Source organism: Lepisosteus oculatus, chromosome 11, assembly GCF_040954835.1.
Source record: "Lepisosteus oculatus isolate fLepOcu1 chromosome 11, fLepOcu1.hap2, whole genome shotgun sequence".
In the NCBI taxonomy this organism is placed as follows: domain Eukaryota; kingdom Metazoa; phylum Chordata; class Actinopteri; order Semionotiformes; family Lepisosteidae; genus Lepisosteus; species Lepisosteus oculatus.
In genome coordinates this window covers 85,242-207,137 of record NC_090706.1, presented here as the reverse complement: position 1 = coordinate 207,137, position 121,896 = coordinate 85,242, and the positions used below count along the sequence as shown (strand labels likewise).

The 121,896-nt window shown below is 50.5% G+C and overlaps 7 protein-coding genes across 20 annotated transcripts; 4 read left to right on the top strand and 3 right to left on the bottom strand.

The window, feature by feature from the left end:
- Positions 1 to 1,448: 1,448 nt before the first annotated feature.
- On the bottom strand, positions 1,449 to 7,986 carry psmb2 (proteasome 20S subunit beta 2). Its single transcript, XM_006631307.3, has 6 exons — positions 7,744 to 7,986; positions 6,734 to 6,856; positions 5,944 to 6,014; positions 2,019 to 2,181; positions 1,888 to 1,937; positions 1,449 to 1,639 (listed from the first exon to the last, which is right to left on the bottom strand). Exons 1-6 carry the CDS (start codon positions 7,832 to 7,834, stop codon positions 1,535 to 1,537), a joined length of 603 nt encoding a protein of 200 aa, XP_006631370.1. The 5' UTR covers positions 7,835 to 7,986; the 3' UTR covers positions 1,449 to 1,534.
- A 12,026-nt stretch (positions 7,987 to 20,012) lies between these two features.
- Positions 20,013 to 24,451, bottom strand: LOC102696768 (UPF0500 protein C1orf216). Of its 2 annotated transcripts, none has more exons than XM_015348428.2 (2): positions 24,079 to 24,451; positions 20,013 to 23,331 (listed from the first exon to the last, which is right to left on the bottom strand). In XM_015348428.2, exon 2 carries the CDS (start codon positions 23,181 to 23,183, stop codon positions 22,134 to 22,136), a length of 1,050 nt encoding a protein of 349 aa, XP_015203914.1. In that variant the 5' UTR covers positions 23,184 to 23,331; positions 24,079 to 24,451; the 3' UTR covers positions 20,013 to 22,133. The 2 variants fall into 2 exon arrangements, with proteins under 2 accessions (XP_015203914.1, XP_015203915.1); XM_015348429.2 differs by having other exon boundaries at positions 20,013 to 23,200.
- Positions 24,452 to 26,968: 2,517 nt separating this feature from the next.
- LOC102696569 (claspin) lies at positions 26,969 to 41,143 on the bottom strand. Of its 3 annotated transcripts, none has more exons than XM_015348510.2 (24): positions 40,939 to 41,143; positions 38,560 to 38,680; positions 37,980 to 38,341; positions 37,347 to 37,490; positions 37,042 to 37,098; positions 36,871 to 36,943; positions 36,119 to 36,221; positions 35,421 to 36,028; positions 34,918 to 35,106; positions 34,642 to 34,805; positions 32,583 to 32,737; positions 32,199 to 32,263; positions 31,807 to 31,991; positions 31,045 to 31,597; positions 30,861 to 30,924; positions 30,437 to 30,533; positions 30,174 to 30,256; positions 29,835 to 29,999; positions 29,373 to 29,494; positions 29,037 to 29,164; positions 28,825 to 28,933; positions 28,605 to 28,681; positions 28,320 to 28,481; positions 26,969 to 27,622 (listed from the first exon to the last, which is right to left on the bottom strand). In XM_015348510.2, the coding sequence occupies exons 2-24, from the start codon at positions 38,582 to 38,584 to the stop codon at positions 27,518 to 27,520; spliced, it is 3,795 nt and encodes a 1,264-aa protein (XP_015203996.2). In that variant the 5' UTR covers positions 38,585 to 38,680; positions 40,939 to 41,143; the 3' UTR covers positions 26,969 to 27,517. The 3 variants fall into 3 exon arrangements, with proteins under 3 accessions (XP_015203996.2, XP_015203997.2, XP_015203995.2); XM_015348511.2 differs by lacking the exon at positions 40,939 to 41,143 and adding an exon at positions 40,567 to 40,917; XM_015348509.2 differs by lacking the exon at positions 40,939 to 41,143 and adding an exon at positions 39,608 to 40,088.
- An 88-nt stretch (positions 41,144 to 41,231) lies between these two features.
- Positions 41,232 to 60,732, top strand: ago4 (argonaute RISC component 4). 2 transcript variants are annotated; one of them, XM_006631197.3, is made up of 18 exons: positions 41,232 to 41,394; positions 45,344 to 45,512; positions 45,703 to 45,823; positions 45,926 to 46,107; positions 46,230 to 46,366; positions 46,976 to 47,110; positions 48,691 to 48,778; positions 49,720 to 49,867; positions 50,168 to 50,287; positions 50,560 to 50,688; positions 51,771 to 51,904; positions 52,279 to 52,463; positions 53,062 to 53,221; positions 53,525 to 53,840; positions 54,523 to 54,657; positions 54,994 to 55,095; positions 55,364 to 55,563; positions 57,190 to 60,732. In XM_006631197.3, the coding sequence occupies exons 1-18, from the start codon at positions 41,376 to 41,378 to the stop codon at positions 57,296 to 57,298; spliced, it is 2,589 nt and encodes an 862-aa protein (XP_006631260.1). In that variant the 5' UTR covers positions 41,232 to 41,375; the 3' UTR covers positions 57,299 to 60,732. The 2 variants fall into 2 exon arrangements, with proteins under 2 accessions (XP_006631260.1, XP_015203998.1); XM_015348512.2 differs by having other exon boundaries at positions 50,560 to 50,721.
- Positions 60,733 to 62,349: 1,617 nt separating this feature from the next.
- ago1 (argonaute RISC component 1) lies at positions 62,350 to 75,331 on the top strand. Its single transcript, XM_069196191.1, has 19 exons — positions 62,350 to 62,805; positions 65,306 to 65,492; positions 65,742 to 65,862; positions 66,110 to 66,291; positions 66,798 to 66,934; positions 67,055 to 67,189; positions 67,640 to 67,727; positions 68,554 to 68,701; positions 69,046 to 69,165; positions 69,249 to 69,371; positions 69,484 to 69,617; positions 69,932 to 70,116; positions 70,255 to 70,414; positions 70,888 to 70,978; positions 71,934 to 72,128; positions 72,240 to 72,374; positions 72,480 to 72,581; positions 72,972 to 73,171; positions 73,306 to 75,331. Exons 1-19 carry the CDS (start codon positions 62,781 to 62,783, stop codon positions 73,412 to 73,414), a joined length of 2,577 nt encoding a protein of 858 aa, XP_069052292.1. The 5' UTR covers positions 62,350 to 62,780; the 3' UTR covers positions 73,415 to 75,331.
- A 2,292-nt stretch (positions 75,332 to 77,623) lies between these two features.
- LOC102696380 (protein argonaute-3) lies at positions 77,624 to 101,739 on the top strand. Of its 3 annotated transcripts, none has more exons than XM_069196188.1 (19): positions 77,624 to 78,243; positions 84,436 to 84,607; positions 84,866 to 84,986; positions 85,541 to 85,749; positions 85,985 to 86,121; positions 86,786 to 86,920; positions 87,013 to 87,100; positions 87,318 to 87,465; positions 87,810 to 87,929; positions 89,554 to 89,676; positions 90,907 to 91,040; positions 91,541 to 91,725; positions 91,864 to 92,023; positions 92,784 to 92,874; positions 93,043 to 93,237; positions 93,496 to 93,630; positions 93,919 to 94,020; positions 94,213 to 94,412; positions 94,497 to 101,739. In XM_069196188.1, the coding sequence occupies exons 1-19, from the start codon at positions 78,225 to 78,227 to the stop codon at positions 94,603 to 94,605; spliced, it is 2,583 nt and encodes an 860-aa protein (XP_069052289.1). In that variant the 5' UTR covers positions 77,624 to 78,224; the 3' UTR covers positions 94,606 to 101,739. The 3 variants fall into 3 exon arrangements, with proteins under 3 accessions (XP_069052289.1, XP_069052288.1, XP_069052290.1); XM_069196187.1 differs by having other exon boundaries at positions 89,554 to 89,697; XM_069196189.1 differs by lacking the exons at positions 77,624 to 78,243; positions 84,436 to 84,607 and adding an exon at positions 84,650 to 84,755 and having other exon boundaries at positions 89,554 to 89,697.
- Positions 101,740 to 102,266: 527 nt separating this feature from the next.
- On the top strand, positions 102,267 to 111,664 carry tekt2 (tektin 2 (testicular)). Of its 8 annotated transcripts, XM_015348401.2 has the most exons (12): positions 102,268 to 102,401; positions 102,626 to 102,876; positions 104,033 to 104,190; positions 105,220 to 105,345; positions 106,141 to 106,346; positions 106,534 to 106,677; positions 106,974 to 107,088; positions 107,623 to 107,730; positions 108,835 to 109,000; positions 109,716 to 109,750; positions 109,942 to 110,021; positions 111,338 to 111,664. In XM_015348401.2, the coding sequence occupies exons 3-12, from the start codon at positions 104,035 to 104,037 to the stop codon at positions 111,543 to 111,545; spliced, it is 1,344 nt and encodes a 447-aa protein (XP_015203887.1). In that variant the 5' UTR covers positions 102,268 to 102,401; positions 102,626 to 102,876; positions 104,033 to 104,034; the 3' UTR covers positions 111,546 to 111,664. The 8 variants fall into 8 exon arrangements, with proteins under 8 accessions (XP_069051686.1, XP_015203887.1, XP_015203886.1 ...); XM_069195585.1 differs by lacking the exon at positions 102,626 to 102,876 and having other exon boundaries at positions 102,267 to 102,401; positions 111,306 to 111,396; XM_015348400.2 differs by lacking the exon at positions 102,626 to 102,876.
- The last annotated feature ends 10,232 nt before the right edge of the window (positions 111,665 to 121,896 follow it).

Here is a 121,896-nt window from a genome sequence, read left to right as displayed (position 1 = left end):
AGTATCCTGGAGAATCTGCTTCATGGGACTGTTCAGCCTGCAGTGAAGAGGCAGCTGAGAGCAGGGCGTGCAGACAGGTAGAGAGAGGGAGATACCTGTTCTTCTCAAGTCTGACGTTTCCAGAATGTAATGTCAAGACTCAGAAGGTTTAGGTACGTTTACACTGCCTGGTTCGAGTGGGATCCGATATTTTTGAATGCTTGATCCCGCTCAGCTGTGTTGCATACCTGGCCACTGTAGACCAACTTGACCTCACCGAACAGCTCCCCCACCTGCTCCGCTGACATCGCTGTACAGTGACGTGCTGACCGTCAGGACTGCCCAATCATCATCAGGATATCGTCCTGATCGGTAAAACCTCCCCTCTGCTGCAGCTGATCAGAACTCCTAGCTGAAGCCGCCCCTGCTCTGGGATGGCAGTGAAGCGCGCGTCGTTCAGCCCAGCGTGTTTAAGGACTCAGTACGGTGACCCGATCTGCTGAAACCCAGTGTGGGGGAAACACTCCACATGTTCACAAATACTCCAGCCTCTCTGCTCCGGTCTCCGGTATTCTGAGCGATACGCAGGGGTCAGCATACTAAGTTCAGTACTTGGTGTTTGCTGTACTGCAATGTTCGACACTACGACCAACATGAGAGATGTCTCAGTATCTCAGCAAAAAAAAAAAAACCTTCAAAACCCCTTTTATGGACACTCTTTCTTGCCAGTCCTAACAGTCGTTGACAGCTCGTTAAGAATCCTGCCACACTGCCCAGGGAGAGCCACAGACGCTGGCAGAGCTGTGAAGCTGCGCTTCTCTCCCATGCCATGTCCTCACACCCCCATCCACCTCTCACCCCACTGTCCCCCTCACTCTCGCTCCCACTCTCGCGCCGTGACCTCGCGCCCCCTCCCCCTTCCTCTCTCTCGCTTGGTAGGGATGCTGCTCTCCAAGTCTCGCCGCCTCCAGGCACAACATATGTTCCCCCCGACGCGCGGCTCCGACTGATTGTTTAATGTTTATTAATCACCTGCCTGCAGAGCAGCGAGGAGACGGCTCTGCCCCCCCGTCTCTGGGGGCTGGGGGCAGGCGCACAGCAAAGTGCCCTCCTCAGCACAGAGGGTTAACAAGCTCCTCACATACTGCATCGGCATGGACGCTTAGAGAGCACTACCACACTGCGTACTGGCACAGAACAACCAGCAGCCAAGAAACCCACCGAGAGCTGCATGGACATGTCCTCTCTTTACAACTCCTCCCTACCCTCCTGCTCCCTCACGCCCAGCTCTCAATCCAGCACGGTGAAAAGCAGGGCTTAAAGAAAGAGAACCCCAGTGTAAAGACTCTTCTATCCCGACAGACGGATGAGACAAGCGCACACAATTCCACAGGCAGAAGCAGACAGGCCAGAGTCCCTTCATCAGTCATGCCCCAGCGTCTTTCAGACAGCAGCAGAGTGTCAGACAGTTTCAGTGATTCACTGATTTTATTGGAGACGGAAAGATTTAAAAGGCTCTGGTACAAAAAGCAGGTGGGGGGTCAAGGTTGGGGGGTCAGGGCTCCCCAGCCAGCGGAAGTTTCTCCATGTCGTGGATGCCATCCTTGTCGATGAGCCGTACATTGAACGAGTGCAGGTTCAGGATGAACCGTTTATTAAGCTGGTGAGAGAGAGAGAGAGACTAGTGTGAGATACCCCTCCCCTGAGAAGCACTGCAGTGCACCGTACACCAGAATGTTGTGCAATATTCCATAATGCTTTTCTATTTTAACGTCATACCACTGAAGCTCGTTTGTATGGTATTGACCGGGTCCAGAGAGACCAACACATCCGGACTGCGGGACAGAGTCCAGCGAGACAGACTGGCAGGAAGTCAGGAATGCAACAAGGCTGCGAGACAGTTCTCACCTCATCCAAACACTTTTTCAGAAGGTCCACAGCCTCCTCCCGCGTCAAGTCTACAGGGAGAGATAGTTATTGTAAGAGCACGGGAGAGATACTGTGCCGAGGGGCGCGCAGGGCGGGGGTGGGGGGCTGACCTGGCCTGTAGTAGCGGTCCAGGATGGAGAGTGTGAGGAAAGCTCCATATCCATGGGCAGCGAAGGGAGCCTTGGCCAGCGACGACAGGTAGTCCATGAAGTACAGCGCCGGACCGTCCGCATCGTCAAAGCCCGCCAGCAGCAGGTTCACATGGTACGGTGTCTGCATAGGGACACACAGCGACAAACCGTCAGCGCAAGGCCGCCTGGCCCACCTCAAACACACACTCCCCCTGCCCAGAGCGCAGCTGGACGAGACGCAGCGCGCTTCTACAGCGGAAGTGAAAACCCTGGGAGAGAATGAAGCGAATCGGAACGCCTCCTGGTGTCATGGCTGCTGCAGAGACAGACGCACCAGCAGACCCATACTGCCAGAGGGAGAGACTGCAGATCACGAGATCCTGGATAAAAAAAAAACTGAGCTCAGAAAAAAAATTCAAGAAAACAAGCAAATAAAGAAGTAAAGTTTTGAAAAGTAACACTGTTTCCCATTAGCAGCTCTGTCTTACCTAGCTGGGTTTGAAACAGCAAGAAAAAAAAAGAAAAACAGGAAAACAAAAACAGGCGCGCGGCGGAGCGCCGGAGGTGTGACATTCCGCAGGAGCGCAGCTCTGGGTTCAGATGCGTCGCAGCACCGGGGGGCAGGGGGGTCGAGCAGCAGTGTGACATCTGCCGGAAGGTCTCCGTGGTGATGCCGCCCCCCAGCCCTGCCAGCCTCCTCATTAAAACTTCCTGAATCGCACACAGCTCTCGTTCCCTCCGCCCGCCCTGGTCCCACCCAGCCGCCCATGCCTGCTGCGGGGGTCTGGTGACAAAGCCTGCTCTTCGTGTTCCGTTCCTCCGGGCTCTGGGGCCGCAGGTTAAACAGGCGGCTCGAGGCTGCGGTACCCCTGCGGCGTCGACAGCGAGCCCCGGACGGACAAGGACGCAGGCGCTCGTGGGCACGGCTGCGCACACTGCAGCAGGCGGGAGGGAGCACGCGGGGCCTGTGTGCACAGGAGGGCTGGGTGGGGGTGTGATGACAGGCCGATTGGGGCGCCTCACACCTCTCTATCCAAGCCACGACCCCCTCACCTCCCCCTCAACAGAGCACTGAGGGAGCTCCTTCCTCCCTGGAGAAGTGACAACGCCTGAGCTCATCCTCCCAACCCCCCACACCTGCCTGTGTGGTTACAGTTTCACTGTCACTACCAAACCATCAATTCCGGCTAATTTCACCGCGGCTCACTGGAGACCTGACAGCACCTCCCTCACCCCTCCACAGCCCCCACACTGCACCTGAGCTCCACACTCAGCGTCTCGGCTTTGCTGTACTCGGCGCAGTCCACAATGACACTTCTACACATACGCGCTGTTCCTGTGCACTGCTGGTGTGCAAAACTGACTCCACAATAAGACACAGCAAAGCGACACTGCGCCAACATTCACCAACAGCGTACTGACCCCTGACCCACGGCACCAGACACTACTTCGCTGGCACTGACAGAATGCCACATGCCACTGCATGGGGCTACGCGGTGTTCAGCCTCATCGAACATTAACAATAACGCAAACTGTGTAAATTAAGAAGCTGCTGGCCGGGACACAACAACTGCCAACCTGGCTGGCTGGGACTTTTCAAGAGGCTACGCGAAACCTTTCAAGTGTCACCAGGGTGGCAGGGCGGAGCAGTGGGCGCAAACAGCAGCTGCAGCAACGTTAGGAGGAACAGCGCCAGTCCTCCAGGAGGCGCTATTGAGCCTGTGGCATGTAAAGCACAGCTCCTCAGGTAGGCCTGATGAGAGGACTTGAAATAATTATTCAACATCCAGAAAAACTGCTGGCAACCCAAAAACAACCAACTGGACTTCGTCAGAACCAACCAAAGAGGATCAAGGACTATACAAAAAAAAAAAGTGGAACTATATATTTAAGAATAAGAAAAGAGGAGGCACATCTGTATACAAAAGATCGAAAAGGTCTCAAAAAAGCTGCCCAACTGTGCCGTCAAAGCCTGAAGAAATGCCAGGGCCTCCCATCTGCACGTTTCATCAATCCAAGCAAGCAGGATGGGCTGATTGGAGCTCTTCCTGCCCAATAACCATGAGCACTGGTCCTCAGCGATGCCCTGCCACACAGCCGCGGTGCAGAGATGAGAAGCAGCAATGTCACAGGAGCAGCCTGGCCTTGCTTGCACAGATACAGGGCAGCTCTTCCACACACGCGCTGGACCAGGGGAGCCCCCAGTCTGACAGCGACCTCTGCAACAGCGAGAGAGGTTGGGGCGTGGCTGGTGAGACTACAGCCTACGATCTGCCCCCCAGACACAGGCTGGGCTCAGGGGAGACGCGCTAGCTGTACACTCACAGCACTCCTTAATTATCTACCTTAATTATTTTTTGTAATTATTTTCCCCTTCTGCTATTGTGACAGGCGCCGGTGACGCGCTTCCTAACAAATTAACTGAAGGTGTCGAGAAAAGAAAAAAAAAGAAAAAACAACATGCGATCACAACGCACCCCTGGGAGAGCCAGCAGGCAGCGCTGGGTCATGTGACCTGGGGCGCAGGTGTGCTGTACCTGTGTGTGCAGACAGAGCACCAACAAACACTGATGCACACACTCAAACCCACACACAGAGGTGCACACCAACACAGCCTCACACACTCAACACTGGGCAGGGCCTGACATAGAAGCACACCGAGACACCAACACAGTGACAAAGTAACGCTCGGATACTTCTGTCTGTCACCAATTCCAACACAACCCCAACACCCACAAATAAGTAGAGACATTGGGACCGTCAAGCCCATTTGGTGGTTATATCTGACTGACCCCAGTCATGACTGACATCCAGCCAGTTCTTGAACATGACTGGGCAGCTCGTTCCAGACACCCTCAACCCTTTGTGTAACGAAAGCCTCTTGTTCTCAGCAGTGCTGCACTGCTGGTTCTTAAGAAACCCCAGGGTTGACTTTGTCATGTATGGGAATGTTCTGAATATTGGGATCAGATCCCTTTGAAATCTTCTCTGTTGAGATAATAAAGGTTCAGTTGTTCAGTTCCTCTGAGCCCAGGAACGTCCCCAGTTGCCCTTCCCTGGACCGATTCCAGAGCAGAAATAGTGCGACCAAAACTGTACAATTTGAACATAACATTCCTAGATACAAATTCTACACTTTCAGCTAAAGTTTATGTTTCTTCCCCACAGTGTCTTGAAGATGCAAAAGATCTGTAAACAAACACACAGGTCTTCTCCATTAGGTACCTTTGTGTAGCTCAGAGATTCCCCTTCTGATATTTATTCTCCTACCTGCTACTTGCATGCAACACACTGCACATGCTTACATTAAATGCAACCTGTCTGGTGTTGCTGCCTGTCCAGAATTTTTCAGGAAGTCTTTCTGAATTTAGTTGGCCAAGTATAAACATAGTGGTTGCTAATCCTGTTATCTGCAGGTAACCTATAAACTACTAACTAATCCATTATCTAGACATAGTTACATAAATTAAAAATCGCAGTGTTCCAAATACAGATCCCTGTAGTATTCACTGATCCCATATTTGCAATTTTCTACAGCTGAAAGCCCTGAACAGCTCAACGCTGGCAAAGCACTACTGACTCTTACACAGCTGTGTACCTAAGACTTAGACAATGTACATTTCTCTCCATTTTTTTAGTAAGAACTTTACTTAAAAATACAATTCTAAGTTGACCTCCAACATTTTAGTGATTTTAAGATGACAGTTAACCCATAAATATCAGTGTTTTGCAGTACAAGACTCATTCTCTTGACTAGATGGATCTGCAGAAGGAAGCAGATGCATGGTGTCACTTGTGAGGAACAATGGACGACAAGTCAACTGGATCTGACTGGTTAATGTGATGCACCAGCTACCACAACACATCACGGCCAGCAGACACAGGGCCCCCCGCAGAAACTGACCCGGCTCCGCAGGTAATCCGCCAGGTTCTTCCGGGTGAAGTTTGCTGCAGCTGCCGGACTGAGCTCATAACCTGGGACAGAGAGACGGAAGGAATCAACACTCAGTTACGATCAAAGCAATTACTTGCCCTAAGATCTGGTGCACTCAATTTGTATGCACATGGAACATGACCACTGCACTGTGACAAGGTGCTGCAGTGGATTCTAATACAATCCATCATCATTATCTGGGGTCCCAGGAAGAAAGTATCAACATGTTTTTTAAAAACACAGGGTCACACCAAAGCTTTTACAGAAGCCTGCTTTTGCACAAATAATATAATCTATAACTGCATGTTTTATAACTGGTTTTGGGCTTTGTGTATATAGTTTTTAGCATTTAGTTTGCCAACTACAAAATGTTAGAAATAACATGTGGAGTATTTAAACACACAAACAGACTACATATTTAAAGTAGAAACTGAGCTGTACAGTACATCTCACTGCTTCTGGTGCAATGCAAAGTACAAATAATTTCATTTGGTACAATACCTGCTGAACAAGCAATAAATATGGTTCGTAAATATTGTACGATATACTTTTTACAGATTGGACCATAACCTCTAGACAGTGCAGGAAGCAGATTATATGTCAAAGGGAGAGGGGCTGCACTTGTAGAAGTGCTCGGCGATGAAACAGTCTATCACAGCCACGGAACACTGTTCTGTATTGATGTGGCTATGAGACGACACTGAAGGCTGGGGGGGTAAGAGAGGAGGCTGCAGTCCTGCAGACAGGGGGCGTGTCTCACCATTTCTCATCTTGTACAGCTGCACATTCTTCTGGATGTACTCAGCAAACTGCACCGTGTCGCCCGCCTCGCCCACACACAGCAGCAGGATCTTCTCACTCAGCTTGAACATTTTGTCGTAGTCTGGAGGAGAACACACAGACGTCAGTCTTGCAGCCTTTACATGTATAAATACATCCCCATGTTGCCATGAGGCGTGTCATCCACTCAGGGAGATATTCCCCTCCACCTGTCTGCGCGGGGCTGGACTGTCTCCATGTGTCGGGGTGCTCAGCAGCGCCCCTCTCCGCTGAGCCCTGTATTCACCCACCACTCTGCGTATTCTTCCGTGTCCAGAACCTCCAGCTAACTCTCTCAAAGTCCAGAAACTGTTTCGCGGGAAAAAAAATAAATTACAGGTAGACCCAGACGTACAGCCTGCCCGCCAGAAACACGCATACAGCCACGCGTGGTCTTACTACAGCTGCTCCTTCATCTTTCAGGAGCAGGGAGAGTCGCTGTGGAAGCGATCTGTCCGCTTTCACTTCGCTGCTGAGTGACGCCTCGCGGGCAGGCACCCAGCTGCACCGCTACCCTGCCGGCCCTGTCCTGCTCAGCAACAGGAGACGTGTTCAGTTTGTCTCTGCCTTGTGCGGAACCCGCCGCGCCATTTAACACAAACGTATCCTGGACCCCCCGAATCTACTGCCGCTGTTCCGAGTCCAGAAGGCGGTTCAGGGACTCCAGGAAAGCCAGAGACACCACATCGTGACGGGACTGTAGATTAGAGACTAGTTGCAGTGAACCCGAAACTGAAGCACGAACAGTAAAGCACAAACAGATTTATTTTGTATCTAGAGACTCACAACTTCAAAAGCTTATTTGAAAGCTGAGTACGAGAACCCACTCATCTAAAAGCACCTCAGTTTTGGTTTAGCCCAAAACTGACGGCAGAACTGAGGGGACGTCGCAGACCTCTGAGAGACAGACCCGCAGAAACCCGAAATCGCCGGCACACGGGCCGCCCTCACCGTGTTTCATCTGAATGATGCTGCTGGCCGCCACGGTGTCAGCGGCCACCAGGACGAAATCGGGTCCTTGGATTCCGATCAGATATTCCATGCTGATACCTCAGGCTCCGCTTTCTGTCCGTAAACAACCCTCGGTATTTAACAATTTCTCTCTTCCCGGCGTCTGTCAGAACCGGCCTAACTCTATTATTACACAGCAAATATAGACCCCAGCGCGATGTAATGCGTCATTGGCATGCGACCCGAGTTTCGCCTTCAAACACGTGATCTAAAACAGCCAATGAACAGAGTAGCTGTTTTCAGCGCTGTTGCCCTATGAGCGTCTGTGACGGGAGAGCAGCTGTATGAAAGACGTAATGTTGGGAAATGTGGGAGAATAATGCTCAGTATTGTTGTTTCCCCCTATCAAAGGCTAAGTAACGACTTAAAATTTTTTTGGCTGTGACTGGTTAGACTTTGACGCAGTCAGGACCATTCTAGTGTAAAGGAACAAATAGGTTTATTCCCTGCTGAAAAGAGAAGAAAGAAAATACAACGTTTCGGCTGTGGAGCCTTCTTCTCGTGTCAGGTCACATAGCTCACACCTGAAGAAACGTTGTGTTTTCTTTCTTCTCTTTTCAGCAGGGAATAAACCTATTACAGGTTGAGAATCCCTTATCCGAAATTCCTGGGACCGAACGTGTTGCGGATTTCGGATTTCGGAATATTGTTATATTTGCATCTATAAAATGGGACAGCTTGGGGATGGGACCCAAGTCTAAACAAGATATCCATTTACATTTCATAGTGTAGCTTATACATATACCCTGAATGTAGTTTAATATAAATTTGTAATGATTTTTTAAACATTATACCATCAGAAAGGTAAGATATCAGTCTCCACCTATGATGTTGTTTTGATTAAAAGGTTACAGTACATGTATGCCATTTGTATTTTATTTTTTACTATACAGTTATTAAGTTTTATGTAAGGTATAAAAACAAAGCATTGAATTACAGGTAAATAAAATGAAAACTGAAAAAAGTCAGCATTTTATTTTTTAAAGTAATGTACAAGTAATGACGCTAGTCAAGTTACACTCATACATGGAGGTGAAATTCAGATCTCACGTAAAAATAACGTTTTGTACTTGCTGTACAAAAAAACTAAACAAAACATGATGATCACTGCTTACAAACTTGAAGATAAATGAAGCCCCAGACATTACAACTACATCAGGTCCGAGAAACCTGAGGGAGAGGGTACGTCATTGATGACATCACTGTGAGCTGGAAAGTTTCGGATTTTGGAGGTTTTCGGATTTTGGAATATCTGACAAAGGATTTTCAACCTGTACTTGTTCCTTTGCAGCCTACACATGCTGACGCAGCTACTGTGTCCATCTGAACCCTAGTGTAGTCAGCTTGCCTGCAGCTGTACTAGCTAGTAGCCTGATCCGGTCAGATCTCACATGCTGGGCAAGGCTGGGTCTGGTCAGTGAGGGCTGTTGGTGGTGTTCCCTACTCCACTGCCCCGGTATGGTGACTGGGGCTTTGTACTGTTGGAGGTTCTGCCCCCTCGTGACACTGTTCCAGAGAGGAGCGGGGTGAACAATCTGCCGTCTGTTAAGCTCCCCCTCAATTCGAGTGACGAAGAGGCTCCTCTCTCCTGCCCTGTGTGCTGTGCAGTGGGGCTGCTGCGTGTCGCACCTCACTGAGCTCCCCGGCATGTGCAAAGACCTTCGAGGTCCTTTTGGAGAAGAATGTGCTGTGTAAACGCAAACACCTGTTTCATGTTATTTATCCAATTTAGCCTGGTTCACTGACCCAAGCCGGACCAGTGCTCCTCAGTCCAGTTCAGTGTGGTCCAGTGTCGACCAGACAGGCAGCCTGTGGAATCAGGTATTTTTGTGTAAAAATGGCACCTTTCAGCCTTTCACACACAGGGAAAGCATGTGTCTCCTGCCATTGAGACTTTACTTTGGATAATAATAATAATAATAATGATAATAATAATAATAAACTTTATTTTATATAGAGCCTTTAAAGGTGGCTTCTTAAAGTGCTTTACAGAATGACAACAACAATAAATAAAAAGAATACACAAGATAAAACACAATTACAATACACAGAGGAGACCGTGGATAGTGGTACTAAGAAAAGCAGAAGCAGAGGGGTAAAGAATGGAACCAGTTGAGTAAAGGCTTTTCTAAAGAAGGTTTTGAGTCTGGATTTGAAGGGGTTTAGAGAAGGTGACTCTCTGATATCCTTGGGCAGAGAGTTCCAGAGCTTGGGGGCGCAGCAGGAGAAGCCCCGTCACCCCTAGAGTGTAGACGGGCTTGTGGGGCAGACAGGAGAGCGAAGGTTGTGAGGTGGGGAGTAGGGCGATAATAGTTCAGACAGGTACTGTTATATCAAAGAAAATGTCCCATTTTGTGTTTGTAGTTTATATTTATGTGTATTGTTTACAAAATTATTGAAACATAAGATCAAGAGCTGAAGCAGCATAAACTCTGAATAAATTACCAAACAGTTCATGCAGAGGCCTTCGATGAAGTCTGAGGAGATATTCAGGAGATAAGGAGCTGCTGTTTGGCTGTAAGAGTGACTGCAGCCAGCAGGGCTGCTGTGTTACACAAGTGTCTTGTCTACCTGGAAGGCCAGTGTGGAGTGAATCTGTCTGAGAGGAAGCCAATGGGACTGTCATGCTATGTAGGCTGTGCCTGCAATCAAGCAGGAAATGACAGAGGCAGTGTGGGCACGCTGAGGCGGAAAGTGTTGGATAAGCAGAACAGGCCTGAGTGTGGAGCGTGGAGAGGAGGGGACTCTACACTGCGAGCCAATCGAAGCTCCATTATCACTGTCTGACCGTCATCAACCAGGGCTCCAGCAACACTGGCAACCTGACTGACTCCAGCAGACCCGCTCCTTTCTCCTCTTCTCTCTGCTGCCTCAGCTCTCACTGCCTCCTTTCTCCCTCCTCCTCTTCTCTCTGCTGCCTCAGTTCTCACTGCCTCCTTTCCTCCTCTCTCCTGCTGCTCCAGCTCTGCTGCTGGCACCTCGACTCCTGCCCTCTGAAGGGCCCAGTTTCTTGCTGGTTCAAAATCACAGCCCCTGCTTCTTCCTGAGCCAACAGCTTGAACAAGGACCGTCTCTCTGTTTATACTGTAAAAATTAAAAAATACATATTAATGTGGAAATGAGAGGGGAGAGAGGGCCGTATCATCGTTTCTCCTTTTCTCACTCCCCACCTCTCGTGTCTGCCATCCCTGTTCAGCCTGACTGCTTCGTTAGAACTCATCATTTGCATTCGGATTAATTAACTAATTACTGACAAATGTCCGCCGGCCAGACTGCACTCCGGCTCGTCATCTTGAAGAATTTAATTATTTTAATCATTTACTTTCATCTGTAAAATTCCTGCAGTACGGTGATGTTTAGAGGCGATTCTTAATTATTATTCCGAGATTCTTCTTCTCCCCAGTGCTGTGTATTCCTGCTGGAGGACGTGTGCGCGCAGGGGAGCCGTGCTGTTAACCCCTCAGTGCCTCTCCGTGTGGCAGGCCTGGCCAGCCCAGTGACAGAACCTGGGCCAGCGGGCGCTCTGCAGGCCGTACGGGACCCTGAATCTGGATCGTTTTAAAGAGCGAACGATTCGGGCGCTGGGAGGACGGAGAAGGAGCTGGAGTTTCCTGTGGGCAGAGCCGAGGCCAGGAGAGACCAGGACACTGACAGTGAGTCTGGAGAAGCTCAGTTCTGGAAAGAGGTTCCTTCCTCTCCTGGCTCAGACGCTTCCCTGCTTTCTCCCCTCCTCCCCGCCTCTCCTGTCTCTCTCCCCTCTGCTTCCTCTCAGCTCCCTTTATCACCAGCACACACAGGAATCGCCCTGGGCTCAGCGCACTCACAGCTCCCACACTGAGACTCACACAGACACACACACTCGCACACAGACACACACACTGACACACACACTCGCACACAGACACATACTCGTGCACACGGGCATATACACTCATGCACGGACACACACACTCACGTACACACATGCACTTAACTTCACTTAACACACACAAACACACACATGCACCTACTAACTTTTACATACGAACACATATACATTCACATACACACATACAAGCTCACACACAGACACACACAGGTGCACACATACACACGCACACACACGTGCAGCAGTCACACAAAGCACAATGAAGCCACTGTATCTTTCTTTCTAATCTCTCTCTTTCTCTGTATCTCTGCAGATCAGAGATGCCGGCTGTCAGGGCCACTCTGACTCAGCGCTGCTGAAATCTGGGGTCCCCCCGGCGATGAGCACGTGTCTGAGTTTGGGGGGGATTAGTGCCCATCTCCCTGCGGCTGAGGGGCTGGTGTAGGGGGGCTTCACTTAACCACAGAGATTAAGGACAGAGGTGAGTGTGGGGGCGGGGGTCTCAGGGCTGTGTTAACCTTCCCCAGCTTCGCCCTGCCCCCAGCCGACAGCACAGCTGGGACATCTGTGATAACCGAGCACTTTCCTATCCACTGGAATGAATATCAGCTTCCTGACACACTGGCATGCTAACAGGCAGACTGACACACTGACTGGCACACTGAAATGCTGACTGACTGGAGCATCCTTTGTAAGAAGAAGAGCTTCATGATCTCAGCTTTAAATGTTTTTCCACTTGTGTCCTGTGGCTCATGATTTGCGGTAGATTTTGAAGATGGCCAGAGGTTAAGCTTTGTTGAGGCTTTTGAGAATATTGTCTCAGTTCTCCTCATTGTCTTCTCTGTCCAAGACTGAAAAGGTTCAGTTTCTTCAGCCTGTCACTGTATCTCATTCCCTTGAGCCCCAGAATGAATCTGGTTGATCTTCTCGGGACTGATTCCAGAGCAGCAAAATCTCTTCTAGAATGTTGTGACCAAAATTATATACACTATTTTAACGAGGTCTTACTATTCCATTATACAATTTTAGCACAACATTTCTTCATTTAAATTCTATATATTTGCCCACTCGTGAATTTTGTTTAAATCTTTTTGAATTTCCTTGGTTGCTTCTACAGTGTTCGCTAATCATGTCTGCATATTCCCAAGTGCTCCAGGGGCGCTGTACAATGGCTGACCTTGCACTCTGATCCCCAGCTTCTCTTTCTGTCTGTGTGTCTCATGGAGAGAGAGTTGGGGTATGCGAAAAGATGAATTCCTAATGCAAGAAATTGTATGTGGCTAATAAAGTGATCTTATCTTATCTTAATTCAGGTGGGTAGCTGTGTCAGCATGTGTAGGTGTCAGCACTTGAAGAAGGCTCCACGGCCGAAACGTTGTGTTTTCTTTTTTTTTTTCAGCATGGAATAAACCTATTACTTGTTCCTTATCTTATCTTATATTTGACCATCTTGCTATCTACACCAGAATCTAGATCACTGACACTAATCTGGAAGAACAGAGATCCTAGTACAGACCCTGTCCGTATTTTTAAAGCAATTCTAAATCCAAACACTCACTTTTCCCGGAATACTTATAATCTCTAATTTGAGGAATTTGATCAAAAGCCTTCTGAAAATCTAAATACACTACATCATATTCTCTCCATTTTCCATTACTGTATCTAACTGGTTGCTTAGGCGAGATCTATGGTATCTCTTCTAAATCCCTACTGACAAGGATCCTATGTCATAGGTGAGCCTGTGGTTTGTAGTAATTATCAGTATAACCTCACAGTAAATCAGACTTGTTGGTGTAGTACGTGTTCGGTTTTGTCTCTCCTGTTGTGGACTGGCTCTACATTAGCAGTTCTCCAGTTCCGAGCAGAACCCCTGTCTTCAGCGACAGTTGTAGGAGTTTTGTAAAAAAAAATAGTTTCTCTATTTATAGTATGCCATGGACAATTATTAATTTTGACTTCTGCTTCTAGTACCTGAAACACTTCTGCCTATCAGAGCAAAATTATAATTTAATACAGCACTTATTTCTATTTTGTTGTCTAGATGCTTTTCATCACTGTCCTGGACACATTCTACTTCATTAATAATAATAATAATAATAATAATAATAATAATAATAATAATTGCTTACACACTCCACTCAAAGCGCTTTACAGGTAATGGGGAACCCCTCCACCGACACTGCTCATCTCTCTCCCCACTTCTGAAACAAAGAGAAAGCAAAAAGAGAAAACTGAAACAGTGTCTGAATGAAGGCCGCAGCGCAGGCTGTTGGCGCGTCAGCCAGCGAGCGCGCTGAATGGGCGCGTTGTGTCGCTCAGAGGCCGTGCAGGGCTCCAGCTCGGTGCTGGCGCCGGGGTCCCGGGGTTAATGCGCGATTTCACGGGTCCAAGGCGGGGGGCGCTGCGCTCGCCCCGCGAGTATTGTTCCCCGGGTGCCGCCGTTTAGCGGCGCTTTGCTCCTCTAAACTGCTGGCGGGGCGAGGACAAGCGAGATCACTTCATCTGAGGAGAGTGAAAGGCGAGGAGAGGAGAGGGGGGCCCAGGTCGACGTGACAGTCGCTGCACGAACTCCTGCCGGCAGCTGCGGCCGCGCCCCGCCCGGCTCGCGCCGGCGCACGCACCTGCCGCCCGGAGCGGCGCTGGCACGAGGGAGGCGGATTATCCGGCGGGCGTGACGCGCCCATCCCGCCCTCAATGGGCTCTTGTGAAAACCCTTTATCCGTGAAAAAGCCCCTTTCTCCCGCCTTTGTCCGACACAGTTTTATGAGACAACATTGGGCATTATGAGGTTTCGGGATTTCCATGGGACTCTATAGAGCGGCTTAATCCTTTCAGCCAGCGAGCGGAATAAAAGTTGAAACCTGCTGTTTTCATATTTATTAGCTGGTTAAACCGGCCGAGGCAGCTGAGCCGGCCGCCCCGGACAGGAGCCATTGTCACCCGGGTACACAGCCAACGAGCTGTGCGACAGCGACCCGCCCCGAGACACAGCCTGTATAACTAATAAAGACGGACGTACTGACAGACACGGGGTGGCAGCTAACGGACAGACAGGCGGCTAGTATATGGAGAGACCTGAGCTCTCCAGTCCTGGTCCTGCACACACCTGATCACATATAGGCTTAAACGTCACCGAAAGACAATTTCTAACGGCCTGGAGCATAGCTGCCTTCCAAGCAGTTGACCTGGGTTCGATTCCCGGCCAATGCACTGGCAAATGTTTAGGGGCGGAGCGGTGGCTCTGTGGCTCAGGATCTGTGCCTGTGGCTGGAAGGTTGCCGGTTCAAATCCTGCAGCTGGCAGAGGAATCCTACTCCGTTGGGCCCCTGAGCAAGGCCCTTCACCCCAGCTGCTCCAGGGGCGCCGTACAATGGCTGACCCTGCGCTCTGACCCCCAGCTTCTCTCCCTGTCTGTGTGTCTCTTGGAGAGCAAGCTGGGGTATGAGAAAAGACAAATTCCTAATGAAAGAAATTGTATCTGGCCAATAAAGTGATCTATCTATATAACTGTAAAAAGAAATTAAACTAATCAAGAACAGGTAATCATCTTAAGGGGGAACAAACAGTCCACAACTCTGAGACAGATCGGAGCAGAAACGGTCTGTCCACTGATCGGAGTGTCTCGATATCCTCCTGAGGAGTCCTGGCTGAGAGTGGGTGAGATGTGCTACAAGCCAGCAGACCTGCACTCTTCCCTCTGGTGGCGGGGGGCTCATGGAACCTGAGGAAACACCTCTGGCCTCATGCAGACATGGCCTCTCCACCAGAATGACCACAGAGGAGACCCAGCCCACTCTGCCTATTCGGTCACTAGGAGCTCATCAATCCCATGTTCCCATGGCCGCTCCTGGGAGGATCCCAAGGAAGGAAAGCAAAGGAGAAGAGATCTTGGTGATCAGGACAGAGCAGGAAGGAGACGTGTCTGAGCAGTTACTGGTTCTGCTCTGTGGTTTCGCTGCTGGCTGCTTGTGTTGTGTGGTGACTCGTTCTTGTGTCTCTGCCCACTTCACTGCCCCAACCACCAGCAGAAAGTGAAGAAGACATTTAATGTGACACATGGCTCTGAAGCCCTTGAGTGAAGCAGTAATACACTCACTCTGGTGCTTCACTAAAACTCTTCCCCTGTCACTGCCCTCAGATCAGAGTGACAGCAAAGAATCTATCGCAGTTGTTCAAACGATCAATCACTTGATTAGCCATATCATATTTGATGGCGAACACCTTATGAACGTTCTGCAAAGACAGCTGTTCGGTTTTGCCTCCTCTCTATATCCTTCTCTCTGCCTCCATTTTCTCTCTCGCTGTCTCTGTCTCTACAGTGAGGCCCCAGGCCAACAATGACCCCCCCACATCGATTCCCCCTCTGTCAGGAATGATTGTTTCCACGCCAACACAGCCCCCCTGGCTAGCAAACACTGCACAGTCGCTGCGCATCAGCACCGAGGAGGAGAGGCAGCAAGATGGGGGAACAGATTGAGGAGAGAGAGCAAAGGAAGCACTCAAAAAGAGAAAAAACATTTTCAAAAAATGGTAAATGAAAAAACATAATTTCTGGTTTTCAATGTATTTCCACTTCCTCGGTTGTCCTATTTACCACTGAGAGCCTTGACGACTGCAGTCAGAAAATACTACAATTTTACTCTGAAAATCCCAAATCAGGTTCCCTCAACTCGACCCCCTGCTGCCCTCTAGTGTGCAATGCCTGTACTGCTTACTGTCAATCCCACAGTGCCTTGCACAGCTCCGTGGCCTCTCCATCGCCAACCGTGGCCCTGCAGCGCCCCCTGCCGCTGACTGCCTGTTTCTGTGCAGGTAAAAGACAAAGGCAGAGGGACTGAAAGAGACGGGGCTCAATGCTGCAGATCCTAAAGCACTGAAGAAAGTTTTAGAGTCAATTCACTGGCGTCCTGTAACCCCCCTCTCCCCCAGCCCAGTCCTGGACCCGAACACACTTCTCCGCCATGGAAATTCAGAGAGAAAGTCCTTGACTTTAAATATAATTATTTTAAAAATAAAGATTCTGCTACTAATCTAACACATACAAAGTCACTTTACCCATCCACCCACTTTCTGACCTCTTCATCCAAATCAGGGCTGCGGGGGAGACAGAGTCTATCCCAGCAAGCACTGGGCACAAGGCAGGGTACAGCCTGGACAGGACGCCAGCCCATCACAGGACACACACTCACACCAGGGCCAGCCCATCACACGAAAGACACAGACGCACACACACCAGGGCCAGCCCATCACAGGACACACACACACACACCAGGGCCAGCCCATCACAGGACACACACACACACTTACACACACCAGGGCCAGTCCATCACAGGACACACACACACTTACACACACCAGGGCCAGTCCATCACAGGACACACACACACACACTTACACACACCAGGGCCAGCCCATCACAGGACACTCACACACACACACACACACACACACACTCTCACACCAGGGCCAGTTTTCCCAGAAGCCAGTTAACCCACCAGCATGGTTTGGAATGTGGGAGGAGACCCAGGGAGATGTACAGACTGCAGGCAGGGGGACCCCAGCGCTAACCCCTGATCCACAGTCCAGCCCGTTCAATTCCCAGCTCGGAGATGGAAGGTCTCTCTGGGTCTGCTTGTCCTGTACACAGCTGCGAAGTCCAGAGCCAGTGGCAGGAAGGGGCCAGTCAGAGATTCCAGCTGAGTGCGTGATCCAGACTGGTCCAGGATCCCTGTCGGTCGGCCCCAGTATCACAGCGTCTGCCGCAGCTATTCTGAGCCTCAGCTGTGAGCGCAGACAGCTCCCTCCCCTGCGATTCAGTGAGAATTCACAGCGACGCTGCAAATTGTGCACCAGTCGTTTCCTCTGCCTGTGATTAACAGCTACAGCGAGCGCATTAGCAGCCCGGCTCAGGGGGCGGCCCGGCAGCGCCCAGCAGCGCCCGGGCGCGAGTGCGTGTCCCGGGGCGGCGAGGCTGTGAGCTCCGGCTCAGAGCGTCGCGCCCAGCGGGGTCTCCCGTCACACTCCGTCGGCACGCAGCGACACATTCACAGCTCGGCCCACTGCCAGGACTAATACAGAGCCCATTAGCGACTGCAGGATCCATTAAAATCAAACACTTGTTCAGCTGCTACAATCTCAGACGCAGGCGCACAGCCACTCAGTCACACGGAGGCCTGGCTCACTCTGTGGTGTGAGAAGCTCGCAGCCAGTCTGGGCTGTACTGTCAGTGGTGACCGAGGGAGACAGGACTGGGAGAGACTGGGAGAGACTGTGTGAACACTGATCTGGGGAAGGTATTTTGCAGTTTCCTGAACACGCAAATACTGACCTTCCTTATCGAACACAACGTCCTGAGTAAGAGTCAGACTGGCTTCTTACCAAATCTCTGCACGTCTGATCACATTTACACCCTACACACACTGATAGACAAACACGTCCACTATAAAGACAACGAAAAAAATGTGCCTCCTTTATTGATTTCATGAAAGCATTTGACTGGATTTGGCACAAAGGGCTGTTTTATAAAGTTCTTCACATTATAAAGTGGCATAGGGGGTAAAGTGTACAACATAATTAAATCAATGTACTCAGAGAACAAATATGCAGTGAAAATTGCTGAGCCAAGAGCTTAGCCCAACAAAGAGCCCTCTGAGCCAGCTGGTCCTGAGGCTCCCTGACCCAAGCCACACCGACACCAGCCAGCCTCAGGACAGCACTGCTAGAGCACCACAACTCAGACTCAAGCACATCACAGCACAGATCAAACAGCAATATCTCACACACTGGGACGCACACACACACCATAAACTAGAATGCTACAAAATCCTACACACTAGCCGAATATCTAACCAAGCTAAATAACAGCAAAGAGAAACAGACCCTGACGAAGTACAGGATCAGTGACTACAGCCTTGCCATAGAAACTGGGCGACACAGGCAGACCTGGCTGCCCAGAGAGGACAAGCTCAGTGACCACAGCCTGGCCATAGACACTGGACACAGGCAGACCTGGCTGCCCAGAGAGGACAGGCTGTGCTCCCACTGCCAATGGGGAGAAACAGAGACAGAGGTGCACTTCCTACTGCACTGTGACAGATACTCTGGGATTAGAGAAGCATTCTTCCCCAAATTAAGAGATCTAATTGTAGCATTACCAAACCTAGCAGAATCAGAACAGCTCCTAATCCTACTGGGAGAGGGAGGAGGGATATCAGTTGAACTGACAGCATAGTGTGTGACCTCCTGTCCCAGCCTGAGGAACGGTGAGCCTGTCTCTCAATAATGCTCCATTTGTTTGTATGTAAATGTATTATGATGTGTCTGTGTTGTAAAAGTTCTGTAAATGTCTGTAGATGTTGTGTTAATTCTATTTGTTTTGCTTTGCCAACACGGATGTATTCATTGGTCATGCCATTAAAGCTTCTTGAATTGAACTGAGAGAGGACTGAGTGGTCATGCTGACACATCTTTCATATCTGCAAGTGGTGGTCGGGCCCAAGAACAAGCCACCCAGCCATGACGTTGAGACCGATACCCTGGTTCTTTCAAGAAACGCCTGGATTTAAATTAGCTAAATGGGCCAGATGACCTCATCCCTTCTTTTTTGTCGGATGTTCCCATGCATGATCCATCTGTAGATTGTTAGGATCTTGATAAACACGATACAGGACGATCAGTGGGGCCTGAGGCTGTGACCCCCTCACTACTGCAAGAGGAGAGCTGGGGAGCTCCGCAGGGGTGTAGACAGGCAGGCAGTGGGGGCGTTGCGAGAGAGGTACACAAAGGGACGTCCTGGGTGCGAGACGTATTCTTGTAGGCGAGCAGAAGCGTGTGAAATCAGGATCGAGCCTTCCCCCAGTGCTGTGGAAACGCAGGAAATTCCCTTGCAGATCTGATCCACCCCTGATTCTGTTTCTGCTGCTAATTCCACAAGTGGCCACAATGACTTTGCTGCAGAGGGACCAAGATGTTATCAGCTCTGTGCGAACTTTTTAAAAGTGCCTTTCACAGTCAGAAGCACTGATCTACAAGTGATGGAGCTCCTGGAGTGTGCCAGGATCGAGAGTCTGTCTCGGGGTCGTCCTCAGGCCCTGGTGCTCCTGCCCGGTCAGGGGTGCCGGTGGCGGGCTGGATGCCCCAGCCGTGCTCTGGGGGGCTGGAGGAGGGTTGTGGCAGCATTGGGGCTCCAGAAGCCCCCTCCTCCACAGCCAAGCAGCAGGGTGATGACTGTCCATTGACCAGCTAGGAGGGCAGAGGGTTTCACTCATTTTCTGCTGCATTTCTGTGTCAAGACAGTTTTCTTGACAGAGTTAAATGAACAATATTGTATTGGTATGTATAGTTTTATTTGTGATGCATTTATTAACTTAATAATTTGTATTTAAGGGTTCGTGAGTTCATAAGAAATTATTACAGGTACAGTTAACATCATGGCTGAACACCCCTCACAATCCCAATAACCAGAGTTTATTACACAAGCAAGCACGGGATGAGGCAGAACAGTACAGTCACTGCCAGCTTATACACAGAAAATTGTACAAATATACATAATTCTTTAAGATATCATATTGCACAATCAGACACCCCCCTCTCTGTATTTATACTCAGTTAACATAAAACCCCCCTCTCTGCATTTATACCCTGTTCATATATCACCCCTCTCTGCATTAATACCCAGTTCATATATCACCCTCTGTATTAATACCCAGTTCATATATCACCCTCTGTATTAATACCCAGTTCATATATCACCCCTCTCTGTATTAATACCTAGTTCATATATCACCCCTCTCTGTATTAATACCCAGTTCATATATAACCCTTCTCTCTGTATTAATACCCAGTTCATCTATCACCTTCTGTATTAATACCCAGTTCATATATCACCCCTCTCTGTATTAATACCCAGTTCATATATCACCCCTCTCTGTATTAATACCTAGTTCATATATCACCCCTCTCTATAATAATACCTAGTTCATATATCACCCCTCTCTCTGTATTAATACCCAGTTCATATATCACCCCTCTCTCTGTATTAATACCCAGTTCATATATAACCCTTCTCTCTGTATTAATACCCAGTTCATCTATCACCTTCTGTATTAATACCCAGTTCATATATCACCCCTCTCTGTATTAATACCCAGTTCATATATCACCCCTCTCTGTATTAATATCCAGATCATACATCACCCTCTGTATTAATACCCAGTTCATATATCACCCCCTCTGTATTAATACCCCCAGTTCATATATCACCCCTCTCTGTATTAATACCCAATTCATATATCACCCCTCTGTCTATATTAATACCCAGTTCATATATCAACCCTCTCTGTATTAATACCCAGTTCATATATCACCCCTCTGTCTGTATTAATACCCAGTTCATATATCACCCTCCTCTCTGTACTACCCAGTTCATATATCACCCCTCTGTCTGTAATAATACCCAGTTCATATATCACCCTCTCTGTATTAACACCCAGTTTATATATCACCCCTCTGTCTGTATTAATACCCAGTTCATATATCACCCATCTGTCTGTATTAATACCCAGTTCATATATCACCCCTCTCTGTATTAATACCCAGTTCATATATTACCCGACTGTAATAATACCCAGTTCATATATTACCCAACTGTAATAATACCCAGTTCATATATTACCCCTCTCTATATTCATACCTAGTTCATAAATCACCCCTCTCTGTATTAATACCCAGTTCATATATCACCCCTCTCTGTATTAATACCCAGTTCATATATCACCCCTCTGTATTAATACCCAGTTCATATATCACCCCCTCTGTATTAATACCCAGTTCATATATCACCCCTCTCTGTAATAATACCTAGTTCATATATCACCCCTCTGTCTGTATTAATACCCAGTTCATATATCACCCCTCTCTCTGTATTAATACCCAGTTCATATATCACCCCTCTGTATTAATACCCAGTTCATATATCACCCCCTCTGTATTAAAACTCAGTTCATATATCACCTCTCTCTGTAATAATACCTAGTTCATATATCACCCCTCTGTCTGTATTAATACCCAGTTCATATATCACCCCTCTCTGTATTAATACCCAGTTCATATATCACCCCTCTCTCTGTATTAATACCCAGTTCATCTATCACCTTCTGTATTAATACCCAGTTCATATATCACCCCTCTCTGTATTAATACCCAGTTCATATATCACCCCTCTCTCTGTATTAATACCCAGTTCATATATCACCCTCTGTATTAATACCCAGTTCATATATCGCCCTTCTCTCTGAAGGTACAGCAGCTTGTAAAATAGTGAAATATTCACACAGACACACCTGAAGCTCTGCTTTAAGGCGGAAGAGTACAATACTACTTGTGTTTCCCTCAGAACAAGGACCATGATGCTCTCGGCACCCCAGCCCAGCTGTCCCCTGGGGTGTCGTCTTGCCCCTCGGCCTCATGGCTGGCCGGCAGCAGCCCCTCCGCAGCGCAGCAGCTCCTTCCTGTGCGTGAGGATGATGTCGTAGCTGGCCTGCAGGCGGTTCTGCTGGTCCTGGACCCGTCCCAGCAGGCTGCGCACCCAGCGGATCAGAGCCAGGCGCCGGTACATGGTCAGCTGCACTTGGTGCCGCTCCTTCTCCTTGGCCTTGAACCTCTCCTGATCCCGCAGGGTCCAGACAGCTTGGAGCAAACCGGGAAGAACCTGGCTGGGGTCCGAGTCTGAATCGGAGGCTGAGACTGCCGGAGCTGAGCCCTCCCCCTGCACCAGTGACCCCGTCCCCTTGTCTTTCTCTGTCTCCGCCTCGCTGCCACTCTCCCCCCCCCTGTCCCTCGGCAGTGCTGCTGCAGGGTCCCCTGGGCCAGACGGCGGGCTGTCTGTCTTTGGGTGCCCCCCACAGATCCTTTCCCAAACACACCCCAGGTCCCCAGCGTGCCCCTTGCCCTCCCCCTCGCCCCCACTCTCCGTGCTGAGGGAGGAGGAGCTGCTGGACCTACAGCTAAACTCTGAGCCACTCTCCTCCCCCTCCTCCTCCTCGTCCTCCTCTCCCTCCTCCTCCTCCCCTGCTGCCCCTCTCTCTGTCTCAGGCTTATCCTGGCCCTCTGCCCCATCCGGCGGGACCCTCCTGCCCTCCTCCCTGGTCTCCAGCACTGGTGCCAGGCTGCTCCAGCAGGGCAGGCGGGAGGAAGGCGGGCTCAGACTGGAACGGGCCTGCTGGTTGCACTGGTTCTGAAGCCGTGGACCCAGCCTGTTCCTGTTCTCGTCGCGGGTGAGAGGGCCCAGAGTCGCCCCCACAGACGTCTCTCCTCGCTGCTCTTCCCCGCCTGTGCCTTCCTGGGACAGGAAGTTGAAGTTCCTGTCCTTCTCCGCTGCTGGGTGGCACTTCCTGTCAGGCTGCTGGTTGCTGAGGAGATGTGATGAGGGGGACACAGGCCCCCCTCCTCCTTGCGGACCTCCAACATCCCCAAACGCAGGGCTCAAAGGCTGATCCTGACGAACCGCAAACATGCTGTGGTCTGTCCAGGCTGAGAGAGAGGGAGAGGGAGACAGAGGGCTGAGTGCACAGATGCTGCTGCCCCTCAGCGCTTGAAAAGCCAGATTCTCTGGACGACCTTCTCGAGTCTCCAGCTGCTCCAGGACCAGAGCTCTTGTTCCACTGTAAATCAGCACAAATATAAAGAGTAATAGAGTTTAAAATACGCCCTCGCCACGGATAAAACACCAGAGCTCAGACTGCTGCTGACGTCTGATACCGGCGCGCCCCCGTGGTCCTGAAGGACAGCGACTCCGCGCGCTGCGCGCTCTCGCTCTCCGCTGCACAACAGCACAAACAGGAAAGCGATAATAATCTACTGTCACTATGGCACTGTTACTATTACACTGTCTACGAACAACACCGCAATGCTAATAATCTCTTGGTTCCGACTACATCACGTAAAATACATTAAAAAAGCTGCTCAAGGCTAGGCGAGACCAATGAAAACTATCAGCGCTGTGTGCCAGTGTTTATCCGCGTCTTCCCTTCAGATCTGAATCTTTCCTTGGCGATGATGACCTCAGGGTTTCTTCTTCGTGAATTTAACTAAATAAGACACCCGACCTCTCGGCCGCGAAACAGGCTCCAACCGACAGTAGAGTGAATCAATTGAAATAGCAGCACAACGGCAGTGTTCGCATAGGCCCCGATTTCAAAGTGCAATAATAATAATGCTAGCTAGAAGAGAATCGCTCTCGGTGAACAGCGGGGTTATTTGAGACAGAGGTGCAGCTGTTCCAGTCCGCACCTCCCCGCTCTGCTCGGCAGACGGCAGAGCCCGGATGAGCCCCGTTTCCTTCTCACTGCAGGACTGACTGTCATCATCATCATCGGTACAGCTTTGGTTACTGAAAGGCTCGTTCTTACCGTTCCGTCCACCTGCTGCCGTGGTTTGCGACACCGAGAGCCGAGCACCGCGCTGTGTCGGACTGCCCCCTCCGCCGACCCGCCTCCGCCCCTCCCCGCGCGCAGACAGGGTCTCCCCGACTGGCGGACAGCTGAGCGCACAGCACCTGCAGCACGCGTCCCGCTCTCTCAGCTTCTTTTGTTTTTATTTTCGTAAACAGTATTGCGTTATGAACGGTGTATCATTGATCGAATAGCCAGAAAACGAAAATACTGCTTTTAAGAGGACAGGAGCTTGTTTCCTTCGCTGTGGCCCGGCTCAGACGGGGAAACAGCAGCAGATAAGCGGGCTGCTCTGACGCGCTCCCACAGGGAGAGACGGGAAGAAACACTCCTGCAATGGGGAGCGTGATACTGAGTGCAGGATGAGGGGAGAGAGAGAGATACAGGACTCGGGGGGGGGGGGGGGGGGGTTGGGGGACAGACAGAGGCACCCCGCTCCCCGCACGGATCCCATGACGCGTCAGTGCTGCCGGCGCAGCGAGACCTCGATCACCCGCCTCTCGTCAACAACGGACCCATTCACAGGCTCCCGGGCCCTCGCCTGCTCCCCTCGCCTCGGCAGCAGCTCCAGCACATCAAAAATACATCAAAAGCGCTGCCTGCCTGCAGGCCTGCGTCACATGAAGAGTCATCCGGAGACCCCGAAACACAGCTGCCGGGGGGAAGGGGGTGGCGGACACGAGAGACGGATAAGAGTGATACCATCCCTGCGAACCCAACAAACTGAGCTTGAAACTGAACCAGCCGCCGGCCTCTCTCAGCAAGACACTCGAGCTCATCCTGTGCTTTGTCTCGTACGGCGTGTATTTTAAACCACACTGTCAGAAACGCCTCAGCGCAATAAACTCTAGAGAGAGCCAAACAGGAGGCGACATTCACGGGTGCAAGGCACACCAAATGGGCACCCCTCAGTCACGTCTAGGGGTGCGTCTCAGGCTGAGGGGCCCGCCTCGGAGCCGATGGCCTGAGCAGCTGAAACCACTATGCATGACGGCCATGTGCTGCTCCTGTATTTGTTCCTTGGCAGGGCTGTGGAGACCGCGAACTCAGGGCTCCCTCTTCAGCTGGCCAGAGTACAACAGGGCAACACCCCTCACTCTCCAGCTCACGGTCACTTACTAGGGGTGTGAACTGCCCCAAGCCCTACAGTTCCTGTAACCCCAGGGCTGAGGGTGTGCACCACAATCCTCATTTCAACTCTCAGATGAAGAACTGCCATTTCTCTGCTGCAGTAATCATGATTGCTGGCAGAAGCTTTTAGCAGGTGACATACGCTAAAAGCACACAACCCGTATCCGGCTCATAACTTTCATACCCCACATACTAGGGGGGATCACCCAGTGTAACTTCCCAAGGGAGGTATTCCTACAGCACGACTGAAGGGTACTGCTGGAATAGGCAGGGAAGGTCAGCACAGAGGAACTCAGTGCTGCCCCCTGCTACTGTAGCTTTTTCAGTAATGTTTGTGCTCTGCACTGCTGCCCCCTGCTGACCAAGGAGAGAAACTCAGAGGGAAAAAGATAATGGTGGTCAAGAAATACAATGAGATTGGAAAAAGGACAGAGAAAAAAACAGAAGATGGTGAGAGGAACAGAGGCCATAAAGAAGATGGAAGATAAAGGAAAGAAGACAGAGAAGGAGGAAAACGGACTCTTGAGACGGTGTTGGCTGGCAGTGCAGGGAGGGGGGGGGACATTGATCATGCAGCTCAGCGTGGGGGGGCAGTGGTGACTCAATTTATCTCTTGCACTGGTAGTTTTGCACAACCAGTAGTGTAAGAAACGGCAATCACCTTCGTAACTGATTGATAATTCAGGAACAAAAATCAATGGAAGCAGACCGTACCAAGAGTCTGCCAGAACACTACGGCAATTCTGACATCCAGCTTCTCTTGGCCTGCAGCCGGATCAGAACTCATGCAGTTAATAAAGTCTGGGGAAAAGAGGGGACCCTTTTTTCAGATGGTTAGGTCCCTCGGGGTCTTTAAGAGCTCACTGGCCTCAAGGCCTCTGGAGTTCTGCCTTTATCCCCAAAAACCTAAAGAAACAGCAGCACTGTCTGCATTGCATGGCCAGCATCCAGCAAGACTGAAAAAACATTTCTTATCCAAGTTTAGGACATTAGAGTACAGTACTGCAAGCCTGAATGGGACTGAATTATCGTTACCTGAGCTTCCAGCTGTGCTTTGACTGTCGCAAGAGCACGATCCACACGGAGCCTCCCGTCGCCAGAGCAGGACAGCGGATTCCCAACAACCGTTTCAATAATTAGCCCCCCACCCCAACACACAACACCATTGGGCTTGTCAATAGCCCTGCAAATCACCACTAATTAATGAGATGTTAAGTGACTATCGCTCATTAAGTGCAGCGAGTGTGGTGTGGCTCCCACAAGCCCCATCAAACACAGCAATAAATTCACTAACAAACTAAAATTGCCACCACTGCAGGCAGGCTTGCTACAGAAAACTAATTAGTGGGGCGGATGAATTCCCCGTACAGTCCGAGAGTAAGACCAGTACCACCCCTGGCTGGACTGCCTTCCCCAGCCCTGCGGACACATCAGTACTTTCAGCATGGCTGTGCTCAGCAATTGTTTTAGCAGCTAGAATGACAGGCCTGAGGCCCACACACAGCACTCTGGTCATCGATAGCAACAGCCTGCCTCAGTGAACACGCGCCTTGCTCCAGCTCCGTCTGCCTTATTGTGTATTTTACGGAGAGAACTGCGATTTCCATCTTCCCAAACATTAAAAAAATATTCAAAGTTTTCAGAATTATTTTAAAATCCATACTGCAGGTTAACCTGAATCCTGCATCTTCAACACAGAGCAAGGCAACCACACACCTAGAATTCTTATAATCTCTTTAATATATAGCCTAAAAACATCTGAAAAAAGGCTTAAAAAATAATTTACAACATAAAAACAATGAATGGACATGTGATCGGCAGGGGGAAGGGCCGCAGGGCTTGGGGCGTCCTCTGAGGCCCGAGCTCTCCAGTCTGGTATGAGGGACACCACGTGCCCCTGAGGGGTCGCTGCTATATCATGGCAGAGATCCACAGGGAGCCCCGAAAAACACAGGGTTTCTATCCCCACTGGTTGTAGAAAATGTTGCTTGAGCTGGTGAAACCAGTTTCTACATGTTGGGCATCACTGAGGTACGTCTACATCTGTGGTCTGTTGTGATAATGGTGGTCAAGACACCATCATTATCATCATCATCGCTAGTCTTCTAGCATCTGTAGGAACAGCTCTGCCCCGGCAGGGTGGGCTCTGTGCGAGTCAGGGGGTGAGGAGGGGGGGCAGTGTGGTCACTGCCCTGCACAGCCGCAATGTTGAGTAAAAGTGAACTTGGCAACTGCCCCGAGCCCTCCATTGGTGCCGGTCCAGCCCTCAGCTCTCCAGGTAGCGGAAGATGCTCCTCTGGGGTCTGGCTGGGGAATCTCTGCAGGGCCGCTTTGCGTCTGGGAGCGGAGCTTCTGCTTGGCCTCTCTTTACCTGGGGGGACACCAGGCACTGAACAACAGCCTTCCGCTGCTCAAAAGCGATTTCAAACTTTCAGAGAATGAGAACTTGGACATCAGCATAGAAACGAAAGGCGATGCCCATTCGCAGAAAGAACCAGAGCCTGTGCTCTCTCTGAGCCGGAGCTCAACTCTGGCAGCTCTGTCTGAGATTGTGCTCTGGGTCCTCCAAGCACAGCACCTCCTTGTGACACAAAATAAAGTACTTTAGAAATAAGCTTGAAGAGTGAAAGAAGAGAACAGGACACGGAGTAGGGGGATTAGCTGTGCAGCGTAGACTGCAGTGTCAAAGACGTCAGGTGCAAGTAAAAAAAAACTTTATAAAACACCTTTTTTCTTTTCAAATTTAACGCCTATGGTTAATTATTGTGGAAAAGAAACTCATCTCATGTCAAATAAGTAGGTTCGTTGAGCACGGCAAAAACGTAGGGCCAGAAATTGATACAGGATGGATTTTGCATTCTAGTGGCGTGATCCTTCAACATTCAACATCTCCTCAGGAACCAGGAGAAAACTGAGGATACCGCACAGGACACTTCAACCTGGCTGAACAAGAAAAGTTCCTTGATCATGTTACCTGCTTGTACCTTTTTTTAGAATCCCAGATTTTTCCAAATTGCTTGAGAACCTCAACGGTGATCATTAAAATCCAATCTGCCCCTGTATCGTACCTTTGTCAAGGGGCGCCCTCTGTCCCCCGCCGCCTTCTCCGGAGACAGCGTCTGGAACAGGAAGCCACGGGAGTTCCGGGGTGCATTGGGGTTCAAGTCCGAGATAGAGGCCAGTTTCTGGAGCACTGCCTTGGGCTGGTTAAGAAGAGAGCCCCTCTTCATCTAGGTGGAGGGACACAGGCAGGGTTCAGAGACAGAGCGAACGAGGGATAGAGAACAGAAAGAGATGTGAGAAAGTACTGGTCAAGGAGGAGTGTCTGAGAGACAGACAGCAGACAGACTGACCAGGCTGGGTGGGGCAGGCCTCTGGAAGGGCGTTTCCACTGAGACCTGCTTCTCCTTTGCTGGGACCACAGGGGCTTCTGAGAACAGAGAGGCAGCACAGGAGCCACGTGAGAGGAAGAGCAGCACGAAGTTCAGTGCCGGTCAGTGTCTGACGCAGTTTTATTCTTAAACTGGAGAAAACCAGTGCTCAGCTGTACAGGAAACACTGGTAGGTGCTCACCTTTCTGCTGCAGCTTCTTGGCAGTCAGTTTCTTGGCTAGCCTCATGAACTGGTTGCCCTCTCCTATATCCTCCTCCTCCTCCTCCCCTGCTCTGCTGCTGCTCTTTGCCTGTGCGAGGAAAGGGACACTGAGGCAGGTAGCCCAAGCCACACATTTGGCCAGCAGTGTCCCCCACGATGTTCAACATGCTCGGGGTGACAGAAACACAGACCTGCTCCTGGAGCCACAGCTCCCTCTCCAGCCTGTCCTTCCTCCTCTGCATCTCGGCCTCATCGAGCTCCTCTTCCTCCTCCTCTCCCTCATCCTCTCCACCCATCAGCCCAGCTGCGATTGTCTCATCTGCGGGGACAGAAATGCAAACCGTGGATCATGGGCTACAAATAGGGAGATTGTATTTATTACACAGGCACATTATACTTGCGCAATTTGGAATTCCCTGTTGTTTAACAGCGATTTGATTGCAATCATGCAAGGCAGGTGTTACAGTAAAGAAAAGAGTTTCTCCCTCCCTTCACCCTCACTCCCTCCCAGACTCTCGGAGACTAACCAATATTCCTCCAGCGGAACCGCCTGATCCGGCCCGGCCCGTCGGAATGCAGGTCGCCGTCAGCCAGGTAGCGCTCCTGATAGAGACGCAGCCGCCGCTTGTCATCGTCCAGCACCTGTTTCCTGCGGGCAGAGCACAGGCAACCAATCGATCAATCAGCCCATCAACCCGTCTTCAAAAGAGAGCCCCTTCAGCTCCAGAACAAGGCAGCACGATAGCACAGCAAAGCAGGACACGATTAAAATATGACAGACTCATGAGAAAAGATGTTTCAGTTACTAATTTAACTCAAAATAATTATTACTATAGCAACATGACATCGTTCTCTTCCAGACTGAAAGAAGATAAACTGTCCAAACCAAGGAAGCCATTACTGAACCTTGAAATAACCAAATAAAGCAGAAGTCGCCGGATTGCTGTAGGTCAGCCAGATCCACTCCTGCCCAAGCCAAGGACACTCACATGTGGATCCTGTTGACCTGGTCCTGCAACTCTTCATCAGATGGAAGCTCCTCCTGCAGCTCGTCTTCCTCATACTCGCTGCCCTCGGCCTCCTCATACTCATCCTCACTGTCCACCTCACTGCCAGACAGTTCAGCTTCCTCCTCTAGAAACTCCGCCAGACGCCTGACAGAAAGTGAGAGGGGTTGGTACCCACACAAAACAGACCCCGAGGGACCCAAAAAATGCAAAACGTTGAAGAAATCCTAAGAGAATCTTGAGCACCGGCAAGACCACAGAAAATTATAATGGACAGTGGACCAATTCAAACTTCCTACATGCCGCAACAGCTCTACTTACAGCTTGCGCTTTGATCCCCGCTGGACTAAAGCTTCTTCATCCTCCTCCTCCTCCTCGCACTCCTCCTCCCTCTCGCTCTCCTCCTACAAAGGAATGATAGTCGCTTGAGGCCTCCCTAAGCTCCTTTAAGACTGCCCTTCAGTGAGTAGGAATCTGTCGCAGTGCTGCTTCAGCTCAATCTGGGCCTACCCAGGAATCGAGGTGCGATTGATTTTTCCTTGGGGTCAATCGCGCTTATGGTGGTTGATCAGACCCGGGCTCACCTTGTCACTACTCAGACTTCCCACATCCGACAGCAGGTGGAACTCGCTGTCTTCCTCTTCCCGATCTTCCTCCTCCTCCTGCTGCTGGTGGTCCCCTCTGAAAAAGCACCATGATCAAAAACAGCCCCAGGTACAGTGTGACCTCTCTCGTGCAGAGCACGTTGTTCTCTCTAGCATGCCTTAGCCAAACGGTCATCGAGGCGGTTTTCTAGTTCTCTATAAACCACCCACAATTTCAAACCTGAAGAAAAGCTTAGGTGTGTCAACACCTCTACAGGTCTTTTACCATCAAAAGGCACCTGGAAAAGGTGCAGGACTGGACACCCCTGAAAGTGCAGTGAGGTGGTCAGCTGAGTGACTTGTCACACTCATATGGGGACCTGCCTGCTGTCTTGTGCCTGAAACCCCCTGCTGCCTGTCGTACCTGACTCCAGGCTCGGGGACTGTGTGCGGAGCGGGACCGGGCGACTTCTCGGCGGGAGAGGGGTCTGCAGGGGAAAGGACAGGAACATGATTCATTACACCTTCAACATCCCTTGCAGTACAAGCACAGCTATGAGCACGTACAGCCCTCACGCCATCACGCCCTCACGGCAGAGAGTCCTCACCTGGAGAGGTGAATTTCCCGGAGCACAGAGCCAGCAGTTCATCCACGTCCTCCTCCGAGGCGCCCCCACATTGCGCCTGCGCTGGTATAGACTGCCGCTCCGCCGCACTTCCTCCCCGAGTGGCAGAGTCCTGTGTGGCGAAGCTGCCCGAGCACAGCCCCAGCAGCTCCCCCATGTTCTCATCCTGAGAAGACAGGCCCCGGGCCTCCGGCGCCCCCCTGAGGCTGCCCTCATTGGTGACAGGCTGCAGTTTGAACGTGCCTGAGCACAGCCCCAGCAGCTCCCCCATGTTGGCATCCATGGCATTTTCGTCCAGGCTATCCAAGATCAGCTGGCGCTTGTGATTCTGGTTCTGGTACTGGCCCTGCCCGGCCCCTCGTGGCCCTACGTTAAGGAAGCCATCAGCATCCAGCAGCTGGCTGTGAGTATCCTCTTCCAGAGAGAAGCGCCCCTGAGAGTCCCCAGTTCCCAGGGCACAGGGCCCGGGCTCTGCGTACAGGTCCTGAGAGTCCTCCACGGGCAGAGACAGGGAGAAGGAAGGGTTCCCCGAGCTCTGAAAGAAAGCGACAGTTCCGTGAGAATAACGGCGAGAGAAGAGAGGGCACAGTGCATGGGTGGCACAGAGACTGGGAAAGGCTGAGGGAGTGGGTTCAAGGTGCGAGAGAGTGCAGATTCAAGTGCGAGATGGACCTCCCATTGGCTTCGGCACAAAGAGATGGATTCAGGAAGAAGCTTGGGAGGCCGGAGCTCGGGAACACTCACCTTGGAGGTGGAGCTAAGGCAGCCGGGCCTGTACAGGCCTGGAGACGGGGAGCGGAACGCCCCCGCTGTCACGCCCCTCGCCGTAGCCCGGCCAACCGGCTGGTACGACGGGATCATGGAGCCAACCAGCTCGAAGCTGCTGTTGTGGCTGCTGTCCTTGGGCAGCGAGAGAGAGTCGTCGTCTTCTGCAACACACAGGGTGCCATTACAGCTCTGCGCTCTGTGCTTAGATTTAGCTAAAATGGGTTTGTGTAAATATTAACAGCGATAATGAAGTGGCTCCTCAAAGCCTGTCCAAAGTGGAGAGTCAGCTTATATTGACTTACTGACACTCCTTCCTTGCTTGACCCCTGAATCAGTCCACAGGCTAACACACAGCAGAGATCACTCACCCAGTTTGGAGTCTCCCTCCAGCCCAGCTGGTCCAGCTCTTCTCAGCCCATCCACGGTCTGCTCCCTGTGAGTGAGAGAGGGAGAGAGCTCATTCCAGCTACAGCACACAAATACAACCAAGCGCTTCCGCGCAGCTCCAGAATCCCCTGCCTGGGAGGACCATTACGCCACAGATAAGCGTCCACAATCTTCTGAAGGATCTACTGAAGAGGAAATGGCTTTAAAATCCAGACTAGTCTCCCCGAGTTTCAGTCAGGTTCCTCTGCGTGGTTCTCAAATCACCCTGGCAGCAGATGGACCCAAACAAAAAGGTCACCTTCCCCCCAGCTCACAAGGGAGTATCAACAACTACCCTAAAATCCCCTGCCTGTCCCCCTGCTCACCCAGTGCGTGAGCAGGAGCTCCCCGCGAACAGCAGCAGGGTGCCCTCAGTGGCCAGGGGGTCTGGCGGTGGTGAGCAGCTCCTCTGGGCTGGAGCATCACCGCCTTCAACTCCCTCCTCCCCTTCCTCTTCCCGGCCCAGCAGGGACTCCACACCCTGCAGACAAGGAGAGCAGAGAGATGCCATTAGAGATCAAAAAACAATACAGACCCTTAAACTGCAGGCTCCTCTCACGCTAGGCCTCATTCACTGAAAGAGTCAGCTGCCGTTACAGCCCCCTGTGAGGGCAGTGCCACCCTGCGTCAGGCTGTTGCATTAGTAACACACAAGCAGGTTTATTGGTTCTGCTGTGAGGCCATCTTGAGACATCACTTTTTAAATAGAATGACATACCTATGATTGGCTGTCTTCACTGTGCTTTAATACCTACTCTGTGTCTATCTATTCTTGAGCCAATACTTAAATAATAAAATATGCTTGTGAAGCCTAGTTTAGTTTAAAACTTCCAAAACCTCATATTGATACCTTAGGATTACTGTCCAGTCATCGAGCTTTCTGACCAGCACTCGGGTCAATACAGAAGACAGCTACAAAGTGGTGGAAAACTTGGCCTCCTACACCCAGCCTAACCTGGGGAGGAGACTTGTGTACAAGAGGGGTAAACTCATAAGACAGCACTAAGAGGGCAATGAACTTGAGAAGAGGCAAATGGTGGTGTAGACGCAACAACCCAGCATATCAAACAATCAGCCAGAAGTTTCACTGGCAACTCGTGACAAAGCAGCTTCACCTTGTCAGCAGGCACACCTTCTACAGACACTCACTGCTCTGCGCCTTCTCCTTGAAAGACAAACTTACCAGGTGACTCTGGTCTCCCAGAAGAGAAAAACATAAAAACGAAACAGACTGCACAAATCCAAATGTGTTCAAAACAGGTTCTCACAGTGGACATGACACCTGTAGTAAGGTGAGAGCTAAACACCAGTGTGAGGTAAACCATAATTTATCTGGCCATATTAAAAGTTAATATGTATTTATATATACACTTTCAAAAATAATAAGAAACAGCATAATTTAATTAAAATATAGACTTCATATTTACGTTTCTAAATCAAAATACTTTTAGAGTGGACAACTCACATACAAAGCAATATTCTTATAGAAGCACACCCCTGGAAAGCTTGGAGCACCTGACAGCATATTTCTTTGACCTCAGTGTGGGCAAAACAAATGATTTTCACAGACAACCTCCTATTGTCATTGTGTTGCTTTAAGGTTTTAGAAAGTTCATGAAAATGTCTGAAGAACTCAACACGTGCACTCCACTCTCCACTCAGCGCTGCCCTCTCTCTTTACAAGAGATGTCATGTCCGTTGTGCGAACCACCACCCTCAGTGTGCAGCCCCACCTGGATGATGAGACGGCAGCCATAGTGCACCAGTCTGCCCCCCACACACCAGCTCTCAGTGGGGAGGAAAGCAGAGACATGAAGCCAGTTCAGAGATGGGGATTATTAAGAGGCCATGATTGGTGAGGGCCAGTGAGAAATTTGTCCAGGACACCAGGGTTACATCCCTACTCTTTTTGAGAAATGCCCCGGGATTTTTAATGACCACAGAGAGTCAGGACCTCGGTTTTACGTCTCATCTGGAGGACGGTGCCTATTTTTACAGTATAGTGTCCCCGTCACTATACTGGGGCATTAGGACCCACACGGACCGCAGGGTGAGCACCCCCTGCTGGCCCCACTGACACCTCTTCCAGCAGCAACCTTTTCCCCAGGAGGTCTGCCATCCAGGTACTGACCAGGCTCACACCTGCAGGGTGATATGGCTGCTGGCTATAATTTGTCACAGACAGCCTTAGGCAGAGTCGTCTCTGGTCTATGAAAGGGTGGGTCCAGGGACACATGCTCTCTGCAGATATTTGTAAATCCTAACCCATATAGAGAAAGGGTTGCATTTTTAGTAGCTGCCTGAGAACGTCAGAGCAATAAAATGCCATGTTTCGGTCCTGGTCGTGAATCCAGCGCAGCACGGTCATCACACACAAGCCGTTACCTCTCCTTCTCCTTCGGACTCGTCGGTCATCTCCTCCTCCTCCTCCTCCTCCTCGCAGTCCTCGTTGTCCAGCTTCTGCAGGGCCGCCCGCCTCTGTCGCTCCTCCAGCCTGCGCTGTGCCATGGCCTGCTGGAGGCGAGACTTCAGCAGCACCAGCTTCTCCCCTGAGGAGGATGGGGAGAGAGGCCGGCTCGTGACGTGGTGCTGAACGCGTGCTGTGAATTTGCGAATCCCTGGCTCGAACGTGCGGGCCAGGCAGCGCCTGCGGGACGTTACCTGGCTTGGTGTGCACGACCTCCTCCTCCCCCTCCGTCACGGTGACGGTCAGGGTGTCGGTCACCAGCTCCTCGTGGCCGGAGGGCGCCCTGTCCTTGCGCAGGATGCCGAGCTGCAGTGCATGCTCTCCGCGAGGCCTGGACACGGGCTGAGCATGGCGTAGGAAACGCTCCTTCAGGGCCTCCAGGGCTGACGGGAGGGACAGACAAGCCCGAGACTGACCGGCCAGAGCCAGAAATACAGTTCACGTTCCCGAAGAACACATCACACTCCTGTCTTTTCTCAAGGACAGGTTTCTGAAATTACGAGACAGTTCAGTTCGCCTACTGTATAACGAAATAACTGGTAAGAGTGAAAATTAGTGGGATTTACAGGACTCTCTCCTTTGCCTCCCAGCAGCTGTGGGGTGCCGGGGAGAGGGAGATGGGGGTGTGGACTGTGACAGTGGACAGACACCGAGCGACAGCAGCAGAGCTACTGACAAAGTGAGAGGACGTTCTTACCAGAGTTGACAGCGGGAGGCTCCAGGCAGACGAAGGCCCCCTCGTCGGCGCACAGTCTGGGTTTGGGCGGTGGGTCGAGGCCCAGCTCTCGAAGCCGGGCCAGCTTGTCCTTGCGGAGCCCCCTGCCCTCCTGCTCTCCGACAGGGAGCGGGCTGCTGCTGGGAACGAGGGAGGCTCCTTGCGGCTGCTCCCCGGCCTCTTCCTGCTGTTCCCCTCGCTTGGAGCCGGGCTGTGCAGCTCGGGCTGGTGCATCTGGGTTCTGGTCCTGTTCCAGCACTGCTTGCTTTCCCTGTGCTACTGAGGGCAGGGCTTCACCATGACTGCACTCCATCAGAGTGAGGCCTGGATTGTCAGCAAGCCCATAGTCGGGGGAGTCTTTGTTCTGGTTCAGCGCAGCTGATGGCGGGTCCACACTGGCTTGGCTCTCCTTTGGATCCAGCACCACTTCAGAGTGATGCTCTGCTGCTGCAGCTGGTTCTGACTCGGCTTGTGTTGGGATCACCTGTGAAGAAGTCAGGTCTTGTACAGTCTGGTCTGGTTTCAGCTGGTTCTGGGCTGGCTGAGGTGTAGTAGGACCTTCTGAAATGCGGGGCTGGTAGTTTGCAGACCTGAAAGAAACAGTTTTAACAATAGAGTAGGTCTGGATAAGTCCGAACGTGCACAATATTTGTACAAGAGGGAACTGCAGGGGTCCTTACTTGAGCAGTGCCATGGCGGGGCCCGTGGGCCTGGCTTTCCTCCGAAAGAACTGGTCAATGCTCTTGGGCTCAGGCAGGTGATAGGGAAGCCCCAGGGAAGATTCTGAAACAGCCAGGAGCACAGATATCTCACAGCCGACAGAAAGCTATACACCAGTGTTTCTTAGCCTTTACAGCACTTCTTAACTTCTTAACATTCAGACTGAACCCCTATGGTTCTCAGAATCTGTGCTTGTACCCATTATCCAATTTCGCTGAAGGAAATCAGTTTTTTTATCTATAGCATATAATATATATATACGTGAATGAGTCAGAATAATACATTTCTTTTACTTAGAGAAGTAAATAAAGACTACATGAAGAAGTACACACTACGTCAAAGTAGGTCATTGTGTCAGCATGCTTAGGCTGCAAAGTACCAGGTAAAGATTTATTCCAGGCTGAAAGAAAAAGGACAGAGAATGTTTTGGCTGTGGACACTTCTTCAGGTGTCACAGATGTCCACACCTGAAGGCTCCATAGCCAAAACATTGCATCTCTTCTTTTCCTTTCAGCCTGGCATTGACCTTTTCCTGTTTACATTAAAATACCTAGGACTGATTAAACAAAGTTATTATACTTTTGTGTCTGTGCTTAATTTGGTTTCTTGATTTAAAATATCTGGCACATCTCACACCCCCAGGAGGGACGGCTGCACCCCAGGTGAAGAAGCACTGCTAGACAGTCAGCAACAGGGAGAGACAGGCTCTTACCTCGTACGAGTCTCTGGCTTTCGCTGTGCAGCTGTTTCATGGCCTCTTTGCTGGCCCGGGCTGCTTTCCTCTCCTGACAGAGAGGAGAGGACAGAAACGCACAGGAATCAGACACCGAGCAACAGAAGCAGCGTTCTACAACAAGAACGCAAAGTTCAAAGGTCACCTCACCTTCCGCTCTGGTTGACACACCCCCTCAGCCTCCTCCTTTTCCCTCCCGGCTCTCTCCTGGGGACAGGAAAAACACGTCTGTACACAAACCTCAATCTGCCGAGACAAAGTGCTCGAGACCCGCTTGGACAATAAAATGCTGGACCCTGCTTTACAGAAGAGCATTAGACACTTTTGCCAGCACTAAAGGACTCTGTGACTAAAGTCAAACGTGCAGAAGTGAAAAGAGGTTTAACTCCTCATTTCCCCCAACACAGCAGTGCAGACAAGAGTCCTGCAGTCGCCATGTCATGACCTCTGCTCACCTTATGCTTCTTCACCTTGTTTTTCATCGCTGCTCTGATGGCATCCAGGGACTCCTCCTCTTCCTCCCCCACACCTGTGTCAAACAGGTCACTGTCTCTGAGGAGGCAGCCACTGTCATTAAAGGAGGGGGGAGCAGTGGGCTCCTAGATTAGGGAGAGAGTGAAGTGGTTGCTGTCCTAATGTTGGCCTTGTTTAGCGAATCAGCCACACACCCCACCCAAACCTCACTGATGCCCCATCCAGTTAAATCCACATTCAAACTGTGCAGTCACAGAACCGATATAAGCTTACACATCACATGACACTCATTCAGAAGTATTTTAAAATAAGCACAAAAAGTTAACATAAAAACCTGTCCAACAATCAGTGACTAGACAATTTAAGAACATGCAGTGTATTTAAAATGTTTCTGTGGACCAGGATAAATTAAGACTGCAGAACAGCCAAAGACATTCAATATTTTTGTTAACTATGAAGTCTGCTGAGCAGCTCTCCCCTGACACAGCACTGACAGCCAACCGGGCAAGCAGGACAAAGCTGGCTGGAGCACTACCTGTCTGACGCAGGCACACCTGTGCTCGCCGCCCTTCCAGGCCCAGGGCTGCATCTTCCCAGCTGCGCCCTGTACGTACCTCTTTCCTCCTGTTCCTCTTCGCTCTCGGCGCAGCCTCTGCCCTCCTCTTGTCCTTCTCCCGGCAATGCTCGGACCTCTCCTCCCGCTTCACCGTCTCCCCAGCAGGGGACTCTCCCTGTGCCTTGCCGGCCTGCCTGTCCGTCTCCGCCTCGCTGTCCTCACTGTCCCAGGCGGCCTGCGCCACCCTCCTCGTCCGCTGTCCTGTCCTCCCGCCTCCTCCCTCCTGCCTCTCCTCCTCGCTGGACTCCGACAGGGCAAGAGCCTCGGCCGGCCCCCCTCCCTCCTCGGCCTCGCTGTCGCTGTCGCTCAGGGCCGTCCTGCCGCGCGGCTTCCTCTTCACAGCCACCTCGCCGTCCGAGTCTGGAACACAAGACGTCTTTGACACGGACCTTCCGAGGCGACGCACACGAGACACTCGCTTCCGAACGGTCCGGACCATCGTCAAACTGCTCAGTTATGAGACACAGGGTAACTGTACAAATCCCCCCTGCGGAGCAGGCAGAGCCTCAGGAGGTTCAGAGTGACCCCACTGCAGAGCCCTCAGAGCTCTGTGGCGTTATACCCCCGGCCCCGCTGACCTTGGTCCTCGCTGCTCTCAGCCATCGCTGGGGCGCCCCCCGTGGGCACAGGGGGGCTCAGGTCGCAGCTGCCCTTTCCGCTGTCGGAGTCGCTCTCCTCCACGGGAAGCACGTCCGGCGCCTGGAGAGAAAACGGGTGGCCGTTACCTACGGGCACGACGGCACAGCGCAGCGTCACCACAGACGGGTCCCGAGGACGTGGGGTAGCATCTGTATCGAGCATCGCTATAGTTAGACATGATTTACTGCAGATTGACTTCACTGCAATACATCAACAGGATGGCTTACAGTTACAACACCGCACAGCTGGAGAAACCTGAACACTGACCGGCTGGCGGTGACACAGCCGAGTTCGGCTACACAAGAAAGGTTATAATCGAGCACAGCCATTCCTCCCATCTGGCCGATGGGCTTACTGCCCCTGTGATCCCATGGAAACCGCCCTGGGGGTCTGCTCTGAGCTCTGCGAGTGGAGGACAGTGCCTCCAGCCGGCAGTGCGACACTCCAGAGAAGGAGCAGCTCATATCTGCAGCAACAGCTCGGTGGGCTAACAACACCCAGCGACTGGGCCCATGATCAGACCCGAGGTCCCGACTGCTCGGAAGAAACTCGCGTCGGGCCCTGTACAGTCTGACCGCCCTGGCAGACCCCGGACTGAAACGGCAGCGCACCAGCCGAGACACAGGCCGAGTGGCGAAGCAGGAGCCCCCGCTATGAACCCCGCTCGCACGTTGAACCACCGGACCGCGAGAGCGGAGCAGCGCGCCCCCCAGCGGCCGGGCCGGGAGCCAGCCGAGGCGGCAGAGAGCCGCTGCCACGAAAAGCTCAGCAACCAAAACAAACCGCAGACTTTCCTCCCGAGGCCCGGAGAACACACCCCGGGTCAGACGGCTCGGTTCCGCTGGCGGTGCTGCTGCGGCCCGTCCAGCCCGCCCGGACCCAGCCCTCTCGGAGGCCGGACAGCCGCACAGCAGCACACAGCCCCCCCAGAGCACGAACCGCGGGTCTTTACGAACACTTCGCCACCGTGACTAAAACAGCACAAACCTGCTGGGACACGGCCGCACTCATGGCGACGGGCTCTTTTCCGCTTACACTCGACAACACAGACTCATGAAAACGCACGCAAGGCCACGTCCACTTTCTCGCCCTCCTTGACAAACTATTTAAACAGTTAAAATAAACCAGATAAACAGATGAGATCTAATCCGCAACAGTAACAACTCGTAGCTGCCCGCCTGCTTCTCCCTCCCGCGCGCTCTCTCAGAAAGGACTTTCAACCGCTCGCGCGCCCAGGGCGCCATCCCGCCCCTCGCCCCCTCCTCTCCCTCCTGACTGGGCTGTCGGCCGTCAATCCCGCCTCGCACCCGCCCACCTCGGCAGACTTATTCCACCTCGGGGGCTGCCGACGCTCCCAGCCACGCCTCACGCAAGTGACGGACAGCAGCAGGGACCAATAGCGAGTCGCAGTGCACTCGGGGGTCTGATTGGAAAGCTTGGTTTTGTGTAGTTTTTCTTGGAATCACAAATACAGTAATGCTAAAGAACTGTGAATTAAATAAAAATATTCTCTTTCTAAAATAAAGCAAAAATAAGCAATCACCTTATTTTAAATAAAAATATAGATGTGAATTTTATCCCCCCCCTCACTTTGTATTGGGTAAGCTTAACGGTAGCTCACAATATTTATTGCAGTTTTGTTAAAACAATACTCAGCCCCTTTGATTCCGGATACTCTGAGACAAAACAGGATTTCAACGTTGCCCTGAAACTGAACCTCATTAAAATGTAAACAGCGCTGAAACTTTTAACTATTTGTACTAAATGACCACCGACTGCGTGACAATACGGTGGTTTTAAAGTAATTTATAAGAATAAAAAGCATGTCATATTTTTTCAATTTAATTTAAAAATCTTTTCTGGCAGACGCCCTTAATTTGTACATTACAATGAGGATTAAATAAATAAGAAGTGCAAATTATACTTTATAAACCTGCTGGTTTTACCTGAGCTGCTGTGGGACAGGGCTGCAGCTACAGGACGGCTGTTGCAGAGCAGAGCAAACAGCCACGTTAACAGGAGTAAAACAATACAGATCACTGACGAATGTGACGATTTCACAGACACCCACACATTTTGGAACCTGAATGAAAAGTATAAGCTGTAGCATGATACACTCCGTTTTCTCCCTGTGCTCCCCAGATGCATGTCGATATAAACGCGTTTTCTCCTCTGTGACTCCCCGGACCCCAGCACGCTGAGCAGCCCAGGCTCTGACAGAGCTCCGCACAAGAGATACTGTGAGCGCGGGACAAGGCTTTTCAACGGCGTTGGTAAAAACGGAGCTGAAATGCTGCCAGTTTACGGAGATGTCAGACCTTTCAATTAACTGCGCTGCCCCCTCTAGCGGCCGGTATGATAACTTCCTGCTTCCTCCCTGGTAGAATTATTTATAAAAACCGCGGGTAAACCGCTGACAGGCTAACCAAAGCCTCATCCAACGGGAGACGAATTCTCCATGTACTATGCTGCCCAAATAGATGTCGATAACCAAACCCCCGGGAGTCCACAGCCGCCTGTGCTGCCCGTCTCCGTGCGCTCAGTTTAAATCCCCGGACGGCGCAGGCGCACAGCAGGGGCAGCGCTCGGCGCGCAGGCGCACTGCCGCACTCCCCGGATCCGCTTTAAACCGAGCGGCGACAGCGGACCTCAGTTTCTCAGAGTGGACCCTCTCAGCTTCGCGATACCGCCCCCAATCTCAGTGTCGGTACGGAGCCGCCAGGCCGGGACAGAGACGGAGAGAGAGCCCTCGGCCATGGAAGCGCTCGGACCCGGTGAGAAGAGGCGCTGGCAGGCCCGGCAGGGCAGGAGCGGGGGGCCCGGGTCGCTCGCTCACTGGGGGCCGGGGATTGCGAGGCCTCCGCGGGCGATCGGGAAGACGGAAGGAAGAGCGAGGTCGGGAGGTTAACCACACGGCACGGGGTGTTGCCTGCAGGGCTCTGTCCCTCACGGAGGGCTGGTGTCCGGTGTGGCCGTGTGCCGCAGCCCCGGGTCGCGCTTGGAGCGAAACGTCAGGAGCGCCTTTCCGCGTCTTCCGCGTCTGTTGTTGTTGTCGTGCTCAGCCTGCGGGCTGCGGCGGGTCCGAGAGCGAAGGCGGCGGAGCTTCGTGTCGGTTTGCGAGAGCGGATTTCAGCTTCTCTGTCCGTCTGGTTTCGTCCACCACGGTGGAGCCCGGAGCCTCGGTCCCTGTGCTTGCAGCTGTCCCGGAGCTCTGCGTGATCCAGCTGTCGGGTGTCTGTCGCTCGCTGCCGGCCGGAGCGGTGGCACAGTCCGGTCTCTCTGCTCGCTGACCAGCACGTTTACGGCGTCTTTGCGGTGTCTGTATCGGGATGTGCAGCCTCACCGAAGCCCGAGTGGGGTTTAAACTACGGGAAAGTGCGGTTTATGTGCCTCTGCGTGGAATAATCCTCTTATTGATGTATGTAGAAATCCCCGATAATGTTAGGAAGAATTTTAAAAGTAGTTTACCTAATATATGTATCAATAAGTACGAAAGTGATTTAATAGCTTAAGTGTTTTAAATTGTTGTTTAACTCAAAGCTATTGTACCTTTTAAAATAAGTTATCCGGGGTAAAAAATGCTTCCCACATGGGAATTGTGGTACATAAAAGGGCAGTGGCTGGGATTCTGGTGTCCTGCAAATGTGTACAGTCGGTGTTTTTTCAGGATTTGCTTGTAATTCATAAGAAGGGCACTATCTGTGGACTAGTAACCCCTTGTCTTCTGGAGTAAAGATTCTTTCCTGGGCCAGGCAATGGAAGTATTATTATTATTCCTGTATATAGCAGACCCCTTCATTCAGTGTGAATGGCAAACTGGAAAGTTTACTTGTTAATACGAGGAACAGTCGTGCAGCTGCGTGTCCAGTCTGCTCCTCTCCTGACGGGCGAAGGCAGCCGTAGGGGTGAAACTGCACAGGCTCTGGGGATGCAGGGTGGTAACTTATGCACCTACTGGGTGCTTACAGCTTGTCTGCAGTGATTAAATGCAGTTGGTACGTTGCATTACTATTTTGAGAATTAAGCCCTTGTAGTTCAGTCCCCATGTCTGTATAGCATGCATCATCACAATGGGTCTTGGAGAGCTGGGGTGCTGCATCGCCCTGTAGACACAGAACAGCAGCAGCCCCCTTACGCAGCAGAGCAGGGGCAGAGAGAAACTGGGAACCAGTGGGGAGGTTAGGTTGTCTGAGCCCAGTTTGGGATTAACACCCTTACAGACAGCCTCGGGACCCATGTAGATTTTGGCTTAACTCTTGCTGAAGGGAGGGCACCTCATGCAAAGGTGATGAGGGGCTGAGGGGAAAGGGAGGCTGGCGCCTGGGATCTGGTAGAGAAGAGATGCATGGGGTCTGCTGGAAGAAGAGCATCGAGTCCAGGAGGAGGTGAAAGGCATATAAATAGTGAACATGAGAAACTCTGCGTCCTTCGCGTTGAGTGTGAAAGACCATGACAGGAGGTGAGGACCTGGGGAATGAGTGTAGAGAGGAGAGCGGAGACCCAGGACAGAATCCCAGGATCCACAGGGAGCGCACCGGTGGACAGAGCGAGTCCAGCCAGGGCTGTAGATCCCCACGGATCCGCAGGGAGCTCTCTGACCCGCCTGGACATGCCTTGATTTACAGGTTCATAGGACAGGGCTAGGCTGCTCTGTGTAGCCTTATTCTATGACCTGTGCGGTGTTGCTGCTGAGCTCTTGATATCCTCAGACATCCTGCAGCTCTTTCACTCTCGGTGTTGTCTTTTCCTTGTGGCAGGCAGGGCCTCTGTCCTGTCGCAAATTCGTCATTAATCCCATCTGCCTTGCAGGTGTTCTTAAACCCCTCTTTCCAGTCTGATTATTGACTGATCACTGCCAAGACATTGACTCCTCAGTGCAAAACACCTGTTCCCACCAGTACCTTCACACAGGTACATTCACGTGCTTTGATGGATATGTTGTTAAAAATCCATAAATGATGTTTTTCACTCATGAGCTGTGATAACATTAGGTTGGTGCTGTATTTATGAATAGAATGCTTTTGAAAGTTAAGGATGAAGTGTTCTAACCCTTCATGAACACAGTCTGAAGTGTCTTGCTTCTGTGCTGCTTTGCTGGCTGTTCTGTTCTTGATTGATTCTTCCACCTCTTGATTTGCACATCAAACTGGCCAAGTATTGAGTTGGATAATAGGGGATGGGAATACGTTTGGCCCAGTTTGAGTCCTGCTTCCACAGAATTATCATTTGAATGTTATCACGTCTAGAGTTTTCTGTACTGTAACCTTCTGTAGATTATACACCAGCATTGTAAATGACAAAGCGCTGCTCAACTACCACCCGAGAGCAGGGAGATGCTGCTGTAAGAGAGGTGAAAGTGTGGAAGAGCCAGGAGGCAGAGGAGCTGCCTCTCTGCCCGTCCGTTCAGGGAAACCAGACCCTGGATCATTCAGGGCAGCTGGGGCCCAGAGTATCAGGCCAGGTGGCCTTTGACCTGTAGATTGTTACAGTAAGACCAGGACCGCAGGTTAGCAATGTGGCTTCTTCCGGTGTTCGTCTGCCTTAGTTAAGGGTAAAGAACTGATTTTTTTCTACTTTGGGCAAACTGCCCATTGGACCCCTTTTCGAACGAAGACGCTGACCTGTTTCCTCTCTTCTAGATGGGTGGAATGGCCTCCTCTTGTTTGTAACGTTTCAAGTGATCTTAGTCTGGAGTCTTTGTGCAAACAGTCAGTCGGTGCTGCATCTCCTCTTGGGCCGGGTCTCCCTCCCTGTGTAATCCAGAGTGTGAGTCCAGGCCCATCTGCTCGGGCTGTTCCTCGCCCCACAGATGCGCCAGGCCCTTTGTCTGGGTTGTCTTGCAGGGGGTGGGCTAGTGGTGTGTGCTGTGGGAATTATTATTCAGTAATTGGGCGCTATTGTTCAGTAATTAGGCCAGTCCTTTGCGTGGTCTGGAGAGCAGTCTCTCTCTTTGTTTTCAATACTGGGGGACCCCCTTCCTGTTATACAGATGGAGTCTCTGTGTTTAGCACCCTTAGCTTCTGAACATTATGGAGAACACTAGTGTGGTTCACTCACTCTTCGGGTCTGCTGTCTTACTGCTTGTTCCAGAATTGACTTTCTGATGCAGGTGGAGTTAGTACAGTGTGGCTTTAGCGTGCCAGTTTATTTGTGTTTATGTTATGCCTTTCTTTCCAGTGGCTCTCAAAGCGCCTGATATATAGAAGGGGTTCCACTTCATCCATCAGTGAAGTGCAGCCCCACCTGGGTGACAGCAGACAGGGGAACTTCAGTGAGGCCAGCTGTAAATCTCAGATTGGAATTTAGTTAGGGTAAGGGGTTAACTCCCCCGCTCTTATCAACAGTACTACTATAGGATCTTTAATGATAGTCAAGATTGATCAAAGCATCTGAAGGGAATTAAACGGAGGTTTTGGTTCTAGAGGGAAGGGTGCCACCTACTTGTCCCTATTGGTGCAGCTAAGCAGCAGGTGTGACCAGGCCCGGCTTTGCTTGGCTTTTGAGGTCTGGCTATGAGGTGGCAGCAGTGCTGAACTGCAGGCCCATGTTTCAGAGTGTCGGGCTCTCATTGTATGATGGTTTGAGTCCTATGAAGTTTTGTGTACTCCTGGATCTCGCATATAGATGCATTTTAAAGGCTGGATGTCCTCTGCTTGTTTCTTTCAAGAACGTTTGCAAAGAAAGATGTTCAGTTTTAATACCAGAATGTTTGAATTTTTTCAGGCCCACCTCCAACCTCCCTGTTCCAGCCTCCTCGGCGGCCCGGCCTGGGCACGGTGGGGAAGCCCATCCGCCTGCTGGCCAACCACTTCCAGGTGCAGATCCCCAAAATCGATGTCTACCACTATGAGGTGGAGATCAAGCCAGAGAAACGACCTCGCCGTGTCAACAGGTATGGAGAGATCTGCACGTGCAGCTGCCCATTTCTGTATCGGACACCTTTGCAGGGCAAATTTGTTTTAGCAGTAGAAAGAAATGATCTGACTGTTCGTGTGGAAGTTTGTGAGGCCCGTCTGTCTCTCGGTGGTGTTCTGTCTTGCTCTGGTCACTGTTCCTCACCTCTCCTGGCTGTGTGTGCGCAGGGAGGTGGTGGACACCATGGTGCGGCACTTCAAGATGCAGATTTTTGGGGACCGCCAGCCTGGCTACGATGGCAAGAGGAACATGTACACGGCCCACCCCCTGCCCATTGGCAGAGACCGGGTGAGTCTGTGCTCCTGAACTTTGCCGGCTTCAGCCTCCGTGTCCTGCAGCACTGCGGGGGCTGGCTCTTACCCTGGCATCTGCCCGTCTCTCCGCCTGCAGGTGGACCTGGAGGTGACACTGCCCGGCGAGGGGAAGGACCAGACCTTCAAGGTGTCCCTGCAGTGGGTGTCGGTGGTCAGCCTGCAGATGCTGCTGGAGGCGCTGTCGGGCCACCTCAACGAGGTGCCTGAGGACTCTGTCCAGGCGCTTGACGTCATCACCCGGCACCTGCCCTCCATGAGGTAAAGCCCTCCCCAAGTCCTCCATTTGCACCCCGCAGTCCTGCACCTTGCCGGGCTGTTTCTGATCCTGCAACAGTGCGGTTTACAACACTTGATACCTTCCCCTCCTCTCCCCTGCGCAGGTACACCCCGGTGGGGCGCTCTTTCTTCTCTCCCCCCGAGGGGTACTACCACCCCCTGGGCGGGGGGCGCGAGGTGTGGTTCGGGTTCCACCAGTCTGTGAGGCCGGCCATGTGGAATATGATGCTCAACATTGACGGTGAGGGGCTGATATGCGTGGCAGCACTTCTGCTCATGTCCACCTGTCCTCTGTTGCCCTTGTGCTTCTGAGTCTCTCTGGTAAAGCAGTGCAGTACATTCTGTCAGTACTTGTAGTTCCACCGCTAGAAGGTTGTAGAAACTCTCCTAACTGAAGTAGCTTCAGATTCTGAAGGTATTTAATTACAAGAATGGTTTTATCGTGGCCCTGTGTGAGCCTGTGGGATGGGTCTGTTACTCTCAGGCCAGATCGCAAGCAGGCGAAGCAGGGGGCTGGTGACGCTGTCAGGCTGAGTGCTGCAAGCACCTTACCTGACCACTTGAGCTCACGTGAGGCGGCATTATCTCTAAGACTGGAATTAGCCACGTTTAATACAGCTTGTTTGGTTCTCTAGTTATTTTCAGTTAGTGACAGAAGACGATTGTAAGCGTAGTTGATGAAAGTGAGATGCCTCTGGACAGCCAGGTGTAATGTCGCTCACGGGACGGCTGCAGGCAGATTGATGGGATGAACTGGTCTGTCCAAATGTCGGTCTTTCCACACATTTGCCTTCGACAATTCCAAGACTGGTTTGAAGAGGCTAAAGCCGTCTTCTCTCTTGTCTTCTAGTGTCTGCGACGGCATTCTATCGCGCTCAGCCAGTCATCGAATTCATGTGTGAAGTGCTGGACATCCAGAACATCAACGAGCAGACCAAGCCGCTGACCGACTCTCAGCGTGTCAAGTTCACCAAGGAGATCCGCGGTGAGCTGGGGGGGAGGCCAGCCTCTTCGGTCACACAGCCCCTCTCTCTTCCTGTGTACACTGCCACGACCAGCAGCATCGAAAACCTTTTCTGATTCCCAATAGCAGTAGATTTACCGTTTCATGGGGTGTCACTATGGTAATCATTGTAGTGTCAAAAACAGTTGCACTGAAACAATTTGAGTCCCTAGATTTTTTTTAATATGTGTTTTGCAATATATGTCAAAATATGTTTTGGCTGGGTTCTAAACAGTTTTACAAACGGTAAATATTAAGCAGTATTAATTTAGTAGTAGAAATAGACGTTTTACACTTGATATCAACGTCTGCTTGTGGATGACAATCCACTGAATCAAGCACCTTGACATCGTGCCTCAGGTACACAATGCTGGGTTGTGTTCTGTGTCCCTGTCAGATTTGAGAGTTAATAGAGATTGTAGGTGAGAATCTGTGTATTGGATATCGAGAAGTGATCTAAAGAAAGAAGAAATCTGTTCACCCTAAAGCAAAAATAGATCTTCATTGCAGAATTTAATCTGTTTACAAAACATCACATTCTAGAAACAATTTCCACTGAATGTGATAGTTAGTAAGCTGAACTTTGAACTCTTCAAATCGGGGAAACGCCGTCCCTTGAACCTGCTTCAGAATTGGCTGGACGACTCCAAAATGTGAATACAGTAGACTTGCGCTATATGAAGAATATTTTTATTTGTGTATTTAATTTGTGTATATGTGGTTGGCGACGAAAAAATAAAATGATGCATCAAGAATCAAACAATGCAGGAGATTTTTCACATTCAGGCCGGGTGTGGCACACATCTGAGCTCCGCCCTGGGGACCAGTTACAGAGCCCACGCCTCTTTACTGCGAAGCATCTCCCTCAACATGGCCCGTAGACTGCAAACCAGTACGAAGGGGAAAGGCACTTTTCTTGACTTGCCTGATTGGGAGTTAAAAATGGGGATTTTGAACAAGTGAAGGGGTGGGGAGACGGAGATGAGATCACTTTATTTGCCACATACAATTTCTTGTATTAAGAATTTCTTTTTTCGCATACCCCAACTTGCTCTTCGTGAGACAGTCAGGGAGAGAAGCTGGGGGTCGGAGCGCAGGGTCAGGCATTTATACGGCGCCCCTGGAGCAGCTGGGGTGAAGGGCCTTGCTCAGGGGCCCAACGGAGTAGGATTACTCTGCCGGCTGTGGGATACAAATCGGTAACCTTCCAGCCACAGGCGCAGATCCTGAGCCACAGAGCCTCCGCTCTGCCCCTGGTTGGCAAGAGCGAATCTTTGATTCGTGCAATCGGAGACGGAGAGAAGGCTGTTCATGAGAGCTTTGCGTCTGCTTTGTTCCCTGCATTTTATTACGTTTTATTAAATCTGTTTTGTAGAATGTACAGCTGTTACTGCTTTCATAATACTTTAAGCTACATGCACATACTAATACACTTACAACTGATGTTTTGATTATACATGATTTTGGGTATACCCGCTATGCCAGTGTAAAATGTGAGTCTACTGTAGTTCTCGATTGTCGGCTGTAATTTAGATCTTGATGGGTCCTCTGTCTGTGTGCAGGGCTGAAGGTGGAGGTGACGCACTGCGGTCAGATGAAGAGGAAATATCGTGTCTGCAATGTCACACGCCGCCCTGCCAGCCACCAAACGTAAGAGCATGTTTTTCTGGGTGTTGGTGGTATCTCTGTGCCCTAGTCTTCAGGGTTTAATACTCCAGGGAGATAGTGAACAAGACAAGTCAGCACAGTACTAGTACTGGAGGATGTATTTGTGCTCTTGACTTGTAGGGGGCAGGAGATGGTTGATCTAATTTTTTTTAGAGCAACTCCTAAAATGATAAAGTAGCACTGAGCTGCATCCAGCTCCAGATGTTCAGCTAGTCCAGACCTCCCAGGCTGTCGGACCACTGGCTTGCTGTGGTGGGGTTTGGATTGTGAAATTCATTCGTTCATATGCAATTTCCAACCTTGGGGTTGTGTCTTAATTTGAGTTTGTGAAAAAAAAAGTCATGTTTCTGGGCACGCAGCACTTGAATAGTAAATGATGCAATTTATTTAAAGTTAATAATCTTGCAGTTCAGCTTTTATTGCCACTGACCCAGAGTTTCTGCCCTTTTTTGTATACCATTAAAAAAAAAAAACTTGGGGTGGAGTAAAGGTGATTGGTACTCCTTGGATGAAGGATGTTTTGAGTTGGAAGTAGTGTTTAAACATGATTTTGTTTAAAAGTTTTGCCTTTACCATCCAAAATTCAAAAGGTCAGTAACAGTAAACGTGTCTCTAATTGATCAAATAAGTCATGCACAATGTGCTTTGAAACCTGGGAACTTGTAGCTTTCGTTTTCACAGATGCCTAAGAGGCCAAGATATAGCCCGAGCACAATCAGTGTGTTGATTTTTTCCATTGTTGTGGAGAGTGATGTGGAGAGTGATGTGCAGATGCTATTATACTTTGAGAAGGTGTTTCTGGTTCCTCGGTAGGTACTGGGAGCTCGTACACGCCGTGCACATGACTTGCTAGTGGCGCCTCTTGGACTGGTGCAATTTCAGGTTCTCGGTACATTTCATTCATGGCACTGTGTCCTCTCCAGGTTCCCCCTGCAGCTGGAGAATGGCCAGGCCATGGAGTGCACTGTGGCCCAGTACTTCAAGCAGAAGTACAGCCTGCAGCTAAAGTACCCTCACCTGCCCTGCCTGCAGGTGGGGCAGGAGCAGAAACACACCTATCTGCCCCTGGAGGTAAGACTTGGCTGGAGTCCCACATTCCACTTTTTTTTTTCCCCACAAGCCATGGCTTCAGGGCTTCCATGCTGATGCACATTGTGACTACTGCCTCCTCCAATCAGGAGATATGATCTGACTTGATAGTGTACAGTCGTGATGTTCATGTGATGAACCCAGTTTAGGGAAGGAGGTTATTCCAGGTGTACTCACTGTACTGGACTAGAAAATGTGAATTTATCCTGGAACTATCAACAGAGTCTTGCTCTGAGTGCTGCACCCTCTGGGGACAGGCAGTGACCCTCTTGTGCCCCACAGGTGTGTAACATCGTGGCGGGGCAGCGCTGCATCAAGAAACTGACGGATAACCAGACCTCCACCATGATCAAAGCCACAGCGCGCTCTGCGCCTGACAGGCAGGAGGAGATCAGCCGGCTGGTGAGTGGCTCTCTGTAGCAGGAGATGGGCGCTCATGGAGCAACTCGGAACATCTCATGGACGTGACTCCTCGCTGTTCTTGAAGAGCACTGCCCTTTATAATGTGACTAGTGGAAAAGATCTAAATTTCTGTCATTTCTTAGTACGTTTAGTGTTCTTTGCGAGGCTTCAGTTGCCTCAGATGAGCATGGAGGTGAGTGGCGAGAGAGACGACCCTGGACTGTCAGGGACACGTGTGTCTCTCTCCTAGTGTGGCCTTTTCCCTTTCGCAGGTCAAAAGCAACAGCATGGTGGGTGGTCCTGACCCCTACCTGAAGGAGTTTGGCATCGTGGTCCACAACGACATGACGGAGGTGACTGGGCGGGTCCTCCCAGCGCCCATGCTGCAGTATGGGGGCCGGGTGAGTACAGACACTGGGAGGGACTGTGGCAGGGTGAGTACTGGGGCACAGGGCAGGGTGAGTACGGGCCGGGCGGCCGCGGGGGGAGTGATTGCCTCATACAGAGATGGAAGTTGGACCCAGAGCGTTTCAGGTGTTACAAGCTGCGGGATGTCAGGAACAGTGTTGACTTTAAGCAAGCAAACTATTCGCTATATAACTCCATATATAGAGGTCAGATAATGTGTAATGAGGCAGCAAGCATTTCCAGGCACGAAACAGGTGTTGACCCGTGTACAGGAGGCAGCAGCTAGTCAGACCTGAATTGCACGGCTCCGACTGCTGTTTGCTGGAGTCTGACTCCCTTCGCTGGAGAGGCTGAGTGAGTGGGACATGGCGCCGGGACCCTGAGACTCTGCTGTTGGCTCCACAGCTGAAATGTGTGTGAAGGCTGGTTTTGGAGTGGGAGCTGGGGGCCTCCCCGCTCCTCGTACAGCTGGAGTTGAGGGGACTGTGCTTGGAGTCCTGCTGCGCTTGTGAGACTGTGTGCTGCTGGTGGGGGGTGGGGGGTGGGGTTGTTTCTCCAGGGGATGGGGAGGGGGGGGGCATGCAAGTGCAGATGTGAAATGTGCATGGGGTCTTGTCTTGTTGGGGTGTCCATTCATGAAGTGAGCGACTGGGGCTCTTGTTCAGTTGCAGCCTGAGCTAGAGGTCAGGCCTGTCTAGTCCGGGCTGTCCCAGCACCACAGCAATTCAGAAAGGAAACCCAGACTTGCAAACATCCGGTACATTTCAGGTTTTTACAGAAATTGCAGGCTGCGGTTAAGCAAGGTGTTTAAAAGCACAATAGAACTCTACACTCCATTATTGTTCATTATGAAGAATAAGAAGCATTTAATAACCAGAAACTTGAGCTGGTTTATAAGCGAGAAGCCTGCAGCTAACAGACCTGGAGTGGCTCACAGTGCTGTGTGCTGGGAACTGTGATGCTGCCCTTGAAGCGGAACACGAGGTGCTGTCGGGTTGCAGTGCAACAGAGGACAGTCTCTTTCCCTACTTTGCCCTAAAAAGGGCCACTAAAAGAGGAGTGACTTTTTCCTCAGAATAAAACCGTGGCCACGCCGAACCAGGGCGTGTGGGACATGAGGGGGAAGCAGTTCTATGCCGGGATCGAGATCAAGGTGTGGGCTGTCGCCTGCTTCGCGCCCCAGAAACAGTGTCGGGAGGACCTGCTGAAGTGAGTGCCTGCGGACCGACCGGCACCCCTCCCCTCGTCGCTGACTCCGCGGCCTCGTTTCCGCAGACTGCTTTCACAGCAAGCGGGTTTTCGGGGTGCAGGCAAACTTGCAGAACCATATTTACCCGTTTGAATGTTCCTGAGCACTTAAATGGATCTCAGGTCTTGACATCTCATGATTGTTTTTTCTGATCGGGGAGTAGCAAGGGAGGCTGACCACGTTTTATTAAAATGGGAGTATGCAAACCACTTTATGACTCAGCCAAGCTATAGATTACAGTTACAATGTTGCATAGAGCAAGCAGAGGTCTAGTATTGTGAAGATGCCTGTTCCACGTTTTGTCAAAGCTAAAACATTCCTTCATGCCGGTTAGGAGTTTCACAGACCAGCTGCGCAAGATCTCGAAGGACGCGGGGATGCCCATCCAGGGCCAGCCGTGCTTCTGTAAATACGCGCAGGGCGCAGACAGCGTGGAGCCCATGTTTAAGCACTTGAAGATGTCCTATGTGGGGCTGCAGCTTATTGTTGTCATCCTGCCAGGAAAGACGCCAGTCTACGGTGAGCAAGAAGGCAGTCTGTTTCGCAGTCCCTCTCTCGCTCAAGTGGTAACAAATTCTAAAGTTATTACAGACCAGTAAATTAGTTATTTAACATGCAAGGAAACAATTGGAACTAGACATAACCTACATGGTGATAGGAATCCAGGGCATAGTCAGTATGGCTTTACAAGTGGTTGGTCCTGAGCCTGGACTGTGCCAATCCATTACAATTTGTAGGTTGTTCTAAATTACACTTAATTTAACACTTAAAATTGTTGTTAAACAACTATTTCAGGCCTTTAAAATTTGAAGGATTAGCAGGTAGGAGATGCTTGGTAAACGGTAATCCATCGCATATCCTCCCTGAGCATTTATCCACATGGCACTACTTGACCTCCATACCCAATTTTATGTGCAAAAGGAAGGCAGTTTGGCTGTCGGAAAGTAAAGGAAGTGTGATTATGATTGTGGAGGAAAGAAAGCTGGAGATGCAGAGGAAAACGGGGCTGAAAGCAACTTTGAAATTGGAAAGAATACCAAGCCTGCTTCACAGAGGCTACTTCAAGGTGTATGTGTCTGGTGCAGTGTTCGTGACTATTCGCTGCCTCTGTCTTCAGCGGAGGTGAAGCGGGTGGGAGACACTCTGCTGGGAATGGCCACCCAGTGTGTCCAGGTGAAGAACGTGGTGAAGACCTCCCCTCAGACCCTCTCCAACCTCTGCCTCAAAATCAACGCCAAGCTGGGCGGCATCAACAACGTGCTGGTGCCCCATCAGCGGTGAGTGGTTGGGGTTCATGGTTCAAGGGGAGGGAGAGGGAGAGGTGTTTTCTGTAGAGCCCTGCAGTTCTTGGCAGACTTTGTGAGGATGCTCAACATACAAACTCTGCTCTACAGACTACAGATCAGTCTAGACTCTCCCAGCTGCCAGGCTACAGCTCTGCAGCAAATCAACTGTGTAAACACTTTGCTCACTTCAGAATGTGGGTGCTTTGAGCGTTGATAAACTGAACCCGGCCTGTCCTCACCTCTTAGCAGTCAGTAAGTCTGTACTGACCTGGGCTTTTTCCTCCTCTTCCTCAGCCCCTCCGTGTTCCAGCAGCCGGTGATCTTCCTCGGGGCGGACGTGACGCACCCCCCTGCGGGAGACGGGAAGAAGCCCTCCATCGCGGCGGTGGTGGGCAGCATGGACGGGCACCCCAGCCGCTACTGCGCCACAGTGCGTGTGCAGACCTCGCGGCAGGACCTGGCGCAGGAGCAGCTCTTCAGCCAGGAGGTCATCCAGGATCTCACCAACATGGTGCGCGAGCTGCTCATCCAGTTCTACAAGTCCACGCGCTTCAAGCCCACCCGGATCATCTACTACCGCGGCGGCGTTTCCGAGGGGCAGATGAAGCAGGTGGGTGGAGTGTGCTTGCCCCTGCTCATAAACAAACACACTCTTCCCCCTGAACTCGGGATCGGTACATCCTGGATTCATCTGTGTAGAAACAAATTCAGACTCCCCACTGTCTTCTGATTCTCTTTGTGACGGGGATAACGATTGCTTACTGGAAAGAGTCGTTTTCTTAATTAGTCCTGAATTATTCCTGTCTCTTATGCAACAGTGCAGTTGGATTTGGCCATGAAAACCGAGCAACAGTAAGAAAAATTAGAAAGGCGAATGTCTGTATTAACGGAGTTTCAATGATCTGGCAGGTTCCTGCTGGGGGAGGTGCTTCTTCTTGAAAGTGGCGAACACTTGGGGGACTCTGGTTCTGGAGCGCCACAGTCCGGAAGGATCTCCCAGCCGTTTCTGAAAACTTGAAACAATGTAGCTTTGGCCACTTAAGCAGAGGATTCAAATTTGAAAAATGTCAAAGTTTGGAAATTATTTTAATGCAAAACACCAATATGTGTGGCTCTTAAGGACAATGGCCAACTTCCCTATTTAATTGACGTAATTAACTTACAAAATTCATCAAGTTACAGGTTCAGACTATTTACAGATTGATTTAGGGTGACCTGTAAAATCTTCTGGACTGCAGCTCTTCAAAAGCTGAGCGCTGCCAGGCTAATATCGGCTTCTGCTCTGTGGACAGGTGGCGTGGCCAGAGCTCATCGCCATTCGAAAAGCCTGCATCAGCCTGGAGGAGGACTACCGGCCTGGCATCACCTACATCGTGGTGCAGAAACGCCACCATACCAGACTCTTCTGTGCTGACAAGGCAGAGCGCGTGAGTGTCACTTGTCACTCTCTGAGGGCCCCCCCTCAGACTGGTCCTGTCTCTGTATTCTGAGTTTCTTAAACTAATCCAACTGGACTCTAGACCTTTTTCTCCAGGTCCTGTCATTGTTCTGTAAAGACTTCTAATGAAATTGGCAGTATATTTTAAAACGTCAAAGAATAATGAGCAAGTAATTAATTGAGGTCATATCAAGGAATACAAAGTGGGCAATCCTTGAAAGATTTTGGGAGTCTCAGAACCCCAATTTACAACTTGTTGCTTTTATATTCTTAGATAAGAAAAATCTCAGCTCTTGCTTTGTGTTTTCTCTGGCTCTTCTGGTAGGTGGGGAAGAGTGGGAATGTCCCAGCAGGCACCACGGTGGACAGCACGATCACCCATCCATCCGAGTTTGACTTCTACCTGTGCAGCCACGCCGGTATTCAGGTGAGCCACGGATGCCGCACTCTCCGGAGCGGCAGGTGTCCTGCTCTGTTCCAGTGTTGGAATAGCAGTACCTTGGGTTTGGGACTCGCTGTGCTGAGCAGTTTGGGCCCTTCACACGGTTGTACAAACTGTCCTCATGGGGCAAAAAGGCAAGTATGTTAGAATTGGCTGTTTTCAGAACTCGGAAAGACTGGATGGGTTTCGGGCTGGGCGGTTTTCCCTCTCGGTGGCGACTGGTGTGCTAGCCTCTCCTCTCTTTTCCCCGCAGGGCACCAGCCGCCCCTCCCACTACCACGTCCTGTGGGATGACAACTGCTTCACTGCCGACGAGCTCCAGCTGCTCACCTACCAGCTGTGCCACACCTATGTGCGCTGCACGCGCTCCGTCTCCATCCCTGCGCCCGCCTACTACGCGCGGCTGGTGGCGTTCCGCGCCCGCTACCACCTGGTGGACAAGGACCATGACAGGTGAGAGCAGGTGGGGGGTTGGGCTTCTGGAGTGCAGAATAGCCAATGATTGTGGGAATATTTCACCTGATCTCCCTTGGTTTGGCAACATTGCACATTAGACTGTAATGCTCAAGGGTTTGAGTTTGTAGTTGGGAAGTTCAGTATTAAAGGGGGTCTGTAGCACTATTTTTATATTTCAGAGTTAGAAAGAATTGACATTGAGTGTGTTTGAAATCACAATGGAAGAAAAATGAACACAGTAACATGTAAAACCTCCAATTTACATTACAAAATAGACAATTTCCATGTATGTTCAGCACCATGTTCTGCGATTCAGAATGAGGCAACCAAACTCCCTAAGACACTGAGCAAGCAGTCTCGTGAACACATCGCTTTTAATTCAATAGAGACGTTGCTCTTGATTTTGAGATGGTTTGCTGACAAGTACAGCTTATCTCTGCATGCAGATTGCACTGGAACATTTGTGCGGTGAAATGTCTGCTGCACAATCTGTACTTATTCGCTCGTACATCACGTTGAATTAGTCATTACAGTAACTAGTGAGCAGGAAGGGCTGCTTCCATCTTGCGGTTTGTGGGAGCTCTCGCTCCTTATGAGAGCAGCGGTTTGTGACAATATGGCAACTTACAGTACTTGTACAAAGTTCATGATTTTGTTTTTAATTTGGAATTGGGAAAATTTGGCGATACTGTCATTTAATATATTTTGTTACCAAGATTTAATAACCGGTCTGAGAAACTGGGACTGCAGCTCCCCTTTAAATCAGATTAGTCCCTTCTGACACCAGCTTGAGAACAAGGAAATTGTGGATTTTTTAACTTGCAGTAAATAAGTCAGGTAATACTTAGAACTACTTAAAACTGAGCAGTACTGGGAGTTGAGAAATGGGTCAAAGTTTAACAAGTACATATTAAGCTAACACACATGATGATAATACAGATATTTACAGACTATGAGTTGGGATCGACTTCCTGGGCTTGAACCAGTTTTCAACCCTCAAGCTCAGTAACTCAAATTGACAAACGCAGTTACATTCAGAAGAAAGATTGCTTTCATAAAGTAATGCTCTATACTTCGGCCTCCTCATAAACAGTTGCTGCCTTTGAACCCTTTACAAGAATGCATCATGATGCAAAAAGTGACAAGCTGATGAGGGAACGCAAACATGCTGCTCATTTCTGAAAATATAGAGCTGTGTGGCTGCCTCCTTTATAGGAGGATACAGTGTTCTTCACAGAACAGATGAAGAGCTGGAATGTGCTCTCACCAGCGTCCGACCACTCCTATGCCTCTCATTTGTGGTCAGTCATTTTAAGTAGTAGGGTTGGTTGCTGTGATCCATAAAGGGTCCAGTCTTGAAAGTTGGATCTGGTGTCTCCTTTCAATTGGGGTCAATTTATCTGATGGAAAAACCCCTGATCTGTGAAGGTTCCCTGACCATCGTATCCAAACTTCTGTCTGACGTGGGCGTCACGGGGGATAAGTGGAAACCAGGTGCACATCTGCACCCAGCACGTTGTTTTGTTAAATAGTGGTTCATGAGTCAGGAGGTGGGTCTGCTAGCGGTGGTCTGACGAGGGTCCTGGGAGCTGGTGCTGCTAACCGATCTCTCTCCCCCTGCAGTGCGGAGGGCAGCCACGTGTCTGGGCAGAGCAACGGCCGGGACCCCCAGGCCCTGGCCAAGGCCGTGCAGATCCACTATGACACCCAGCACACCATGTACTTCGCCTGAGCCGAGCCCCGCCTGGCGGCACGCGCTCTCTCTCTGTCTCTCTCCTCTTCCTCTTTCTCAGCACCAAAGCGGTTCTGAAGCCAAGAGGCCCGGCTGTCTGTTGAGTCGAAATTGCCGGGCCAATTCGGACCGCTCTCACCAGCAATCCAGGATTCCCAGACGCACTGAGACACCAGGTTCTGATGCACAGAAACACATTGAGCCATTTTTTTCTTAAATATATTTTTTTTATATATATATACTGATCTTGGTCAGGTCAGAAGCACTAGAGAGAACTGATCTTTTACTTCACCGCTAACAAGGAGTTTGTGTATTTTTACCTCAAAGGCGCAGAAGCCACAGTCCCGAGTTTTTAAGCAAGGGTTTTGCATGGGTGGTTTGTGTTAATTGCAGATTTTAAAACGCTGAATTATTTTTATCATGTTTTAGCTCTTTCCTTTTTTTGTCTTGATTTTTAAACGAGGTGACTTTGGTGTCAAAACTCTTTTCCTGTGCTGTGCTGTTCGTCTGAGTGTGTGTCTGCGCGAGTGTCTGTATGTGTGTATTTCAAAATAGACGCATTTGATTAAAATTTCCATGGCAGGCCACAGAATTGTAAAGGGAAATTAAGGAGTTAACTGCTGTAAATGCCTCAGATTTTTTTTATATATACATATATATAAAGAGATATAAATAGACGATTTTACAGGCTTTTTGAAGCCAGTTGTTGTGTGTAGCAGTGTCCGTGTTCTGGCCCGTGTTTAGTGTGGGAGGGTGGAGAGTTTATTCGGGGTTGGGTTGGGGGAGGGGGGTGTCCTATGTCTTAGCTCTCAGGCCGGCCAAACAAGGCAGGTTTGTATACCAGCCTGGACACACTGCCCTGCCAGCTGCTTTTTGAAGAACCTGCAAGAACCACGCGCTCTGCCACCAGGGGGCGCTCTGCCATGGCCTGCTCTGCATGTGCTGGGCTTCAGGGGCTTCACCTGCGCAGGGTTCTCTTACAGCTCATTCCAGAGCAGCTCCCTGGACTGACAGGGGCGCTTGTGCTTTGGATGTTTATGCATTTATAAAGACAAATACATTTGTAAGAGTTTAATATAAAAGTTTTGTGAGTATCCTAACTGTTGTTAGTTTAGGTTTTTGGTAGTGTTTTTTTCCTAATCCTGTCAGCTTCCTATCTGACACAGAGAGTGTAGGAGTATTTGGCTAAAGTGGCTGATGAGGTGGTTCAGAGTAGTAGGGGGTATTTTAGAGCTCTGTTTGTCGTGCAGTGGATAATTTGCTTTAAGCCGCCTGTCTGAACTCGTTGTGGATGCAAAGCTCCGTTTGTGTTGTACGTTCCCGCAATGCAGTGTTGTCAAAGGGGGTGTCCTGTTGGATTGGGGGTTCACCTGGTGCCAGCTCCTCTACACTCTCAGCAGCCCCAGCCAGCTGTTGGCTCCTGACCCTTACAGGCAGCTTCTCTTAGAGAGCGGAGCTACTGGAGGAATTTCAGTGCTTGTCCCTCACCTTTCCCGCCCTTAAAGACTCACCAACCCAGCCACAGTAGCAGCTCAGGGTGGCGAAGGGAGGGGGTGCAGCTGGGCAGGCCAGGTGGAGTGCGGCTGTTTGGGGGAGCAGTTTTCTCTGCCAGCTATTCTCTCCGTGACCCGATTGAAGTCCGACACTGACCAGTACCTTCACACCGCCTCCTCTTCCTCTGGTCCGAGATGTCTGCTGCAGTGCTGAAACCGGGCTGCCTGTCAGGAGCTGTGTTGGCAGCTGGCTGTGGCTGAGCTTCGGGGTCACGGGAACCGGCGGGGAGCAGGGATGTGTGTCTGGGCTTGACCCCGAGGATAAGGACAATCGGAGCTGTAGAACAGGGGGGCGAGTGTAGGGGGTGACAGTAGAATTACTGAAGTATTTATATAAATGTTTGTGTATAAAATAAAACGTATACTTAAGGTGGCTATTAAGATTTTATGAAATCATAGCATCCAGTGATAAAGCTAAAGCACTGCCTCCGAGCCCATGAGGGAGCGGGCGACGCGGGCGCACACGGCTCGCCAGGCGCGAGCCCAGTTCAGACCATTTTGTATTAAACCACCTTTGAAGCAGCAGGTTTGCTATGAATGTGTTTGGGCTCGCGCCTGCCGGGGGTGTGTGCGTGTGTTGGGGGGGGGGGGGGGTGAGCGGGGTACATATGCAATAAAAAGTCGCCCACTGGATGGGAATTGGACTGGGCCGCTGAGCCCCTCTGGGGTCCCCATGACGGGCAGGTGGGCGAAGCTCCAAGAAAAGATGGCTGACCCCAATGCTGGGCAAGTGTCTCTGCAAAGCTTTCTCTCCAGGTGGACGTTCAGCAGCTTGGGGGGGGTTTCGGCTTCGCTGCCCCGAGTGGGTAAGCGGTGTGGATTCGAGCACCGTGTTACTGGGTGGGAGGGGGGGCTCTTAAGGGCAATGCGACAGTAACTCCAGTTTTACAGACTATCATTGCAAAGCAATACCATAAAGTCAATATTTGAGAAATTAAAGATCCAACGTTTCCCTCCGGAGATGTGGCTGTTGATCTGATCCCTCTAGATGTTTGTGTTTTAAGTACTTGTTTTTGCTTGTATCAATCAGTGGGGAAATGTGCATTTGTAGGAGTAGCTGTTAAGCTTTTCTAAGAACAATCTTGACTCGCTCGCATGCATGCCAGAATCTTGTTGTAAAACTGTTTAGAGAATTTTTAATAAAATGAATCAGTTTTGTAAATGTTAATTATAGTCAGACTGTTTTAGGATAGCAATACATGACTCTGCCAGACTCCCACGCCCGTCAGAAGTGGGAGCCCAGCCAGTGGTTGCAGAGCAGTCGGCCTCAGTCCCAGAATCCACATTAAAACGAGGTACTTCACACAGTGGAACAGGCTGCGGCCTTCAGAAAGGCTGCTCTACCCCGAGGACGGACCCACTGCTCTTCACACCCTGTGGCTTGTGCTTCCACAGCAGCTGGGCTCAGTGGTGCCCCCTGCAGGCCCTCCCAGAACTGAACTGGCTCCTCCTGGGTCTGCTGCTGGGGATACAGCTTACAGGTTTTTTTAAAGCTGTATTTTTTCTCCCCCTCCCCCCCCACCATTGCACCCCAGATTTTAAGAGAGTGGGTTTGAGAATTTCCTCTTTGATCTTAAGATTTGTTTGCTACAACTTATGAAATGTTTCATTGTAATTTAAGTTGTACTTATCCTGATGTTTAGCTCTGTACTGTTCCATAGTGTTCCGAGCTGTGCCGGTGGCTGTCCGATAGCAATACGAGGTACTCCGTCTGACCTGCTGGGGGAGGGGCCAGGGTCAGCCCTGCCCACTTCCGCTAGGGTGCCCACACAATTGCTGCATTGCTATGTGACTTTTCTTTGATTTTGTTTTTGTTTTTTTTAGCCTGCAGGGAATATTTGTGTTTATGTGGAAAGTAATAAATTGGTATTTTATGCCTAATTCTCTTGATGATCTTTTGTTTTTTTAATGTGCCCTCCCTCGAAATGGATCAGACCCTGTTCTTGCCTGTGTGCTGCATGTTGCTCCGAGCTCCATGTGCCTCAAACTCCAGCAACACGCTTCAGATCTCCAGTGCTCCTTACGCCGTGAACGAATGAGCGGGGTGGTGTCAAAGCTGTTAATGGAGATGTGAAAGGCTTTCAGTTTATGCAGTGTTTCGTACCAAACTGTTATGATACTGTGTCCATCTCCTAGCTTTAGCTTGCTGGATTGAGAGACTGCTGCAGGACCCTTCCTTTTTGAAGTGAGCATCTTTCACAGTAGTGATACAGCTGACAACACCCGGCATCAAAGGGAGCGACGGTGTCGCTGCAAGTCTCTGCACAGGCAGGAGGTCGATGTGGGTCAGAAGTGCTGTTGGCCAGGCCATGACATGACAGGGCTGTCCTGCGGCCCGGGCCTGTGCTCTGCAGCACTGCTGGAGGAGGAAACTGTACTACCAGCTCTCCTGTTACTGTGTGACTGTGCAGCAGTTAGACTACCTGTAAGTGGGGAAGAAATTCTTTCTCTGTTTTGTGTATTTAATAAAAATAAGATGCATTTAAAAACCTTTTCAAGTCCTTGCGGGAAGGGAGTTGTATAGCTATGTTGTTGAGAAGATTTATATCCTTCCCTTTTCTAACAGCTTCTCCAAATTCAGGGTCACAGGGGAGCTGGAGCCTAACCTGTAAGCACAGGGCAGGGTACAGCCTGGACAGGACGACGGCCCATCACAGGACACACACTCACACACTCGCAACAGGACACACTCACTCACTCACTATCTCTCCAGGGCCAGTTTTCCCAGAAGACATTTACCTCACCAACATGCCTCCAGGTGAGAATATTCGCTTTACGTGAAAGTCGTAAATAAACTTGGTGTGAATTTATCCGTGATGACACATCAGTGGGTGTCCCTATGCGCAAGCACTTTCTGACAGGGTGCAAAGTGCTTAAATGTAAACATGAAACTTACCCAGCAAACACACATACTTTCAACCCTGCTTTCATGGACTAGTTTTTTGAAACTTGTTCAATTTTAAAAATGTCAGTCTGCCTGAGCTCTGCTTCTACAGTAAATACCATCCACTTTAAAGCCTAAAATAATTGAAAACACTTAGTTATGCACATATACACTGTGTTACTGGGACTTAGTCTTTCCAGAGCATTTGGCTACTTCCAGAGAGAGATGTTTCTCTGTGTTTCACCTTGAATACTCAGTGATAAATACACAAACACAGAGTTAATTACTTCCTGCGTTGTGCTGGAGCCCAGAAGGACACAGAACAAATCTGAGAGGTGGCTTCCAAGTTTAGCTCTTAGACCAGTTTCCTCCCAGTTCAGCAATCTACTCCAGCAGAAGTACGGTCTCAAGGTTTCTGTTGTGATGGTGAAGTTGATCTCAACTGGCATTGCTGGAATAAAGTACTTCTAATTATTTCAGGCAATAAAAACCGTGTCAGTTTTTACAGACTCGATTAATGACCACTTATTACACAGGAAATACGGCGTGAGCAGTGCTAAGCGTCTGGTGCATCTTTCCCAGAGGCTTTTGAGGGGATAAAAAGGACCAACCTCGTGAAGCGAGCGGGTCGGTCCTCCTCGCCGCCAGAGGGCGCCGACAGCAGCGTGTCAAACGCCCCTGCCGCCTGTCTTTTAAGGAATGAGCTGTGCTGCGGGTTGGCGTGTCTTTGTTCCGCTGTGGAGTCCGGAGCGAGCGGAGAGCGGTCAGCCCGCAGAGCCCAGCCGGGACGCAGCTGAGCAGGGAGGCCGGGACGGCAGCGCCAGCCTCCTCGGAGCATCCCGAGATCTGCGGACGCGCATCGCCCAGCCGGCGGGGTATCGGCACCTCCAGGCGCCCGTCTCGGCTGGGGGTCCGATCGGGGACCGGGGTCCGGGGAGCCCACCAGCAGGTTGGGAACAAGGATACGGAGCCGTCGGCGGTGCAGCCGGGGGATCTGTGAGGAAGACCGGGACTTTCCTAGGATCGGCTCCGCAGAGTGAATGGGATGGAACCGGGGCCATCTGGAGCAGGTGAGCCGCTTAGACGGGGTCCAGCGGGACCGTGCGGGCAGCTCCGGGTTCGGCGGGGGAGACTGGACCTGCAGGCGGAGCCCCCGACCCTGACGGGCCGAGAAAGCGGCCAGACTGGTTCGTGTGCCCTAGACTGGGGGGAGGTTGCTGGTCCGGGCAGGGTGACAATGGGAATGCTAATTCGGGGGCAGGAAGGCTGGGGTCACATGCGGGGGCGGGGGTCATGCAGCTGAGGAGACTCGGGTCCGACCCGCGCTCTGCACACGCGAGTCAGGTGAGAGGGGCGTGTCGCGAAGTTCGCACGCTGGAGCGGCAGACCTGACAACTTCCAGCGCTGTGGGCAGAGGGTCTGGGCGCCGCGGTGAGGCAGGTCAGGTCCGTGGAGAGCGGGTCTCCGGCGCTCCTGGCTGGTTAACTGCGGGAATCAGGCTCGTCGGCAGCTCAGATCGGATGACAGAGCCGATGCCTCCCAGGGTAGCACTGGCAGAGCTCAAATCTAACTTTCACTGGTTCACACCTTTCTCTGTTCCTACTTATCAGTGATGTTTTTCCATGTCGTGGCTTGACGTTCTCTGCCCTGGCTTCTGTCCGGCTGGGCAGTGTGGTGTGTCCTGTGCCCACAGGGGTGTGTGCTGCAGGCTGCCCAGCGAGCGTCACCAGGGCTCTGGCTCTGTGGTCTGTAGACCAGTGTAAGTGCCGATGGGCACTAGTGGACACAGGTCTGCTGCTGTGTGTGAGGTAGACGTGCCCTGGGAGTGATGTCAGACGCCTGCCTCGCTGCTTCAGCTGTTAAAATGTGTTCTGCAGCTCAGGTCACGCACATGACGGGGTTCACCCCAGAGCTCACTGCTTCCCTACGTTTGCTCTGAGTCTCACACTTCACCTGGTGTTTCTGGCTGCTGGAACATGCTACATGGTGTCCGGGGTTGTTGCAGAGCCCATGTTTCTGTCCTTATTGCTTTCTCGCTGGCTGTTCCCAGGGTGGTGTTGGACAGAATGCTACGGAGAAACGAAACATCTTATTTCTTGTCACAGCTGAAACACAGTTTCTGTGCCAGTTTCCCTCTCTTGTCCTCGTTGATTTTCATTCCTCCTGGCCTGTTCAGTACTGAATCGGTTTGATTGGCTGGGTTAGACTGGTCCAGATGAGCCCAGTTCTGCTGGTGCTGGGAACTGCTGGACACTGTGCTGTTTTGTCCCTGTGAGACAGATGAGGCCTGAGCCGGTGGTCCTGCTCGCTGCTCTGGTCCCCCCGAACTGCCTGAACGGCCACTGCCACCTGGTCTGCAGTCATGGGGGAACCCCGGGTCCCCAGAAAGCTGCAGGTCTGTGCTGCTGTGTTTGCCAGTGTGAGTCACTGACCTGCGCTTTGGTGGAGTCCCTGTGATCCCAGCTCCCCGGCGACAGGGGGTCCTGGTTGGGGGAGAGCAGGTTGTTGGGACAGAGCCGCTGTCTGGCACGCTGGCGCTGTCTGTCGGGTCTGTGGCTGCTGTGTCTCCGCGTCCCTCTGCCAGCTGGCTGTGTGGCTAATTGCTGAAAGGAGGTGTGAGGGACAGGACCTGTGTGTGTGTGTTCTGGCAGGCTCTGCCCCCTCCCCGGGCCCCCGAATCTCCATGACAATGGGCGTCTCCATGCGTCTCCATGGAGCGGCCAGGAATGTGGCGGGGGGCCGGCCGGCTGACCCGAGCAGCTCTCTCTCAGGCACAGAGATGGCGTTGCGCTGCCGGGCGGCAGTGTGCCAGCCCCTCCAGGCGGAGATCTTCCTCGGCCTCCTTCAGGCACACCCTGACGCTTTTATCTCCAGCTCCACACGTCGCGCGAGTCCTGACTGACAGGCTGAGAGCTTGGCTCATCCCCAGGGAGTGACCGTGTGGGCTGAGTCCACTCAGGGAACCACGTGAAAATCATTCCCAGTTAAATTATTCCCATTGTCAGCCTCGGCTCTTGTAAAAGGAGAAACCGATGGATTTAATGCCGCTGCTTCTTTAATTTAATGCCGTCTTTTCAGGCGCAGCTGTCGATGCGGTTTTAACAGATTTTCCTTCTCTCTGCTTCTCCTCACTCCTTCACCTGCTCCTTCTCTCCTCCCTGCCTCTCCCCCTGCCTCCTCTCCCCTGCCTCTCCCTCCCTGCCTCTCCACTCCCTCTCCCCCCCCCGCCTCCCCTCTCTCTCCCCCCTGCCTCTCCTCTCCCTCTCCCTCCCTCTTCCCCCACCTCCCCCCCTGCCTCTCCCCTCCCTCCTCTCCCCTCTCTCTCCCCCTGCCTCTCCTCCTGCCTCTCCTCTCCCCTCCTGCCTCCTCTCTCTCCTCCCTGCCTCTCCCCCTGCCTCCTCTCCCCCTGCCTCTCCCTCCCTGCCTCTCCACTCCCTCTGCCCCCCCCCCCGCCTCCCCTCTCTCTCCCCCCTGCCTCTCCCCTCCCTCTCCTCCCTGCCTCCTCTCCCCTCTCTCTCCCCCTGCCTCTCCTCTCCCCTCCTGCCTCCTCTCTCTCCCCCTGCCTCCCAGTGCCCGCGGGGCCCTTCCCCCCGCCCCTGCAGCAGGTGTTCCAAGCTCCGCGGCGCCCGGGTGTGGGCACGGTGGGGAAACCCATCAAGTTGCTCGCCAACTACTTTGAGGTGGACATCCCCAAGATGGACGTGTATCACTATGAGGTCGACATCAAGCCTGACAAGTGTCCGCGCCGAGTCAACAGGTACGGCCCGGCACGTGAATCCGACTCTCGCTCCTCGGCACCCTGGAGGGGTCAGGGGTCAACAGCAACAGGAAGTCGAGTGAGAGGGAACAGTGCGACTGCAGGTGCCAGCACAGCCTGAGACACAGCCTTGCCTTCAGCAGAAGGCTCGGCGGGATGCAGGGACACGTGAGAAATGCTGGGGTGGTTCTTCCCCCTCTGGGGTGCTGTGTGCATCGCAGTAAGCAGTCTCTCTGTCGCCCCCTGCAGGGAAGTCGTGGAGTACATGGTCCAGCATTTCAAGCCGCAGATCTTTGGCGACAGGAAGCCGGTGTACGACGGCAAGAAGAACATCTACACTGTCATGGCGCTGCCCATCGGCAACGAGCGGGTATGTGGGCTGCCCGCCGGTCACTCTGCCTGATGGTCACTCTGCCCACTGGTCACTCTGCCTGCCCACGCCTGCCGGCAAAAACACGATTCGTTTCACAGATGGCAGCCACAAATCATTGCAGCCAGTTTTTAAAAACAAAAATGAGCAGGTGTGATATTCTGATAGAACAGTGTAAGAATGAGAGATATCGGTGGGTTTGTGTGAGACTTCGCTCCCCCCCATCGTCTCGCTCTCCGACCCCCAGGTGGATTTTGAGGTGACGATCCCGGGCGAGGGGAAGGACCGGATCTTCAAGGTGTCGATCCGCTGGTTGGCCATCGTGAGCTGGCGGCTCCTGCAGGAGGCGCTGGTGAGCGGGCGGCTGCAGGTGCCGCTGGACTCGGTGCAGGCGCTGGACGTCGCCATGAGGCATCTGGCCTCCATGAGGTACTTCCTGGCCTGGCTGGCTGTGGGTTTGCATAGCAGCAGGGTCGTCATGTCTGAGCACAGTCACACACACTCCTGCATAGCAATAGGGCTGTAATGTCTGAGCAGTGTCTGTTAAGGCACTTGCAGTGAGTCACACACACACACTCCTGCGTAGTGGCAGGGCTGTGCGTTAGGGTCTAGCGGGGTCATACGCAGGGCAAGTGTGTCTGCCCTGACGGTTCTGTCCTCTTTCCCAGCTTCACTCGGGACTGGAATTGCCAATAACCAGTTTGGCAAATGGCTGTACAGTATCTAAAGGTTCTTGCACCAGTGCTGTACTCAAACGATGAGTGGACCACAGTATGAATGGGGTTTAAAGTACTGTTGTGGGCTGGGAGGGCTCATGTGACTGTGTTAAGGAGTTTGCAGTGAGCAAAAACTCGATGGAGTGGTGGTGTACAGCTGAGCTGTGCTCATTCTCTCAGCCTGTCTGCCTCTCTTCTCTCCCCCTCTCCCCTGCGCAGGTACACCCCAGTGGGGCGCTCTTTCTTCTCTCCCCCCGAGGGGTATTACCACCCCCTGGGCGGGGGGCGCGAGGTGTGGTTCGGGTTCCACCAGTCTGTGAGGCCGGCCATGTGGAAGATGATGCTCAACATTGACGGTGAGTCTCCCACAGTGAGCTGGGGTCCTGGGGCTCTGCCCTGAGCTGTGTCTGTCTGTGCCTGTGTGTTGGACAGCGCAGTCAGTTGCAGGGTGGGGCCAACGCTCTTGTCTCTCTCAGTGTCGGCCACAGCGTTCTATAAGGCCCAGCCGGTCATTGAGTTCATGTGTGAGGTCCTGGACATCCGCAACATCGACGAGCAGCCCAAGTCGCTGACCGACTCGCAGAGGGTGCGCTTCACCAAGGAGATCAAAGGTGAGAGGGGCAGCCACCCGCCAGGGGGCTCCTGGAGAGGAGCTCTGGGGCACTGGGCTGCAGGGGCAGTGGGGCTCTGGGGCTCAGGGGTGCAGGGAGGGTGGGGCTCTTGGCGCTGGGCTGCAGGGGAAGGTGTCTGTTTGGAATAAGCATCAGTCGCCCGCAGATGAAGTGTTTGTTCAAAATAAATTGAGGTCCTTATTTGACCCGGGAGGATTTTGTTTCATATTAACATTAATATGAGTATATGAGTATATTCCTCAAAAGACAATTGGCAAGATCCATAGCAAACCAAGTACTTGCTCAGCACGGACAGCAGTGGGCAGCAGTGAGCTAGTCTGTGGTTCTTGGAGCTTACAGCTGTCTGACGTGGCTGTGGGGAAATTTAACACCTCCGATAACCTGCAACCCACCGTGACTTCTGACGGCCCCCTCTCTTTCTGTGCGCAGGGCTGAAGGTGGAGGTGACGCACTGCGGTCAGATGAAGAGGAAATATCGCGTCTGCAATGTCACACGCCGCCCTGCCAGCCACCAAACGTGAGTCCCTCAAGGGTGAGGGGTTGGCTGTTCTGTTGCCGTGCTTCTTACCTTCTCTTACTCACTGTGTTTTGGTAATCCTATCTGAAAGCCTGATTGTGCTGTGAAGCAGTTCTGCTAGATGTCCTGCTCTTTTCTGGCTGGCACAGCAGAGCCAGATCTCGCCAGAGTGTGGACGTTGATGTTTCCTTTGTCCCGATTCCATTCACACACCTCGGGAACGCTGGGTTTGTGCCATCGTGACACCTGCGGCCAAACCCCTCACTCAGCCACCAAAATCAAAACCAGCTCTAATCCCTGGGCTGATTTCTTCCTTGGTATAAAAAATCCTTTGTACACGGAAAGTTCAGAACCGGAGGCACTTCTTTGTGCAAAGGCTGGAGGGAGGCAAAGGGAAGCTGATATCCTGAAACAAATCTGTCCAGGTGCAGGTTCAACTGATGTCTCAGCAGTTGTCTTTCTTGCACCTGCGACTCTCGCTGGGTTGAACTTAAATCCCATGAGTGTACTGATGTAGAGTCAGGATTAAATAACCACCTCCTGTTATTCTGAGATACGTCTTGAAATCTGAGCCTGAAATAAGCTGTTTTTTCACAGAATTGTAAAGATAATGTATTTCACGGTTAAAGGATCATTGTTACAGCGTTATTTTCAGAAAAACCCTTATTCTGCTTGGAAAATCCTGGCATGTGAAAGTGAACAGGCCGTCAGAGCCTGCAGAAGAGGATTCGTCTGTGAGAAGCCGTTGGTACTGACTGTGCTCCAGACTGGGCTTGGATCGCTGTAAAAGCACAATTAACCCTAATCTGTAGCCTCCTCTCTGCAGGTTCCCACTGCAGCTGGAGAACGGCCAGACGGTGGAGTGCACTGTGGCCCAGTACTTCAAGCAGAAGTACAGCCTGCAGCTGAAGTACCCTCACCTGCCCTGCCTGCAGGTGGGGCAGGAGCAGAAACACACCTATCTGCCCCTGGAGGTAAGACTGGTGACTGAGCCTCACTCTCGGCTTTTTCACAAGACTGTGCTGTGAGACTGTGGCACTTTGGCCAAGAAGAGTGAGAGACAGGCAGAGAAAGCAGACAAGAGGAAGACAAATGTGACACATTCAGACAAATATAAAATATTTGTCCCCAGATACTGTCTCTGAGTGATGTTTAGAAGATGAGTCTGGTTCAGCTGTCACCTCACTGTGCTGGAACAGACCAGAACAAGGGATCGGTCTCTGAGATGGGCCCAGGTCGGGCCCAGGTCTTTCAGTGGGGCCTGGCTCTGAGTGCTGCGCCCTCTGGGGACAGGAAGTGACCCTCTTGTGCCCCACAGGTGTGTAACATTGTGGCGGGGCAGCGCTGCATCAAGAAACTGACGGATAACCAGACCTCCACCATGATCAAAGCCACAGCGCGCTCTGCGCCCGACAGGCAGGAGGAGATCAGCCGGCTGGTGAGTGTGGCAGCTGGGGGCCACTGGGGGGCCCCTGGGGAGCCACCATTGGTTTCATCTCCTCTTTCTCTCTTCCTGTCCAGATGAAGAATGCCAGTTACAATCTGGACCCCTATATCCAGGAGTTTGGGATCAAGGTGAAGGACGACATGGCGGAGGTGACGGGCAGGGTGCTGCCGGCTCCAATCCTACAGTATGGAGGCCGGGTGAGAGAGGGGTCTGGAGTCGGGGGAGCAGAGCACCTGCGGAGGACCGAGAGGCACCAGAGCGGATAAACTCTTCACTCTGTGCTGACAGGCGTTTGTGCTGCTCCAACAGAACCGGGCCATCGCCACGCCCAACCAGGGCGTGTGGGACATGAGGGGGAAGCAGTTCTACAACGGGATCGAGATCAAGGTGTGGGCTGTCGCCTGCTTCGCGCCCCAGAAACAGTGTCGGGAGGACCTGCTGAAGTGAGTGCGCTGCTGCTTACTCAGGAGGGGGGGCAGAGCAGTGTGGGGGTGGGGTCAGTGTTGGGGAGTGCAGTCAGGTGTGGGGGGGTGAGGTCAGTGGGGTAGAGCAGGTTGAAGATACTGGTCATGATTAATGCCCCCAGTGTGTTTTGTTACATTCACTGTTCTTGCAGCTGGGCCGGTGGGCTGAGTGAGACAGGACTGGGAACTCCGGGTTGTCGCTGCTGTCTTGAACAGAAGGTCGTTACACTCAGCCAGGCGTCAGGTGGTCTGGGATGGGGTTAGAAGTGGCTCCTTTGCTTCTGTCTTTGCAGAAATTTCACAGACCAGCTGCGCAAGATCTCGAAGGACGCGGGGATGCCCATCCAGGGCCAGCCGTGCTTCTGTAAATACGCGCAGGGCGCCGACAGCGTGGAGCCCATGTTCCGCCACTTGAAGAACACCTATTCAGGCCTGCAGCTCATCATCGTCATTCTCCCAGGAAAGACTCCAGTCTACGGTACGACTGGCTTTGGCCACGTGTCTGTTTCTCCGTCTCGCTGCCCAGCTCGGTCTCTGTTCCACTCTGTGCTGCTCGTGCTCTTGCTGGCCGCTGCCTCTCCCCTCACTCTCTGCCCCTCGCTGTCTCTGTCTCCAGCGGAGGTGAAGCGGGTGGGAGACACTCTGCTGGGAATGGCCACCCAGTGTGTCCAGGTGAAGAACGTGGTGAAGACCTCCCCTCAGACCCTCTCCAACCTCTGCCTCAAAATCAACGTCAAGCTGGGTGGCATCAACAACATCCTGGTGCCCCATCAGCGGTGAGAGACCTGGGGGGTCGTGGGGTCACGTGGGTGTGTGAGGGGGCAGGGGGTTCTTGGGGGTGTGTGTGAGAGGGCAGGGGGTTCTTGGGTGTGTGTGAGGAGGCAGGGGGTTCTGAGGTGTGTGTGAGGGGGCAGGTGGTTCTTAGGTGTGTGCGAGGGGGCAGGTGGTTCTTAGGTGTGTGTGAGGGGGCAGGTGGTTCTTAGGTGTGTGCGAGGGGGCAGGTGGTTCTTAGGTGTGTGCGAGGGGGCAGGTGGTTCTTAGGTGTGTGCGAGGGGGCAGGTGGTTCTTAGGTGTGTGCGAGGGGGCAGGTGGTTCTTAGGTGTGTGCAAGGGGGCAGGTGGTTCTTAGGTGTGTGCGAGGGGGCAGGTGGTTCTTAGGTGTGTGCGAGGGGGCAGGGGGTTCTTGGGTGTGTGTGAGAGCCTCACAAGCCGTGCTGTCCCTGATGCTGCTCTCGGCTCTGCTGTTGCAGCTCCGCTGTCTTCCAGCAGCCGGTGATCTTCCTGGGCGCCGATGTGACGCACCCTCCAGCAGGCGACGGGAAGAAGCCCTCCATTACTGCCGTGAGCGATCGTCCCTGCCGGCCTGTCGCGCCCTCACACTTCCCTGGCCTCATGCTGAAGCTGTAACAACACAGAGTACCCAGCCCTATCCAGAACCACACAGGAGCGAGAAGGCGGGGGCAGGCTGTGTGGGTCTGAGGGTGGCGACGGCAGTGTTTTGGAAAAGGGGGGTGAAGGTGTCCCTGAGTGGTAGTGGGAGCTCTGTGCTGTGGGACAGTGTGTTCCATCTGTGTTAGACACACCCGGTGGGGAATCCTGGACGCGCAGAGTAAGAGGAGGAGAATTGCTCTGTGATGACTCACCCCTCCCCCTCCTCCTCCCTCGCCGGCCCTGGTTGAGTGACATCACCCCCCCATCTCTGACGTTGCTGCTATCCCACGCTGCACTGGGCTCCTTCTGATTCACTGCACTGCTCTGCCAACAAAGCCGTTGTCTAGCAACGCTGACGAGCGCCTGACTCACACAGTGACTGAGCCGCGGCATTGTTCACAGAGGCCGGCAGCTGCTTTGCGCGGAGACAGGGTGGGCAGTGAGGAGAGGATGTGCGGCTCGCACTGCGCAGGGTGTGGAGGGAACTAAGAAGAAACGGTGCTGTGGGTGGGCGTGCTGGTATGTGGGCTGGTGTCTTACTTCCCCTGCAGGAAGCTGGGGAGAGAAGCCACACTGACTCAGCACTGTACTCTTTCGGTTTCTGATGGCCTCTCCTGTTCACTGGTTCTTTCTGTTATTTGCCTTTTCTTTATTCTCTCACGCCTGGTATGTTCCTCTGCCACCGTCTCGCTCAGTCCTCTCCACAGTTGATACCATCTGATCGCTGCAGCTCTGTCTGAATTCAGCAGACAGTTGGCCTGAGCTGTGGAGCCTGAGACCCCGGGACATAAGCAATGTGGGGAAGAGCAGCAGGTCCTGGTGGTCTGAATGCCCGTTTCTTCGTTTGTCTTTCCGCCCCATCTAGGTGGTGGGTAGTATGGACGCCCACCCCAGCCGGTACTGTGCCACAGTGCGAGTGCAGCGTCCCCGGCAGGAGATCATAGAGGACCTTTCCTATATGGTTCGGGAGCTGCTGATCCAGTTCTACAAGTCGACTCGCTTCAAGCCCACCCGGATCATCTTCTATCGGGACGGGGTGCCGGAAGGACAGCTGCCCCAGGTACAGCTCTAGACTGGACCGGGTCGGGTCGGCTGGTCACAGTGTAGCCCAGGAGGTCTTGTTGTGCCATGAAGCTCAGACCCTCACTGTCCCTCGGCTTTCTGTCCCCAGATCCTCCACTACGAGCTGCTGGCCATCCGGGATGCCTGCATCAAGCTGGAGAAGGACTACCAGCCCGGCATCACCTACATCGTGGTGCAGAAGAGACACCACACCCGGCTCTTCTGCGCCGACAAGGCTGAGCGGGTGAGGGAGTGCCTCAGCCCCTCTTCCTTCACTGCTCGCTCTTGACTGTGGGTCAGGTCTGGCGTCTTCCTGGTGTCTGAGTGCTGCTTGTCTCTCTCCGCTCAGATCGGGAAGAGTGGGAACATTCCTGCGGGCACCACCGTGGACACCAGCATCACCCACCCCTTCGAGTTCGACTTCTATCTGTGCAGCCACGCTGGCATTCAGGTGGGATACAAGTGCAGCGCTCTCCGTCGACAGCAAAGTGTGAGGAGCTTCAGCAGACGCACAGCCTGTAGAGGCTCAGCTCACAGAGCTCGGAAAATCACTCTTCACCTGCCTCAAAACAAGCCTGCAGTGCAGAAATAAGATGCCATGGGCTCTCAATTAATATACTTAAGAGATCACAAATGGTGACCTGCCAGCACAATCCTGCAAGCCCTGGTTCTTAAGCGCACTCGCAGCCAGGGTATGTGTAGCTTGAGCAGAGCTCTGGGGTGAAAGCTGTACTTGTTTCCTTGAGATCTGGCTCTTCTGCTGCAGACCAGCAAGCCCTGGGCTTGTCCAGGCTGACGGTGCCCAGGCCTGACTGCAGTCTCCCTCCTGTCTCCCTTGTAGGGTACCAGCCGCCCCTCACACTACTACGTCCTCTGGGACGATAATCGCTTCACGGCGGATGAACTGCAGATTCTCACCTACCAGCTGTGCCACACCTATGTGCGCTGCACGCGCTCCGTCTCCATCCCTGCGCCCGCCTACTACGCGCGGCTGGTGGCGTTCCGCGCCCGCTACCACCTGGTGGACAAGGAGCACGACAGGTGAGGGGGGAGCAGCCCGGCACGTTGTGATGGTGTCGTTCTCGCCATGGTGCTCTGCTCTCCAGTGAGCTGGAGGCCGTTGTCTCGGCGGTGCTCTGCCCTCCAGTGATCCAGGGTCTGCCTTTCTCTTGCAGTGGGGAGGGAAGCCACATCTCCGGCCAGAGTAACGGTCGGGACCCCCAGGCCCTGGCCAAAGCCGTGCAGGTTCACCAGGACACCCTACGGACCATGTACTTCGCCTGAGCCGCGCCCTCCCAGCACACCTCACGGACCTCACTGAGCCAGAGCGGCCCGAACCCAGGGCCGTCCTCCTGAAGCACAGACTGCTGCGAGCAGCTGGACGTGGCTCCGCACTCACCAGGAAACTGTTTCTAAGACTCCGGGATTTTATTTTTTTTATATATATTATATATAGAAGTATATATATTTACACTTCCGAGTATGTATGCAATACTGAGGAAAGGAGCTGAGGTCCTTGACTGCCCACACATGCTGCCTCTGTCTGTGGACTCGCCTCCCACAGACAGCCCGTAGAGTTAGATCTGCAACGTGTTGAGGAAGTTTTTTTTACTGAAAAAAACTTTCCTTATGTTTTTATCCTTTTGTTATTGTTTTAAAATGTTTATTTTTACCCAAGGTAAGGTACAATAGCACTTGCTTGTCTTAGGCCTGCTAGGCTGTGTGTTCGCAGGGAGAGGAGGGAGGGCCGTAGGTCAGCGTGCTGTCGATTGGAGAGTGCCTTACCACAGTGCTGGGACGAGGAGAAGCAGCTGCCCGTATGGACACACTGGTGCCAGGGCCCACCTGGGGTGCTGGGACTCCTGACTCTCCCTCTGATTTGCCTGTCCCTGCTGCTCCGGAGCAAACAAACCGGTCTGCACAGGAGGGAGAGGTCAGCAGAGACCTGGATGAGCTATGTGTGCTCGCTAGCTCTGTGGAGCTGTGGAGGAAAGCCCAATGTGAACTGAGCTGTGGGTTCAAGACCTCGCAGGGCCTGCATCTTCAGCAAGTCCATCATTTCATCTGTCCACGTTCACAGTCTCCTTCTCTGTCGTCACTCAGCTTTGTGCAGCGATTCACCAGCCGGGAGCACGGTGGCTGTGGGACTGTACACAGACGCAGGCCACGCGGCAGCGTCCTCTCGAGCAGCAGCTTGGCTTCTGAAGACAGCTGAGCAACACTTCTATGCATGTCCACAGGGCACACGGGTTACAACAACGCTGACGGCGCACACTCCTCTGTTCTTCCTCGCACGCTGGTCTCGCCTGTCGAGGGCTCTCTGCGTGCCCTGCCAGACCCCTGGCACAGCGACAGTCTCTCCTCTCCGCGGCAGCTCTATTGCGCCCCGCAGGGGGCAGAGAGAGCCAGGCTGTTGCTCTTGGCTGCAGCTGCCCCCTAGAGAGAGAGGGAGCATCGTCTGTTGTCCAGCAGCTGGAGGTGTGCTGCAGTGCACGATGTTGACCCAGGGCAGCTTGACTCATAATTACAGTGTTCTGGGCCCAGTATAGACCCTCAGACAAGGACTCGTGTTTTCCAAGCGGTTTTGACAAATTCCATCCCTGTTACTGGTCCCTGTGTCTCACTGAAGCCCCAGGTGCTTTTTTTTGTTCAGTAGCATCAATTACTATGTAAATAATGAAATATAGGACCCTGCCTGCCTATGTTTAGATTTAAAATATTGTCAAAACTTCTCAGAATGCACAGATGTGGTTCTTAGTCTGACGGCATAATTTGCTCAGTTTGAACATCGGTGAATAGCGACAGACGCCCTGCCTGCAGTATCACCTGGTCTCCTCCGGGGGAGCCCCTGACCTCTTACCCAGCTATGCAGAGATGCAGAGATGCACTGTGCACTCCTTCGCCCACAGCTTGGACATCTCTTTCGCTGCTCCCTCAGCTCGGGCCCCAGCTGCTCGGGGTCAGTGCGGGATGGGGGAGTGGCCGAAGGGGAGAGACGAGAGCCGTGTCGCAGACCGGTGCCAGGATGTGTGCGAGCGCAGAGTCCAGGCTGAATCAGCAATATGCCACTGCGGACTGTAGTCCAGATATAGCACTTCCGAACAGAACCGATAGGGAATATGGAAACTAGTTCTCATGGGTCAGTATTAAATAGTGTGAAATGTTCTGGTTATTTTTTGAATAAAATGTGTGTTTTTATTATGCTTGTGTTTGTATAATTTTTCTTTAGCATTATTTTTAGACACTTCAGCTTTTATTTTTTATGCATCCTGAAAGACTGTGATCACTTAGTTTAAAGGGAGTGATATCAGGCCTTTTCTGGGCCGTGAGTTCATCTGTGTTTGAACCCAAGGCCAAGGCTGTGGAGGGCCTCGTGCTGAAAAGCTCTATACGAGTGCAAGGTATTGTTTTTCATGTTTATTATTAACTGGCGCACACAGTAGCAGATGGGCACTGTCACTGTCCACCCACACGGGGTTTCTGCCAGGTAGCTCTGTGGTTGAGGGGCATTAGGGGCATCCCTCACTGGTGCAGACGCTGCCCTAGAGAGGGGAGAGGGTGAAAGCTCCAAAATTCCTGGGGCTTCTGATTGTGACGGCTGCTTCATTTCCAGATTAATACAATGTAGTTTTGGCTATAGTTTTCATTATTTTACACAGTTCTAACCTAAACAAAGCTGATAAAAATAACTTGTTGGTAATCGCTGTATTAACTGGCCGAACTGCTTCAGAATAGTGGACTATGAAGCACAGTGGTGGCAGGCGTGTCTCCTGTGGGCCAGGCGGACTCCTCCACACTGGTTTGCGTCTGAGCACTGGGTGTCCATTACCATGACTCTTGACTAGACAAGTAGCAAATGACCAAGTGCATTCTGAAACACCTTTTTATATACCTGCTTAATTATATGGACTAGTATAAAATTGTTTTAACATTGTTTTGACCTGAAGCTTGATGCCAGCGTGGTTGTCCCCTCTGGACACTCTCTATAGTTGAGTGTAGAAAAAGGGTCTTATGTTATTGCACCACCTATTGAAGGGGCAGTGTGGACACATCCATCAGGCCTGCTTGGAAAAGGAAAGAGTAAATCAAATAAACTGCGCAGGGCAGACCCAGGGTGCTGTCTGTGTGGAGTTTGCATGTTCTCACTGGGTACATGAGGGTTTCCTCCTACATTCCTGTGGGAGACATGGAAAACTGTCCCTGGTGTGTGTGTGTGTGTGTGTGTGTGTGTGTGTCCTGTGATGGGCTGGCCCTGGTGTGTGTGTGTCTGTGAGTGTCCTGTGATGGGCTGGCCCTGGTAAGTGTGTGTTACTGCCATGGGTGGACTGGTGTCCCATCCAGGGTGTGTCCTGCCCTGTGCCCAGTGCTTGCTGGGATAGACTGGCTCCCCTGCGACTCTGGTAAGAAGGATAAAGTAATACTTCTAATTGGAATAAATTATTAACAGAACAAATTTTCAAAAGGCAGGAAATCAATTCAAAATACCTATGCTATTAAAAGCATATTTAGGGATGATGATGAACTAAAACATGCACAATTTAGAATTCAAAGCCTGTTGATCTCAACTGGCACAACTACAGAAGGTCCTAGAGACGTTAATAAAGACACAGCGAAACAGATTCTAGCGGAGCTCTATCGGTTATTTGACTTTTTCCTGTGGCGCTGACAACATAAATGAATTGATTGTGGTAAAAAAAACAAGTCCCTGTGTCCTTGCAGTCGATCCAGGACAGTACAGTCATGAAAACAGGGGGTCTCAGCCAGGAGAGACAGTGCAGTAAAAACAGCACCAGAGCTGGCCGGTGGGCAGACACACTCCAGGGGCAGGAGCGGCCCCTCAGACCAGTGTCCAGGGGCAGGAGCAGCCCCTCAGACCAGCATCCAGGGGCAGGAGCGACCTCTCAGACCAGCGTCCAGGGGCAGGAGCAGCCCCTCAGACCAGCGTCCAGGGGCACGAGCAGCCCCTCAGACCAGTGTCCAGGGGCAGGAGCGGCCCCTCAGACCAGCGTCCAGGGGCAGGAGCGACCCTTCAGACCAGTGTCCAGGGGCAGGAGCGACCCCTCAGACCAGCATCCAGGGGCAGGAGCGACCCCTCAGACACACTCCAGGGGCAGGAGCGGCCCATCAGACCAGTGTCCAGGGGCAGGAGCGGCCCCTCAGACCAGTGTCCGGGGGCAGGAGCGACCCTTCAGACCAGCATCCAGGGGCAGGAGCGACCCCTCAGACCAGTGTCCAGGGGCAGGACCGACCCTTCAGACCGGTGTCCGGGGGCAGGAGCGACCCTTCAGACCGGTGTCCGGGGGCAGGAGGGGTTAACAGCGGCCCTGAGCTCAGCGGACGGCAGGCGAGCTCCCCCTGCAGGCTCCGGCAGGAACACCGTGTGGGGAGCCGGGGAACACGGGTGTGCATTATTAATACCTCTCATGAATAATGCAGACCTCGGCTCATGAATAATATGGTTTGCTCGGAAGTGACGGTGTTTCCTGCAGTTAGTGAGAGAGACGGTATTTCCTGTCAGGATTTCCCCGAGCGAGGATCACTGAGACCGGGCAGCGGACCAGCAGCACGTCGGGGAGCGACGCCTCGGTCTGCCGGGTGAGGAGCAGGGCTACTGCGGCCGCAGGGGCAGGGAAACACCGGCGGGGCAGCCGGGCTCTGTCGGCGGGGGTAGTGCGGACGCGGAGCCGGGAGAAACTGCGCCTTTCGGCTCAGACGCCGACGGAATATCGGGGAGACAATCGAGCCGCCCGTCGGGGACGTGAGAGAGGTAAATACCCCGAGGAGACCTCCTCCTGCCCGGCGGAGCCGCGGAGACCCAGCGGGACCCGAGGGCAGGGCCCCGGGCGAGCAGCGGCGCAGAGCCCGTCCACAGCGGCCGGCGCAGGGGTCCCCGGCCGCGAAGAAGCCGCCATCAGCGGACCGAGCCGCGGGGGAGCGGGCCCGTGTTCCGGGCGGAGAGTCTCCGCGGAGGACTCGGCCTCACCAGCGCGGATCGGGCCGGGCCGGACAGGACCGAGCGGAACCGAGCTGTTGGAGCTCAGACCCTGGACCTGACATTTAGGAGCCGGCGAGGAACCGGACAGAGACCTCATGAATGGAAATCGGAACTACAGGTAACTGTGCCACCGAGTGTAGGTAGGGCGCCGTGGGAGTGTGGCGTGGCTGCAGCGGAGCCGTGCTGACCTGCCCGCCCACTGTCACGGACAGGTGTCCCCTCAAGGTGTGCCTGAGCGGCGGGGCGGTGCGGTCCTGTTCTCTGTTTCTCGGGCTCCCGTCGGGGGGGGGGGAGTTTGGATCAGAACCGGGCTGAGCCGGGAGTGGGGTGTACTGTCTCTGGCTCAGGGCAGCGCTGGTTCTGTCAGGAGTGGAAGTGGAGTGTCCTGTCTGTGGCTCAGGGCAGCGCTGGGCTGTCAGGAGTGGGAGTGGGAGTGGGAGTGGGGTGTCCTGTCTGTGGCTCAGGGCAGCGCTGGGCTGTCAGGAGTGGGAGTGGGAGTGGGGTGTACTGTCTGTGGCTCAGGGCAGCGCTGGGCTGTCAGGAGTGGGAATGGGAGTGGGGTGTCCTGTCTGTGGCTCAGGGCAGCGCTGGGCTGTCAGGAGTGGGAATGGGAGTGGGGTGTTCTGTCTGTGGCTCAGGGCAGCGCTGGGCTGTCAGGAGTGGGAGTGGGAATGGGAGTGGGGTGTCCTGTCTGTGGCTCAGGGCAGCGCTGGGCTGTCGGGAGTGTGAGTGGGAGTGGGGTGTCCTGTCTGTGGCTCAGGGCAGCGCTGGGCTGTCAGGAGTGGGAGTGGGAGTGGGAATGGGAGTGGGGTGTCCTGTCTGTGGCTCAGGGCAGCGCTGGGCTGTCGGGAGTGGGAGTGGGGTGTCTTGTCTGTGGCTCAGGGCTCAGGGCCAGAGTGGGAGTGGGGTGTCCTGTCTGTGGCTCAGGGCAGCGCTGGGCTGTCAGGAGTGGGAGTGGGGTGTCCTGTCTGTGGCTCAGGGCTCAGGGCTCAGGGCAGAGTGGGATTGGGGTGTCCTGTCTGTGGCCCAGAGTCTGTGGCTCCTGCCATGAGTGGATGTGGCTGTTGCCTGCCGTGGTGTGGGAGCCTGTAGCTGGGGTGACTCCTGCTGGACTATAGGTCTGGGCCTCATCCTGAGATGCTCTTGAGCAGCTTGCTGTCCCATTGGGGACGGCGATCGCAGTCCCTGGAACCTCTCTCTGAGTCTGGGTGGTTCTGTCAGCTGTGCCTTGGCTCCAGTTTCGGTTGTCGGTTTGTTACATGAACGTGCAGGGAACCTCTCTCCTGGGTTGCTGTGGGCGTGAGGCCAGCAGTGGAGAGCTGTCACAGGGGTAAGCTGCTGTCGGAGAGGAGACTCTTGACTCTCTGCAGTCACACGGACTCAGGCTGTGGCTGAAGCGATTCGTCTGGTGGCCTGCTGGAGATCTTGGGGGGCTGGAGAGCTGGGCAGTGATCTCCTGGCCCAGTGTGGTGCCTGTTGAGTGGCTGGAGAGCAGGGCAGTGATCTCCTGGCCCAGTGTGGTGCCTGTTGAGGGGCTGGAGAGCTGGGCAGTGATCTCCTGGCCCAGTGTGGTGCCTGTTGTGGGGCTGGAGAGCTGGGCAGTGATCTCCTGGCCCAGTGTGGTGCCTGATGTGGGGCTGGAGAGCTGGGCAGTGATCTCCTGGCCCAGTGTGGTGCCTGTTGAGGGGCTGGAGAGCTGGGCAGTGATCTCCTGGCCCAGTGTGGTGCCTGTTGAGGGGCTGGAGAGCTGGGCAGTGATCTCCTGGCCCAGTGTGGTGCCTGTTGTGGGGCTGGAGAGCTGGGCAGTGATCTCCTGGCCCAGTGTGGTGCCTGTTGTGGGGCTGGAGAGCTGGGCAGTGATCTCCTGGCCCAGTGTGGTGCCTGTTGTGGGGCTGGAGAATCAGGTGCTGAGTCACTTGCCTTTCTGGGTGAGTCATTGCTGGGGCTGAGCTCAGTAACCAGTTGCTGTTGGATCACTCTGACAGGTCACTTTCTGTCCAACCAGCACTGCCTGTGGTTGTACCAACAGTAGTCTCAGGGCAGTGATGAGCCCAGATGCAGCAGGGTGAGAATAATGGTGCGTAGTCTCTAGTCATTAGTATAGAAAGATTTAAGCTGTACAAGAAATGCTTGAGTTGCCATTAAGGGTAGCAGTAATTGTAACCTCATGCAGGATAGTAGCTTGCTTCTAGCCTGTGCAGGTTTGACTCAGTCCTGTCCTCTGACGTGGTGCTGTTTCTCTGAACCTGTCCCTGTCCTACTCTTCGATCACAGCCCTTGTCCACACACTCTGACCTGCAGGCACCTGGACACGGCTGTCCAGCACACTGACCCTCATGAGGGAATATGCCCTCTGGCCCCCGGTTACTCTGCAGTGGTGAGGATTGCCAGAGCTGTCCTGACACTGCCTCACAGCTCTGTGCTGGTTGGTTCAGTGAAACGTTTTTGTATCTGACTGGAACTTTTGTTTTTATATTTGTGGTTGGCTGGTGATCTTAATATTTGCTGAAGTGAAACGCTCAGCAGCTTCCTGGGCTGGTGTGTGTACCAGAGAGTTTCTGGAATGGTTAGCGCTGTGAATCGGAGGGCAGCTTCAGTGAGACAGTGAAAGGTCAGGAGTCTCCAGTGAGCAGGATGTTCTGGGTGTTTCCTGCGTCTGCAGCAGACAGTGGTTAACCAGCAAGGTGGGTGTTGAGCAGGAGAGGCAAAGCTATTACCAGCAGACGAGTAGAAGAAAGTTCAGAGAAGACAGGAGGCTGTTCAGCCCCTCCAGCCTGCCGATCTGAGGCTGCAGTCCTGCTGTTTCCTGCAGGATCGTCAGTGTTTGTGGAGGGCTGGCTGTGTTCTGGAGCCCTGATGTAGGTGAAGAGTCCCAGCACCTGGGCCAGTCAGTCTGGGGACTGCGACAAGCTGTAGCTCCTCTCTCGGCCTCCCAGGCTGGCCTTTCTCTTCCTCCTCTCTTTCCATCTGTCTGCCTCTGTGGCTCTGGCTGGGAGAGAGCCTCCCCAGAGTTGTGAGCAGCCCAGGGCTTTGAATGGAGAGGCTCTTCCCAGCCCATTCACACAGCAGCAACAATAGCGGCCTGTCAGCCCCCGTATTGAGCTGTGGATTGCGGTGTGTTTCTATGGAGAGTGCAGTGTGCCTGCTCTGGGTCAGGGCTATTGTTGAGCTGCGCTGAAGGAGGGCTGGTCTGATCGGCCCGTCTTTATTCATGAGGGGACCGGTTCCCCTTCTGCAGATAGAGCAGGGCTCTCTGTGTGCCACTGTGTTAGTCCTGGGCTATATCTTTCAAGCCAACCCCATGTGATTAATGCTCTTCAGTCCCCGTAGTGGGGGCTGCAGGGTCATGTGGTGAAATATGGCCTTTCCCGCTGAGAACAGGTGGCTGAGTTCAGAGGTCATGACTTCACGTCTGTGGGCTGGGAAGCTGGTGGCAGGGCCAGTGCCCGTTACCTGTTCCTGCACAGGGACAGCAGGGCGCGGAAGAGCAGGCTCTGTGTGGGGGTGTGGGGGTGTGGGGGTCAGGCCCGGCTCAGCGAGGCAGGCTGGGGCTGTGCAGTGAGGCGAGGGAGGAGGGGCTCTCCGTCCTGTGTGCGGAGCTGGGCCTCCCAGAGAAGATCGGAGTGGGGGCCCAGTGGGGGAGCAGGGGAGAGAGAGGCCGGGGTGGAACTGGGGACTAGGGGAAAGGGCAGTCCTGCAGGAAAGAGGCTTTCGCGCCTCAGGCATTCCAGCACAGCGATTGGCTGTCCGGCCCAGAGGCCACGCTGCTGGTGGGGCGTGCGGCCTGCAGCTGTAGATGCGGGGATCAGCGCCGGCTACTAAGCATGGTTTATTGTGCAGCCCTTCCCTGCAGTCACAGCGCACTGGCTGAGCGGTGTTGTGGGAACAGAGGGCTCCATTCAGGCCTGTGTGTAGCAATCCAGTAGAGCCAAGCGGAGCTCATTCATGGGGCTGCAGTCCCTCTCCCTGTGAGCCTGGCCTGCCTCTCTCTTGGCTGAAACCCCAGAACCCCAAGCTTGTCTTGTATACCGGCAATGCTGTACAACACGCGCAGTGCTCCAGTCTGTGGGTTGTGTGGTACAGAGCAGCAAAGTCCCTGCCGGTCCGAGGTGCGCATGGAGCTGAGCTCCTCCTGCACACCTGTTTCACCCCCCCTTGCAGAACACCCGGTTGCCATGGTGACGTGGAGGCCTGTGGGTGCCGTTGGCACGGAGACAGAGCGGGCCGTTGACATGGGGAGAGAGGAGGAGGCTGTACGTACCGAGGGAAATCACCTCGCTGGAACAACACCTCTCCACTGAGCGATGACTGTGTGTCGCCCTGCTTCTCCCCTCTCCCCTGTCTGGGCAGGACTCGCTCTGACTGAAGCCTTTGTTTTTACTGAGTGAGCAGAGTGAACTCGCAGGCCCAAGAGCCAAGCCTGGAGTAGCTCTGGGGGCAGCCAGCGGTTCCCTGGGGCTCCTCGTTGCCGAGCCCTGCTGGGGTGGAGGTGCAGGGAGTCGTGTCCTGCCCCTGCCCAGGTCTGCCCCTCTACCTGTGTCAGACGCAGCACTGAGCTTGTTAATAAGATGCTTATTTGAGTCTGAATCAAAATATCCCAAGTGCATTTTGAGTTTTCCAGAGGGCAGTGGTAGGGAGGTGGCAGAGGTGGGTGTGAGAATCCTGAGTGGATCAGCTCTCTGCCAGAACTGAGGCTGCTGTGCTTCAGCTGGCTTGGCGGCACGGAGCCGATGTCAGTATAGACATGCACAGCAAAGACCCCCAGTACAGTTTCTTTCTCTGGGTCAAAGTTTTATTTTATTTTGTTCCCATATGAAACACAGAAGGGCTGATTTTAGGTACTGTAGGATTTTAGACACGATCTCTGATGAGTGAGGTCAAGGTGACAGCATAGCAGCAACCACAGCTTGGACTGCACTCTGCAAAACACAGTGTCCCTGGTTTCATCTGCCAGGATTGTAGTTGAAGACGAGATAAGGATGATTTTTCCACCTCGCTGCGCTGTGCTGGAACAGACTCATGATGTGTGCCAGCTCACAGACACGGCTCTGTTGTGGATGTTAGGCCACAGTCTGTGGTCTGAGGGCTGGAGGCTCTGTCAAGGAGAGCTGTTTACTTGTCCGTTTCAGCTGCACTCAGGATCGAAAATTCTGAAATAAGTTAGGAAAGGATTTTCTTGTATATTATTGGCCTTTGCAGTTAGGCTGTCATGGTAAAAAATAATATTTTAAGCAAATAAATATAAATTTAAACAACTTGAGACTCGGTGAGTAACTGAATGATTCTTTTAGTCTTTCTCCAGGTGTTTTGTTTACTGCAGCGAGAGCTGTTTGACGTGTTCCTCAGTGTGCATGCCAGTTCACATGCCCACAGCCCTGTCCTGGACTGCAGTAATGTCCACAGTTTGCAGATCAGCCTTTTGTGAAACTTGATCTCTTCCCGTCCTGCAATAAGACTAATCACCTGCTGTCCCTGTCTTTCTCATCATTGCAGTTTTTACTCTTGGATTGATCAGCCCTCTGCATTCTGTACGGCTGCTTCACTGGTTTAAATTAATTCATGGATCTCTAATTGAAAAAAGACCTTCCTGTCTTAGTTCATTGCAGCTCTCTGTCTTCTGTGGAGCAGTGGCTGAAGCCTGTTGGCTGTCGAGGAAAATGAGTTTGTCCGGTTGAGTAAGGGATTGTGCTGGTTCTGATGAAAGGTCTGCCTCTGCAGGGGTGTTCCAGAGGAATACAGGGAGAGCTGGGAAGTGATCAGCGCGGTGTGTGCTGGGGTGGAGGATGTGAGGGTGACGTCTCTGTGCGGCTGGAGACAGGGTGCTGTTCCTCAGTGTGGACTGATCGAACAGAGCTACAGTACGTGTGACTAGTGCTGTGATCGACAAGGGGAGACCTGTGAGTTGGTGGTTTGATTTGAAGAAGAGTCCCTGTACCGTGTTGGGAAGCTGAAGGTTTGCTTTGTGTTTGTGTGGCTCTTGGCTGTGCTTGTGCTGTTTTGTCCAGTTAAGAGATATTAATGTAATCATAACTCTCGGAACAGAACCCCCGACTACTGGTCCAGGGAGACATTTCCTGGCCTTTCTTTTTTTTTTCCTAACTTGCTTTGAGTGAGCATGTGGAGGAAAGCACATTCACACCCTGGGCCACATTCCCATGGTCCCCCCACCTGATCCTGGACACCCCAACCTCCTCGTGGGGTCCCCCTAATCCTGGACACCCAGTCCCTCCTTGCGGGTTCCCCCTCTGTTGCTTGTGTGGCCTGTGTGGGCGTGGACTGGCCTGCCCTCACGCTGCTCTCCTCTCTCCAGGAGCCGTTGGGGCCCAGTCCCTGTTCTCTGTGCCCCGGCGCCCCGGCTATGGCACCATGGGGAAGCCCATCAAGCTGCTGGCCAACTGCTTCCAGGTGGAGATCCCCAAGATGGACGTGTACCTCTACGAGGTCGACATCAAGCCTGAGAAGTGTCCGCGGCGCGTCAACAGGTATGGGCAGCGTGTCCCCCGCGCGACGCGCACGATAGGGTTAGCCGTGGAGATGGGGCCTCCCCCTGGCACGGCTGCGCAGCACTCGTGTCACCCAGCCCTCCAGCAGGCAGCTGCAGACGAAGCTAGATGAGGGTGAAGTGAACAGGTAGGTGCAGGTGTAGTTATCCAGACCCGGGAGTCGGAGGCGCCTGTGTGCTGCTGGCTGGCTCGGCAGCTCAGCCAGGCCCTGATCGCCAGTGTCTGTCTGTCCCGAAGGGAGGTGGTGGACTCCATGGTGCAGCACTTCAAGGTGACGATCTTCGGGGACCGCCGGCCCGTCTACGATGGCAAGAGGAGCCTCTACACAGCCAACCCGCTGCCTGTGGCCCCTGCTGGGGTGAGAGTCTTGCCAGGCTGGCCTGCCTTCGCCGCCTGCTAGTACACATCGTTCTTTCCTATCGCAGATGCTGTTATAAAGAGTGTTGTACAGCAATGTGTGTTGTTCTGTTTAAACAGCCTGGCACATGTCTGTTACACTCCAGGTCTTCCTGGAAGGTGGGATACTAATATAAAATAAATATTTATTTGTTTGTTTCAGTAAAAATAAAAGCCATTAATTATAATTTGGAGGATAAGTTAAAGCAATTTGCCATTAATGGTTTATTTTATTAAGTCCTGTTTTTGCATGGTTACAAAATTGATGTAGCTTCCAGTCCAGCGGACCCCCGGGCTGAGTGTTGACCATCACCTGGGCGCTGAGTCCAGCTGACCCCAGGGCTGAGTGTTGACCGTCACCTGGGCGCTGGGTCCAGCTGACCCCTGGGCTGAGTGTTGACCGTCACCTGGGCGCTGGGTCCAGCTGACCCCTGGGCTGAGTGTTGACCGTCACCTGGGCGCTGGGTCCAGCTGACCCCGGGGCTTAGTGTTGACCGCCTGATGTGCTCGTTGTAGGTGGACCTGGATGTGACGCTGCCTGGGGAGGGGGGAAAGGACCGGCCCTTCAAAGTCACCATCAAGTTCGTGTCCCTGGTCAGCTGGCACCTGCTGCACGAGGTCCTGACGGGGCGCAGCATGCCCGAGCCCCTGGAGCTGGACAAGCCCATCAGCACCAACCCTGTGCACGCTGTCGATGTGGTGCTCCGTCACCTGCCCTCCATGAAGTGAGCTTCTGCCCGCCAGCCCGGAAAGACATCACTCAGGGTCTTTTTTAAAATCTAGTGGATGGGATCTCCCTCTTCATAGTACAGAGGGCCTCTCTGGAATGATTGTACTGTCACAATTACGGTTCTAATTCACGGCAGGAAAGCCTCAGTTCCTCAGTTTGTGAAAGAGCAATGTTGTCTGTTTTTTTGTGACATAACTAGCCCCTTCCCTGTCTCCCTCCACCCTGGACAGGTACACCCCAGTGGGGCGCTCTTTCTTCTCTGCCCCCGAGGGCTACGACCACCCCCTGGGCGGGGGGCGCGAGGTGTGGTTCGGGTTCCACCAGTCTGTGAGGCCGGCCATGTGGAAGATGATGCTCAACATTGATGGTGAGGTGTAGTACCGAAGACGTTCAGTAGAGGGTGCTGGAGAGGGCCTGAGCTGGAAGGCAGCTGTTGCCGTGCATGGGCGGTTGCCGTGGTGACAAAGAGGGGCCTGTGGGACAGGGTCTTTAGTGGCGAAAGATGTGAGGGAGGATTTGTGTGTGTGGCAGAGTGACGGAGGTGCTGGGTGCCAGACTCGGATCCTCCTTTCTCAGTGAGGCGGCAGTCTTTGTTTGGTCCCTGAATGGCAGAGCTTTGAGTGCCTGATGGCCATTCAGCGCTTTCTCTGTGAGTCTGGTGTTTCCACAGTCCCACACGCTACGGGAGAAGAGATTCATACGTTCCTGATTGTCTCAGTCTGGAGAGACAGGACGTCAAGCTGACGTTTTTAACCATTTTTTCCTCTTATGTTTTAAGACAAAAAGTTTTTGCCTACAAACAGAAAACTGGTTTGCCACTTGAAATAATACGTTTTCTTTTCCTGAACCTCTCAGCCTGAAATCTGTACAAAAACCTAAATTATCTGTTAAAAAAAACGATTTAAGTTTTTATGAAATAGTTCCCTTCAGAACCCCTGTGCTTCCTGTGAAGTCTTTCCGCACTGCTCCCCATCTTGTGATAATGCGCAGCCTGAGATGGTCCCTGCTGATGGGCTCTCTTGTCCCTCCAGTGTCGGCCACTGCCTTCTACAAAGCACAGCCCGTGATCCAGTTCATGTGCGAGGTTCTGGACATTCACAATATCGACGAGCAGCCACGCCCTCTGACTGACTCTCACCGGGTCAAATTCACCAAAGAGATTAAAGGTGTGTGTGTGGCCTCGCGGCTGGGCCGTGGTCTTCCTCTCCTGTCCGCTGTCCCTGCCTGTGTCTCACTGCTCTGCCCTTGCAACCCGCAGGCCTGAAGGTGGAGGTGACGCACTGCGGGACCATGCGGCGGAAGTACCGTGTGTGCAACGTGACGCGCCGTCCTGCCAGCCACCAGACGTGAGTCTGGGGAGTCCCGCGTGCTCTCGACAGGGATAACACCACTGCCGCTGAGAATAATGTGGGGGAAGTTTCAGTTTCTTTCACGCAGATTGGAAACTCTGCCGTGAAATGTGGGGAATGGCCAGAGCCTGTGAGGGAGGAGGTGTTTCTGCTGAACTCCAGACACACAGAAGGCCATCCTGTAGGTCCTCAAGCTCCTGTGTCTCACTTTCAGGTTCCCCCTGCAGCTGGAGAACGGCCAGACGGTGGAGCGCACGGTGGCCCAGTACTTCAGAGAGAAGTACAACCTGCAGCTGAAGTACCCTCACCTGCCCTGCCTGCAGGTGGGGCAGGAGCAGAAACACACCTATCTGCCCCTGGAGGTAAGACTGGTGACTGAGCCTCACTCTCGGCTTTTTCCCAAGACTGTGCTGTGAGACTGTGGCACTTTGGCCAAGAAGAGTGAGAGACAGGCAGAGAAAGCAGACAAGAGGAAGACAAATGTGACACATTCAGACAAATATAAAATATTTGTCCCCAGATACTGTCTCTGAGTGATGTTTAGAAGATGAGTCTGGTTCAGCTGTCACCTCACTGTGCTGGAACAGACCAGAACAAGGGATCGGTCTCTGAGATGGGCCCAGGCCGGGCCCAGGTCTTTCAGTGGGGCCTGGCTCTGAGTGCTGCGCCCTCTGGGGACAGGCAGTGACCCTCTTGTGCCCCACAGGTGTGTAACATCGTGGCGGGGCAGCGCTGCATCAAGAAACTGACGGATAACCAGACCTCCACCATGATCAAAGCCACAGCGCGCTCTGCGCCCGACAGGCAGGAGGAGATCAGCCGGCTGGTGAGTTTGGTATCTGTGGCGTCTGGACTATTTTCCAGGTGAATTGTGTTTCAGTGCTTTGAGTGGATGTTAAAAAGCGCAAGAGGCTTCTGTGCCCAGTCTGCGGAGGGTGTGTCGTCCTATCATCCACTCTGCTTCTTGTCTTGGTGCTCCTTAGACAGTGGCACACATGCGCCAACTGGCATTCAGAGGAAATGACAAGCAGCCACTTCTTTCAGTGCAGGAGGTGAGAAAGTGACTGTTGTACTTCCTCTGTAAGCAGGGGAGACCTGTCTGTATTGTGTGCAAAAGGGGAAGGAGGATGCGGAGGGAGGAAAAAACCATCAACAGTTTGTCAAAAATGAAGAGAGCATTATGGGTTCCTGTGAAAGCGTGAAAGAGTGACATGCCTGGAATGAAGATTGGTATCTGACGAGGAATAATTCGAGCAGCATTTTTAGGATGGAAGAATAGCTTGGAGCTACAGCTGGGGTGGCGACAGTGTGCTTAGAGCCTGTGTGTGGAATGTGGGCGTGGAGCTCTGCGTCAGGCCGCAAGATGAAACCCGGAGACTCAGGGCTCATAGACACACACGAGAGCCAACACTTCCTGAACCAGAGCACTGTAACATTGTTGTGTGTCCTACGCCTCAGTGGGCCTTTGTGCTTTCTACACTGGTTTCTCTCCGACATAAACTTTTGGAATCAGTGGAGGTTGTGCTCATATGGGCTCCCAGCATCATTGCACAGTTGCCCACTTCAGTGTGGTTGACAGTGCTAAGATCAGACCAGTAATGGCAGTTACTTTTCACCCTGTGTTGTCATTTGAAGCTCATGTTTTGTCCACCTACTTAACCTTGCTTAGTTACGACCCTTGCTTTGTCCTTTTGATGCAGACATATTGATGTACGTCTTTATTTCAGAGTACTGGCATTACATCTTCTAATTTACTATACTGGCTTCAGTTTGTCCTGAATTCTGCTGTGACTAAAACCACTCTGCTTCAGCAATCCAGTTCTCTGGAAATGGGCTGCCTGTTCAGTGCCAGGGCTGTGCAATGGATATCTTAAGGACTTATTACAAGAGAACAATTCAGCACTTAATGTGCGATCTGGTGATTCAGACTGTGCTCAAGCACCACGTCTGTGAAACTCGCTGCCCAAGTCGACACTCCATGACCATTGCCTTTCCTACTCTGCTCTCCTCCCCACTGAGAGCTGGTGTGTGGGGAGCGTTCTGGCGCACTATTGCTGTTGTCGCATCATCCAGGTGGGGCTGCACGCTGGTGGTGGTGGAGGGGATCCCCATTACCTGTAAAGTGCTTTGAATGGAGTGTCCAGAAAAGCGCTATATAAGTGTAAGCAATTATTAATTATAATTATTATTATTATAAAATACACTTGGAGGCTTCAACTTTCCCTAACGCTTCCAGTGTGTAGCTTAGTTTACTCTTGGTTTTCTTGGATGACCCTGCTTTGCTGTTTTTTTGTTTATTCACGTTGCTCATGTACTACTGCACAGTGCTTTAAGAGTTTTGAAGCATAACGTGTGTTGTTGTTATTAGCTCTCTCTCCTTCCTCTCTGGTGTCCTCCTTGCTTGTGAGCGGTTCTGTTGGTTCTGTGCTGATGAGGGTCTGTGCCCGCAGGTGCGCAGTGCCAATTACGACTCGGACCCCTTCGTGCAGGAGTTCCAGTTCAAGGTGCGGGACGAGATGGCCCATGTGACGGGGCGTGTGTTGCCTGCGCCCATGCTGCAGTACGGGGGCAGGGTGAGCACAGAGCTCTTTATGGTACTCTTCCTTCTCATCCTGCTGATCTTGTTCTTGGCTGATGCTTTGATTGTTTTGTGTTTATGGTCTCATTGGTTTCATTATTATTGTTTGTTGTTTGCAGCGCGTTATCTGTATGATTAGTCTTTTCGTTTTATGTCAGTATGTGTGAATATCCAGTGGAGGTTCTCACAAACGGAAAGAGGTGTTTGTCAAGGGCTTGTGTATGTCTGCGTGTCCAGGGCTTGTGTGTGTCTCTGCGTGTCTTGCTTGTTGGGTTTGTGTGTGACCCCAGGTGTGTGTCTCTGCGTGTCTTAGTTGTTGGGTTTGTGTGTGTCTCTGCATGTCTTAGTTGTTGGGTTTGTGTGTGACCCCAGGTGTGTGTCTCTGCGTGTCTTAGGTGTTGGGTTTTTGTGTGACCCCAGGTGTGTGTCTCTGCGTGTCTTAGTTGTTGGGTTTGTGTGTGACCCCAGGTGTGTGTCTCTGCGTGTCTTAGTTGGGTTTGTATGTGACCCCAGGTGTGTGTCTCTGCGTGTCTTAGTTGTTGGGTTTGTGTGTGACCCCAGGTGTGTGTCTCTGCGTGTCTTAGTTGTTGGGTTTGTGTGTGACCCCAGGTGTGTGTCTCTGCGTGTCTTAGTTGTTGGGTTTGTGTGTGACCCCAGGTGTGTGTCTCTGCGTGTCTTAGTTGTTGGGTTTGTGTGTGACCCCAGGTGTGTGTCTCTGCGTGTCTTAGTTGTTGGGTTTGTGTGTGACCCCAGGTGTGTGTCTCTGCGTGTCTTAGTTGTTGGGTTTGTGTGTGACCCCAGGTGTGTGTCTCTGCGTGTCTTAGTTGGGTTTGTATGTGACCCCAGGTGTGTGTCTCTGCGTGTCTTAGTTGTTGGGTTTGTGTGTGACCCCAGGTGTGTGTCTCTGCGTGTCTTAGTTGTTGGGTTTGTGTGTGACCCCAGGTGTGTGTCTCTGCGTGTCTTAGTTGTTGGGTTTGTATGTGACCCCAGGTGTGTGTCTCTGCGTGTCTTAGTTGTTGGGTTTGTGTGTGACCCCAGGTGTGTGTCTCTGCGTGTCTTAGTTGTTGGGTTTGTGTGTGACCCCAGGTGTGTGTCTCTGCGTGTCTTAGTTGTTGGGTTTGTGTGTGACCCCAGGTGTGTGTCTCTGCGTGTCTTAGTTGTTGGGTTTGTGTGGGCTTGTGTGTTTCCTGTGCGGCAGCACATCAATCCCGAGCTGCTGTTTCAGAACCGCACGGTGGCAACACCCAGCCACGGCGTGTGGGACATGCGGGGAAAGCAGTTCCACACGGGGGTGGAGATCAAGATGTGGGCCATCGCCTGCTTCGCCACGCAGAGACAGTGCCGCGAGGAGATTCTCAAGTAAGATTCCTTTCGCTTTAATTGGAGCTGAAATGACAAATTAACATTTTTCTTAAATAATCAACAGCTAGTTCAGTACAGTTTTTACTCTGTCTCCGGGATTTTGAGCTCAATAACTCTTGGTTTGCTGAACATTAGGATGCAAAGGAGAGGAGCCATATGCCGCTCTAGTGAGTTTGGTAGTTAGTAGTTAACTGATCTGTGATCTCATCCAGCTGTTTCTTAAAAGAAGGCAGGATATTGGCTTCAACCACATGGGTGGTTAGCTTGTTCCATACCCCCACAACCTTTTGTGTAACTAAGTGCCTCCTGCTGTCTGTTTTAAACGCACTTCCAGGTAGTTTCTGCTTGTGTCCTCAGGTTTGTGTTTTGCTATTAATTCTGAAGAATTCTGCTTGTTGTCTGATTTTAAATCAAAGTGCACAATGGACAAACATCATTATCATCATTTTCTTTATACTTTTCCCTGAGTTATTCATTCTTTCTCTGTGTGTGTGCAGGGGTTTCACAGACCAGCTGCGCAAGATCTCGAAGGACGCGGGGATGCCCATCCAGGGCCAGCCGTGCTTCTGTAAATACGCGCAGGGCGCAGACAGCGTGGAGCCCATGTTCCGCCACTTGAAGAACACCTATTCAGGCCTGCAGCTCATCATCGTCATTCTCCCAGGAAAGACTCCAGTCTACGGTACGACTGGCTTTGGCCACGTGTCTGTTTCTCCGTCTCGCTGCCCAGCTCGGTCTCTGTTCCACTCTGTGCTGCTCGTGCTCTTGCTGGCCGCTGCCTCTCCCCTCACTCTCTGCCCCTCGCTGTCTCTGTCTCCAGCGGAGGTGAAGCGGGTGGGAGACACTCTGCTGGGAATGGCCACCCAGTGTGTCCAGGTGAAGAACGTGGTGAAGACCTCCCCTCAGACCCTCTCCAACCTCTGCCTCAAAATCAACGTCAAGCTGGGTGGCATCAACAACATCCTGGTGCCCCATCAGCGGTGAGAGACCTGGGGGGTCGTGGGGTCACGTGGGTGTGTGAGGGGGCAGGGGGTTCTTAGGTGTGTGTGAGGGGGCAGGGGGTTCTTAGGTGTGTGTGAGGGGGCAGGGGGTTGATGGGTGTGTGTGAGAGGGCAGGGGGTTCTTGAGCGTGTGTGAGGGGGCAGGGGGTATGTGTGTCCCGGTGCCCCTTCAGCGGTGAGAGACCCAGGGGGTCGTGGGGTCACGGGTGTGTGTGACAGGCCCTGTGGGGTCGTGGGTGTGCATGAGAGGCCTGGGGGGTCTCCGGTCCTCAAATGCCTGGACAGAACTCCCCCAGAGGAGGGGTTGAAGGGCTCAGGGAGTCTCTTGGTCTGGTGTGTGCTGCAGAAGATCCAGAGGTGTGCATGCACAGTTATTGATATGAGATCAGTACAATCTGCAGTAGTCTGTAGTTCCTCACTGTGAGCAGCCTTGTCTGCTTATCTCAGTCAGTGACTCTGGAAAACTAGAGCAGATTGAGGAGAAGACCTGGGAACGAGAGTGTGATAACTCCTCTTCCTGCTGTGTGAACGGAATCTGTAGGGCAATGCGTTTTGACAGCAGGTCCTGTGTTTGCGCTGACTAATCTCTCTGTAGTCGGGCTTCGTTTGAAAGCTGCAGGGCTTCGATAAACAAAATGTGTTTCCCTGTGTCGAGGTCAGGTGTCTTGGGGGGAGGCTATTTTGTCTAGTTCTTGACGGACTCTTTCTCTCTCTCTACCCGACCTGCTCTCTCCCTCAGCCCCTCCGTGTTCCAGCAGCCGGTGATCTTCCTGGGGGCGGATGTGACGCACCCCCCTGCAGGGGACGGGAAGAAGCCCTCCATCGCAGCAGTAAGTCGAGTCCCCCGTCCCTCCTTATGTCTCTCCTCGCTTCCTGGCTTGTGCTCTGTGCGGAGGCAGGAAGTGGAGAGGGGGACTGCAGTGCCCTAAAGCACGGCGGTAGAGGACTGATCCAGGGTGCAGCCTTGGTTGCTGACTCTGGTCTTTCTTGCCTCGCAGGTGGTGGGCAGTATGGACGCCCACCCCAGCCGGTACTGTGCCACAGTGCGAGTTCAGCGGCCTCGACAGGAGATTATTCAGGACCTGGCCTCCATGGTTCGGGAGCTGCTGATCCAGTTCTACAAGTCGACTCGCTACAAACCCACCCGGATCATCTTCTATCGGGACGGGGTGTCAGAGGGACAGTTTAGACAGGTCAGTCTGGGATCACGTTTCCAGCTCTGTCTTCTTTTTGACAGCTGCTTACTTGTTTTTATCTCCTCTGACATCTCCTTCTGTAATTTCCCTCACGGGTCAATAAAGGATCTATCTATTTTAAACTCTGGCAAGATCAGGGCTCCATTCAGGGGCGGTCTGTCTCTCTGTGTGGTGATCCTGGCACTTCCATCTTGATCAAGGGTCCACGTCACTTCTTCCTCTCTCTCCCCCTGTGTCTTGCCCGGTCACTGGCAGGTGCTGTACTACGAGCTGCTGGCTATCAGAGAGGCCTGCATCAGCCTGGAGAAGGAATACCAGCCTGGCATCACCTACATCGTGGTGCAGAAGAGACACCACACCCGGCTCTTCTGTGCTGACCGCAACGAGAGGGTCAGTCTTGTTGCTTTGCAAGTGCTGAAGCAGTATAGTTACATTTTTAGCAATACTTTTATGCTACCTTTTGAAACACTTGCTGTGTTGTAGTAACTAGTGTTTTAAATTTTCGATGATGGTTTGTGTCCAGTAAGGCTGGTTATTGTATGCAGGCCATGTTGCCTGTCTCTCCATTTTGGGGTTTTTCATTAAGAATGTTGTTTGCAAGTGTGTGGAATATAGTTTTGCAGGAGCAGTCGGTAACAGTCAGGTTAGGGTTAGTGACGCCGTCCTTGTGTCTGACAGGTGGGGCGAAGCGGAAACATTCCTGCTGGAACGACTGTGGACACGGACATCACGCATCCCTACGAGTTCGACTTTTACCTCTGCAGCCATGCTGGAATACAGGTACCTCTCCGCGGCTGCGCGGCTGGAAACGGACCACTCAGCCCTGGGCGCCGCCGTTCCGCTGCGTCCTTACAGAGCTGCTTTGAGGAAGTGTTGCGCTGCCTCGCCTGCGATGCTGAGGGTTGCTCTGCACGCCCTGCTGACAGTATTCTGAGCTGTGTCACAGCCGAATAATGTGCCTCCTCTCCGCAGGGCACCAGCCGCCCCTCCCACTACCACGTCCTGTGGGATGACAACTGCTTCACCGCCGACGAGTTCCAGCTGCTCACCTACCAGCTGTGCCACACCTATGTGCGCTGCACGCGCTCCGTCTCCATCCCTGCGCCCGCCTACTATGCGCACCTGGTGGCGTTCCGCGCCCGCTACCACCTGGTGGACAAGGAGCACGACAGGTGAGAGGGGGGAGCAGCCCAGCGATGTGTCCTTCAGTCTCAGTGTAGCGCTCTGTTCCCTAACCGATCTCTCTCCCCCTGCAGTGCGGAGGGCAGCCACGTGTCTGGGCAGAGCAACGGCCGGGACCCCCAGGCCCTGGCCAAGGCCGTGCAGATTCACCATGACACCTTACGCACCATGTACTTCGCCTGAGCCGAGCCCCAAGCCGAGCCACACAGCCTGCGTTTCCAGGGGGGTCAGTTTACGGGGCGCACCTTCCAGTGGAACCGTACCCGACACTGTGCAGACGGAGGAGCCCCTGGGCTGGCCGGAGGATGCGTTGCTGCTTTTTAAAAAGGAACCCGGCACTCTTATGCAATATGAAGCCAGCCAACCGCTTTCAGCCCTCCCCTGCCCCTCTGTCTGTCTGTCTGCAGTGGGAGGCGCTTCTCTCGTCCGTTTAATTTGTTTTTAGTCCCTGTTTTCATCATGTTTTTACCTCAACTTTTATGGCAGCACTTTTTTTGGTTTAAGTTCAGAAGGAAAAGGAAGCTGGTGCTCTCCTCCCAGCCGGCCGAGAGGAGCTGTGTCCGGCCCTGGCTGCAGGAGCTGACTGGTGTTCAGACGTGTTCAGCTGTGTTCGCCGCTGCCAGATACAAACACGGACCTGCCAAACCCGGCGTCGAGCACCGCCTGTGCCCGTGGATTTTCACAACGCTATCTGCTCCCTAGGATCAGCCCAGAGCACAAGTTTCCTTTTTCTCTTCTTGTTTTGTAGCCAGTGGTGACTTACTAGAAGTGAGAGTGTCAGACAACTGGTTCTGCACTCTTTCATTTCCACCAAATAATTTTAGATGTTATTGTGAGCACAGTGCCACCCACAGGCGACAAGGCGTCAGTGCTCCTGAGGAGAGCCGCTGAAGCCTGCCTGCTTAGGGAATCGAGGCCGAAGAAGCTTCAGCAGGTTGGTGGTGATCAGCAGGTCATCCGCATGAGGAGGAGTGCACAGTAATTTTCAGTACTTTCAGTAATAATAGCAGCCTGGGGCCATAGTCTGGGTCCCCTTGGTCTGTAAGCTTTCATTCAGAACTTTGCAATGTGATTGTTTTTTTAATGTTTGTCATTTAGATTATTGTTTTGTTTTTCCTCTTTGTATTTATTAGAATAATTAAGCCTAATTAATTTAATATTAGTGGAGTCAATAGAGCAGCATTCTTTTTTCTGTTTGTTTGTCAGAGTGTGGGTATGGCTGTCCAGTGTTTCTGGCTGTAAACTGACATGATGTTGTTTCTATAGTGCAATAAGGCATTTTGCAAGAACAGGCTTTATCCAGGAAGGGCTTTGGTTGGACACCTCTGTCCAGGGCAGAGCCCTGACTGGTCAACACTGTTTTTGTTTTTCACTAGTGCAGTGGCAGGATTTCTCTTCTTACAGGAAAGCGAGCACTCAGTTTGAAATTTTGCCCATTCTGTTTCAAGGCACTAAGTTGTAGGAAGCCACAGTATAGTTTCACAGCACTTTTGGAGCCCTTCTTCATGCGCTGAAGAGAGTTCAGGGGCTTCCTCTCCCTGTGGAGACATGATGCTCAGACCTCTGTACCTCTCCATGATGGAGGAATTCAAGTGCCTGCTTTGTAGAGTGTGACAAACAGCTGGGGCGCGGTGGAGATTTTTCATTGATATTCTGAGATATTGAAACCCGAGTGAAGGGCTGGGGTGACTTGTCTTCATTTAATGTTTAGAGACAACACTCAAAACAGAGCCTTGGCTATAACTGGTGAAGGAAAAGCAGAGATTTGTAACTTATTTTTCTTTACCGTTTTCATCCCGCACTGAGTCAGACGCCCTGCTGCGGTTTGTGTGCTGATCGCAGAAAGGCTTTGCTTCTTTCCAGCCCTGCTGTGTCCTGGCTCACAGTGGCACACAGGCTGTGCCAGCTGGGCCCCCTGGCACAGTGCGGGTCTGGACAGCAGAGTTAGCCAGCAGCGTCAGGTGCCTTCATTGCTGCCTCTGTGAGAAAGTGCTTCTTCATGCCTTTGCATAGTGGCAGCATGTAGAGTGTGGAGTCTGAGGCATTTTTCACAGCCACGTAAAACTGACTTAGCTGCTATTTTATTTATATATTTGTATGTGCACGTATAAATTAAGAAAATAAGAGTGAGACAATTTACTGCACTAAAAGATGCAAATGTCAGACCGGACACAGGACTGGTGCTAGGAGGTGGGGCAGACCCGTCCTGCAGGAGGTGGGAGCCAGGGAGAGGTGGACAGAACCCCGCTGTTTGCAGGAACTCTGCTCCTCCTCCGTTAGACAGACAGACATGACAGACCTCATGGGGTACTGTGGGGGGGTGGGCGGGTTTACATTACATTCAAAGATTAAAATGCCAGTGAGAATCTTTACTAAGGTACCGTAACGCACTCCACTCCAGTGGCAGAACGGCCAACAAGAAGAGGCTCGTGTTCGTGGCGCGGTGCCACTGCGCAGCAGGGTGTAGTGTGGCGCGGGTGACAGGACCGGTGGCCAGGAGCTGTTAGAAATGTACTGAGAGCCCTGTGCGCTGCTGCCTCAAGTGCAATGCGTTAAAATGAAGCAGTTTCATTTTAGTCAATTGTTTAACCAGAGTGGAATATATTTGTATATTTTACATGATGTAATGCACACCACTTATTTTTGCTAACAAATTTAAAGAAATCAAGATATAAATAATGCAATAGACTGTTTTGATGTATTTTGTGGAAGTAAAATTTCTGTTTTGGAATTGCATGTGGCAGAGGGAGGCGTTTGCAGTCACTGCTGCTGAGTCCAGACTGTTACCGCAGGGCTGGGAGTCCGGCTCTGTCGTGCGCCTTGTGGACGTCTCTCGCTCTGCGTTCCCCTCCAGGCCCCAGCCGCGCTGCTGGAGTGCTGATCAGGTCGTAAGAAGGCATTTCCTTAAGCAGAACCAGTCAAACTGTTGTTGCTTCTCCAGTGCTGGGCAGTTCAGAGCCAGAACAGAAACTGAAGAGATGGACAGGCTGAGCTTTGAGTGCTGGTCCCATCTGTTGCTTATTAGGGGATGCATCTCTGACATTTTCAGTTCAACAAATTTCTGCACTGGTAGCTCATGTTCTACCAATAGCTCTCTCCTTACAATGTCACTTCGCGTGACGCTGTAAGGGATAAAGCTTTTCAGTGAACGGCCCGCTACAGTCTCTGTGCCCAGCACACACTTTTCAGGCTCCCCGTGCCGCTTGAGGCTTGTGCTCGACGGGGGTGTGACGGAAGAGGTGATGCGATTGTATCTCCGGGCACTACGGAGGCGTTGAGCCAGCATGGGTGACGCAACAATGCAGTTTCATCCCCAGCTGAGACCCAAAAACTGTTGAGAACTGACTGGAGGGACTGGGCTCCTTTAGGATGACTTCAGATTTGAGTGCTTTGTGAGCTAAAGGTGACACATGTCTTTTTTTTCTTCTGGCATCCAGGGGTTTTCCTTTGGCAGAGCAGTCCACAGAAAGTGCCTTTCCAGAAGATGGTGCTGTAGACATCCGATATTAATCTTATTTTCCAAATGTCAAGAGGCTGAAAGACACGATACAAACACATTTACAGAAATACACTAACATACACACAAAACATATTTTCTGTAGATTAGCATTTGTAAATGCCAAGAACGCGACAGTATCGCTGAGCTGTGCTGCGGCGGGTTTGCAGGAGTTTGGACCAAGAGCTGTGGGGGACGGGCGGAGAGCGTGGCAGCTCACCTGACACAGTCTGGCCCGGAGCAGCGGGCAGCTGGGCTCCGAGCGAGAGAGAGACCAGAGCAATAGTAGCAGAAGGAAAGCTAGGCGCTTGTAGCGTGTGACGCGTGTGTGTGGGGAAAGGACTGCGGGTGTCTGTGGTGCACTCTGACTGCGGGCACGACACAAGCAGAATGTAGCAGCAGCTTCCAGAAAGTGCTCCACACTTCGGTTAGGTTAGGACTGCTTGGCCTTGGATCTGAAAATGTCCAGGAAGATTGGTTTTCTCTCTAATAAAACTCTTAGCTCCCCTGTATTAACAAGCTGTCTTTAGAATATTTTTTAACGCCAAGGCCGGTCTTTCTGGGACCGGTCCCAGGGTACTGCCTGTGGGTCCGCCCACAAGCTGCGCTGTGTTGGGTGAGTGCCCTTCGCCCTCGAGTGATGGTATAGATATTTAAACACTGCACCTCAGTAACCTTGGTATGCTGCATATTGTACTAAAAAAAGAACAGTAAATATTGCTTTGGTTAAAGTATAATGCGCTTGATAATGCCTGATGAATATCATTATTTTAGATTAAGTATAATAATAAATATTGTCTTAATAACACTTATCTGACTTCGAAACTTGTCCTAAGATGAGCCTTTATTTTTTTGTCATTTTATTTTTGCATTATTGTTGTTTTCTTAGTGTATTTATTGCACACGTCTGTGTGCTGGAGTTTCTTTGAGTTCAGTTGTGGTGGAGGGGCTGGCCTCCCGTGAGGCACCTGTCCAGCAGGGGGCGCCCTTCATGCTGGGCTGGGCCGGCTGTGCCCTTGCAGGCTCAGTGAGGAGCCTGGAGGAACAGGACGCTTCCCCACGTACAAGCACAAGAACTGGAAGGTGTCGCTGGCTGTGAGCTGCCGAGGGTGTGTGAGTGCTGTGCAGTACTCTGTCAGCAGGGCGGCGCTAGCTAGAGATACAGCTGCTTTCTTTTCACATGCCTGTGTTGGCTTGAAGGTGGGCACTTGTGCTGTTGGAGATCTGGCAAGGTGCTGTCTGTGAGGACACACACTAGAGAGGGGCAGGAGGTGATGTAGATAATTTCCCAGATAGCCTTGTCACATGGTCTCTGTGTGAAACAGCTGTCTGGTTGACAGGCGGAGAGCACAAGTCTGTGACTGCTGGCTGGCTGTGCTCGGAGCGGATCTGGGGGCGCTGGCAGTGATCGGTGAGCCCTCTGGCCTGCTGCCTGTCATAGAGGCGCAGATACAGCATCACTGCACCGCCCAGTCCACACACTCTGTGTACACCAGCGCCTTCAGCAAAACTCATTCCGCTCAGACATGAGCCTCAGCCTTAATGGTTTTATGCGTGTATTTGTGTTTTACACTCGAGGTGCTGGTGGGGCAGTCTTCACTGACTCGCTGGCCTTTTCTTTAACCACTAATCCAGCTAGTTAGACTACAGATGTGTAAATACTTAACCTGTTAACAGTCACGCCTGCTCCAGTTCTGGAGTGCCAGACTGACATCTTTTCATCACTAATAAAAGTCAGATTATTAGGGTTTATATATTAGAGAGACCTGTGCCTGTATTATGAGGATAGTATTGTCTTGAACCCTGTCCTACTATGCTAATCTTATAGTCCTTCTGTTATTGAGTTGCTCTTTTATGTCTTGAGAGTGAAAGAATTGCATGGGGTATGGAGTTATTTTCTTAGCAGATCTCATCATATAAACTGTTTTTTTTAAATCAGTGTTATTTTAGGTTATTCTCATTAATTTTGAATAAGTTTGTTAGGCACAGTCTAACAGCATTGCAATAAGAAGTGATTTCTGGTGGTGAGATGCCTCCCTGGGCTCACCCTTAAAGTGTGCTCCATCAGCCTCTGGTGGAGAAACTAACTCCTTCCTGAAGACGGACAGACTCCCGTAGGTGCAGGTCTGTGTCCCAGGTGCCAGGCTCAGATGGGTCTTACCGTTGGGCTCTGGGTGCAATGTGTGAGGTTGAGAGTGAGCTTACAAGCAGCCAGCAGGGCTTGTAACTACTGAAGCTCATGTCAGTGGAGAGAAATAGATGTGAGTCAAATGGTTTTGTGGTTTGGAAGTGGAGAGCGGTCTGGGATGTGCAGAACTGAATCGAGGGATTACTCTGAACACACAGCCTCTTTAGTTTAAAGCTCCCTGTTAATCATAGAGTTTCCACTTTCAGACAGTGAATAGCTGCCGTAATGGTGTGAATGACCATTCCCTGCACGTGGTTCAGGTGGCACTGATGGCCTATTGGCAGCTGCTGCAGCTCCTGAGAGCTCGCTGCTGCTTCTCAATCGCGCTCCTAGTCCCCCAGGTCCCACAGCAGCACTGGGGCCCTCCGGCAGCCCTGTGCCTCTCTGTAGTTTCGTTCACGATGACTACTACTCTTACAAGCCTTGCTATACAGGGAATTGTGAAATTAATCTTTGAGTGAGATCTGTCTGGTACCGATATAATCTTAGTTTAATTAGCTTATTAACATTCAAAATTTCAAGTAGTTTTTTTTGGGCCCTAAATCCCTCTGAGGATGTTCATCTCTAAATTAGAGTTTGTAGTGTACTTTATCCCTTTTGTTTCCTTACTTTGTGGACTACACTAACGATACGTTTCTGAAATGAGTATTTAAAGTTGCATTTGGTTGAGATGTACAAACATGGCTGTCTCAGTGGTGACATGCTCATCGCGGGTGTCCTGGAGTCGATGCCCTCTCTCGTGGGGACTGGTCAGGCCCAGGGGCATCATGGGAGCTTGCAGTGTCAGATTGGCATTCCTCTGTACCTGCCATTGGTCTGAACTCGGGGAAGAGTTCATTTTCATCACAGGGCTCCCATTACTGTGGTGCATCACACCGGAATTTCCTTAGAAGCTGAAGTAAGAATGTAAGGAAGGTAACAAGGGATAAGAGGCCATTCGACCCCTCCAGCCTGTTTGACAGCCAGTTCATCCAAGGATCTCATCCAGCTGTTTCTTGAGAGAAGCCAGGGTATCGTTCTTGACAAACCTTTACAATAACTGAAATAATAAAATAACTTAATGAAAAACAGGTTTTGTGTCTCCCTTTGGTTTGAAGGTTTACAAATGTGCTTTTGCTAAAACAATGCCAGTGATGAAGCCGACAGGGATGAGTAAAGTTTTTTCTGAGATCTTGGAGTGGCAGGGCTGCTTTCAGGAGAGCAGGCTGACTTGCACTTTGCTCTGTGCATACATGTCAGAGATGTCAGCAGGGCCTGTCTGTTTATCAGCTCAGCATCTCTGGACAGAGCTGACCCATGGTCCCCTCTGCGTGTCTGTGGACAGCGGCGGCTGACCCGCGGTCCCCTCTGTGTCTCAGACATTACAGAGAAATGAGTTATACAGCTACTGCTCTCTCTGGAAACTGCACTGCTGCCCAGTGGGTGTTTGAGCAACACATTTCTTGCCTTGGAGCCACAGGGCTCTGTACCCCTTCTTACTCTGTACATTGCAAGGATTCTCTGTTGTACCAACAGGTCTTTTTTAATGTCTTTATTTTATTGTAATATTTTAGTTTTATTGCCTTTAGTGTTGCTTTGCTTCAGTTTGAAGTGTAACTTTCACTAATACTTGCAATAAAAAGCTTTGCTTTAATATCTTTGTTGTTACTGATTGCTTCAGAAACATCGATAGGCGTCGGAAGATTCTGAGGACACGCAGCTAAATGCTTTTTGTTAAAACTGGATCCCACAGCAAGACACAAAGATCGACAAATCCATTATTTTCAAAGAAGACAACTTCAAGGTGGAAATCCTTATTGAATACAGGCTCTCACTGAGCAAGCTGGACAGCAACACAAAGCTCCTAAAAGTAACTCTAGTCATATCGCCGTTCTTATTGTTCATAGCAATGGAAGTTTCACTACGCACGTGGATATTCTATGAAATAGCTCTGTATAAAGGATCTTTGCTTAATGTACTTTAATACATTGAATTCTGGCTCTCAATGCCAAGACGTTTTTTGTGTGCTTTTACACTCACTGTACGGTTTGTCGAAAATAATGGACAAACGGCTTTGAAGAGAGAGTCAGGTAGCAGCGTAGGACACTCAACACCGGCCCAGCCCTATCGAGTCAGGCCCGTCGGCATCGCGTTGCACTGTTGTGTTAGCAGTTGCTATGGAGTTGTAATTATTAAGCAGCCGGCCTTGTTGGTCGGCTCCCGTCGTCCGTGTTACCTGGAGACAGACCGCTTGCTCGGCGACTCGCAGACCGCAGCAGCGAGTCGAACGCGGACGCAGGGGTTCTAGAACTTCAGGTAAGTTTTTCCTGCGCGAATTCAGCAGCACCTGACGCGTGTTGAGCGCGTTTAGTTTGTCTGTGTTCTTGGATTCCGGTATTGTACTGAGAGCTGTAATAAATGTGTACAGCAGTTACATATGTACGCAGCTCTAATTGCTCTAAGTAATTTATTTTATTAATATAACTATTATAGCGGGAAAGAAAATGCCATACAGTTCACTGACTTGAAGGGTTTTACAGAAGAAGCCTGCGGAGAGGCGCATAGGCACCTAGTGTACTCCACTCGGGGCGCTACACCCAGGAGACACCTTGGAGGGCTCCCTTCTAGCAACACCTCTGACGCGCAGGCAAGATGCGGAGGTGGAGATTTTTTTGTGAAGTTGATGGCTACCGGCGAATAACAAAAGGATTGAGAGAAAACTGCTCACTTCTCAAACTCGCCAGAAGAAAGCCCTGAAAAAAGTAGCAATCCATCATCAGGCGAGGAGAAAGTAAGGAGGACCGTAGGATGATCTGTACAAGGCAACATCTTTTTAATGTGTGGGGTGGTGCCGACAGGTGTCCCAGTCGCTTACTCATGGCATCATATACTGTAGGTACACTCCTGACAGAATACAGTGACATGGATTTATTTCCGTGTCCATGTGTACAAACAGTTTGGAGAACTTTACAGGGTAAAACAAAACAAAAATCAACGATTGAACATAGAAGAAACACCAATTTCACCTGCGAAATGGGACATGTCATGTTTTTAAGTATTTGAAAGAGGGAATATTTCGTCTCCCTGACGTCATTATTAATAAAATACTTTCAAGATGACGTATGTCGCGTCTCAGACATTACTACGCAAGGTGCAAGTCTCATGTCCCGGTCGTGTCCTCGCAGCCTCTGTATCCCAAACTCTCGGGAACAACAACAGGCAGATCTGGCATTGTCTGATTGTGCTCGTAGTCGGAGACGAGAGACGAGAGACGAGTAAACATTTTCAGCTTATAACAGAAATAGTGTTTCAGCTGGTGCTGAACTTGCTTTTTCACTGCACACAGAGTTGTGTTAATATGCTGACTCACCTTTACATGTTCTGCTAAACTTAATCAGTTTTTTCATGACCTAACAAATTATGAGGTTCAAAAGCAATTTTTAATTACTTGGTGTTACTACAGCCTTCCTAGTGAATGTTGCTCTAGTGAACAGAAAGACACTGACATGCCCCAGAATGGGACACCCACACTGATGAGAATTTTACAGTATTCATTAGCGTGGACTCCGTTGTTCCTGCGTGTAAATGTCGCGGTTCCGCGCGGGCTCGTGCCCTCCGCCGCTCCACGCAGGCCGTTTCGTCCCGCAACACCTGGGGCTCGAACCGGGGTCTCCGGCGTAACGCAACAGGGAACCAGCCGCGTGAGCCGTCGGCTAAGGTCCCTGCTAGGCGCAGGGGGCAGGATGACGTCACCGTGTCCGAACTAGCTCCGCTACATGAGCACATGTGATTCATTCTCCAATCAGGGCTGAAAAAGACTCATTTTGAAGACACAGCAGGTAGGAACCTTAGCAATCTAGAGAGTGGGGTACACTGGCGCTGGAGACGGGGACAGCTCCCAGCTCTGGGAGAAGGCTGCGCCGTCACCTGTCTTGTGTTCTGGGCAGAGATGGCCACCCTGAGTGCGAAGCCCGGCCAGCGGCTCAGCGTGTCCGACTGGCAGAGTGGGAGCCAGCTGCTCTCCAGCACAGCTGAACACCTCCGACTCCAGTCACAGCAGATCCGCCAGGAGGGACGAGCACTGCGCAATGAGACCACTGTTCAGGTACTTAGAGGCTACTGCTGTGCTCAGTGAATAATGTTTCCTGGCTGTGAAAAGCCATTTAGTCATCTTGGAACAGGGGCTGGCTACTGGTAAGATTATTCCAGATTCTGAACTGCTGCAGATCAGGCTGTTCCAGACTCCTGCTACTCTTTGGGTAAAGAAATTCCTGAGTCTTGGTTTTGAATGCAACTCTGCTTTTGTTTTACAGTCTGAAGAAGTTGGCTGGGTTCACTTTGTTGAACCCTTTGAAAATGTGAAAAATCCTTTTGGTTCTTGTATTATACTCTTTCAAAAATTTAGTTCCTCCAGCCTGTCAGTGTAGGACATTACTTAATGCCTCGAAAGTATCTGGTTGCTCTTTCCCAGACTGATTGCAGAGCAGCAATCTCTTTTTTTATAAAATTGAGTCAATATTCCAAATGAGGCCTTACTAGTGCATTATACAATTTTAACATAACATCCCTTGATTTTTAAAAAAGTTAATCTTTTACCTACAGTATATAATGTTAATAAAATTCACTAAAATTGTACATGGATTTGGACTTTCATTTAGAATTTGTACGAGATGCTAAGTGAAGATATTAGAGAAGATAAAATACAAAATAAACATAACTCCTGAGTAACAGAAATGTTTTTTGGTGGCTGTGGGGTGACTCTTCCAGGCTGAGATCTGTACCCCACAGTGTGGTTTGTGCAGAGGGCCAGCTGGTGTCAGGATGCTCAGTGCACCCTGGGGGGATGTTATTCACAAGTGCACTCAACCTACCAAAGGTCCTGCAGTGGCAAAGAGCCGAGTGTATTTGACTCTTGATACCAGTGTGTTTTTTTTCTAAGATGTCTGTTATTTAACTTGTTGTTGTTGCTGCCGCTGTTCTGTGTTTATGTTTTTGGTGTTTCCTTAATGTCTTTGTGTTGGAGCACACATGCAAAAAAGCATTTCATTGCAGTCGTGCACACAACAGTAAACCGAAGTGAAATGTGTGCAGCTCTGGCTTCCTTTCCCTAACCTGTTCCTTCACTGTCTCTCAGACACGCTGGGACGAGCAGGACAGCCAGCGACGCCTGACAGAGAGGGTTCAGGATGTGTCACGCCTGAAGGAGGCGCTGGAGCTCTGTCTTCAGGATGCAGACACAGAGATAGAGGCACTTTCTGCAGTGAGCTATCCAGATCTCTTTGCAGTTTTGCATAAGAAACAGTCTCTTTACCAAGAGAGTTATTTTCCATGAATGAGTTGTCAGACAGGTTAATTTCATTCTGAGAAGTAAATTATTTTATTATGTATGTATGTTCTCTTTCTTTAATTAAAACATATTAAAATGCCAGCTGTATTTTTCACTCACATTAGTAAGTACTTTTGAGTTGGCCAATCTAAGATATCTAAGGCAATATAGTAGAGTCATTCTTGTGTTGAATGGGTAATAGTCATCGAATAATTATTAAATCACTTTCATTTTCATAAGTAGACAAAATGTTTCTGTAAACTTCTGAAGTCATTCCGCTGCTGCCATCATTAATTACATCAATGACGTGGCTGCCCAGGCTGTGACACTATCTGACCTTCTTCTCATCTGTCCATAGATCAGTTTCATAACTCTCATGTCTGTTCTTCTGACCATTCCTATCTTTTCTGTTCATGGTGCCGAAGAGGTTTACAATGTGTGCAAATGGGGGGTTTGTTTATTTGACTGGGATAGAATTGATTATTTGATTAAAAATAAAATCCTTAGGACTTACCTGTCAGTTTTTTCATGATAAATTATTATTACCTTGCTGTCCCATTACTTTCGGAGGGTGCTGTATGTAGATGTCTGAGGAATCTCAGTGCGGCCCAGAGCAGAAACCTTCCCCTCTACTTGCTTTGTGCACATCAGAGCAGCAGCGTCATTGTGATCACTGTTAGAGTCAATGACGGCTCACTGGCTGTGTGCCAATCACAACGTTCTCCCCAGGTGAAAGGTGACACTGAGAGCTTGCTGGCTGCGATGACCCTTCCTCTTGATGCTGCAGTGGAGTGCCTGACCCTGAGAGAGGGTCGCCGTGGTGATGACCTGGTGAGGGATGCGGTGGAGGTGGAGCTGAAGAAGGAGGTGGAGGTGATTGGTGGAGTCCAGCGTGCCCTGCAGCAGCGTGTCAGTCAAGCCTTTGAGCAAATCTGGTGAGAGAAGGGGAAGGGTGAAGGCGTGATGTGTTTGGAACACAAGAGACTGAATTAGAGAAATAGTCACAAATATAATTTATATTGTCTAATTAGTTTACATTGTTTAATTTACATTTCATGTTGAATTCACTATTATAATGTTACTGTTACAATTCAATAACAGTTATAAGGTTTCTCTGTGCAGTTTACTGCAGGAAGCACGGCAGCAGCTGGTCTTTGACTTACAGAACAAATCCGAGGCCCTGGGGGTGGACCAGACCTGCCTGTCACTCACTGTGACATCACCACTCATCTCTCTGAAGCCTAACCCCTCACGTGTTCCCAATGGGTAAGCCCCAGCATACAGGCCCACACTTGCTCCTGTCCTACTGCTGTGCACATTCACCACACAGCCCTGCCTGTGCTCACAATCAGTGTTCTGACAGCTTCCTGAGCCATTTCAATGAAGAAAAATAAAAGCAGACATGTGTAGTGCCACGTATTGGATACTTTGTGAGACTGATTTGAGAGGTATTGCACAGCTATGTTAACAGTGTCACCAACTGACTGGTTTGACCCTGACATACTGTATTAAGACCTGTATGAGGTGGTTGCATTGAAGTTGACCATTGTTCTCTGTTGCAGTTCCACATCGCCCCAGCAGTGGGAGCAGTTCAGCCAATACAATCGGAGTCGCGCCCAGGAGGAGATGAAGACCTCTCTGCAGCTGCGGGAGGCTATGCGGGTCACAATTTCTCAGGTCAGGGGGTGTCTGGGATGGAGACAAGGATCTCGTGTTTGTGTGTCACACCTGAGCCAGGAGGAAGGCATGTGTCAGGATATTCCTGTGTACGATTGCCTGGGTGAGGCTGACCCCGGGAGTGCAGCGGTCCAGAGCTTCAGTGTTTTTAAAATATGGAGAAGCTTTAAACCCACACTCACCTCTACTGGGTCAACTGTTTGAAAAAATGTCAGCTGAAACATTGACCTGGTCTCCATTAATGAGAGCATCACTGCAACCTCTTTTCTGTCGATGACTCTAACACTTATTCATACTTCTGACAATGACACCAGCGCCTAGGAGGTCAAAGGAGCCTCAGTGGCTCCCAACCAATTGATCCCAGTTAGTGACACAAATACCAGCATATTGAACCAGCACTGTGCTCTTTGCACCTTTTTACTGGTGTAGCACTTGGGAACCCTGAATGTAGTGCAGCTTGTTGGTGCCCCAGACAGAAAGATCTCTTGTCTGTTGGCCATAGTATTTCCTTTCCCTGTGTCTCCTTTCTCACAGACTCAGAATGAGCTGGAAGCCCAGCGTGTCGCCACGGATTTTGCCCTCCGGAAACGCAGCCATGAGCTGGAACGAGCCAGAGAGGAGCTGCTTTGGCAGCAGAGGCTTGTGAGTGGGGTGTCTTCTGCTATCCATTCAGACAGCTGGGCATAGGGCCTCATCCAGAATATAATAGGGAAAAATATCTGAGCACATTAAAATTTCTATTTGAATTTGTTATAGTCCAGCATACCTGCTTTGCATTTAGTTTAAAATGTACTATTATCTTTTTAGAAGATTTTAAAAATATTTACATCACCTATAATGTCTTTTTTTCTTAGTACAGAGGAGTGTGTTTTAGGGCTACTCTGAGTTGGCTATTGGCTGTTCTTATTGAGAGGAGAACTGCAAGGCTATTTTTATATTTCAGGGTTAGAAAGAACCAGCATTGATGAGTAAATTTCAAACCACAATAACAGTAAAATGTACGAAACAAAATAGACGAAATGTCCAGATATGTTCAGGGCCATATTCCGAGATTCAGAATGAGGCAACAAATATTCTGGTGAGGTGATGTGGCCCTGTGACTGCATTGTAAAGAAGCAGGCTTGTGAATACTTCTTTAGACCAATAGAATAAATTGCTCTTAATTTCGAGATGGTCTTTCCGACAGACACTACTTACTTGTTAACTCTGCATGCAGATCACGTTGGAACATTTGTGTGGTGAAATGTCTGCTGCACAACCTGTACTTATTCACTCTTACATCACGTTACAGTGACTAGTGAGCAGGAAGGGCTGCTTTATGTCGCAATTCTTTGAAACTCGAATGTGAGTTTGTGACGACATGGCTACTTGCAGTACTTTCACAAAGTTCCTGATTTTGTGCTTCATTTCAAATTTGTAATTTTTTTTCTAGAATGTGAATTGATTTATTTTGTTGCCAAGATTTAATAACCACTCTGAAAAACGGACTGCAGCTCCCCTCTTAGTCTTGCAGTAAGAGAACCTGAGCTGCATGCTGTTGGCTGTAACTCAAGAACATTAATACATTTCATTCCCTTTTTCTCAAGGTTTCATCATTCATAGACTGCATATACTTAGATTTTCCATAGATCTATTCCTAGTCTCTGTCTTCTTGGCCATACAGTATGTAGTGAATAGAGCCATATACAACCCAGTGTGAGCTGAGCCGGGGAGGGTGACTGTGTGCTCTCTCCTGCTCCTGTCTAGACCCAGAAGGAGGCTCAGGAGCTGGAACAGGACATCCGTGGGCTGGAGAGAGATCTCAAAGCCAAAACTGCACCCCTGAAACTGGCCCACACCCGACTGGAAACCAGAACCACGCGTCCTGGAGTGGACCTGTGCCGGGACCAAGTATATCTTTCTTCCTATAGCTGTAAATGTGTTTTTTTGTGGTTTAGACCAGTGCATTTAAAGCCTTCTGCTTCGCAGTGGCACAATTATACTCACTGAAAACTAATGGTACCTGCTTTCGCAAGCAGAAAATTGCTCAAAAGAGGAAAGCTGGCTTATTTAGGCTATACCTTGCTTCTGTAAGGCAAATGTAATATCTATTAGTTTTTTAACAGTCAATTAGTTGTTTTACTAATGAGGTGGCTTATAAGAGTTTCATGATGGTTTTGCCATTATTTTAGTGTACATAACAGGGATACCACAATGTAAACACTCTTCAGAAACATATGTCTTGGTATTCCCATGGCTCAGAGTAGTCCAGCACAGTGAAGACATGGTAAAAGGGTAAACAGTCAAACTATATGATATTCAGTTGAGAAATCTTATACTTACAAATGTGTTGAATCAAATGAAGAACAGAGGCCAGGCACTGCACAATCTGTGAACACAGAAGAACTGCACTTGTACTGGCTGCGATCCTTACCTGTGATAACACAATTATGAGTGTTGTGGATGCTATTAGGATGATGCTCCCATAAGAAGGTTTGAATCAACCAAAGTTCATATAAAAAAAAAACTTTAGTGCACTCTTCAGATATACAAGATATGTAATTAAGGCATCTTACATTATATTCTTGGGATATGGACATTTTTAAAGATGGATATTAATTAGATTCTGGTTTATTTCTTCTACAAAGGGATATTGCTACAGCGTGCCACTGGTGGTAGACAGGTGGGCATCACTTCGAACATTCGTTTACTGTATGTACTGAGGTTAATTTTTATCTTTCAGTTTTAACCCATTAACTATTTGTAATGATGACATTAAGGCAATATATTACTGAAAACATGCCCATCCAGTTTGGCCAGACGTGGTTGAGGGTCACCCAGGGGCTTCAGACTGACCGACTGCTGTGTCCCCAGGTCCAGTATGGGCTGGTGGATGAGGTCACACAGCTGGAAGCCACCATTACGGCCTTGAAGCAGAAACTGGCCCAGTCTCAGTGAGTCCCTCTCCTCTGCCTCATTAACAATGTGTCCTTTCTCCCTTTCTACCTGCTGTTCTGTCCCACGTAGGCCTTTTGGTTGCTGGTAGATAATTGACCCAGAGATCTTATCCAGCTGTTTCCTGAAAGTAGCTATGGCATAAGCTTCAATATAGGCAGCTTGTTCTAGACCCCCACAACTCTGTGTGGAGGGCCTCCTGTTCTCTGTTGTAAATGTACTTTCACATAGTTTCCACCTGTGTTTTTATGTGTCACCGCTAATTCTAAAGACCATGGGGCTGACTTTTGTTCATGAGTAAAAAGATTCAGCTGTATCAGCCTGCCAGCATAGGACATTTTAAGCACCTTAAACATTTTGGGAGTGTATCTGGTTGCTCTTTTGTACATTGATTCAAGAGCAGCAATACAATTTTCATCCTGCCGAGAACTGTGCAACATATTACAAATGAGGTCTTACTACCCTTTTTCTCATTAGTCTCTAACATTTTATTGTACATTGATGAAATAAGATTCATTCGATTATAAATTTGTTACTGGATAGTTATACATTCAGTTTGCCTTTTATGCTGAACTTCATGAAAAACCTTCTGACATTATAAATACACTATCTTGTTGTTTGTATTCTTGACTGCTGTTAAAGGTTAAGATGCTGCAAATTAGCCTTGCAATGAACAATCCTCTAGCACTGACTACAGGCTTTTATAATAATTGCAATTGCTATTATAGCTTTTAATATTAAAAAAAAAAATCAGGGTATGCAAACATTATCATTCCAGGTCCTGTCTAAAATATTATGTAGAATTATTTATATGTATTAAATTTGTCTCAAATTTTTATCCAAGCAAGTAAACACATAGAGGACATTCTACAATTCTACATTTTCAGCTAATTACCAGGGCCACAACTTGAAAAATTTATCTTTGACGACGGGACAAAAAACTCAGTTTCTTGTGTTTTGTTTCCTGGATATTTCTGTCTGGTGAGTGGGCACATTTAGACATATATGAAATCTGATGTTTTTACTTAATGCCCAATGGGTTAGTTTGAATTTTAACCATAAACCAAGCTCCTACTGTATCCAGATATTCCAGAAATATTACAAAATGTTTGAGGGGACATCATACCAGAGGGAAATTGACCTTCTTTCTAGAGGCGATAAAGAGTTAAACAGACATTCTCCTGTATTTACAATTGTATTACTGTATATTACTACCAGACATTTTACACCATTGTTAGTGAACAGGTGTGTCAGTGACAGAAATGTTTTAACTTCCAATGCAGCCTGAGAAAATGACTTCTTCTCTGCCCATCAGACACTCCCTCCAAACACTACAAGAGCAGCTCTCCCAGATTGAGAAAGATCTGTCCTACAAGACTGAGGCTCTTGCTCTGGATAGACGCTGCTTGGAGACACGCCAGAAGCTGATTCCAAACGCTGAGACCCATTACAGAGAGAGGACCTCCGCCACAGCTTCCCAGCTGCTGCCCCAGGCCAGGAGCCACGTGCCGCAACTTGTCTGAGAGGGTCTTCGGTACCACCTGCACTAACTTAGTCTACAAGTAATAAAAACAATGAAACAGAATGTGATTCAGTAATCTAGTATGATATTAAAACCACTGACAGTTTTTGACATTGGAAACTTTTCTGCTTTCATGCTTTTCCTTGGTCATACAAACAATTTGTTGATCCAACATTTTTGTTTAATTATTTTCTCATATTACTTGAACTAACGCAAGGCAGGCAGTGGTGAGCATTTGTATCATACAGTGCTGGGCTCCTGGTTATGTTTTTGTGTTTGTATGATCTCTCAGTTTTCACGTGAACTTCCTCCAGGTGGGTTAATGAGCTTCTGGGTAAACTGGTTCCCAAGTGAGTGAGAACGAGTCTGTCTTTCCTGTGATTGACTGGCGTCCTGCCCATGGTGTCTTGTGCTTTGTGCCTGTATTTTGTAGTACATATAGTACTTTAGCTTTATGGGTTTGTTAAAAGGAATGTAGGATGGTAATGATGAGGAGTACCAAACTATGAAATAACTGCATTTGATACATGTAATGGATTAGCAACAACAACACTGCTCTTTACAATTTACGTTGTGGAATAATGGAACTATAATTATATGGTGATCTTTGAAACTACACAGACTGAATGCACATAAAAAGTTAAATTTCAGGAAAACCAATTTCAATAAAAAAGTGCTTAAAGAAAGAATGAAACAGGATATGAAATTTAAGTGGCAGGTACAGCAAGTTTAAACATTCTGCTTGAGTATGACAGATTTACCTCAAGAGCGAGATCAAAAGGCAAAATCAGTGGTTGGAGAAATAAGTAATAAATAAATAATCCTAAAAATGATCCAGGAAAGGAATACAATTGTAAAGAAAACAGCATTAAAAAAACTAAAAGATTTGAAGGAATATTGCACTGCATACTACAATAGTACAATGTGCCTTCACTTATGCAACAGAATAAAATAAAATGCATCTATGATTACAAGGGGAAAGTTCTACACCATGAAAAGGAAACAGCTGATGTACCAAATACGTATTTCATGCAGGGGTTTGCCAAAGAGGACAACACACAGCAGGTAGTGGAAAGGCAAAGTGCTGTATTAAATAGTATTTTTATAGATGAAGCAGAAGTGTAACAGGTCACAGAGGCACTTAAGTATATCTCACAGGTAAGATGCTGTTCTATCAGTTCTTATAAGGGAAACAGATGCTGTTTTAAGCGTTTCAACAGTCACTCAAACATGAAATAAACACTTTCTAATGTAGAGTCCATTTTTACACAGCCTAAAAATGAACTTAATCATTATTCAGCAACAGACCTGACTTACTACATGGAAATTGTATAAGCAATTAGAATAAAGAATGAAGGCAATAAACAAGAGAAGGCCATTTGGCAGTGAGTACCTCATTGCCCCGATGATCTTTTCAACCGTTTCTTGAAAGAAGCCAGAGTTCTTCAACAATGCAATTGGGTAACTTGTTCCACACTCCCACAAACCCTTGCGAAAAAGAGCATCCTGGTCTTAGTGTTATAAGAACTTCCATGTTGCTTCCATTTGTGTCAGGTTGTCAGGTTTGATTTGCATTGATGTGTGTCAAACCACAGCACACTGTGACAAAGTACACCTCAGATTTGGGAACATTTGGTAGCACTGGCAGCCCATTAAAGCTCAGCAGGTGTGAGTTTAGACAGTACCTGGATGGGAGTCTCCTGGGAAAAACTAAGGCTGCTGCTGGAAGAGGTGTTAATTGGGCCAACAGGGGGCCTGTGGTCTGTGTGAGTCCTAATGCACCATTATAGTGACGGGGACACTATACTGTAAGGCGCTGTCATTCGGATGAAACGTAAAACCAAGGTCCTGACTGTCTGTGGTCATTAAAAATCTCAGGGTGTTTTTTTAAAAAGAGTAGGGATGTAACCCTGGTGTCCTGTCTACATTTCCCATTGGCCCTTACCAATCATGGCCTCCTAATTATCCCCATCTCTGAACTGGCTTCATCACTCTACTCTCCTCCCCACTGAGAGCTGGTGTGTGGAGAGCATACTGGTACATCTTAGCTGCCGGCACATCATCCAGGTGGGGCTGCACACTGGTGGTGCTGGAGGGGATCCCCATGACCTGTAAAACACTTTGAATGGAGTGTTCAGAAAAATGCTATATAAGTGTTATTATTATTAGGGTTCAAGTTGGAGGTAATTTGCTAGAGCCTAGATACTGTTTTAAGCTTTTGTTTTTCCTGTATGCAGATATTAGATTGTGATTTTGAAGTATGTTTGCATTGTTAAAAATCTAAGAAGAATATTTGCTGCTGTATTAAAATGTTAGTATATAGTGATTAAGGGTATGATCTGTTTATTGTCTCTTGGCTTATGGTCCAGAAAGTTTCTCAGTACTGTCCTGAGGAAACTGTATGTGTATCCTCTGTTTGAGTCTTCAAATTGTTTTTTGCTTTCTTAAAAATCTAACTTCTATGTGTATATTCCATCATTCAAATTCAAGTGTGTGTGTGTGTGTGTGTGTGTGTGTGTGTGTGTGTGTGTGTGTGTGTGTGTGTGTGTGTGTGTGTGTGTGTGTGCTATTTCCTTGAATAAGAGTTGTTGACTGTGGGAATGTGGGTCCATTGAAGGTTGTGGTATCTAAGAAATCTATGCTTTCATTGTGTGTGGTATATTTAACTGTTATTGAGGGGTGATGTGTATTCAGTGTCTCTATAAATCTTTTGAACTTTTCCAGGTATCTGAAATAGTGCTTGGGTTAGTTTGGACATTTCTGGAAAGAAATGGTTTTCCTGTCTGTCTTGATTTTTGCATAGGATGGGGCAAATGTCTTGACCGTGGCTGTTCCTTATGCCTTTAGAAAGTGTCTGCGCCTGACTTCCAGCAGTTGCAGTAGTTCAACATTCAATTCAATTCGATTCAATTCCATTCCATTCAATTCAATATTATTTTTATATAGCGGCTTTCACAACAAGGTTGCCCCAAGGTGCTTAATAATGCAGGTAACCATACATTTTGTCAATACAGAACAGAAAAGACCAGAAGACAGCAGAAGAGAGGAACCAAAAACTCCTTAGTAAGGAGAAAAAAAAACTCTAGGTGTCCAAGTTCAACTGGCTGCCCAACCCCTTTGGGCATGCTAACATTATACAATTGAAAAAAGGAAATAAATGAATGAGGGTATTAATCTATCCATCCATCATGTCTTCTGTATATCAGTACTCCATGCAGATCTTTGTAGCCCAGCTAAATCCTCCTAAACAATAGCTATATACACAATGTCCCTCTTGGATCCATGGCAGTGATGCAGCATCCAACTCTGGACATGTGGGGAGGAGAATAGGATAGTTTGGTCAGAACAGATGTATCTACTTGGTGGGCCAGCATAGAGCCACACAATGGCATGTACAGCAGCACCAGCAGCCATGGCTGCAGCAGGCTATATTGTAAGGTCTGAGAAGACTAGGCTGAAGTAATAGGTTTTCAGTCTGGATTTGAATACTGAGATTGACTCAGCATCCTAAATATGGGGTGAGAGACTGTTCCATAAGCTAGGGGCCCTGTAACTAAAGGCTTTACCGCAAACTGTTATTTTATTAATGTGTGGAATATGAAGAAAACCTGCATTCTGTGATCTAAGTGGGTGACTTGGATGGTATACATTAATAAGTTCCATTAGACAGACTGGTGCCTGACCTCTGAGAGCCTTGTAAGTAAGTAGGATTTTGAAGTCTGCCCTGTACCTGAAAGAAAGCCAATGAAGAAATCTAAGTATGGGGGTTATGTGGTCGTACTTTCTGCTTCTAGTAACAATTCTAGCTGCTGCATTCTGAATTAGCTGTAAGGTGTTGAAAGAGTGGTGGGTGCTCCCTGATAGTAGGGCATTGCAGTAGTCTAACCTGCTGTATACAAGAGCATGTATTAATTTCTCCGTGTCTTGAGTGGAGAGAAACTGCCGTAGTTTTGCAATATTTCTTAACAGTAGGAAGCATATTTTTGATAATGTTTTAACGTGAGAGATAAATGAGAGCCTTGTGTCTAATATGATGCCTAAGTTACGTACTGAGTCTTGGAGGAAATTGTTTTAATCCTCTGAAGTTATAGTAGTCCTGTCAGTATTGTTGCCTCCAAACAACAGAACCTCAGTTTTAGTTGAGTAACAAAACTTTTTCACACGTCTTTACTTCAGTAAATCAGTTAAGGACGTTTCCACATAAGCCAACCTCAAACTCAAGCCTGTGTAACAAAACAGAGTGGTCAATCGTGTCAAAGGCAGTAATAAGATCTAGAAGCACAGGCACTGTTGCATTCCCTGCATCAGTAGCTAACAGAATATCATTTATGACTGTTGTTAATGTTGTGATGTGTCTTTCGGGACGCTATGCAAAAATGGAAATGCAGAGTGGGAAACAATCAAGACCATGGATAGAAGCACTTGCATTTTAATGAGTTTCAATCATGCTTGGGTACTCGTGTGATCTGAGTGACTCAGTTTTGGAATACAACTGCCGCGCGGTGCATCGCGACAACCAGGCACCCCGGAGATTCTGAAAAAATTTTTTCAGCTATGTTCACGAAACCACTTTTCTTCACCTTGACTTGGGCTAAAATTCCAACCCTGAAAATAACAATTCTCTAAGTACTGTGTAAATGCTGATCCTTACCCTACCTGGGGTGTCCACTGAGCATTTCCGCGAACTCTATCTGAAGTTCTATGGGCATAGGATTTTATGGAAGCCCGTTTCCGCTAGGGAGTAAAAAAAAACGCGCTATGGTATCTCAGAATTCCGACTTAGTATCTCAGAATTGCGACTTATCAACTCAGAATTCCGACTTAGTATCTCAGAATTCCGACTTAGTATCTCAGAATTGCGATTTAGTAAGTCAGAATTCCGACTTAGTATCTCAGAATTGTGACTTAGCAACTCAGAATTCCGACTTAGTAACTCAGAATTCCGACTTTATATCTCACATTTGCGACTTCGAAATAGCCATATTTCATTGTCTGTCCTTTTGTTATTGTAACGGATTCGGGTTCTAGGGCTTGTGCCCTCGCCGCTCCCACCCTAGTTCTTGTCTCGCTGCACTGGCTCACTTTCTTTAAGAACACTTTCTTTAACCCCGGCGGGCAGCATCCCTGTTATGCGCAGGGGAGGGTGTATGTCGGCCGTTCCGTTACACTATTTTCATGAATTGTACAGGATCATAGGACCTATAAGCCTGAAGACTAGTCCTGTACAGTGCCCTGATAAAAATCAAATTAATTACACTAATTTTTATAGAATCCCATTTCCGCCAGTGAGGCTTCTATAGTACCCGGATGGAATAGTGCACGGTGGGCTTTTAAAAAATAGTTTTTATTTATGTAGACAGAATATGAAATAAGATACAGAAATAGGCACTTCACATCCAGAAGAATTCACAATTCTAAAAGCTGAAACATACTTTTTACGTATTTCCATTGTATGTCCTTTTTTACTTAAAAAAGAAGGTCTTCTTTAGCTCAGCTCAGCTCAGCTGGCAAGACTCAGGTTCGAGCCAGTGTAGCGAGGCACGAACTAGGGTGGGAGAGGCGAGGGCAAAAGCCCTAGAACCCGAATCCATTACAATAACAAAAGGACAGACAATGAAATATGGCTATTTCGAAGTCACAAATGTGAGATATAAAGTCGGAATTCTGAGATACTAAGTCGGAATTCTGAGTTGCTAAGTCGCAATTCTGAGATACTAAGTTGGAATTCTGAGTTGCTAAGTCGCAATTCTGAGATAGTCTGAATTCTGAGTTGCTAAGTCGCAATTCTGAGATACTAAGTCGGAATTCTGACTTACTAAGTCGGAATTCTGAGTTACTAAGTCGCAATTCTGAGATACTAAGTCGGAATTCTGACTTACAAAGTCGGAATTCTGAGATACCATAGCGCGGTTTTTTTTTTACTCCTTGGCGGAAACGGGCTTCCATAGGATTTTGACATGTTCCCCAAACCAAAAGGAATGAGTGGGAAACAATCAAGACAACGTATAGAAGTACTTGCATTTGAATGAGTTTCAATCATGCTTGGGTACTCGTGTGAACTGAATGACTTTTGGAATACAACTGTCGCGTGGTGTACCGCGACATCCAGCGATTTTCACGAAACCACTTTTCTTCAACATGAATTGGGCTAAAAATCCATCCCTGAAAATAAAAATTCTCTGAGTAGTGTGGAAATGCTGATCCTTACCCTACCTGGGGTGTCCACAGAGCATTTCCGCGAAATCTAGTTGAGTTCTCTGGGCATGGGATTTTGACATGTTACCCAAACCAAAAGGAATGAGTGGGAAACAATCAAGACAACGGATAGAAGCACTTGAATTTGAAAGAGTTTCAAGCATGCTTGGGTACTTGTGTGATCTGAGTGACTCAGTTTTGGAATACAACTGTCGCGCGGTACACCACAACATCCAGGCACCCCGGAGTTTCTGAAAAAAAATTTTCAGCGATTTTCACGAAACCACTTTTCTTCAACTTGAATTGGGCTAAAAATCCATCCCTGAAAATAAAAATTCTCTGAGTAGTGTGGAAATGCTGATCCTTACCCTACCTGGGGTGTCCACAGAGCATTTCCGCGAAATCTAGTTGAGTTCTCTGGGCATGGGATTTTGACATGTTACCCAAACCAAAAGGAATGAGTGGGAAACAATCAAGACAACGGATAGAAGCACTTGAATTTGAAAGAGTTTCAAGCATGCTTGGGTACTTGTGTGATCTGAGTGACTCAGTTTTGGAATACAACTGTCGCGCGGTACACCACAACATCCAGGCACCCCGGAGTTTCTGAAAAAAAATTTTCAGCGATTTTCACGAAACCACTTTTCTTCAACTTGAATTGGGCTAAAAATCCATCCCTGAAAATAAAAATTCTCTGAGTAGTGTGGAAATGCTGATCCTTACCCTACCTGGGGTGTCCACAGAGCATTTCCGCGAAATCTAGTTGAGTTCTCTGGGCATGGGATTTTGACATGTTACCCAAACCAAAAGGAATGAGTGGGAAACAATCAAGACAACGGATAGAAGCACTTGAATTTGAAAGAGTTTCAAGCATGCTTGGGTACTTGTGTGATCTGAGTGACTCAGTTTTGGAATATAACTCTCGCGCGGTACACCGCGACATCCAGGCACCCCAGAGTTTCTGAAAAAAATTTTCAGCGATTTTCACGAAACCACTTTTCTTCAACTTGAATTGGGCTAAAACTCCATCCCTGAAAATAAAAATTCTGTGAGTAGTGTGGAAATGCTGATCCTTACCCTACCTGGGGTGTCCACTGAGCATTTCCGCGAAATCTAGTTGATGTTCTCTGGGTATGGGATTTTGACATGTTACCCAAACCAAAAGGAATGAGTGGGAAACAATCAAGAAAACGGATAGAAGCACTTGCATTTGAATGAGTTTCAATCATGCTTGGGTTCTCGTGTGATCTGTGTGACTCAGTTTTGGAATACAACTCTCGCGTGGTGCACCGCGACATCCAGGCACCCCGGAGTTTCTGAAAAAAAATTTTCAGCGATTTTCACGAAACCACTTTTCTTCAACTTGAATTGGGCTAAAACTCCATCCCTGAAAATAAAAATTCTCTGAGTAGTGTGGAAATGCTGATCCTTACCCTACCTGGGGTGTCCACTGAGCATTTCCGCGAAATCTAGTTGAAGTTCTCTGGGTATGGGATCTTGACATGTTACCCAAACCAAAAGGAATGAGTGGGAAACAATCAAGAAAAAGGATAGAAGGACTTGCATTTGAATGAGTTTCAATCATGCTTGGGTACTCGTGTGATCTGAGTGACTCAGTTTAGGAATACAATTGTCGCGTGGTACACCGCGACATCTAGGCACCCCGGAGTTTCTGAAAAAATAATTTCAGCGATTTTCACGAAACTACTTTTCTTCAACTTGAATTGGGCTAAAACTCCATCCCTGAAAATAAAAATTCTCTGAGTAGTGTGGAAATGCTGATCCTTACCGTACCTGGGGTGTCCACTCAGCATTTCCGCGAAATCTAGTTGAATTTTTCTTGCCATGGGATTTTGACATGTTACCCAAACCAAAAGAAATGAGTGGGAAACAATCAAGAAAACGGATAGAAGCACTTGAATTTGAAAGAGTTTCAAGCATGCTTGGGTACTCGTGTGATCTGAGTGACTCAGTTTTGGAATACAACTGTCGCGCGGTACACCGCGACATCCAGGTACCCCGGAGTTTCTGAAAAAAAATTTTCAGCGATTTTCACGAAACCACTTTTCTTCAACTTGAATTGGGCTAAAAATCCATCCCTGAAAATAAAAATTCTCTGAGTAGTGTGGAAATGCTGATACTTACCCTACCTGGGGTGTCCACTGAGCATTTCCGTGAAATCTAGATGAAGTTCTCTGGGTATGGGATTTTGACATGTTACCCAAACCAAAAGGAATGAGTGGGAAACAATAAAGAAAACGGATAGAAGTTGAATTTGAAAGAGTTTCAAGCATGCTTGGGTACTCGTGTGATCTGAGTGACTCAGTTTTGGAATACAACTCTCGCGTGGTGCACCGCGACATCCAGGCACCCCGGAGTTTCTGAAAAAAAATTTTCAGCGATTTTCACGGAACCACTTTTCTTCAACCTGAATTGGACTAAAAATCCATCCCTGAAAATAAAAATTCTCTGAGTAGTGTGGAAATGCTGATCCTTACCCTACCTGGGGTGTCCACTGAGCATTTCCGCAAAATCTAGTTGGATTTCTCTGGGTATGGGATTTTGACATGTTACCCAAACCAAAAGGAATGAGTGGGAAACAATAAAGAAAACGGATAGAAGCAGTTGAATTTGAAAGAGTTTCAAGCATGCTTGGGTACTCGTGTGATCTGAGTGACTCAGTTTTGGAATACAACTCTCGCGTGGTGCACCGCGACATCCAAGCACCCCGGAGTTTCTGAAAAAAAATTTTCAGCGATTTTCACGAAACCACTTTTCTTCAACTTGAATTGGGCTAAAAATCCATCCCTGAAAATAAAAATTCTCTGAGTAGTGTGGAAATGCTGATCCTTACCCTACATGGGGTGTCCACTGAGCATTTCCGCAAAATCTAGTTGGAGTTCTCTGGGTATGGGATTTTGACATGTTACCCAAACCAAAAGGAATGATTGGGAAACAATCAAGAAAACGGACAGAAGCACTTGCATTTTAATGAGTTTCAACCATGCTTGGGTACTCGTGTGATCTGAGTGACTCAGTTTAGAAATACAACTGTCGCGTGGTCCACCGCGACATCCAGGCACCCCGGAGTTTCTGAAAAAAAATTTTCAGCAATTTTCACGAAACCACTTTTCTTCAACTTGAATTGGGCTAAAACTCCATCCCTGAAAATAAAAATTCTGTGAGTAGTGTGGAAATGCTGATCCTTACCCTACCTGGGGTGTCCACTGAGCATTTCCGCGAACTCTAGTTGAAGTTTTCTTGGCATGGGATTTTGACATGTTACCCAAACCAAAAGAAATGAGTGGGAAACAATCAAGAAAATGGATAGAAGCACTTGAATTTGAATGAGTTTCAATCATGCTTGGGTACTTGTGTGATCTGAGTGACTCAGTTTTGGAATATAACTCTCGCGCGGTGCACCGCGACATCCAGGCACCCCGGAGTTTCTGAAAAAAAATTTTCAGCGATTTTCACGAAACCACTTTTCTTCAACTTGAATTGGGCTAAAAATCCATCCCTGAAAATAAAAATTCTCTGAGTAGTGTGGAAATGCTGATCCTTGCCCTACCTGGGGAGTCCACTGAGCATTTCCGCGAAATCTAGTTGGAGTTCTCTGGGTATGGGATTTTGACATGTTACCCAAACCAAAAGGAATGAGTGGGAAACAATCAAGAAAACGGACAGAAGCACTTGCTTTTGAATGAGTTTCAACCATGCTTGGGTACTCGTGTGATCTGAGTGACTCAGTTTAGAAATACAACTGTCGCGTGGTGCACCGTGACATCCAGGCACCCCGGAGTTTCTGAAAAAAAATTTTCAGCGATTTTCACGAAACCACTTTTCTTCAACTTGAATTGGGCTAAAACTCCATCTCTGAAAATAAAAATTCTCTGAGTAGTGTGGAAATGCTGATCCTTACCCTACCAGGGGTGTCCACTGAGCATTTCCACGAACTCTAGTTGAAGTTTTCTTGGCATGGGATTTTGACATGTTACCCAAACCAAAAGAAATGAGTGGGAAACAATCAAGAAAATGGATAGAAGCACTTGAACTTGAAAGAGTTTCAAGCATGCCTGGGTACTCGTGTGATCTGAGTGACTCAGTTTTGGAATATAACTCTCGGGCGGTGCACCACGACATCCAGGCACCCCGGA

Bases quoted from the DNA above. Each gene is read 5' to 3' on its own strand.
- psmb2 (XM_006631307.3), bottom strand. From the start codon at position 7,834: ATGGAATATCTGATCGGAATCCAAGGACCCGATTTCGTCCTGGTGGCC. The intron at 6,015-6,733 runs GTGAGACACGCC...TCTCTGTCCCAG, and splicing joins GCTGTACAAGATGAGAAATG to GTTATGAGCTCAGTCCGGCA. The intron at 1,640-1,887 runs GTGAGAACTGTC...CTCTCTCACCAG, and splicing joins TGAAAAAGTGTTTGGATGAG to CTTAATAAACGGTTCATCCT.
- LOC102696768 (XM_015348428.2), bottom strand. From the start codon at position 23,183: ATGTTTGCGGTTCGTCAGGATCAGCCTTTGAGCCCTGCGTTTGGGGAT.
- LOC102696569 (XM_015348509.2), bottom strand. From the start codon at position 39,631: ATGAGTGCGGCCGTGTCCCAGCAG. The intron at 36,029-36,118 runs GTAAGGACCCCT...TGTTTCTTTCAG, and splicing joins CCCGCCATGGCACTGCTCAA to GTCTGCAAACTACCAGCCCC. The intron at 30,000-30,173 runs GTAAGTAGAGCT...ACTTTCTGTCAG, and splicing joins CGGGGATCAAAGCGCAAGCT to GCGTCTGGCGGAGTTTCTAG.
- ago4 (XM_015348512.2), top strand. The intron at 45,513-45,702 runs GTATGGAGAGAT...GTGTGTGCGCAG, and splicing joins CGACCTCGCCGTGTCAACAG to GGAGGTGGTGGACACCATGG. The intron at 51,905-52,278 runs GTGAGTGCCTGC...CATGCCGGTTAG, and splicing joins TGTCGGGAGGACCTGCTGAA to GAGTTTCACAGACCAGCTGC.
- ago1 (XM_069196191.1), top strand. From the start codon at position 62,781: ATGGAACCGGGGCCATCTGGAGCAG. The intron at 65,863-66,109 runs GTATGTGGGCTG...TCCGACCCCCAG, and splicing joins TGCCCATCGGCAACGAGCGG to GTGGATTTTGAGGTGACGAT. The intron at 70,117-70,254 runs GTACGACTGGCT...CTCTGTCTCCAG, and splicing joins AGGAAAGACTCCAGTCTACG to CGGAGGTGAAGCGGGTGGGA.
- LOC102696380 (XM_069196187.1), top strand. The intron at 91,726-91,863 runs GTACGACTGGCT...CTCTGTCTCCAG, and splicing joins AGGAAAGACTCCAGTCTACG to CGGAGGTGAAGCGGGTGGGA. The intron at 93,631-93,918 runs GTCAGTCTTGTT...TGTGTCTGACAG, and splicing joins GTGCTGACCGCAACGAGAGG to GTGGGGCGAAGCGGAAACAT.
- tekt2 (XM_015348400.2), top strand. From the start codon at position 104,035: ATGGCCACCCTGAGTGCGAAGCCCGGCCAGCGGCTCAGCGTGTCCGAC. The intron at 106,347-106,533 runs GTGAGAGAAGGG...TTCTCTGTGCAG, and splicing joins CAAGCCTTTGAGCAAATCTG to TTTACTGCAGGAAGCACGGC. The intron at 109,001-109,715 runs GTAAATGTGTTT...TCTTCTACAAAG, and splicing joins ATATCTTTCTTCCTATAGCT to GGATATTGCTACAGCGTGCC.